General features: G+C 41.7%; 3 protein-coding genes, 1 long non-coding RNA gene and 1 pseudogene across 5 annotated transcripts; 1 reads left to right on the forward strand and 4 right to left on the reverse strand.

Moving 5' to 3' along the window:
- Positions 1 to 8,378: 8,378 nt before the first annotated feature.
- Positions 8,379 to 39,034, reverse strand: LOC144371972 (uncharacterized). The gene is made up of 5 exons (XM_078035332.1): positions 38,904 to 39,034; positions 34,003 to 34,285; positions 22,403 to 22,529; positions 22,162 to 22,222; positions 8,379 to 21,600 (listed from the first exon to the last, which is right to left on the reverse strand). The coding sequence occupies exons 2-5, from the start codon at positions 34,003 to 34,005 to the stop codon at positions 19,851 to 19,853; spliced, it is 1,941 nt and encodes a 646-aa protein (XP_077891458.1). The 5' UTR covers positions 34,006 to 34,285; positions 38,904 to 39,034; the 3' UTR covers positions 8,379 to 19,850.
- Positions 34,330 to 89,967, forward strand: LOC144371974 (uncharacterized). 2 transcript variants are annotated; one of them, XR_013432029.1, is made up of 3 exons: positions 34,330 to 34,504; positions 35,443 to 35,644; positions 89,700 to 89,967. It is a non-coding gene; the product is annotated as an uncharacterized LOC144371974 (long non-coding RNA). The 2 variants fall into 2 exon arrangements; XR_013432028.1 differs by lacking the exon at positions 89,700 to 89,967 and having other exon boundaries at positions 35,443 to 35,859.
- Positions 59,034 to 61,424, reverse strand: LOC144371975 (uncharacterized). The gene is given in 1 exon segment (XM_078035333.1): positions 59,034 to 61,424. A coding segment is annotated over 1 exon segment (2,304 nt). The 3' UTR covers positions 59,034 to 59,120.
- Positions 74,594 to 78,750, reverse strand: LOC144371970 (uncharacterized). The gene is made up of 3 exons (XM_078035330.1): positions 78,536 to 78,750; positions 78,295 to 78,355; positions 74,594 to 77,727 (listed from the first exon to the last, which is right to left on the reverse strand). The coding sequence occupies exons 1-3, from the start codon at positions 78,567 to 78,569 to the stop codon at positions 76,230 to 76,232; spliced, it is 1,593 nt and encodes a 530-aa protein (XP_077891456.1). The 5' UTR covers positions 78,570 to 78,750; the 3' UTR covers positions 74,594 to 76,229.
- Positions 89,968 to 95,988: 6,021 nt separating the features above from the next.
- Positions 95,989 to 98,123, reverse strand: LOC144371816 (uncharacterized; annotated as a pseudogene).
- Between the last annotated feature and the right edge of the window lie 4,702 nt (positions 98,124 to 102,825).

Consider the following 102,825-nt stretch of genomic DNA (forward strand, 5'->3'; position numbering starts at 1 on the left):
TGCAGGGCACAGGACAGCTGTGGGCACATGGTGGCAACCCAGGAAAGGATAGTGGCTGGGGACATAGGACTCTGCAAGGTATCCAAAGAAAAAGTGCCTGAGAAATCTGATATGCTGTCTATACCTAAGAAAGATAAAAAGAGAAGCACAGGAAATTTGCAGGTGTGAAATGAAGTTCTCTAGGAACTTGCTCTATATCAATGAACCTTCAGACCACCTGACTTTGGGGAACTAGAACACCATGAGGGTAGTAAGATGGGGTTCTGGATGGATGGCAAAAATTCTCTTGGGTAATCTTAAGCCCTTTAAAGCCAATTACCTTAATTTCTGTATTAGTCCAAAATTCTCAAAACAAACTTCTCAAACTTACCTGACATATAATCACCATCTTCCAAAGCTAACAATGTAATAACTGAAGAAATTCCCCCCCCCTTTTTTTACTGTAGACACCCATCTGATGATCCTACCAATGCAATTAGTTAATATACTCATACATAACATTTTTACAAACCTTGTCAGCCATGCACAGTGGGGCACAACTGTAATCCCAGCAGCTTGAGAGACTGGGCCAAGAGAACTGCAAAATTCAAAGTCAGTCTTAGCAACTTTGTGAGGCCCTAAGGACTGTAGTGAGATCATGTCTCAAAATAAAATATAAAAAAGGCTGTGGATATGGCTCAGTGTTTCAGTACCCCTGGGTTCAATCCCTGTTATCTAAAAAAAAAAATGTAATCTCTTCCAGAGTAGGACACATACATCATTCAGGATAAGTTAAATCCATGTTCCTGAGGATGGTCATTAATATTTGGGTCAAGATAAACTATTTTCCTCAAGTATGATGACCAATGCCTTTAATTCCAACAGCTTGAGAAGCTGAGGCAGGAGGATCAGATATTCCAGGTGAGGCTGGACAACAAAGCCAGATCCTGTCTGAAAATAAAATTTAAGAGAGCTGCATGTGAAGGGCAAGAAAATAAATCAGACATTATTATCCTATTTGTATATATGACCACATGACCAGTATGAATTAGGTACAACCAGAAAAAAAAGAGAAGTTACACTATTCATGTATGATGTGTCAAAATGCATTTTACTGTCATGGATAAGTAGTAAAAACCAAGTAAAATGAATAAATAACTTCTGCCAAAAACAAACAAACAATGAAACAAAAAAGGGCTGGGGATGTACACCAAGATTCTATATCCCTAGTACCAATAACCCACTGCCTTATTTCATTTAGAGGAGCTATTTTACCAGAACACAGGATGTGTCAAGTGACTATTCTTTCCCCTCAAGTATGATATTCAGAAACAAAACAAAAGTGTTATTCTTGCCAGGGACAGTGACACAGGCCTGTAATTCCATGGACTCAGGAGGCTGAGGCAAGAGGGTCACAAGTTGGAGGGCAGTGTCCAAAACAACTGAGATAGGATCTCATTTATTTTTTTTTTAATTGGGGGTTGGTACGCCTGAGGATTTCACTGATAAAGCTTCTCTAGTTTTGATCCCCATTACAAAAACAAAACATTCTTTCAATATATTATTAGAGGAAAAGTGAAAATTAATAGACTGTGTTCATTTGAAACTTAGGAGGAAGACCAGACATTTGAGAGTGATGGGAAGTGGAGAGGAAGATGGCATTTTAGAACGCAGCAGGCAACTGCAAATGAAGGACCTACAGCAGCCTTCAGAGACTCTGAACAGGGAAAAGATTTGGGATCCTGCTTCCTACACGTTTGGATGAGTGGGGGCGGGCCACCAGCAGGGAGGGGAGGGGAAGCCAGGGACCTGAGCCACTGTTCCACAATGGAAGCCAAGGGACAGGGCCCAAGGGCACCTGCCAGTGGAACTGGACCTCATGCTCCACAGCTGACCTTAGGGACCAGCCCAGCCCTCAGGCCCAGAGAGCAGAAGCGCAGGGCCATCCGCCATGGAGGATGAGGCTGGACCCTCTGCACCAACCTCTGGCACCCAGCACCCAGCTCACCCCGCGGGACAAGTGGACGGAGGCTTAGGGTCAGCCGCCAGGAGGTGACTTCAAGGTTCTACCATCCAGCCCAACCGCCAGGACTAGGACACAGAGACCCAGGGCAACCTCCAGAAGCGATTCCCCACGCTCTGCAGCTCACCCGTTTGCGGGGCCCCAAGGCAGGTGCTGACCACCGCGTACCTTCAGCCCTGGTCACATACCCACCATTTTTGTCTTCCTTGGGGACCTGGTGTTCTCTCCAGGAACTTCCAGGCACCAGAGATCTCGGGGACATAGGATGCTCAGAGTCACCTTGGCCTTTTGAGTAGAGCACATGGGGGCGGAAAGGGAGGAGCTGAGTTGGTGAGAAAGAAAAAGCCCGCGAGATTGCAAAAGCCCGCCCTTCCGCTCTGTTCACGAACCTGATTGGACAGCTCGACCCCAGCATCCGTAATGGGCCTCCTCCAGGAACTCCTCTGCCTTATGACTGACAGCTAATGTTATCCAATCACTTCCTAAAACTCCCTAGAGTGACAGATCCTTGGTCCCAGTCCTTTTCAGGTGGGGTGCCTTTGCTGGGCTGGAAAAAAATCCCAGTTAGAAGCCTTTGCTTGGAACTTGGTGAGGATGGGATTGAGCTATGGCTCTGGGAGACTGCTTTCCCAGCATGGGTGATGCCCTGGGTGTGAACTCCACCACAGAAAAAAAGAGCAATTTAAAAAAAGTTACTTAAGGAGGTTGAGGCAGGAGGAGCCCAAGGTTCAGGTCAGGATCTACACTGTTAACCGTGTTTACTGTGACGGGTCCTTGCTTCCCCAAATGCTGAAGTATAACACAGAGAAGCACGTGGAGAGTGGAAAGTGGAAGGCTCAATTAAGGAAGAGCAGAAAAGATTCACCCCCACCCCCAGGAAGAAGGGGATCTGAAGGTAGGAATCCCTGGAAAAGGGAGATCTTCTCCCTTTTATACCTAAAGTTGTCTTTTGTCCTCCACATTCCTGTCCTTTATTTCTCTTTATTGTGCACACGATGGGGGCTGTAGTTGGGAAGGCCAAAGGGTGGGAAACTGGGGTACTGGTGGGGCTGGGAGCTGAGATTTGGGCAGGAACAGCCTAGGGTGGTTTGACTAGCTACTCCCTGTTGTACTGGGAGCTACTTCATTAACCCTTATTTAGGACCTGCCAGGGAGATCCTAGCTAAAAATAAATAAAGAAAGAAAGAAAGAAAGAGGGTTGGGGATGTAGCTCAGAGGTGGAGCCCCACAGGGATTATTCCATAGAACCTCAAAGAAAAAGATACCTATATACATATATAGTATCACCTGGTGTGACCTCAGACAACTTAGCAAGACAGTCTCAAAATTTTTGAAACAATATTTAAAAATGGCACATATATCACACATGTGTGATATTGTTACCGCTGTCGACCGGTGACGAGCCCTTGCTTCCCCGATGTTGAAGAATAACACCAAAGAAGCACGTCGAGGCAAGGTCAGAGTAGAGATAGGAGTTTATTAAAGGACAGCAGAAAAGACTTCTCCCGGAGGAAGAAGGGAACCCAGGAGGTGGAATCCAGTTATCAGGCAAATGTGTTCCTCTTTTTATAGTTTTGATGATGGAATGTAGGTTGGAGGGCCCGAGGGGTGGGACACAGGTGGACATAATTATCACCTTTTGGGATGGGATTATCACTTCTCTGGGATGGGCTATCTCCAAATCTGTTGGGGCTGTTGGTTAACACTTCTTCCAGGTGGACTTTGGCCTAGGGCCTTTTCGGGACTTCATTCACATTCCATGAGTTGTCCTGTGTTTTCCCTGAGTCATTCCCAGCATGGCCTCCATTTTAGATTTCACTGGATGTTAGACTCGATTTACCTAACTACACTGACTTCCTAACTTTAAATCTGGCTTCAATATCTAAAAATAAAAACAGTTTGACAATTATTTCTGTAATTCTCAAAACCTTCTGCCCCCTGATCATTTCAGGAGATAGCCTGAGCTAAGAAAGTAAGCAATTGGTGTTGGTGATTTGGCCCAGTGTTCTGTCCCTAGGAGAACAGGAGAAAACGGAAAGGGGAGTGGATCCTCCAAGGCAGCAATGTGCACTGGAAATAAAATGGCTGCTTTGTGCTTAATGTCCATTGTCTAATTTCCACTATTAGGGAGTTGTAGGAAGCGACCTGACTCTGGTGACCCCACCCATCAGGTCATCTTTTTACCCCAAATCCAAACAGAAAAGGTCATGATGAAAAGCAGAAAAGGAACTTTGATCAGTGAAGCTACACCAGGAAGACCAGGGCACCATGTCCTTAGCTGTCTCTTCAGGGCTGTCTAGGACTCTCAGGTTTTATAGAAAGGGCAGTCAGTCAAAGGCATGTGTGTAGAGGGCACACTGTATGTAAGTTTGGTGTCATCTGTGGTTTCAGGAATCTATGGGTCTCTTTAAATGTCTGTGAGCTCATGGTCACATGCCCCCTCAACACACTTCACCCCACTGCACAGGCTGACCTGAACTGACCTCTCAGGAAGGGCCCCCCTTCCTTGCGTTCGTTCCATGTCAGTGGTTCAGAGGCACCAACATTTTGAAGAAAAGCCACAAGCCCACCTGCTCCTGCCTGGTAAGCACCAAATCCCTAGCTGCTGACCCAGGGCTCTCACTTCCTGGGTTTCAACTGATAGTTAAACCAGAAAGAAACAATAACCCTGCTCAGCTGGGCCCATAAAGCCTGCATATGAAACCCCACTTGGGGCACATATGGCCTGTGGCATTGATACCACTGGGTACTGGGGAGGTTTATTAAAAAGAAGTAACATAGACTTTTCCCACAAGGGAGAAGGAGGCCACAGCTGGTACCCTGGTATCCCCAGAAGCCAGGTGTTTTGTCTTTTAATGAGTCCTGGGGTTTCTTGGTTCTCCATTACTTTTCTGCTTATCTTTCTCCTTCCTGCATACTTGATTGGGCCCAGGAGTGCTCTGTGGGTTGGCTCAAAGGTGAGAAACAGGTGGGCTGAAGGGGCAAGGGCAGGGTGGAGTAGACAAGGACACAGGAACAACCTTATAGCTCCCTGTAGGGAGGGGGAAATTCCTGGAGAGGCTACCTTGGCCACAGGTTGGAACAAGGGCAGGTTCTTCATCAGAGTGGAGGAAAGACTGAAGAAATTTACATTTTAATCCCTCAGGGACAGTCTCCAACTTGCCAGACTCACTCAAAATTGGCCTCCTTGATCTGGCCTGATTCCATTTACGTATCTGTAAGGACTGCCTGTCTATTTCTGGCTTCAGTATCTACCCCTTCCTGGAAAGTAAATACAATTCTATTCTTTTCTCTTAAGTTGGACTTGGTGAAGTCTTTCACATCCTGCACACTGGCCCAAAGTCATTCTACTGAAAGGGTAAAGTTTCTAAGCTGGAAGGCTTGAATTAAAATTAGGTATTATTGAGTTCCTCTGTTACACCCAGATTCCTGAGATAGTTAAGACAACGCCCTACTGGCCATTTAGCCTAGGGCCCTGTGCAGTTTGTCACAGGGCCCGAACCAATCAGTTTGAATGTGTACCCCACTTAGGAATGACCAATCACCTCCGCCCGACCTGTTTCTGCCAATGAATGTGCCAATCACGTCTCAGAGTTGTTGTTCAATTTTCCCGTGCCTCATGATGATTTGTTCTGATGTATGCAAAGCCCCCTGCCCTCCCCAAAAAGTGTACTTAAGCTCTGCTTGACCTTTGCTCTGGGCTCTGGGCTGCTCTCCCTTCTTGAGTGGGCACAGAGTCTCAGCGCGCTGGAATGGATCCCCAATAAATCCCCTTTTGCCAATTGCATGGAGCCAGTCTCTTGTGTGGTCTCTTTCTCCGACGTTCCGCCAGACCCTTACACTACCTAGGAATATCACACATGGACAATGTCGGGGTGGGGGGGGATAACAAATGCACAGTCATATTTTCACAAATGTGGAATAGTGGCCACATACCTTTTGAAGACTGAGGACACAACCCCAGGTGCTTTTTTTTCACCCTCTGGGCTGGGCATTGAATCCATGGCAGGAGCATAGTAATCCTGAGGAACACTCCCAGCCCCCTTTTTATTGTGGTACAAATAACGTGGGTGGGAGCATAAATGTGATAAATTTGAGAATAAAACTCTGATGACCCCAGCCTAATTCCATTTTAAGATTAGGAGCCATCTCATCATCAACTCAGGAAAAGTTAATTTCTGTTTTACTATGCTGCAATTTCTAAACTTGTTTGGAATCCCTACCCAGGGCTTCTACTCACCTATGCCTGGCTTTCCGTGACCAGATAACAATCCTCTCTAGAACCTTTGTGGTTCTTAATAAAGACTGCCTCCCACTGACCAAATACCAAATCTCTGTGAAACCTCAGTGGCACATCATATATTCTGAGGTTGAGATCTGAATTTATTCTCTACCTTGAAATGTTAAGCCATGTTGATTATTAAATTTGTATCTGCCTTTGTATTAGGCTTGTCCAATCCTGTGATCTGTAAGTTCTCAAGACATCCCATTTTACAACTTTTGTGCTATAAAATTGTGTTCCTAGAGAGCTGGGGTATCTTTAGCCTGGGGTTGGGGAGAGACAGACATGGCCAGCTCCTGGGAACATAAATATAAGTTTGCTTTAATTTCATACAAATCGGAGGCTGTGGTCTTTTCCTTGTGTTGTGGTTTTACAGTGCCAGGTCTCTAACAAGGCCATCTTTGGGTTTGGCCAAGGGAGCAAATTTCTCACACTTAACCATATCTCCAGGCCAATACATTAAAAAACTGAAAAAAATGATTGAATGCATTCTTTCTTAGAAAACAACAACTACAACAACAAAACAAAACTAGAGCAGTATCCTGGGATGGTGGTGCAAACCATGCCAGGGGAGGTCAAAAATTCTAGGCCAGCCTCTGAAACGTAGCTGCACCCTCTCAAAATACAACTTCAAAGAGGCAGGGAATGTAGTTCAGTGTTACAGCACCACTGGGCTCAATGGCCAGTTAAAATAAATAACACCCTGAAGAGGAACACAGGGAAAAAAAGACATAAGAAAATGAAAGAGTGTAAAAGGGCAGACATAAATCAAACTACATCAACAGTGACATTATATGGCAATTGACTGGACAATCCTATCCTAAGGTAGAGTTCAGCAGTCAGAATGAAAACAAGTTCCAATTCTGTGCTATGTGCAGGGGTTACTGCTGGGGTACAAATGGATAAAGAGTCTGAAAATAAGATAAGGGCTTGGGATGTGGCTCAAGTGGTAGCGCACTCTCCTGGCATGTGTGTGGACTGGGTTTCGATCCTCAGCACCACATACAAACAAAGGTGTTGTGTCTGCTGAAAACTAAAAAAAAATAAATGTTGAAATTCTCTTTCTCTCTCTCTTTAAAAATAACACATTTTTAAAAATTTAAATAAAGAAAATAATAGGATGTGAGTCCTACACCATGAAAACAGACACCATGAGTGAGCTCTACTATACTACCTCCCCAACATCAGGCAAAATGTTTCAAAACCACAATTTATTGAGAAATAACAGCTGTGAGACATGGACACATGAGGTTAAGGAGTTCCTGAATGCTCCGTCTTCTTTCCCAATGCCAATTCAATAATGAGAGCGCAGCTGTGAGATTACAGGGGAAAAAATGGATTTGCTAGCAAAAGAGCAGCACAATGACTACTGTCCCAGAGACTGGGATTCTGCCAATCAGAAGAAACAGTTGGCTTTTTTTGCAGGGGGAGATGGGGGTGCCAGGGATTGAACTCAGGTGCACTCAGTGAGTCACATCCTCAGCCTCATTTTGTATTTTATTTAGAGCCAGGGTCTCTCTGAGTAGCTTAGCATATTGAGTTTGCTGGGGCTGCCTGTACACTCTTGATCCTCCTGCCTCAGCCTCCCTAGAGGCTAGGATTAAGGCATCACCACCACACCTGGCACAAAGCAAAATATTTCATTAATGAGATGGAAAGTTCTTAGTTTGAAGTCAATTAGAGTTTAGAATTTGGTTATTCTGGGTTTGTTTGGGTTTGCTGTTGAAAAAACCCAAAACACAGTCCAGGAGACACAAAAGCCTGTAGAGTCCACACAATGTTAGGTGATCCAACCTTGTAGCCTCCCTGGGACGTAAAGGCAACCTGTCTGCTCCTTTCACATTCTTACCTATATGAACCATTCCAGGGTCAGCTGAAAATGCAAGCTGATTTGGCACCTGAAAGAGGACCTCATGTTTAACAGAAGAGTCGGGTGTCATGAGGACAATGAGTGGGGAAGCAATGACAGACATGCCATTTTCCTCCCATGTGAAGGCTGAGTTCTGGAGGATGCTGCCGTAGTCCGGCTGCAGCAAAATAATGGGGGTAGGGGAGGTGGGGGGTGGGGGGTGATGAGCAACTTGTGTAGATTGATACAGCAGGAGTGGGAGCCTTTTATTGTAGGACAACAGAGGTATTTAACAGAGGTATTTATACATTCCACACAGCTTATCTTAATTAACATAAACTAGATACAGCAGTCAACCAATAAGAAATCTCCACACTTAATGGCTCCCTGGTGCCACCTCACAAACCACTCCCCCTGGCAAAATGCCAGGCACTATCCTGACTTGTTTACAGACTCTAACAGGCTGCTCCTGCCAAGGGGAGGGACACACACAGGTCTTGAACTGGGGATCAAGTCCCAGGCCACGTGGGTTGCAGATGTGATCTGGGCTCCTGCACAGACCTCTCAAAAACTCATTTCCAGGACAGTGACAATCCCAGGCCTAAGTCCCTCATCCTCATGATTCATTCGCCCTTGGGACCCAGAACAAGAAATATGGTGAGAAGTGGACCCAACTCTGCCCCAGATCTTCTTCCTGGCTGCTTGGGTGCATACAGCTTTGGACTCTGGCTTCTTCAAAGAATCGAGTAGGAAGGTGAGACCCAGACAGATGTCAGGTAGCCCTGCTATGACCAGCTTTCCCATGCCAGGACAGCCACAGAGGGCTTGGGGTTGAGGTGGGGCTGTCCTCTGGCAGCAAGGGCAGCACAACAGCTGAGACACAGGGGTTTCCCTGGAGGGGGATTTGGAGTGGGAGGAGAGGACTGAGACTCTGCTGCCCACCCCAGTGCCAGCTCATTCATACTAGATACCTGGGCAGAAAAGCACCCCGACGAATCCTGTCATCCCCCTTTTTCTAGTTTTAAAGTGAAAATTAGAGGGACGTGCCGAAGTCTGGCTAGGCACAATTCAGGAGCCACTTGTCAAAAGAAACTAACTTTATTTTTAGAACTACAAACGCCAAACAAAACAGCTCCTCAGGGAAAAAACCCTCAGAGCCCAACTGCCATCACCGGCTTCCACAAGCCTCTCACCCCCACACCAGCCTCTCAACCTCCCACAATCCTCCTGCTCTTGAGGCCGATTGGCTGGGTTGCGTGGGCGGAGCCAAAGAAGTCCCCCAATGAGCAGCTCCGTGGAGGAACCAATCAGCTAGATGTTGCTGGGGCCACTGTGAGCCAATCATCAGCTGGCAGTCTGAAGGGCAGGGAAACAGCCCAATGAACATCACCGCAGAGGAGCCAATCAGCTAGATGTTGCTGGGGCCGCTGTGAGCCAATCATCAGCCTGCAGCTGGAAGTTTGCTGGCAGCTGGAAGTTTGCTGGGGCCCCTTTGGCTGTGGCTCTCAACATCTCCCCCTCTCTGTTTAAACAACAAGTATGTGGCTTAGGGACCCTGCCTGCCTTAGGTTGTCCAATACTACATATAGTCCTTACCCGTCTTCGGATGAGCTGACCTCAGGGCGTCAGCCTCCTGTCTTAGGTTGGTACCATTGTAATTGGATCTTACCCATCATTGACTACCGGTCCAGTATACAGCCACACCTGTGGAGAGGTCTTTGTACCAGCGGGGGGGTGAGGTTTTTTGCCTCACCTCTGTTGGCCCCCAAATTTTAGCTGAATGATCATGACAAGCAGAAAGGAGGAAGATACACCAAGCCAATTGACGCCTCTTGTTGGAAAAATTGTACCACCAATGACACCATCAGCAAAAATACCCCAACACTACCACAAGTTGATGCACTAACAGATAGTTCACAATGCATACAAGTGAGTTCACAATGCATACAAGTGACACATAGTCTAGGCAAGTTCTGCAAGCAGTTCAGTGATGGCTATTGCAGAAGCTGTAGATTAGTTTTATCTTTGTCTTCACTGGCACTAGGATGAAGATAGGAATTCTGGCAATAATGGCTAAAGAAAAAATTATGTAACATTCCAGAAGGCACTAAAAGAAAACAATTTTCTTAACAATTTACATTATCTTGAAGAGAATTATTAAATATAATGAAAAGGAAAGGTGAAAGTAAACAAACAGATCTGTTAACCTCCTTTTTTGTTTACATATTAAAACAATTCTTAACAGTTATTTACCCAATTTAAATTAAACCATTTAAATCACGTGAATAGGCCTGGGGATGTGGCTCAATTGGTAGCACACTCGCCTGGCATGCGTGCGGCCTGGGTTCGATCCTCAGCACCACATACCAACAAAGATGTTGTGTCCGCCGAGAACTAAAAAATAAATATTAAAAAAAATTCTCTCTCTCTCCTTTCTCACTCTTTCTTTAAAAAAAAAATTTTAAAAATAAATAAATAAATAAATAAATCACGTGAATAAAAAAATATTTGCATCCTTTTTTTCATGAGTGCTCATCATATATGATATATGGACATATTTACGTTCAAACGTATAACACAAAACACAAGTGTGCACACATAATATAATACATACAACACATAACATAATAGTAAAGGCCTTATAACTTTTTAAAGGTAAAATCTCTATTGCAATGTTTAAAAACTCTATAGTCAAAAAAAAAAAATAGAACTGATCAGCAAAATATTAACCTAGGTCAGTATGAGCTCAAAAAAAACAAAATAGAACTTCATGATATGGGAAAGGGCAATAATAAAATAGATATTGAAAAAGGCATCCTGGTTCTGTCGCAGATGTAAGGATAGCCAAATTGGAGTTTTGGATATCAGCTATTATGGATTTGAGCTAAATCATCTTCTTTTTGGTCTATAGAAATCGCTTTAGTTAATCTCTCTGGAATCCAAATTGGCTGCTGTTCTCCCTGTGGAAACACACAAACAGACCCCCGACTCCAGACAATCACTGGGTCAGGATTTTAGTTAATCTCTCCGGAATCCAAATCGGCTACTGTTCTTCCTGTGGAAACACATAAACAGGCCCCCGACTCCAGACAATTACTAGGTCAGAACCTTGGTTAATCTCTCTGGAATCCAAATCGGCTGTTGTTCTTCCTGAGAAAACACAAAAACAGACCCCCGACTCCAGACAATTACTGGGTCAGGACCTTTCCATTGTCCTGTTAGAATATCTTTCAAAAGTACCTTGGGCTTATGTACATTTTTTGGACACATATGCCTTTCTGCAGCACTAAGTCCTGATGAATCCAAATTTAAAAAGTTTAGAGTAAAAAGGGTTATTTTAAGTTTATCTTTGGGGAATATATACCCCTTCCCAATTCCGTCTTTTTGCTTTAATAAGTACATTTTAATAGTTTGATGAGCTCTTTCAACTATGCCTTGTCCCTGTGGATTGTATGGGATTCCTGTTATATGAGTAATGCCAAATGATGAGCAAAATTGTTTAAAAGAAGTAGACGTATAACCAGGGGCATTATCTGTTTTTAACTGTTTTGGAATGCCCACAGTGGCAAAATTTTGTAAGCAATGAGCTATAACATCTTTAGTTTTTTCTCCGGCATGAAGGGAGCCCATCAAAAATCCAGAAGAAGTATCAACTGTAACATGCAAATATTTTAATTTTCCAAATTCTGGCAAGTGTGATAGGTCCATCTGCCAAATATGATTAGGTATCAATCCTCTAGGATTGACTCCAAGATTAACTTGTGGTAAAAAGGTCACACAATTTTGACATTGTTTTATTATTTGTCTAGCTTGTTCCTTAGTTATTTTAAAATGCTTTTGTAAAGTATTAGCATTGACATGGAATCTTTTATGAAAATTTATAGCTTCTTCTAGTGTAGAGAAAATATGTATGTCATGTGTAGTTTTATCTGCTAAATCATTGCCCATACTAAGGGCTCCAGGCAATCCTGTATGTGCCCTGATATGTCCTATAAAGAATGGATCTTTTCTGTCCCAGATTAGACTTTGTATAGTGGAAAACAAAGAGAAAACAGTAGAAGAAGGGGAAATCCTACCAGCATCTTCAAGGGATATTATAGCATTTAACTATATACTGACTATCAGAAAATAAATTAAATACCGAATCTTTAAACATCACAAAAGTTTGTAATACGATATTAAGCTCTACCTTTTGAGCTGATTGTTTGGGTACTAAAAATGTAAAAGTTTGATCAGGTGTAACTATTGCTGCTGTACCATTATTTGACCCATCAGTGAATATATTTGGAGCATTCATGATAGGTGTTTTTCTTGTCATTTTTGGAAAAATTACAGGATGCAATGACCAAAAAGACAATAAAGGATTAGATGGTAAGTGGTTATCAAATGAAACATTAGATTTGCACATGATTATTGCCCAAGTATTTAACTCATTAGCTAATTCATCAATTTGATTCATAGTATATGGAGTAATAATTTTATTGGGAGAAATTCCAAACACTCCCTTTGCTGCTTTTATTCCTTTGAGTATTAATTGTCCTACAGCCTCAGGATACCTAGTAAGAATAGTGTTAGGAGAATAAGATAAATGTATCCATAATAATGGACCTTTTTGCCAAAAATACTCCTGTAGGAATAAATTTTGTTGGTAGTACAATAAATAATAAAGGCAAACATATCAATTCTATCCAAATGCATATTTTCCATATATGTTTCAATGATTTTTAATGCCTTTCTTGCTTCAGGCATTAACATTCGGGGTGAATTTGGATCTGATGGACCTTTTAGGATATCAAATAAAGGTCCCAACTCTCCTGTTGGTATGCCTCGATAAGGCCTTATCCAATTTATGTCTCCTAATAACTTTTGAAAGTCATTAAGTGATTTGAGTTGATCTACTCATATTTGAATTTTTGGTGGACGGACCATGGTTGAGGATAATAGAACTCCTAAATAATTAATTGGAAAATTTAATTGTACTTTATCTATTGCTATATCTAGATTATAATTTTTTAATAAGTTTGTAAGTGTGGCATAACATTCTAGCAACGTGTTTTTAGCTTTGTGTGCTAATAATACATCATCCATATAATGAAATATTTGTAGTTCAGGATTTTGATTTCTAAGTGGCTGTATTACTTTGTTAACATAAATTTGACACATAGTTGGGCTGTTAGCCATCCCTTGAGGGAGTACTTTCCATTCATATCTCTGATCAGGACCTTCATGATTTAGTGCAGGGATAGTAAATGCAAAACGTGGACTATCTTCAGGATGAATTGGAATTGAAAAAAAACAATCTTTAATATCTATAACTAAAACATACCAAGTTTTTGGCAAAGCAGACAATTGAGGAATCCCCAATTGAGCAGGTCCCATAATGACCATTTCATTATTAATGGCTCTTAAATCTTGCAATAATCTCCATTTACCAGATTTCTTTTTGATGACAAAAAATGGGAGTATTATGGGGAGATACAGAAGGTTGTATATGTCCTTCCGCTAATTGTTGTTTGACCAGATCATGGGCTACTTGTATCTTTTCTTTAGTCAAGGGCCACTGAGGAACCCATACTGGTCTTTCTGATTTCCATGTAATTTTTATTGTCTCAGTGGCCCTTTGTGAAAATCCAACCCATGTCTGTCTGTTCCTTGATCTATTTGTCTTGGTGCTGCTATACCTTCTTGTTTTTCTAATCTTTTTCCTTTCCTAAAACCTTGTTTAGCCATAATAGTGGGTGCATTTTGATTGATATTATTTGTTAATGTCAAACCTAATTGATCTAGGACATCTCGTCCCCATAAATTTACGGGAAGATGATCCAATACATATGGCTGTATAGTTCCTTCACATCCTTCAGGATCCTTCCAATCTAATACCATTGCACTTCTATTGGTATTAGTCACCACTCCTAGGCCTCGAAGCGTTTGAGTGGCTTGTTGTAATGGCCAATGTTTTGGCCATTCTTGACAAGAGATAATGCTAAGGTCTGCACCTGTATCCAGTAGCCCATTAAATTCATGTCCTTGAATATTTAGTTTTAGCATGAGGCGAGAATCTAAATTTAAAGAAAGCATAGCCCAATCTACACCTGTGGAGCCTAATCCCTTGGAACCTCTTTCTACAGCATGACTGAAAAATTTATCATGTAGGCTTGGTATTATTAGTAACTGTGCTATTCTATCTCCTGGTGAAATTATTGATATACCCTTTGGAGAACTGGCTATAGTTTTTATTTCACCTTCATAATCAGGATCAATTATCCCAGGACTTATCAAAGTCCTTTTAGAGTAGAAGAGCTGCGTCCCAATAATAGGCCTACTGTTCCTTTGGGAAGAAGTCCTTTTACCCCTGTGGGAATGATTTGAACTTCCATCTCTGGAGTTAGTACTGATTTGGCGGAGGCACAGATGTCCAACCCTGCGCTCCCTCCGGTTTGTCTGATGAGGGATCTGATGTCCTGGGCACTGCCCTGATGGGGTTGCTGGGTTCCTCCAGTGCTCCGTATATTTGTGGTTTGGGGCCTCAGAGCATTGGGGCCCCCCTGTCCATTTTTTGGCAATGGAGCCCGATGCCTTTGTCCACAATATTGTGGATAAACACCTTGTCCTTGTTCGTTTTTTGATAATGGAGTACCCTCTATGGTGGTTTGAGAATGGCATTCATTAGCCCAATGTCTCCCTCTACTGCATCGTGGGCAAATACCCGGTATTCTACTTGTTTGATACCTAGTTTTGTTAAACCCTCCTCCTATGGGGCAATTCCTTTTAAAATGTCCTGTTTGTTGACAATTGTAGCATGTTCTTGGCCTGGCATCTAAAGCCTGTTTGACTGCAGCTGCCACAATTTGCCCTTGTTCATTAATGTCTCTGGCATCTAAAGCCTGTTTTACTGCAGCTGCCACAATTTGCCCTTGTTCATTAATGTCTCTGGCATCTAAAGCCTGTTTTACTGCAGCTGCCATGACTTGCTCTTGTTCATTAATGTCTCTGGCATCTAAAGCCTGTTTTACTGCAGCTGCCATGACTTGCTCTTGTTCATTAATGTCTCTACATAATTTAATATATGTGTTTAAATCTTCCTGTTTCCATGGTCTAATGATATCTCTGCACCAACGATTCGCTTGGTCATAAGCCAGTTGTTTTATTAATGGCATTGCTTGTTCTGTATTCCCAAAAACTCTGGTAGCTGTTTGAATAAGCCTATCTACAAATTCAGCGTAAGGTTCATTAGCTCCTTGTATTATCTTAGATAATTGACCTTGTAAACCTCCATGTCCTTGTAAAGTCTTCCATGCCGAAGTCTGGCTAGGCACATTTCAGGAGCCACTTGTCAAAAGAAACTAACTTTATTTTTAGAACTACAAACGCCAAACAAAACAGCTCCTCAGGGAAAAAACCCTCAGAGCCCAACTGCCACTACCGGCTTCCACAAGCCTCTCACCCCCACACCAGCCTCTCAACCTCCCACAATCCTCCTGCTCTTGAGGCCGATTGGCTGGGTTGCGTGGGCAGAGCCAAAGAAGTCCCCCAATGAGCAGCTCCGTAAAGGAGCCAATCAGCTAGATGTTGCTGGGGCCGCTGTGAGCCAATCATCAGCTGGCAGTCTGAAGGGCAGGGAAACAGCCCAATGAACATCACCGCAGAGGAGCCAATCAGCTAGATGTTGCTGGGGCCGCTGTGAGCCGATCATCAGCTGGCAGTCTGAAGGGCAGGGAAACAGCCCAGTGAACATCACTGCAGAGGAGCCAATCAGCTAGACGTTGCTGGGGCCAGCAGGGACGGGTGCATGGGACCTGTCTTGGCCTGGAGGAAGCTCAGACTACATAGGGACTCGAGGAGTCAGACAGCTGGACAGGCTCCTGGCTCCATCAGTGGCCCTTGTGATGGGTGTGTCTCTCCAGAGGCTTGGTTTCCTTCTGTTTGAAGGGGCAGGGGTCAGAGGAGGAGGTGGTCACACACACGTTGCTGTGCTGCTCTGGCTGAGGACACCAGAACTGTGCAAATAACCATGCTCTGCCCAGGGTTGTCTCCTACCTTGGGCTTGGTCAGAGAGACTTGGATGGCTTCAGTCTCAGGCCTCCTGGTTTCCAAGCTAAATGACTTGTGGCCTCTTCCACTTGTTGTCAGGTGATGCTTGGGACCCTTTTCCACATAGAGGGTCACATGTGGTCACTGTTGAATGATGACAGCTGTAGAGCAATGAGTCGCGAGGATGAGGAAACTGGCCCATGGTTCTGAGGAAGGCCCTGTGAACACCCAACCTTCCTCACAGTCTCCTGGCCTGCAAGTCAAAGCCCTGTCAGTGGAAGAAGCTCCTCACACAAGGTCAGGTGCACCCTCTTCCACAGCAGCAGGTGAAGCTGGGGCTTAAGGAGCTCCAATGAGTCCTTCCAGCTCTGATGAGGTGGGAAAACTGGGAGCCTCTTCCTGGGATCCCAGGAAGGTTATGAAAAGGGCACATGGCCCCATCCCTCAACCCTGACAGCCCTTTCCCAGATCCTCTCATTCTCATGAGCCAGGGAAACCTTTAATTTTCATAACTAGTTGATGCTGTAGTTGGACATGATACTAAAATGTGTCCTCTAGAGCTTTGGAGTTGTTCTGTAACCTCACTTGCAGTGGAAGCAGAAATGAGAGTCAGACTCCATCCTTCCTCCTGCATTAAGAAATCCTGCAGGAGGAGTGAGAAGGGCGCCCCCTGCCTGGCTCCTGTGGGATCAAACGATTGCTCTGCTCTCAGCATTCATGTTAGCCTCAGACTGTGTCACTTGAGCAGGGAGCAGAGATGGGACCCCAGATTCCCCAGGATTAAGAAGTGCTGGGTGTTTGCCCAGAGCATGTGGATAACCTCGGGAAAACAGGGGAGATAAAATAACACAGCCGGACTCAGTGAGACCTAGTCTGTGGGAGGCCAAACTACCATGTAGCTGTTTCTGTCTCCCCTCTGATGTGTGTGACATCATCATTGGTCACCCTGTGATCTGGTTGCCTATGTAACCTAAAGAATGACCAATCTTTAGTGTTGTGTGACGGTGTCCTCGTGCATGGGTGTGCCTTCCTATATCATCATGGGTGAAGCTATGCTCCTGTGTTCCTTTGTAGTATTACCTTTGCCCTCTTTGGAATAGAATGTTCCATGGAGATGCCTTTTGTGTGTCCCCTTCTCTTGCTCTCCCCTTGGGAGTGTTATTCCTGGATGTCAGTCAACCTGCTGACACAGACGTTGCCGAAGTCTGGCTAGGCACAATTCAGGAGCCACTTGTCAAAAGAAACTAACTTTATTTTTAGAACTACAAACGCCAAACAAAACAGCTCCTCAGGGAAAAAACCCTCAGAGCCCAACAGCCACCACCAGCTCCCACAAGCCTCTCACCCCCACACCAGCCTCTCAACCTCCCACAATCCTCCTGCTCTTGAGGCCAATTGGCTGGGTTGCGTGGGCAGAGCCAAAGAAGTCCCCCAATGAGCAGCTCCGTGGAGGAGCCAATCAGCTAGATGTTGCTGGGGCCACTGTGAGCCAATCATCAGCTGGCAGTCTGAAGGGCAGGGAAACAGCCCAATGAACATCACCGCAGAGGAGCCAATCAGCTAGATGTTGCTAAGGCCACTGTGAGCCAATCATCAGCTGGCAGTCTGAAGGGCAGGGAAGCAGCCCAATGAACATCACCGCAGAGGAGCCAATCAGCTAGATGTTGCTGGGGCCTCTGTGAGCCAATCATCAGCCGGCAGCTGGAAGTTTGCTGGCAGCTGGAAGTTTGCTGGGGCCCCTTTGGCTGTGGCTCTCAACAGATGTCAGGAAGCTAGACTCAGCCCCCTAAAACCTGACCCTTTGCCTCATTTGAATGACTTCTCCTTAATAAAATGGTTCAACACATTCTCTCTCTCTCTCTCTCATCATAAGGTCAGAGGAGCTCTCACAGCACCCCCATAGAAAAAGGTATTTCTGTCTCTATGTGGTTATTTTGCCCAGCCCAGTTAGTTCAGTTCTCCTGTAGCCAGACTCAGTGAGACCCAGTGTGTGGGAGGCCAAATTAGCATGTGACTCTGTCTCCCCTTCTGATTGGTGTGGCCTCATCATTGTTCACTCTATGATCTGGTTGCCTAACTAACCCAGATGATAGCGCCAATCTTTGGAGTCCTGTGGCTGTGTCCTCCTGCATAGGAGAGCCTTCCTACATCCCTGTGGGTCGAGCTATGCTCACCTGTCCCTTTGTGATATTACCCCTTGTCCTGTTTTGGATATGACTTTTGTGTGTCCCCTTCTCTTGCTCTGCCCTTGAGTGTGGCCTTACGAGATGTCAGCCAGCAAAAATTAACAATTAGCATTTTTGAAAATTATTCTCAGGAAACACCTTAAAGAGTAGCAGAAATATCTGAGGGGTTCAAAATTCAGAATTCATTTTTTAATTCCTCAATCATTTTATTATGGAGTCTTTAGAATTCCTTTTATAGTCTGTATACTAGGAAATGATTAAATATGTAATGTGAAATGTTTTCTCCTGCTAAGCAAGTTGTTTTTTAAAAAAAATAAATATTTTCACATGTATGGCTGCTAATCTTACTGGAGTGAGATGGTATCTTAGGGTGGTTTTGATTTCAATTTCTGGGGAGAAGATGGCAGTGAATAGAGTGCATCACCCCCTTGTACTTCATCACTGCACAGGTGAATAACGAGGTACAACGGCCAAAAGCTATCTTGTTAGGAAATTTCCATCAAAATTGGGGTGCACCGAAACCTAGAGGAAGGATTTCCATCACCGAGGACCGGTTACTGGGTCACAACCACAAGTGAACTGTGCGACCGGAGATCTAGTGTGATTTCTTAAATGCTGTTCAAAGGGACCTGGAAAGTTGAAAGTCTTACTACAATTTTTAAAGAGAGTAAAAGGATCTTCCCAGATATGAATTCGCTACATATTTGAGGACAACTCTGAAAGCTGAATACTGCCCCACATGGCTTATCCTCAGTATTTTCTACAGTATGCGTCCTTTCATACAACTGAACAAAACTAGAACAGCTAAACCCTTTATATTTCTTACTTGCATAGGATTTATACTTTTTATTCCAAAAGAATCTTCCCAGTCCTTAGTAAAATACTGAGAAAACTAGAAGATTTCCCACGTTTCTCACACTCACAGGGCTTCTCTCCGTGAGGGTTTTCATATATGAAAATGAAAACAGGGCTGGATGAAAAGCTGACAGGATGTACAAAATCCCCCACAAACTGTTTTTGTTTTTTTTTCAATGTGATTAAAATGGCTTTGAAGACAACAGGGGAAATGGAAAGATTTGTGATATTTTTTACATTTAAAGAGTTATTCAGTTGGATGTGGTGGTGTTTGCCTTTAATTACTGAGACTTGAGAGCCAGATTCTGAAGGATCAATGTTGGAGGACCTAAGGAAGACCCTAAGAAACTCAGCAAGTCCCTGTCTCAAAATAAAAAGTAACTAGAATGTAGCTCAGTGTAGACCACAACCAGACATAATCCCCAGTCTGTCTCTCTCTCTCTCCCTCTCCCTCTCTCTCTCTCTCTCTCTCTCTCACACACACACACACACACACACACTTTCAGCAGTGTGAGCCCTTTCTTGTCTTTGAGGATGACATGAAATATTGATTTACCAGGTTTTACATTCAAAGGATTTTTCTCCAATAACGTCCTACATGTATATGAGTGAAGCAGTAATAACAGAAAAGTTTACCAATTGTTTTCATGCATACAATTCCTCTGCAGTATCTGTTCTTTCACGTGTATGAAGCAGACAGGATGTGGCAAAAGCTTTTCCACATTGTTGACATTCATAGGGCTTTTCTCTGGTATGTATTCTTCCATGTCTGTGAAGATGAGAAGATCTAGCAAAGGCTTTGCCACACTGCTTACATTCATAGACCTTCTCTCCATTATGTGTTCTTCCATGAATCTGAAGGGAACTGGATGTAGCAAAGGCTTTGCCACACTGCTTACATTCATAGAGCTTCTCTCTAGTATGTATTATTTCATGTTTGTGAAGGTGAGAGGACTGAGTGAAGGCTTTCCCACACTGCTTACACTGATAGGGCTTCTCTCCAGTGTGCATTCTTCCATGAATCTGAAGGGAACGGGATGTAGAAAAGGCTTTGCCACACTGCTTACATGCATAGGGCTTCTCTCCAGTGTGCATTCTTCCATGAATCTGAAGGGAACCAGATGTAGCAAAGGCTTTGCCACACTGCTTACAATCATAGGGCTTCTCTCCAGTATGAGTTCGTTCATGTATCTGAAGGAAAGAGGCAGTAGTGAAGGCTTTGCCACACTGCTTACATTCATAGGGCTTCTCTCCAGTGTGCATTCTTCCATGAATCTGAAGGGAACGGGATGTAGAAAAGGCTTTGCCACACTGCTTACATGCATAGGGCTTCTCTCCAGTGTGCATTCTTCCATGAATCTGAAGGGAACCAGATGTAGCAAAGGCTTTGCCACACTGCTTACAATCATAGGGCTTCTCTCCAGTATGAGTTTTTTCATGTGATTGAAGGTGACTGTATCTAGAAAAGGCTTTCCCACACTGCTTACAATCATAGGGTTTTGCTCCAGTATGAATTTTCTCATGTGTGTGACGGCTAGAGGACCGAGTGAAGGCTTTCCCACACTGCTTACATTCATAGGGCTTCTCTCCAGTATGAGTCGTTTCATGTGCGTGAAGGTGACTGGATCTAGAAAAGGCTTTGCCACACTGCTTACAATCATAGGGTTTTGCTCCAGTATGAGTTTTTTCATGTGTGTGAAGCTTAGTGGACTTAGTGAAGGCTTCCCCACACTGCTTACATTCATAGGGCTTCTCTCTAGTATGTGTTCTTCCATGTCTGTGAAGGTGACTGGATCTAGAAAAGGTTTTTCCACACTGCTTACATGCATAGGGCTTCTCCTCAGTATGCATTCTCTGATGTATTTGAAGTAAACTGGGATAATCAAAGTTTTTCCCACATATCTTACATTTGAAATGTGCATCCCCTGTGTGTGTGATCCTGTGCCTTTGAAGACTTGTCTGTGAAATACAGGTCTGAACACCTTGTTGACATTCATAGAGTTTCTCTCCAGAATGAGTTCTTTCATGTCTTCTAAATAAAGAGGAGAAATGAAAGGCTTTCCCACATGTGTCCCATTGAAAAAGTTTACCTCCACTGTGTGTTATCATGTGTCTTTGAACACCAGTGGGATAAGAAGAGGCTTCACCACATTGTTGCCATTCATTGGATTGCTCCCCAGTATTAGTTTCTTCATGTCTTTCAATGTCATTGGAAAAACTGATGACTTTCCCACATACTGTACTTTCATAAGGTCCATCTACCCTTTGTATTAACATTTGTGTGTGAACGCTTTTGAGAGAAACCAGAGATTTCCTATATTGTTTCAATTCACATGGCTTCTCTTCACATTCCTCATGCTTGTAGTATTTGTGTCCAGAGTGAGATGTGATCTGCCTATGAAGGAATGAAGGTCATATGAAGTCTTTTGCACACATAATGAAGTCACATAGATTTACTCTATTAAAACTTTTCTTTGTTCAATAAAGAATTGGAATTGATTTGAAGGTTTCCCCCACACTATTCTGTGCTTTTGAAGTTTACCATGACTTCTTTGAAGAAGTGACCAACACATAATCAATGCTTAATTCATTCACAATTTTGTATGTATTTATAGATCCTTACATTACTACCAACATCAGGTAAAGGCTAGGTTTTCTGAGTTGTTCAACTTGCCTGAAAATAAAGAGATTGAAAGAAAACAATCCTTTGCAACACAGCTTCTCTGTGGCTATTATCCAAATAGTGATATTCACATATGCAATTTTATAGTACTTTTTGCATGTCAAATACTTTGAAAAGACTGAATATCTGTTACAGCTAAGTATATATTTCTGGTAAAAATATTATAAGAATTAATACATTTCATATTATGCATACTTTTTCAGTTGGTTTGCTTTAAAAATTATATGACAGTTCTCAGATTCCCTCACGAATTCCTCTTGTGAGTACAGTTACCTTACAATGCTTCCAGAGTTTTCAATCTGATATTCAGTGGTCTTATCTTCCCACCTGTTTCCTAAAATGAGAGAACAGAACAATCTTTATGAATATTTAGGAGCTAGAAATGTTTTGCCAAATCCTAGGTGCCATTTATGCTGCAATAGTTCACCAACTGATTCCCTTTTCACCTTCTACATAAATGACCAAAATAAACATGAATTCTCTATTTGATTAATTTTAAAAACATCATTATTACCTATAGAAGCCAGGTTTCTGAGGACTTCCAGCATCACATCTCTGTAAAGGTTCTTCTGGGAAGGATCCAGCAAAGTCCACTCCTCCTGGGTGAAGTTCACTGCCACATCCTCAAAGGTAACTGAGATCTGAAATATCCCACAAATGTATAGTGGAGGTCAGGAGAGATTGACAGCATGAGAAATCTATACTCAACATGTGTGATGTTCACATGATTCCCTGGCCTCTTGATTCATTCCATGATTTAATCCAACAAATCTTTACTGTACTCAATTTTTTACACCCATTCCAACACTAGAAATTGGCTACTCAGAAGGCAAACATCCTTTTTCAGTGTTTTATACCCTTCCTTTGGTGAGTTCACAGGAAGTGAGACGGGCTCCCAGATCACTCCTAACTTCTTTATTGGTTGCACCTCTATTACATGTCCTAGAAACATCCTGTGTGGTACAGAGCTAATATAAGCAATTCAGATAGTACTTATCTTTAGAAAAGAAAGGTGATGAGTAGGAAATTGCAGGAATCATGAAACTAAGCATTTGAGAGAGATTCTGCAAACTACTGTGGCTCCCTGTACCTACAAGGTTAATATAAACAACATGGTACTTACTGATGTCTTGTTTCCTCTGAAAGTCTATCAGTCCATACTTAAAGAAATGCCTAGAACCAGCCCACACCCACACCCTCTGGTAAAAGGGTCAATAAGGAGATGCCTTCATAGACAACATTTAGACAACCTTTCACACAGGTTGTCACAATGTGGTAACTCTCTTTGAGTTCATCCTGTGTGATTATACAGAGAACAATTAGAACTTTGCAGGTGCTTTACTCAAGAACAAATTTAGTCAACTAGCTTACTATTAAGTGACAAAAACAAACATAAGTTCTCTATTTGATTAACTTATTTATTAATGAACACAACAATTTGATAATTTCCTGTGGTTACTGTCAAAGCAAAATGGGGTAAGTGCAAAGATGGCACATGTCTTAGAAATAACTCAATGACCCAAAAATGTCACCTTGTCCAAATAAGAATCTTACAAAGTTTTATATCTCTCAAAAAATCTTCTTAATAAACAGCAGGCACTACATTTCTAAGTCTCATAGTAAAAATAAATGTCCAATGATTGTCAAACTGTTCTTAACAGCAGCCAGTTCACTACTATAATGTACAGTCATGAGACACATGCCAATGCTCCGCTCAAGGACATTTTGATCACGGTTGGGTCACATGTGCAATGGTTGTCTGTTGTGAAAAAGATTCATGGTGCCTGAAGCAAAGGTGGTGCAAACAAACATAAAGCAAAAGCTCTTCCAGAGTGTGGTAAAGTAACAAGTTTGTAGCCCAGAATTCTAAACTATCCTACACAATCTGGGTGTAAAAAAGGCCACCATTCACATCTGTAAGCATGTTATTTTTTTTAAAACTTTTTTTTTTTTTTTAGAGAGGAGAGAGAGGGAGAGAGAGAGAGAGAGAGAGAGAGAGATTTTTTTAATATTTATTTTTTAGTTCTCGGCAGATACAATATCTTTGTTGGTATGTGGTGCTGAGGCTCGAACCCAGGCCGCACGCATGCCAGCCAAGCACGCTACCGCTTGAGCCACATCCCCAGCCCTGTAAGCATGTTATGATGTCTGCACAGTGATGGAACTGGCAAAAAGAAAATGTCCCTGCCACTGACACAGAACCTTACTCAAGAACTGAAAACATACAGAACCGCCCAAAACAAGGAAGAATCCACAATTACACTTAGAGACATCAGCCCAACTCTGTCAGGACAATGATGCAGGCAGGAGGGCTTCATGGGTCTTCAAGCAAATGGGAAGCACACTGAGGTCTCAGGGTCACAGCAACACTGCACAGGACATAAACCACACCCCTACAAGTGCACCACCAGTGAAATCCCATGTATGCTCAAAAAACATGAGAGCTAAAGCAGAAATCAGATCAGAAGCAGCTGAAAAGCCTCCAGGGAAGGGGACGTGAAACACAAGACTCTAAACAGACACAGGACAAAGAGGGGACTCAAGAGAAAAGGTGACCATTTTGAAGGAAAAAATGTAAAAGTCCATCACAGGAAATTCTTAGAGAACACCAGAGGTGGTGCTGTATTGCTTTCTAAGTCATCCAACGCACATTTCAGAAAAGAAGAGCTAAAAGCAATCATTGAAACTGTCACTTCAGAAAAACAGACAAAGAAGGGCAAGGTAAACCTAAATTACCCACAGGAAGGTAACAGAAGGTGTGGATAAAACCACAACCTGGAAATCCGCAGTCTACAATATCAAGTTCTTCGTGAACATCAGCATCACTGATACACTGACATAAGGCTAAGAATACAGAAGACAGGGACTGGGGTTATGGCTCAGTGGAAGAGTGCTTGCCTACTGCTTAGGAGAAACTGGGTTCAATCCTCACTGACACATAAAAAGAAAAAAGTGTAAAATATACAATAACATTAAAGAAAAAATCAAAGAGGACTGAAAACCTAGTAACACATTTAAAAGTATCATCATCAACAATGCATTGGGACTTCAAGATTATCATAAACGTGCTTCGTACAAATTAGACAACTTGCAAAAACTGGACCATTTATTTGAGAGAGACAATTTCCTATAACTTACACACAAGGGGAAATACACAAAACAGATGAGCCCATGACTACTGAAAAAAACAGACTCAATAACTAATTACTACCCAAAAAGGCAAGGCAAGGGCCTTACATCTCAAACAGGCTTCCATGAGACACTTAAGAACTGCCACCAATTTTCTACTTTTTTTCCAGAACATAGAAGCGGAGTTAACACCTCCTAATTCTTTCTGAGGCATAAGTTACCATATTATCCAAATTAAATAGATAAAGAAAAGTATTTTTTGAGAGAGAGAGAGAGAGAGAGAGAGAGAGAGAGAGAGAGAGAGAGAGAGAAAATGTACAATCATAAATGTAAAAAACTGTACACTCCAGGTGTCTATGCAAATGATGGGGAAATTATGGACACAGGAACACTGAATACAGTGACTACAGCAGCCATATCCAGAAGTGCCCAAAGCTAGATTCAAGGAAGATACACCTTGCAATACTGAATGGACAAGCTGCAGTTTACCCACACCAAAGAAAATCACCCAGAAAATGAGCTCTGCAGCCTGGAATGATACAGCACCCTTAAAGACAGACTGGTAAGAGAGAGAAGCCAGTTTGAAATGGCAAAGTGCAGTAAGATTCCAAGTCAAAAACATTTGGAAAAGACAACATTATAGATGCATTAGCAGAACTGATGGGTACCAGGGACTCATGGAGCATAGAGGGAGGGAGCAATGAGGAGGAGTGATTGACAGGGGGAACACAAAATTCCTGGAGCAGTGAAACTCTTCTGTACGACATTATCTTGTAAACTACGTAACACACACAATCACATCACACAGAGGAGGAACACTAAGGTAAAGAATGAACTTTGGCTTATCATAACATGTTGCTTCATCCATTCTCCTTATCAAATGTTCAACAATGGTTTAGTAACCAACAAACACCCTACACCAATGCAATATGTTGAAAACAGTGGAGACTATCAGCTGGAGAGAAGGGGTATTCGATTCTATGAGTAATGCCACATTTAATTGTCACTTTGATTGGATTAAAAGATGCCAATGATTAATGACCTTATGGGTGTGTCTATAAATGATTGGCATGTGGAACAGTGAACCAAACTGGAGATCCTCCTTAAGCTAGGCAGCACCATCTAATAGGACGGTGGCTTGGGTGAACAAAAGTTGGAAGAAGAAGGAAGAAGCAGCAGACCAAGCTCCTTTCTTCTCCAATTTGTTCTTGATGGCTGCTGCAGTGGCCTGAGGATATCAGACTCTGCCTCCTTCAGTCTCCCAAAGTGGACTCTGCCAGTGATTCTCCAGGGAGTTTCCAGAACCTGTGGTCTGGACCAGAGCAGCACCATTGATCCCTCTTGTTCTGCGGCTTCAGCCTCTTGGACTCTGCAGCCAGCACTCCTAAAACTCTCCAGCTGCAGATGGCCACTGTGGACATCCAGCTTTGGGTCAAGTAGGCCAATCTAAAAGTCCCCTTTCATAATCATACTTCCTCTTGATGCTGTTTCTCTAGAGAACACTGACTAATATACTATGTAAGTCAAAAATTGCTCTGAAAAAAAATAAAGTTTATATCATAAAGAAGTGAATAAACTACCAAGCCATGAAGTTTTACAAACATATACATGAGAAACAATTTTATATGCTAAATACCATTTTCATAATAATGCAAAAATAAAGCAAAGAGGAAGAGTCAGAGTAACAAATTTCAAAACTATGGACAAAAGCAAGGAAACTGATTTTCAATACTATTACCATCTTGAAAGAAATTGGATGATAAGTCTTCAAAAGTCATTGTGTGGTCACATACACAAAGTGTTAAGTTTTGCTATGCTTAGCAAAAACAAAGGGGTACTGTGAGAAACTATGAACTCTTTGAATTGTGTGCTTGTTGCCATCTTAAGAAGATAGAAGAATGTTCTGCTAAGTTTAAAATATATATATTTTTGTGCTTGCCAGGAAATAACTAACTACAAGTAGTATAATAAGAAGTATAGAGCACTGTGACCAATAACAAAGTTATGCTGAGAATGTTTATCCATGCTGGAAAAGATTAAGGTGCCAAGAGAATGTGTTTCTTTTTTGCTATATAAAAGAAGAAGGGAAAAAAATAAAGAGGTGCTCATTCCTACTCTGTGTGTGTGTGTGTGTGTGTGTGTGTGTGTGTGTGTGTGTGTGTGTGTGTCTTTCAGCATCTCTGCTGTTACCGCCTGATCAGGAACTACAGATTGTCAGCAGGGTCTGACAAGTCATTCCAACTGCTGGTGTGGTGGTGTGCACCTGTAACTTCAGCCAATAGGGAGGTCAAGGCAGGGAAATGGAAAGTTGGAGGCCAGTCTCACCAACTTAGCAAGACACTCAGAAATTTAGTGAGACTGGTCTTCATTAAAAATTAAAAGAGGGTACTGGGATTGGAGCTGAGTGGCAGAGCACTTGCTAGCATGTTGTGAGGAAAGGGGTATGATCCTCAGCACCACAGAAAAATTAAAAAAAAAAAAAAAGGTATTCTGTCCATCTATATCTATACAAAATATAAAAAAATAATAAATGCAAGGCTGAGGATGTGCTCAGTGGAAGTGACTGTAGGTTTATTACCCAGTAAAACACCTGCCCACCACCAGAATGCTGCTCACAAATTGAAATTCATTTCTGGAGGAGAACTAAGCATGAGCAAGTCCATGGCATCAATCCCCAGCACTCAATAAGTAAGCAAATAAATAAAAAACAGTCTACAACACTAATTCTCTTGGGCTGGAGAGTAGCTCGGTAGTAGAAAACTTGCCAAGCATGTATGTGGCCCTCGGATCAATCTCCAGCAGGCCACACACACACACACACACACAAAAAAAAAAAATACATGTAATGAGAGATAAAAATGATTATAATACAAAAGGTACACAATTAGAGGCATAAAATACAACAAAATCAATGGAAAGACAACACACTTTCTCACAAGGGAGATTGAATGTTTCCATAATCTACACTCTCTAAAAAAACACTGAGCATTTCAATAAATTCTGTGAAATTTAGGGCATGGTTTACTGTATTTTGGAGGTAAACATAAGAAAAACTACATCTAAAAATAAAAATAGTATTGTTGGGGGCTGGGGATGTGGCTCAAGCGGTAGTCCGCTTGCCTGGCATGTGTGCGGCCTGGGTTCGATCCTCAGCACCACGTACAAACAAAGTTGTTGTGTCCACCGAAAACTGAAATATTAAAAATACTCTCTCTCTCTCTTTAAAAAAAAAAAGAAAACAATAGTAGGGTTGGGATTTTGGATCAGCAGTAGAGTGCTTACCTAGCACATGAGAGGCCCTAGGTTTGATCTGTTAAGGTCGGGTGAGCGTCAGAGAAAGAGACCACCAAAAGACTGTCTCATGCAACAGCAGAGGGTTTATTGGGGGTCCAGCATGCTGGGGCTCAGAGCTCACTTGAGAGGAGCTGAGAGCCCCAAGAACAACTTAAGAAGAGCTTATATACATTGTTTGAACTGGGGAGTCCATGTGTATACAGGTCAGGGAATGCGGGAGGGGTTGTTTGTACAGAGCAACCAGATGGTCAGGAGACTTTTCTCAACATACATTTAACGGTTTTTCCGGGAATTGTTTTGACACCCACATAAATTTCAGGTTTCAGGAAAACAGAACTTCAACCAAGAAAACAAACTTAACCTTTACATTCTTAACCTTTCAGATCCTCAGCACCACATAAAAATAAATAAATAGGCATTTTGTCAGACTACAGCAACAACAAAAAAATAGTTTTCAAAAAATTGAAAATAATAGACTGTATCTAAGACCAGCCAAAATGTTGTACAGGACAGAGAGAGTAGAGAGGGCATTTATGCTGATCCCAAATTTCATAAGATAAAAGGCCAGCTCCCAAAGGGTTGGCCCTAGGAGGAGGCACTTAGGAGGGAACAGGAATCAGGTGACATACTGGGAGTGCTCTTGAGGGGATCAGCACCCTTATTTAGACAGACGTATTGCTCCTTTCCAGAAAACGAGTGTCATTTAATATTTCACTAATATTCAGCGATTAAATGATCATAATTGGGTATTTCAGGTATTGTCAAAATTGTCCTTAAATTTTACAATGACGAGGGAGTGATGGTGCACACCTGTAACCCAGCGGTTCACGAGTCTGAGGCACTAGGCGATGTAGCAAGACTCTGTACCAAAACAAAGAATGTAAAAGGGGCTGGTGGATAAGCAACTCTGGGTTGCATTCTTTTTTTTTTTTTTTATGTTGGAAGTATATAACTTGATCATTTTGTTTTGTTTTGTTTTTAATTTTTGCCTTTAGTCTCAGAGGAGACTTTGGATTTGGACTTTGTAGCAAATCTGCTACCACTAAGACTAAGGGGACACTTGTAGATAGACTAAATGCATTTCTTTTTTCTTTTTTCTTTTTTTTTTTTTTTTGAGAGTGAGAGAGGGGAGAGAGAGAGAGAGAGAGAATTTTTAATATTTATTTTTTAGTTCTCGGCAGACACAACATCTTTGTTGGTATGTGGTGCTGAGGATCGAACCCGGGCCGCATGCATGCCAGGCGAGTGCGCTACCGCTTGAGCCACATCCCCAGCCCCTGGGTTCCATTCTTGATACCAAAAAACCACACAGTTAACATGAACCTGCCAAGTCCAGATAACAACAGTGAAAAAATGTCATCCTTTGTCAAATTCATCACCTTGTGAAGGACAGTTACTAGTTTTCATGAAATCACATTCATAAATTTATCCACCACTATTTTTGTAGTATTGGACTCAAATTCTGCAGCAATAATGCAAAACAGAGTTTCTCTGTATCTTACGTGGCATTTTGGAATCTAGGGTTGGATTTCAATTTGAAATCACTGAAAAGACAAGACTGAATCTTACAAACTTTCTATACATACTCAGGGGTAGCAAAAGGTAAATTAGGTAATTAGGTGTTTTCTTTTTCTTTTCTTTCTTTCTTTTTTGATAGCCCCGAGATGAAAACCAGGGACATTTTACTACAGATCCACATCCCCAGTCATTTTTATACTTTGAGACCGAGTCTCACCAGGTTGCATAAGGCCTGGATAAGTTCCTAAGGCTGTCCTCAAATTTGCAACACTCCTGTCTGAACCTCTGGAGAAGAAATGATCAAAGGTGTGCACCACTGTACCTGGCTGTAAGTTGGGATTTTTAACAATGGAAATGCAACCAGACTTTTAAAAAATCCACTTCTTTCTTGCCTCTTTAATATTAGTCCATCCCATGTGACTCTGAATAAATAAACCTGGGCCTCAGATAAGTGAGCACATGGGCTGGGGATGTGGCTCAAGCGGTATCGCGCTCGCCTAGCATGCGTGCGGCCCGGGTTCGATCCTCAGCAGCACCACATACCAACAAAGATGTTCTGTCCGCCGAGAACTAAGAAAAAATAAATAAATGTTAAAATTTTCTCTCTCTGTGTCCCCCTCTCTCTCTCACTCTCTCTTTAAAAAAAAAAAAGTGAACACATCATTTCAAAGTGATACACAGAGAGCTTTGGTGCTGAGGGAGCACACATGTCAGGCTCAAGGGGCAGGGAAGGTCCCTGATGGCTGAGACATGCTCCCTCCTGGTCTTGCTCCCTGAAAGCTCCCAGGATCACCCTCCAAGAGATCTGGACCATGACTCCAGTCTAGGAGGCTTTTCAGGTTTGCACAGCTCTGCACTGGGGTGGGTGTTTCTTATGCTCTGGGAGAGGTTTCGCTCCTTCACACTGTGAGACTAAAAGGGCAGGAGTCACTGCTGACCTGGCCCCTCAGCACCAGCATCCACAGGCTAACTGTCCACCTGTCTTCAAGGAATGGGAACAGAGCATGGAAAAAACAAGTTTCCAAGGAAGTAGCTGTCTAGATGAGGCCTGTTCCAGGAGATTCCTCAGACCAGAGGCCCCAGCAGCTTCCCTGAGAGGCTGTACCCCACACCTCAGGCTGTCCTCTAGGAGGAACTGACCCAGGGCCTGAAGTTCTGTTCACCCTGCAGGGACCAGGGCAGCTGTGGGCACCTTGTGGCAGCTCCAGGAGAGGACAGTGGCTGAGGACATGGGACCCTGTGAGGCATCCAAAAGGAACCTCTGCCCAAGAAATCTGACATGGTGTCTACGCCTAAGGAAGATAAAAGGAGAAGCTGTGAACTCAAGTTCTCTATACAGTTGCATCTACATCAAAGAACCTTCAGAGTACTTGACTTTGGCCAACCAGACCACCATGATGGTGCAAAGGCAGGGTTCTGTATGGAGAACAAAAATTATCTTGGGCTATCTTAAGTCCTTTCATAGCCAATTATCTTAATTTCTGTATCAGACCACAATTCTCAAAACTTCTCAGAATATACCACTAACCTTACCAGATGCCTAGTCTCCAAAATCTACCAAAGCTCAGAATGCAATAACAGACATACAGAAAAAATTTTCTTTATTTTTTTTCTGTACCCCATTAATCTGATGTTCCTACCAATGCAATTGGTTAATGTAGTGATACACAAGTTTCTTTTATAAAAGTTCATGTAGGCCAGACACAGTGGCACACAACTGTAATCCCAGCAGCTTGAGAGGCTAAGGTAGGAAGATTGCTAAATTCAAAGGCAGCCTCAGCAACTTAGTGAGACTATAAGGAACTTGGTGAGATCACATCTGAAAATACAATGTAAAAAGGGCTGGGGATATGGGCTGGGGATGTGGCTCAAGCGGTAGCCCACCCGCCTGGCATGCATGCAGCCCAGGTTCGATCCTCAGCACCACATACAAACAAAGATGTTGCGTCCACCGAGAACTAAAAGAAAAAAAAAAAGGGCCTGGGGATGTGGGTCAATGTTTAAGTGTTCCTGTGTTCAATCTCTGGTATATTAAAAAAGGAAGGAATGAAGGAAAAAAGAAAGGAAGGAAGGAAAGAAAGAAAGAAAGAAAGAAAGAAAGAAAGAAAGAAAGAAAGAAAGAGAGAGAAGAAAAGAAAAGAAAAAAGAAAAGAGGAACACATACATCATTCAGGGTAACTTGAATCCATGTTCCTTAGTATGGTCATTAATATTTGGGTTAAAATGAAGTATGTTTTGTAGCTGGGGTTGTCAATGCCTTTAATCCCAACAGCTTGAGAAGCTGAGGCAGGAGGATCACAACTTTCAGGCCAGGCTGGGCAATGTAGCCAGATCCTTTCTGAAAATCATATTGAAAAGAGCTAGGGATGAACGACAGTACATGAATCAGACATTATTGTAGTGGCATCCCCTTCCTTCACAGAAAATTTTAACTGGGTTTCTCCAGAAATTTTCACCATGGGCTAATTTTAGGACTGTCAACAAGAGAATGTCCACAAAAAAGTTCAGTGTAGATAAACTTCCTATTTTCGTGTTGCCCTATTTTCGGGTGGCTAGTATGGGAGAAATTAGCACTCCAAGTGCTGGACTCGAACTCCCCTTACTAGTTTTTTACACACTTGTATGCAGTATAGTAGTTTGTAGAAATGTGCAAACAAGGCCTCTGGCCTTGAGCTGGGATTCACAGAGAAATCACCAACTGGGCACCTTGGAAACAGCTGGTGGGGGAGGAAAGAAAGGGGAGAAGAAGCTCTCCCCTTCTCAGGTGCTGTCCTTGAAGGGTTAACGTGGCTAGAACAGTGAAAGAAAAAGCTGCTTTTATGTGTGTGATGTGACAACTTGACTATGGTGACTCCATTTTGTGAACTCAGCCATGACACTCAAAAAGGTCATGACTGGGGCAGTTTGCATTCTTTTGTTCATGAAAATCCCCCAAGAACACAGAATGATCTATGTGCCAACCAGAGACTAACTGACCACAACTTTCCGGCTTGCTGGCATTGCCTGAACCTCCAAATGTCCCTTTTGTGCTTAAATATGGAGCCAAGTTAAGGCAGGGGCCCCACTCTGACAACCTCATTCTTTCAAGAGCAGAGTGTCTGCCACTGGCCAGCAATAAAGGCTTAACTGGAATGAGACTGTGTGGACTGAGAGTTATTTGTGGGTCTCAGTATTATAATGTGAACTTCTGAGTCCCTCCCCTTACATGCTGGGTATAAGATTCTGAAACCACCTGAACTCGGGGTTCAGGGGATAAATTGATTGATTACAGCAAAAGCAGTGCCCTCTGAGACTGGCTGCAGCCAGATAAAACTCTTTCTGGCTATCTTCAGTGCCTTGCCTCCTTTGTCCCTACATCATCATTTCCCTGTGTGCCTACATGACTGCACGACTGGGGTGACTCTACATCATGGACTATCAGAAAGGGGAGCAGTTATCCTCCATTGATGCAGCCCAGGATTCCATATCCCTGGGATCTATAAACAACCTCTTAATTCCCTTTAAAGCAGTTATTTTGATCAAACACAAGGAAGTGTTAAGTGATTATTCTTTCCCCTCAAGTATAACATTCACAAATAGAAAACAAATGCTTTCAAAAGTGTCCTTCTTGCCAGGGACAGTGGCACAGGCCTGTCATTCCAGATATGTGGGAGGCTGAAGCAGGAGGATCACAAGTTATGGCTGAGGGAGGGAGGGAGAAAAGGAGGGAGGGAGAGAGGGAGGAAAAAAGGGAGGGAGGGAGGAAAGGAAGGAGGGAAGGAGGGAGGAAGATTTTTTCCAATATTTCACTAGATGAAAAGTGACAATTAGCGGACGGTGTGCATTTGGACCGAGTGGGAAGAACGGACGTCTGGCCGAGGTGTGAGGTGGAGGGAAGGTGGGTTTAGAGGCAGGAGGCGCCTGCAATTTGGGGGACCTACAGCAGCCTCCGGAGGAGCTCCCCTGGGAGGAGGAAGGTGCATTTGTGGCCCTGCTTCCTCCACGTTGGGAAGAGTGGGTCGGGCCACCAGTAGGGAGCAAAGGGGACACCAGGGCCCTGAGCCGCCCTTCCAAACCCAGGGAACCAGGGGACAGGGCCCAGGGCCACTTGACAGCGTGGAATCCGCCGCCCTCCGCAGCTCACCCCCGCGCCGGGCCCCAACTCCGCACCTTCAGCCCCGGTCGCAAACTCACCATTTTTGGCTTCCGTGGTGACCCGGCGTCGTCTGGAGGAACTTCCGGGCCCCGAGATCCCCGGGGACACCGGCAGCGGCAGAGTCAACTGGGTCACTGGAACAGAAACTCGGCCAGAGAAGGAGTAGCCCGGTGGGTGCGGAAGAAAGCCCGCAATGTTGCGGAAGCCCGCCCTTCCACTTCCTCTGCGCACTGATTGGACAGTTCCCCCAGCATCCCGGATGGATGGGCTCCAGGCCCGCCTCTGCATCGTGACTGACAGGTAACATCATCCAATCACTGCCTGAAATTGGGTAGAGTGACAGATTCTTGGCCCCAGCCCTTTTCAGGAGGAGCTTCCTGGCTGTGCTGGGAACTAATCCAGGTGAAAAGCCTTGGCTTTGCCTCTGGTACAGAGGTGACACCTGGCGCTGCTTTTGGAGCTTGGCAAGGCCCTGGGTTTAACCTCAACACAAAAACAAAGCGCAGCTTCTCGGGGAGGCCCAGGCTGGAGGAGCCCAAGGTCAGAGAGACCCTCTCTTAAAATAAAAGGAAAAGGGTGGGATGTAGCTCAGAGGTCCAGGTTAAGCCCATTGGGTTTATTCCCCAGTACCTTTAAAACGAAAGAACGATATTGCATCTATACATATATTTTTTCACTCAGCTGATGCGACCTCAAGCGACTTAGAAAGACCAAGTCTCCAAATTTCTGAAACACTATTTAAAGATATCATATATATGACCCATACATAATATCTAAAAATGAGAACAATTTGAAAACTATTTTAGTAATTCTCATCACCTCCCGGCCTCTGTGGCTTTGAGGAGGCAGCCTGAGCTATGAAAGGAAGCCATTGGGGTTGGCTCTGATGCTCAGGGTTCCATCCACAGCAGAGAGCCTGGGCGAGGAAGGAAGGCAATCCTCCAGGGCAGCAATGTGCGGTGGAAATTAAATGGGTGCCTTGTGCTTAGTGTAGATGTTCTACTTCGACTGTTAGGAAGTCTTGTGCAGAGACCTGACTCTGGGGATCCCACAGGTCTGGTCAGGTGTATGCCCCAATATCAAACAGAAAAGGTCATGATGCAAAGCAGGAAAGGAACTTTGACCAGTGCAGCTACACCAGGAAGACAAGGAAACCCTGTCCTTATGCTGTCTTCAGGTGCTGACAAGGACTTTGAGGTTTTATAGAAGGATAATCATAGGCTGTATGCACAGGGGAAATTGTATCTAGGATTTAGTATTATCTGTAGGATTTAAGCTTCAGGCATCTGTTCTTATAACATGTCTGTGAGCTCACGCTCACTTGCCCCCTTGACACATGTCACTCTATTGCACAGACTGGAGAGAGAGAGAGAGAGAGAGAGAGAGAGAGAGAGAGAGAGAGAGAGAAAGAGAGAATTTTTTAAGTTTTAAATTTTTTTTTTATAAATTTATTTTTTTTTTAATATTTTACTTTTTAGTTCTCAGCGGACACAACATCTTTTGTTGGTATGTGGTACTGAGGATCCAACCCGGGCCGCACGCATGCCAGACGAGCGCGATTGAGCCACATCCCCAGCCCGAGAGAGAATTTTTTAATATTTATTTTTTTAGTTTTCGGTGGACACACATCTTTGTTTGTATGTGGTGCCGAGGATGGACCCCGGGACGCACACATGCCAGGTGAGTGAGCTACCCATTGAGCCACCTCCCCAGCCCTTCCTTAATATTTGAAGGCAATTGGGAAATTATATCTTTGCATCACTGGATTCTTGGTCTGAGGTCATCATGATCTGCTATTGAAACACAAAAGGCATTAGTAGAAAACATACTATCTCAGGGACATAACCAACTTGGAAGATCCAGGTTATTAATATTATTATTCTGCCAAACACTCATCAGAAGACTCTTCATCTTTTCTTGATTTATTGGGAAGCCTTGCACTTGGCAATGGTAGCATGGACATGTTCATTTGGCGTGGTGCTTCAGCCTTTCCACAAACCATGGAGCAGATGGCTCAGTCACAATATTTATTACAGTGGATTTTTAGAGCATCTTAACTCAGTTCTAAGTTTTGCATCAGCATTTATCTGACTATGAAAGATCTTGGAAGTAATTTAAGTCAAGCATTAAGAAAATCCACATGTTGTAAGTTTGAAACAGAGCCATAAAGACTGTACCACAGAAGCAAGGAATAATATTTAAAGTAGTCACTTCAAAGATCATGAGACCGGAGCTCGGCTAGGTCTGGTTCATTGGCATGCACCTGTTTCAGACCCCAACATGAACTTCAGCAGAGTGCAGCTCTGAAATACCAGCCGGCAATAACTAGCCATGCCATAAGGTGAGTTGTATTCATACAGGCTACAGGATATCATCATCCTTTCTCTTAATTCCCATATTTAAGGAGTCTGTTAGGTGCTGAGAGCCATTGCCAAGTAGAAATGACACATCAATATTTCCTTGCCAGTGTACCCCATGTTGCTTAGAGGAAGGACTCATGGAAATGGATTTGCCTTGGACATTCGCTGTGACATTGCATGTATGTTTGAGAAAGGTGACCCTGCTCAAGGACCAGGGTGGATCCAGGTTTAGGGTGTATCCTGCAGGTTTTAGGAAGTATCCTGCTCCTTGGGATTAGGGCGTTCCTGGTTTAGGACAATCTGGGTTTAGGGCAGTTCCAGGTTTAAGGTTATTCCTGCTGGGAATAGGGTGGGGTATCCTGCTGCCTGAGTTCCCCTTGAGTTCTCCTGGAATTCAGAAAGTTTTTGGGATTAAAAGCCTGGTGGAGTACGTGAATGGGAGCCTAGAACTGGGATTCCCCCAGAACGTGTTTGTAGAGGGCCAGTGTGAGTTCGGGAATAAAGAGTTGCTGTTTGAATCTACAAAGCTGTGAGTGGCTTGTGATCTTGTGCCCAGCCAGACTGCTGCAGTTAGGTCAATCAGTGATGTAAATATTCTGAAGGCAGAAGACAAACATCCTTTTGGGTGCCATCTCACTGAGGGTTAGGGTATTACCAATCAATCTCCAGGTGCCAGGCATCCTCCTGTAATTGCTCTTGTCCATTCTAGGAGACCAGCCTAAAATGCATCCACTATTTCTAGACCTCTTGTGTTGTACTGACCAGACATTTGCATAATACTTAGGAATACCCAGGAAGAATACTTAGGAAAGGTGCCAGTTTCTATTGTTGAATGATCAGGGCAACCATGCATTAGTGCATACCTTATGTAAACACCTGGCCTTTATAGAAAAATTCTATTTCCACAAGCTTTCTATTTGGACAGTTGTCCAGATACATAGTCTTAATTTCAAAGGGTCAGCATGATTGTCTGGTTTAGGTTTCTCATATGCTGTGTTTTCCTCAAATATAATCCCAGACAACCTGTTTACCACAGGATCAACATATAACTGACCACTACAGTCAGCATGATTAATCTAGTTTCATTGGTGGACTTTCCAGTCCACACCACAATGGACATTAAAAATGGATCTGAGGGCTGCGGTTGTGGCTCCGTGGTGGATCGCTCACCTAGCATGTGCGAGGCCCTGGGTTTCGTCCTCAATACCACATAAAAAAATAAACAAAATAAAGGAATTGTTTCCATCAACAACTAAAAAATAAATTTTAAAAAATAGATCTGAGAAATGGGTCCATAGAAGTCTCTTCATACTTTTTACTTATCTGGCAAGCTCATGAAGCTGCATGGTTGTAAACTCTGCAGTTGGAAGGTTTACCTTCCTGTGTCAGGTTTTTCAGTCATGATGACCAGTTTAAATTCTATCTTTTCAAATCTGATTTAATTTACTGAATCATGTTCAGCAGCAGTGAACATGATTCAGTCAATTCAGCAGCAGTCTCAATTTTTTTTTTCTTTTTTTGGTGGTGGTGCTGGGGATTGAACGCTGGGCCTTGTGCATGTGAGAAAAGCACTCTACCAACTGAGATATATCCCCTGAGATTCTCAATATTACAATTAAGGAAAAAAATAAATATTTTGTAAGATCTAGTGTGTACCTCTGGGGTCCTGTATTCCCCCTTTTCTTTATTTAATAAAACTGAGTAAAGGCTTGGCATAAGCCATAGTATCATCAGTTTAAGTTATAGATAGTAGTAAAGTATTTAAATGATTAGATTTACCTTGTGTTAATTATTGTAATTTCTCAATATATACTAGTTGATATATCCTAACAATTTAAAAGGAATCCTCAATTTCTTTCTGAGAGAAGGTCTCACAATATCTTTATGTCTCAGAATATTATCCTTTAAATAGATGTCTCTCAATTGTCTTTTTAAAAATATGATTAAGCACTATATAAATCCTACCATATTTCTATGAATAATAGGTCCAGTGAGAGAACTTCTATAATGTCAATGAATTTTCAACAAGGTTTGCAACTTTTATTGCTCAAAACTAACATACAACTTTAATTTAGAGAACCTCCATCCTAAAAAAATTCCCAGATCTCAAAATTATTCAACAAACAAAATATGCAAGAATGAACAGTCTGTGAATCAATCAAACTTAGTGTCCAAGGAGAATTGTGAAAATTGGAATCTAAGTCAGCAGTTTAATATATTTAGTGTTTAAACAAGGATGTGAATTTATTCACCAAAATTAATCCTTGCTTTAAACAATAAGAATCACTAGGCAATAAAGACCTTGCTTAAAGGAGTTAAACTTGACATTTTAATAGGTCTTTATCATGTCAAAATATGAACCAAAATATTAGTTCACTTCACTATCAGCATAGATAGCGAAATCAGGGAAATGGCCTGAAATATCCTTGAATTAATCGGTCAAAATTTTTAGTCAGTCCAGTGCATATAAATATTTTTTTACATTTATCTATTATCTGTCTAATTAATAATATAAAAATATTTCTATTTAGGAAAATATTTTTATCATTAAAATCTAGAATATACAGATCTTGGTTTACCCAAAGATGATTTCTTTCTTCTTAGGACCTCCAATGTGTGCTTCTCCTCTGTTGAAATTCCTTTTAGAATTTTTCCTGGTTATACTTTGAAATAACTTCTGAAAACCTTAGAATCTTTGTACCTTGATAAAAAGAAATATCAATGAGGACTGGGGTTGGGGCTAAGTGGTAGCATGCTTGCCTGGCATGCATGAGGCACTGGCTTCGATTCTCGACACTACATACAAATAAATTTAAAAAGTAAAGGTCCATCAACAACTTTAAAAAATATATTTTAAAAAAAGGAAAGAAATATCAATGAAAATATAGTTAAAGTCCTTGGATATTTCTGTAGATAGTTAATACAATATACATAACCTATAATTAATACAATATAATTGATTAACTTTATGTAACCACGTGGATGTTAAGATATGTTGGATCCATTTCAATTTGTTCTCAACTAGGACTGCACGCTTGCATGTGATGTCACTTGATGTGGCTGATGATCCTTGTGTATACATTTACTTATTTCTTGTAATTACACAGTCAGGAACAAGAATAAGGATTTGGGGATCATCCCAGGAACATGGCTAGCTTTGTTTCTGCGACAAGCAAATGCATCCCCATAACTTTCAAAATCAAAAGCCAAGTGTGAGACAGCAACATTTAGCAACATGACCATAGAGAGGAAAAGGAAGGGTCCCAAGGGAAGCTGCTGAGGGGTAAGAAATCAAGTTTTTGGCCTTGAGAGCAAGTCCGGCTTAGGGCTGCAACGAACAAAAATGTGGAATTAGATTTTGCCTGCAAAAGATCTTTTGTTGGCACTTACAGATAGGTGTTCTGAAAAATGCAGGCTCTGGGCAGCTCCAGGTAGCAGGTCTGAAACAGGAAGTACAGGTTAGCAGCTAGAAGGTGGGACCAGAAGTCCTGTGTGAGTGACAGTTGGAAGGACCAATGGGAAGCCTGTTGAAATGCAGGAGGCGGGCCCAGGAAGCCAGCTGAGCAGCCAGGCTTGGGAGGTTACCATGATGATGGAAACAGCTTGGAGCCCGCTGCCCTAGAGCTTCCCTATCTGGTGGCATTCCATTTGGTTTGTCTGCATTCCCCAGGCCTGGGAGGGATCCCATGGCTGACCTGCACTTTCAGCTTGTGTCCTCCTGCCTTTGCACTTTCCCTGGCAGCACGTGGGACTTTAAAAGTGAGCTTTAATAGCAGACACCAGCGTTACTATCAGATGTTAAGGCAGTCTCTGGATTCAGCCATCAGACCCAGTAGGGGTTCAGTACAAACTGAGTGTTCACACACACAAAAAAAAAAAAACAGAAAAATAAAACTTACTTCTCTATGGGAAAAGAATCCCTGTGTTGAGTCTCATCACAACATTTTCCTTCCCTGTTTTCTCACTCTCCAAGCGCTGACTTCTAGTACACTCACCCAAGAAGTCTTTATCTGATATTTTAAAACATAAAGATTCATACAAACAATCTAAAAAAGTCCACAAAAGCACTTTCCCCATGGAGAGGACTCAGCAACACATCCCACTAATCATCTTAGTAACTCATTACATTTATTTAGAGTCTCTAGAATTATAAAAAAAGTTTTCTAAAGACAAAATATTCCCAGATAGTAAAAAGTTTAACCTCACAGATTTTTCTTCTGTCTAATTTACTTACTTTCTACAATTCGGTCCACGATACTCTACAATCCTAAGCGCTCTTAGCTTCTGGAGAGAAATTCCAAACGAACTGAATTTTTAAAACTCACCCTGGAGTCACCATATGGGCAACCAATTGTCGCATTCCTCATGACTAAAACACTCAGGGTCACTCCAGGTGAACTGAGCTGCATGAAATAATCACACAAAAGACAAAGACAGAGATACCTTTTCCTTTGGGTGTTTTGATGGCTGCTCGGATCTCAGGGATCCATGGAAAGAGAGAGAGAGAACACACACACACACACACACACACACACACACACACACACACACACACATGCTGAACTCTTTTATTGGGGAGAAGCCATTCAAGTGAGGCAAGGGGTCAGGATTCAGGGGGCTGAGTCTAGCTTTCTGTTGTCTGCTGCCAGCAGGTTGATTGACATCTAGGGAGGCCACACCCAAAGGCGCAGCAAGAGAAGGGAACACACAAAGGGAGTTTCCAAGGAACATTTTATCCCAAACAGGCCAAAGGGGTAGGATTGCAGTAGAACAGGTGAGTGTCGCTCAACCCCATTGGTGACTCATCTACATCTGAAGACATGCCTTTTACTTCTTGAGCTGTGGCAATGCCCGAGTGATTGATTGGAGCTTCTTGCTTCAGGACTGGAAGATGTGGGTTATTCAGAGTGATTCCCACAAATGGCCCCTGTGATGAGTGGGTCTCACAAGAGGCTTAGTTTCCTCCTGTGTGAAGGGGACAATGCTGTGATCCTCTTCGTATGTCTACCTGAGAAGTTGAGGTGCAGTTGGCATGGGTGTTGGGAAAAGTATAAAGGGCAGATGGGAACAGAGTTGATCTGGGTCAAAACAAAGATGATCCCCAGCAGAAGGCAATTCTGCCACCTAGAGTCTGTGCTCTGGGATCAGCATCCTCGTCATCCGAGTCTCTAGATCATTAAAGAAAACACTAGAGGAGGACAGAAGAGGAGCAAACAGTACCTGTGGCTGTGTGGCCCTGGCTGAGGACAGCACAGGGTTTGCTGCTGGGCGGTCACTTGTGTCCCGAACTATAAAGGAGAACTGTGCTAAAGACTAGGCCCTTCAGGGGCTGTCCTCTGTCTTGGGCTATGTTAGAATGACCTGGATGGCTTCAGTCTCCGGCTTCCTGATTCTCCAAGCTCACGGATTTTGTGGCCTCTTTCACTTGTTTCGTGTGATGCTTGGGACACTTTTGTACATGACAGGCTCACGTGTGCACTTTTGTGTGATAATAGCTGGATCACACGGGGCAGCGGGAGTGAGGGGACTGGCACACGGTTCTGAGGGAGGCCTCATGGAGACCCAGCCTCCCTTGCAGTCTCCTGGCCTGCGGGTCAAAGCCCTGTCAGTAGAAGAGGCTCCTCACACAAGGTCAGGTGCACCCACTTCCTCAGCAGCAGGTGAAGCTGGGGCCCACCGAGATCCAATCAGCATCTCCAGTTCTGAGGAGCCAGGAATACTGGCCAGTGTCTTCTGGGATTCCAGGAAGATTATGGAAAGAGATGTCTTCTCTCCTCCTAACAATGCTTTCCCAGCTCCTATTATGCTGGTTTTTTGGGGGGTGGGGGGGGGCTTTTATTTTTTTATGATTAGTTAATGCTAGAGTTGAACATGATGCTAACTCTATCCTTTACAACTTTGGAGTGGTTCTGTATCTTCACTTGCAGTGAAAGCATAAATGAGAGTCAGGCCCCATCATTCCTCCTCCAATTAAAAAATCCTGCAGGAGAAGGGTGAAGTGTGTGGGAAGGGCGCCCCCTGCCGGGCTCTTGCAGGAACACACGGCTGCAGAGTTGTTAGGGTCCCTGTTAGCCTCAGATTGTGTCACCTGAGCAGCAAGTGGAGACATACTCTAAGATCCCCCAGATTTCAGAGGTGGGGGTATTTGCACAGAGCATATCAATAACCTTTGGAAAAACAGGTGAGTTAAAATACCACTGCAGGAACCCTGTTCTGATCCAGGATAGGGGCAGCCTTACTGTAGAATCATCCCAATGTTCGGGACCGAAGGTTGACGATTGCCATTTTGAACTTCATCCTCAGGGAACATCATGAAACCAGCAGCCATATCCAGGGTTTCACAATTCTGAACTCATTTTTTAATTGGCCAACCATGATTTAATTATGAACTCACTAGAGTTTGCTATAATCTAGACACTAGAAAGAAACTAATCAAATATATAAGCTGTTCAGCAGCTTCTTTTTAAAAATATTTTCACATTAGAATTATTTGTATAATTGTAACTTAAAACATTAGTTAGTAAAATAATGATATATTGATGTATGCATAGATTTTGGAATGCTTAAATCTAGAGACTGTTTTCACATTCTTTATGGTGTTTGAAGAGAAAATTCTTATAAATTTGATGAGGTACTCTTTATCAAATTTTCTGTTCTTGCTGGTGTAGTGGTTCATGCCTGTAATTCCAGCGGCTCAGGAGGCTGGCGCAGGAGGATTGCGAGTTTAAAACCAGCCTTGGCAACTTAGTGAGACCTGAAGCATCTTTGTCTCTAAATAAAATATAAAGAAGAGCTGGGCATGTGGATCAGTGGTTAAGTGCACATAGGTTCAATCCTCCATACCAAGAAAATAAAATAAAAAATAAAAAATAAATTAAAAGTTGTTCCTGATTGTACCTTCAGTATAATTCTAAGACATATTTCCTCTCACAAGATCAACCAAATTCCCTCTTGTTCTTGCCCTGATAATTTTAGTAATTTCAGTATTTGCATTTCTGTGTGTTCCATGACACTAGAGTATATTTTGACACATTATACATACATGGAGAGTAACTTATTCTGATTAAGATCCCAGTCTTTTGGTTGTACATTATGTGGAGGAGTTACCCTGGTTTGTAGTCATATATGAACATAGGAATGTGTCCCATCCAGTCTACTCACTTTCCTATACCCTCCCTCCCCCTTCCCATAATTTCTCTTTGTCTAATTCAATAGACTTTTATTTTTTCTCCCCACACTCCATGTGTGTGCTTGTGTGTGTATGTGTGTGTGTCACATTTTCTTTATCCATTCATCTGCTGAAGAGCACCTGAGGAACCAGCCTCTACCTCAGAGCAAAGCCTGTCCAAGGAAGGGGGCATGACCCTTGTCTTTGGAAATACCCACACAGAACTCCTAGGCACAAATCCATCCTGCTGAGTTGTTTTTCTGCAAATAACAGGAGAGATCTGCTGCACCAGGTGTCCCTGATTCAATCAGGGACCATGCCTGCCTTAGGTTGTCTAATACTACATATGGTCCTTACCCATAATTGGATGGGCTGACCTGAAGGCATCAGCCTCCTGTCTTAGGTTGGTACCATTGCAATAGGATCTTACCTGTCATTGACTACTGGTCCAGCATACAGCCACACCTGTGGATAGGCCTTTGTACCAGCAGGGGGATGGGTTCTTTGCCTCAACTCTGTTGGCCCCTAAATTGTAGCTGAACAACCATCACAAGCAGAAGGGAGAAGGATACACCAAGCCAATTGACAGCTCCTTTTGGAAAAATTGTACCACGGATGACACCATCAGCAAAAATACCCCAACACTACCACAAGTTGCTGCACCAACAGATAGTTCACAATGCATATAAGTGATATATAGTCCAGGCAAATTCTGCAAGCAGTTCAGTGATAGCTATTGCAGAAGCTGTAGATTGGTTTTATCTTTGTCTTCACCGGCACTGGGATGAAGATAGGAATTCTGGCAATAATGGCTAAAGAAAAAATTATGTAACATTCAGAAGGCACTAAAAGAAAACAATTTTCTGAACAATTTACATTATCCTGAACAGAATTATTAAATATAATGAAAAGGAAAGGTGAAAGTAAACAAACAGATCTGTTAACCTCCTTTTTTGTTCACATATTAAAACAATCCTCAACAGCTGTTTACCCAATTTAAATTAAACCATTTAAATCATGTGAATAAGAAAAAAAAATATTTGGATCCATTTTTTCATAAGCGCTCATCATATATGCTATATGGATATATGTACATACAAACATACAACACAAAACACAAATGTGCACACATAATATAACACATACAACACATAACATAATAGTAAAGGCCTTATAACTTTTTACAGGTGAAATCTCCATTGCAATGTTTAAAAACTCTGTAGTCAAAAAATAGAACTGATCAGCAAAACATTAACCTAGGTCTTTATGAGCTCAAAAAACAAAATAGAACTTCATGATGTGGGAAAGGGCAATAATAAAATAGATATTGAAAAAACCATCCTGGTTCTGTCACAGATGTAAGGGTAGCTAAACTGGAGTTCTCGATATCAGCTGTTATGGATTTGAGCCAAATCATCTTCTTTTGGTCTGTAGAAATCGCTTTCGTTAATCTCTCTGGAATCCAAATCGGCTGCTGTTCTCCCTGTGGAAACACACAAACAGACCCCCAACTCCAGACAATTACTGGGTCAGGACCTTTCAATTGTCCTCTTAGAATGCCCATCCAAAGTACCTTGGGCTTATGTACATTTTTTTGGATACATATGCCTTTCCACAGCACTAAGCCCTGATGAATCCAAATTTAGAAAGTTTAGAGTAAAAAGGATTATTTTAAGTTTATCTTCGGGGAATATATACCCCATCCAAATTCCCTATTTTTACTTTAATAAGTACATTTTAATAGTTTGATGAGCTCTTTAAACTATGCCTTGTCCCTGTGGATTGTATAGAATTCCTGTTATATGAGTAATGCCAAATGATGAGCAAAATTGATTAAAAAAGGTAGAAGAATAACCAGGGGGCATTATCTGTTTTTAACTGTTTTGGAACGCCCACAGTGGCAAAATTTTGTAAGCAATGAGCTATACTATTATAAGTTTTTTCTCTGGCATGAAGGGAGCCCATCAAAAATCCAGAAGAAGTAACTGTAACATGCAAATATTTTAATTTTCCAAATTCTGGCAAGTGTGTAATGTCCATCTGCCAAATATGGTTAGGTTATCAATCCTCTAGGATTGACTCCAAGATTAACTTGTGGTAAAAAGGTCACACAATTTTGACATTGTTTTATTATTTGTCTAGATTGTTCCTTAGTTATTTTAAAACGCTTTTGTAAAGTATTAGCATTGAAATGAAACTTTTTATGAAAATTTGCAGCTTCTTCTAGTGTAGAGAAAATATGTATATCATGTGTAGTTTTATCTGCTAAATTATTGCCCAAACTAAGGGCTCCAGGCAATCCTGTATGTGCCCTGATACGACCTATAAAGAATGGATCTTTTCTGTCCCAGATTAGACTTTGTATAGTGGAAAACAAAGAGAAAACAGTAGAGGAAGGGGAAATCCTACCAGCATCTTCAAGGGATACTATAGCATAACTATATACTGACTATCAGAAAATAAATTAAATACCGAATCTTTAAACATCACAAAAGCTTGTAATACGGCATTAAGCTCTAACATTTGAGCTGATTGTTTGGGTACTAAAAATGTAAAAGTTTGATCAAGTGTAACTACTGCTGCTGTACTGTTATTTGACCCATCAGTGAATATATTTGGAGCATTCATGATAGGTGTTTTTCTTGTCATTTTTGGAAAAATTACAGGATGCAATGACCAAAAAGACAATAAAGGATTAGATGGTAAGTGGTTATCAAATGAAACATTAGATTTGCACATGATTATTGCCCAAGTATTTAACTCATTAGCTAATTCATCAATTTGATTCATAGTATATGGAGTAATAATTTTATTGGGAGAAATTCCAAACACTCCCTTTGCTGCTTTTATTCCTTTGAGTATTAATTGTCCTACGGCCTCAGGATACCTAGTAAGAATAGTGTTAGGAGAATAAGATAAATGTATCCATAATAATGGACCTTCTTGCCAAAAATACTCCTGTAGGAATATATTTTGTTGGTAGTACAATAAATAATAAAGGCAAACATATCAATTCTATCCAAATGCATATTTTCCATATATGTTTCAATGATTTTTAATGCCTTTCTTGCTTCAGGCGTTAACATTCGGGGTGAATTTGGATCTGATGGACCTTTTAAAATATCAAATAAAGGTCCCAATTCTCCTGTTGGAATACCTAGATAAGGCCTTATCCAATTTATGTCTCCTAATAACTTTTGAAAGTCATTAAGTGATTTGAGTTGATCTACTCGTATTTGAATTTTTGGTGGACGGACCATGGTTGAGGATAATAGAACTCCTAAATAATTAATTGGAAAATTTAATTGTACTTTATCTATTGCTATATCTAGATTATAATTTTTTAATAAGTTTGTAAGTGTGGCATAACATTCTAGCAACGTGTTTTTAGCTTTGTGTGCTAATAATACATCATCCATATAATGAAATATTTGTAGTTCAGGATTTTGATTTCTAAGTGGCTGGATTACTTTGTTAACATAAATTTGACACATAGTTGGGCTGTTAGCCATCCCTTGAGGGAGTACTTTCCATTCATATCTCTGATCAGGACCTTCATGATTTAGTGCAGGGATAGTAAATGCAAAACGTGGACTATCTTCAGGATGAATTGGAATTGAAAAAAAACAATCTTTAATATCTATAACTAAAACATACCAAGTTTTTGGCAAAGCAGACAATTGAGGAATCCCCGATTGAGCAGGTCCCATAATGACCATTTCATTATTAATGGCTCTTAAATCTTGCAATAATCTCCATTTACCAGATTTCTTTTTGATGACAAAAATGGGAGTATTATGGGGAGATACAGAAGGTTGTATATGTCCTTCCGCTAATTGTTGTTTGACCAGATCATGGGCTACTTGTATCTTTTCTTTAGTCAAGGGCCACTGAGGAACCCATACTGGTCTTTCTGATTTCCATGTAATTTTTATTGTCTCAGTGGCCCTTTGTGAAAATCCAACCCATGTCTGTCTGTTCCTTGATCTATTTGTCTTGGTGCTGCTATACCTTGTTCTTGTTTTTCTAATCTTTTTCCTTTCCTAAAACCTTGTCTAGCCATAATAGTGGGTGCATTTTGATTGATATTATTTGTTAATGTCAAACCTAATTGATCTAGGACATCTCGTCCCCATAAATTTACGGGAAGATGATCCAATACATATGGCTGTATAGTTCCTTCACATCCTTCAGGATCCTTCCAATCTAATACCATTGCACTCCTATCGCGATTAGTCGCCACTCCTAGGCCTCGAAGCGTTTGAGTGGCTTGGTGTAATGGCCAATGTTTTGGCCATTCTTTTTTTTTTTTTTTTTTTTTTTATTTATTTATTTTTAGTTTTTCACGGACACAACATCTTTGTTCGTATGTGGTGCTGAGAATTGAACCCGGGCCGCATGCACACCAGGCGAGCGCACTACCGCTTGAGCCACATCCCCAGCCCCTGTTTTGGCCATTCTTGACGAGAGATAATGCTAAGGTCTGCACCTGTATCCAGTAGCCCATTAAATTTATGTCCTTGAATATTTAGTTTTAGCATGGGGCGAGAATCTAAATTAAAAGAAAGCATAGCCCAATCTACACCTGTGGAGCCTAATCCCTTGGAACCTCTTTCTACAGCATGACTGGAAAATTTATCATGTAGGCTTGGTATTATTAGTAACTGTGCTATTCTATCTCCTGGTGAAATTATTGATATACCCTTTGGAGAACTGGCTATAATTTTTATTTCACCTTCATAATTGGGATCAATTACCCCAGGACTTATCATAAGTCCTTTTAGAGTAGAAGATCTGCGTCCCAATAACAAGCCTACTGTTCCTTTGGGAAGAGGTCGTTTTACCCCTGTGGGAATGATTTGAACTCCCATCTCTGAAGTTAGTACTGATTTGGCGGAGGCGCAGATGTCCAACCCTGCGCTCCCTCTGGTTTGTCTGATGAGGGATCTGATGTCCTGGGCACTGCCCTGATGGGGTTGCTGGGGTTGCTGGGTTCCTCTAGTGCTCTATATATTTGTGGTTTGGGGCCCCGGAGCATTGGGGCCCCCTGTCCATTTTTTGGCAAAGGAGCCCGATGCCTTTGTACATGATATTGTGGATAAACACCTTGTCCTTGTTCATTTTTTGATAATGGAGTACCCTCTATGGTTGTTTGGGAACGGTATTCATTAGCCCAATATAATGGAGTACCCTCTATGGTGGTTTGAGAATGGCATTCATTAGCCCAATGTCTCCCTCTATGGCATCGTGGGCAAATACCCGGTATTCTACTCCTTTGATACCTAGTTTTGTTAAACCCTCCTCCTATGGGGCAATTCCTTAATATCTATAACTAAAACATGTTGAGAGCCACAGCCAAAGGGGCCCCAGCAAACTTCCAGCTGCCGGCTGATGATCCAGCTGCCAGCACCCTTTCCCAGATCCTCTCATTCCCATGAGCCAGGGAAACCTTAATTTTCATAACCTGTTGTTGCTGTAGTTGGACATTATACTAAAATGTGTCCTCTACACCTTTTGAGTTGTTCTGTAACCTCACTTGCAGTGGAAGCATAAATGAGAGTCAGTCTCAATCATTCCTCCTGCATTAAGAAATTCTGCAGGGCTGGGGATATGGCTCAGGCGGTAGCATGCTCACCTGGCATGTGTGCGGCCTGGGTTTGATTCTTAGCACCACATACAAAGATGTTGTGTCAGCCGAAATATAAATATTGAAATTCTCTACTCTCTCTCTCTCTCTTAAAAAAAAAAAGAAAGAAATCCTGCAGTAGGAGTGGAAGTGTGTGGGAAGGGCGCACCCTGCCAGGCTCCTGCGGGATCACACAGCTGCCCTGCTCTCAGCATTCATGTTAACCTTAGACTGTGTCACCTGAGCAGGGAGTAGAGATGGGACCTCAGATTCCCCAGACTTCAGAGGTGCTGGGTGTTTGCACAGAGCATGTGGATAACCTCGGGAAAATAGAGGAGATAAAATAACACAGCGGGACTCAGTGAGACCCATTTGGTGGGAGGCCAAACTACCATGTGACTCTGTCTCCCTTTCTGATTGGTGTGGCATCATCATTATTCACTCTGTGATCTGGTTGCCTAAGTAACCAAGATGATAGCACCAATCACTGGGGTCCTGTGACTGTGTCCTCTTGCATAGGCGAGCCTTCCTACATCCCTGTGAGTCCATCCCTGTGGGTCGAGCTATGCTCACCTGTCCCTTTGTGATATGACTTTTGCGTGTCCCCTTCTCTTGCTCTGCCCTTTTGTGTGGCCTTCCTAGATGTCACTCAACCTGCAAAATTAACAATTAGCATTTTTAAAACCATTCTTAGGAAACACCATAAAGAGTAGCAGAAATATCTCAGGAGTTCACAATTCAGAATTCAATTTGAATTTGTCAATCATTTTATTATGGATACACTAGAGTTCCTTTTATAGTCTGGATACTAGGAAATAATTAAATATGTAATGTGAATGTTTTCTCCTGCTCAGCAACTTGTTTTTTCTTTTTTTAAAAAATATTTTCACATGTATGATCTTTTGAACAGCCACAACAATGTTTATAGCAAGGTCAATTTGCAATAAGCTAGACTATGGACCAACCTAGGTGTCACTCCAAAGATGAATGGATAAAGAAAATGTGGTATATATAATTAATGGAATATCAGTCAGGTTGAAAGTAGACTAAAATTATGGCATTTGCTAGTAAACGGTTGGAGTTGGAGAATATCATGCTAAGTGAAATAAGACAATCCCACAAAAAAAGAGGAATGTTTTCTCTAATGTGCAGATGCTAATTCAGGAGTGATGGGGCACTAGGGCAGAATAGTTTTACCTTAGATTAGGTTGAGGGAAGTGATGGGAGGAAGGGGAGAGGGATATGGGGACAGGAAAGATAGTAGTAGAATGAAACAGACATCATTACTGTATTATATATTTGATTATGTGACTAATATGATTCTGCAACATGTACATGCAGAATAAAGAGAAATGATATCCCATCCACGTATGATATATCAAAGTTTATATATGCACTCTGATGTCATGTACAACTAATTAAACAAATAAAAAATTATAACTTTTTTCACAAAAATTTGTATGTATAATAACTAAAATGATGTATTAATTATATTTTGATGTACACTTACATTTGGGGATGGTTAAATATAGAAACTGTTCTCATGTTCTTTTAAAAATTGGAGGAGATATTCTTTATGTCAAATTTCCTGTTCTTACTGGTGAGGTGGTACATGCCCATAATTCTAGTGGCTCAGGAGGCTGGACCAGGAAGACTGTGAGTTCAAAGTCAGTCTCTGCAAGTTAGCGAGGCCCTGAGCAACACCGTGAGTGAGACCCTGTCTCTGAATAAAATATAAAGAATAGCAGGAGATATGGCTTAGTGCTTAAATGCCCATGGGTTTAATCTTCATTAAAAAAGAGAAAAAAAAGAAGAAAAGAAAAAAAGAAAGACAGAAAGAAAGAAAGAAAGAAAATGAAAGAAAAAGTATTCATAATTTGTTTTCTTTGTTTGGTTTAATGCAATTTCAAAGGTATGTTATTCTCTTTCAAGAGCATCAAAATTTCCTCTCATTTTTGCCCTGAGAATTCTAGTATATTCAGCATTTTGATTTCTGAATGCTCCATGAGTGTATTTTTTCACTTTTTAATTTCTTCTCTTTTGATACACATGATACTAGAGTGTATTCTGACCTTTTATGCATAAATAGGCTATAACTTATTCCAAGTAGGATCCCTGTTTTGTGGATGAACATGATGTGGAGTTACCTTGGTTGTGTATTCAAAAAGAAACATAGGAAACTGATGACCCATAAAATCTGCTTTCTTCACTCTTCCCCTTCTGCCTTCCCTTCTTTCTCTTTAGTCTAAAGCAATAGACTTCTATTTTTTGTGTCCTCACCTTCCATGGTTGTGTGTAACCACCCACATATATGTAGAAACATTCAGCCTTTGGTTTTGGGGGGTTGGCTTCTTTCACTTTGCATGATAGACTCCACTTTCATCCATTTACCAGTCAAGGCCATATTTCATTCTTATTTAGAGTTGAGTAATATTCTAATATGTGTGTATGTGTGTTTTCTCCATTATTCTGTTCAAGGGCATCTAGGCTGATTGCATACTTTAGGTATTGTCAATTCAGTTGCTATAAACATTGAAGTGCCTGCATCACTGAACTATGCTAATTTTAATTTTGGGGGGTATAAGCTGAGGAGTGGGATAACTGGGTCAAATGGTAGCTCCATTCCAAGTTTTCTTACGAATCTCCCTACTGCTTTGCAGAGTCCATGCACCAATTTTCAGTCTGACCAACAATTTATGAGTTTGGCTTTTCCTCCCCATTCTTATTTATATTTACTTGTGTTCCTGATAATTGTCATCCTTACTGGAGTGAGATAGAATCTCAGTGTAGTTTTCACTTGTATTTCTCTAATTCCTAGAGATGGCAAAGTTTTATTCACATATTTGTTGATCATAGATGACTGTGTGCTTAATGTGTGACTGATGCTGGGGCTCCAGGTCCATCCTATTGCAGATGAACATTTAACTTTCCTAGAAACCTTTTAGAAAACACTTCTTTCCCCATTGATGGTTGCAATCCGACTGCTAAAATGAATTACTCACAAATGTGTTCATCATCCAATCTTCAAATATTTCCATTCGTTTATAGGAATCTGTTCTCATGCTACAGCTCCATGGCTTGATCACTGTAGTTTTTTAGTGAACATTGATGTCACTGTGTTAATGTTGAACCAGGATGAAATGAAAATATCACCAACTCCAATTTTAAATCAAACTAAAGCAAGCTTGTATTGTGTACACAAAAGCAGTACACAAGTGGCTGTCTCTCCCAAAACTAGGATACAGATCAGCACCCCAGCTCTTCAGGTGAAAGGTTTTATAGCTCCAAATGTTACAATGGTGGAGGAGTGCCTTGGGAATTTACAGCTAATAGAATTTTGGCAAGCATAATAATAGAATTCTGGAAAGCATAATACAAAGGCAGATAGCAGGTTAATAATCTACATGGCTTAATATTTCATGGTAGGGAGTAAATTGAGATTCCAACATCAGAATTTATGAGGTGCTCCTGGGGTTTTAGGGAGGGTTGTTACCTTGTCAAAAACAGACAAGTATGGGTGAGTTCAAAGCCCAGGCAGGAATTTCAAACAAGTTTAAACAGGCTGTGAGGCCAAATAGAAATCTTAGTATTTTTTAGCAAAACAGAAATGAATTTTTCTTAACTCTTTCAAGAGATGACTCCCAATCCTAAAAAGAATGGAATTTCATTTGGTTCATCATTAAACCACAGAATTTTCTCATGAATTTTAAAAATAAAATATAAATAAATAAAATATAATAAAATAAATATATGATAAAATAAATAATATAATATATAAATAATATATAATATATAATATAATATATAAATAATATAATAAAATAAATAAAATAAAATATATAATAAAATAAATTAAATAAAATATAAATAAAATATAAAAAATGTTAAAAAATTCAAAAAATAAATCCATTATATACAATAAGATTTAAGAAAAAAGCCTGAGTACTGATGCTCATTCCATTTAGCTAAAAACATATTGCTTCATCCTAATTCTCCCTAGACTTGAGCACTGATAATTCAGTAAGAAATAAACATTCATCAAGCTGAGGCTTGAATGTGAGTCCACATGAAGTGAGGCCTCCAAGAAGTGAAAAAAAAGGGGTGTCTTCAGTTCATGTCTGTCTACAATCTGATGTGGATTCAGTCCTTTGTCAACAAAAGTAAAAATAATAATGCTTACCTTGAAACAGGTAGCAAGGCTGAGAGAGAATGCAGCTCAGTGGTAATGAACCCAATGTCCAGTACTGCAACAAACAGATGCATAGAAAAGGCACTTGTTGTGGCTCACATCTATAATGCTAGAGACTCAGGAGCCTGAGTCAGGAAGATCTTTCGTTTCAGGTCAGCCCCAGAAATTTAGTGAAACCCTGTATCAAAAAAGAAAAAGCACCAGGTGCAGTGGAATGTGTCTGTAATTCCACTGGCCCAAGAGGGTTAGACAGGAGGATTATGGGTTTAAATACAGTCTCAGAAATTTAGCGATGGCCTAAGCAACACACCAAGACACTGTCTCTAAATGAAATATAACGGTGCATCTGGGGATGTGGCCTAGTGATTAAGAACCCCTTGTCTGGGCTGCAGATGTGTCTCAAGCAGCAGAACGCTCACCTGGCATGAGCAGGGTGCTGGGTTCCATTCTCAGCACTGTTGGGACCTCTGCTGACCATGGAAGTGCAATTGCTGGGAAAAAAGAAATCCACAGTCTTGTGTTTCTGGTTTTATGATTCTCCATGTACATGGCAGAGCTTGAGAAATGGCTTCCATATATGTGCCTGAAGGGCCCCAAGATATGGCTTCCACAAACACAAAGAATAACTCCCCAGCAACAGGGCACACATATCTAATTGGGTATTGTTTCTGCAACTTAGGGTAAAGGGGCTCTGTTTCTGTAACTGGGGTACCTAGGCTACCCCAACCTGGGGGACTCTCTGATCTCTGATTGGCCCCTGCCTTTGCCCCCACCTCCCTTCTCTTCTCTCTATATAAGTCCTCTCCCTCCACAATAAACTGAGTTGCTGCGCCATCTTAGCTGACTCAACTCCTGACTTGGTGTGATTTTTGCCAGGCAGGGTCGGGACACTCGCCCTCTCGCTCAGCCTGGAGACTCTCACTAGCTGGTCTAGTGATTCTCCCCAACCTCTGTCAGAGGGAGGTCCGACACAGCACCACATAAAAAAATTTAAAAATAAAGATGTTGTGTCCACTGAAAACCAAAAAATAAATACTAAAAATTCTCTGTATATATATATATATATATATATATATATATATATATATATATATATATATAAATTTCTTCTTTAAGAAAGATCCCGTTGTACTAAAAAGAGAGTGATAGAGAGAAAATAGAAAGACAAATCAGAAAGTAGGGGCTGAGGATGTGGCTCAAGTGGTAGCTTACTCGCCTGGCATGCGTGCGGCCCGGGTTCGATCCTCAGCACCACATACAAATGAAGATGTTGTGTCCACCGAAAGCTAAAAAATAAATATTGAAGAATTCTCTCTCTCTCTCTCCTCTCTCTTAAAAAAATATTTAAAAAATCAGAAAGTAGATTGTATTCACACAATTCCAACAAGTTCCTCATGGGCCCCACTCTCACTACCAAGTACTTAGGGTCTGTGTGATATTGGTACTCTGTGAAAATTTGAAAAAAAAAATGTTTTTTCATAATATCTAGAGACAGAAAAAAAGGGACTTGAAAATTTCTACCAGGCTTGGTAGAATGGGTTTGGAAACAGTAGTCACAACATATATAACTAAGTTAAACTGTCATTACTTTAACTTAATCACTTCAACTGAGTTTCCTGCAAATGTGACTGCCATTGGGGTAAAGGTTCAGAGACCACATTGCTCGGGTTGTAGATTAGTGTGAGGTCAGCTTGGGCAACAGAGTCCAACACTGTCTCTAGGAAAAAAATGAAGGTAATTTTGGTGAGGGTGTAGCTCAGTGGTAAAGCAGACGTGGGTTCTATCCCCTGTGGAAACCAGTGACAGTGATTGGGAGACAAGTGTCTGAGATTGGGGTCTCTGATGACTTCATGGCAGTTCCACGCTCAGTGACTGGGAAGGTTTCCATGCAAAAGTATAGGATGCCTGGTTGCTGTGGTAATGCTCTCCATGGGGGTAACTCTGTTGTGAGAGTCTTCTCAGCTTTGAACATATTCTCAGGCACACACCTCCTGGGAATAAAGGAACTTCCTGGCTAAGACAACCACAATGTTTCACCAGTTGTGCTGCTCCTGGATCTGCCCAGAAATTAGTAACCTTAAACGATGGACTTTCTTGAGAGCTGCACAGTGCTCATAACATTGTGCATTGCAACTGTGGAATGTAACTGAGGAAATAGCTGCATACTGTTGCTAACTGTGTAACTTTCATGAATACAAAGAATAATGCTTGCATAGTCTTTAATCTGATTAATGAGATATATATAATAAAGATTGCTGGTGTAATACTTTAGACCTGCTGCTCCATTAGAGAGGAGTGCTCCACCTGATCCCGGCTGTTCTATCTTCAAGTTCTGCGTGTGTTACTCTTTATTTCTTCCAATCTCCCATCAGCCTTGCCAGAACCTGCAACTTTGGCCACACTGGTCGCAGCAATGCCAAGTAACAAGAATAAATGAATAAAGTAAACACGATCAATTTACAATTAAATTACTTCATATGTTTTTTGATACGTTAAAACAAAATGTATGGAAACTAACATTTCCAATAAAATGGGATGGGCTTCTCAGGATATTTAATAGTCTAATATTTTTCAATTTGCTAAATATTGAAAAACCAGAATTATATCTAGGCATCCTGAAATCTTTAAACACAGTCACTGATAATCATAGAGAATCAATGAAATGCCAACTACAGAAACACAGATATTCTCTATCTCAACTTTTGCCTGGGGTACATTACTGCTGATTGGATGTGGCTCCATGTCTAAGTATTCATGCTCAATACCAAATATAATGAAAATTACTAATCCTATCTAATTAACAACTGGTATATATTTTGGCGTCAGATTTGGCTAATATCTTCTGTTTTCTCTATTTTAATAGCATTCTAATGCAAATTGCCCTTATCACTAACAGCACCAAATAAATTTTCAGACTACTCATCAGCTTTTCACAAGTGACCTGAGCAGAGACTCACAGCATCACGTTTTTGCAAGAGTACATCCTAAATTGCTGACTTCCACCTCCAAGGGTCCCTGATACACTTCTTAAAGACAAGAATATCTGACCCTCTCAGACTGCATGGGACCATGTTGCAATGTATTCCTCATTTATCAGTTTCACTTGAGCTCCCCAATGACATCATCTATAAATCAGAGACCTCCATATGGAATTCCTCCACCAACTCTCTGAAAACACAGGCACTTTTAGCACATTCAGAAACTCCTGCACAACAAAAGCTTCCACAAACTCTTTATGATAAACACATTAAGGCCACTTGTGATGACTACCAATTACTGAGGGTTCCTAGAGCAGGATGCTGCCCCTTATGGACCTTGCCTTATTATTTTATTTAAATCATAGACTTGCTTTTTATTGAATTTTACAGAGTTCCTAAATTAGTAAACCATGCCTGAGAATCCAAAGAAGAAAACAGTATAATGGACAAGCCCCTCCATCCATAATACAGTTTATCAAATATTGGTTCCTAATATATTTTTCTTGGAGGTACTGGAAATTGAACTCAGGGACACAACCACTGAGACACCTCCCAGGCTTCTTTTTAGTTTATTATTTGAGTTTTTTAGAGACAGCATCGCACTGAGTTCTTTACTCTTTGTAATCCTGGTAAGTCACCTTACAAATCACAACACTTGGGCTAAGGTTGTGGTTCAGTAGTTGACAAAATGCCTAGCATATGTGAGGCACTGGGTTTGATTCTTAGGACAACATATAATTAAATAAATAAATGTCAACAGACAAGTAAGAGATAATTTATAAAAAATGAATAAATGGGCTAGGGACATGGCCTCAAATTGTAGTGTGCTCACCTGGCATGCGTGGGGCACTGGATTCGATCCTCAGCACAACATAAAAATAAATTCAAGATGTTGTGTCCACTGAAAACTAAAAAATAAGTAATAAAAATTCTCTCTTTAAAAAAATGAATAGAAATCAAAATCCTTCTGCCTAAGAATCTTGAGAAACTGGGATTTCAGGTGTATACCACAGAACCGGGGGATTCACAAGAATTTTGAGGACTTCAGTCTTTCATAAAATTTTAACAAGAGTGGAATTTAAGTCTGCTGCAAGTCTTTAAAACTTCTAGTACACTGTATCATTAAATAAACCTCTCCATATTCATCTCAGTTTGTTTCACATAAGCATCACACTACAAAAGTTTGTGACAAAATGCATACATGAAAGGAAAATATGTGATTCAAGATCCAAGACGTTACTGTTATTGCGTTTGGCCCCCAAATCATGTCTTCAGTATGACACAGAATATTTTAATTGTCATTTAATCATTATATATTCTCACTACTTGCTCTCCTAAAAACCCAAACCCATCATAATGTGGCCATCAGAAGAAACATTTCACCAATCTGCACCAAAGGCTGGAGTGGAGAGGCCTAAACTAAAATACACAATATGTAATAAAATATGAGACACAAAAGATTTAAAATACAGGAAAATGGAATCTAACAATGAGAGATTTAACCCATAAAACATGTTGCTTTCAAATCCTCATGTTGATGCAATGTTCCTGTCCAATGCAGGGTGCACTTTTGTTACCGCTGAAGAGATAAAAAAAGAAATGAAGGCACTCACATTTTCACACACCTACAGTGGTTTTCTCAAAATAAATAAATAAAATAAAATAAAATAAAAATTTCCTCAAGTCTGAACAAGTTCAAATAAATCTGAAACAAGCAAAGGTCCTACCACATTTCTATATACAGGGCTTTTCTCCAGTGTGATTTCTTAAATGCTGTTCAAAGGGACCTGGAAAGTTGAAAGTCTTACTACAATTTTGAAAGAAAGAAAAAGGATCTTCCCAGATGTGAATTCTTTATGTCTTTGAAGAAAACTCTGAAAGCTGAATACTGCCTCACATGGCTTATCCTCAGCATTTTCTACAGTATGAGTCCTTTCATACAAACGAATAAAACTAGAACAGCTCAACAACTCATATTTCTTTTTTGCATAGGATTTATTCTTTTTATTCCAAAAGAATCTCCTGAGGCCTTAGTAAAAGATTGAGAAAACTAGATTTCTCACACTTCTCACGCTCACAGGGCTTCTCTGTGTGTTTTCATATATGAGAAGAAAAACAGGGCTGGAGGGGAAGTTGATAGGATGTAGCTTTTCTCTGGTATGTATTCTGGTATGTATTCCAGGGCTTTTCTCTGGAATGTATTCTTCCATGTTTATGAAGCTGATGGGATGTAGCAAAGGTGTTGCACCACTGCTTACATTTAGAGGGTTTATTTTTCAATGTGAATGAAATGGCTTTGAAGGCAATAGGGAAAATGGGATGATTTGTGATAATTTTATACATTTAAAGAGTTACTCAGTTGGAAGTGGTGGTGTATGCCTTTAATTGCTGAGACTTGAGAGGCTGATTCTGAAGGATCAATGTTGGAGGCTAGCCTCGGTACGTTAGGAAAACGCTAAGAAATGCAGCAAGTCTCTATCTCAAAATGAAAAGTAACTGGAATATAGCTAAGTGGTAGAGCACAACCAGATTAAATACCCAGTGTCTGTCTCTCTCTCTCTCTCTCACACACACTCTCTCTCACACACACACACACACACACATATTTTCAACAGTGTGAGTACTTCCTTGTCTTTGAGGATGACATGAAATATTGATTTACCAGGTTTTACATTCAAAAAATTTTTCTCCAGTAACTTCCTACATGTATAAGAGTAAAACAGTAATAACAGAAAAGTTTATCAATTGTTTTCATGTATACAATTTCTCTGCAGTATCTGTTCTTTCACGTGTGTGAAGCAGACAGGATGTGGCAAAAGGTTTTCCACATTGTTGTTATTCATAGTGCTTTTCTCTGGTATGTGTTCTTCCATGTCTGTGAAGTGTAGGAAATGTAGCAAAGGCTTTACCACACTGTTTACAATCATAGGGCTTTGCTCCACTATGAGTTTTTTCATGTGAGTGAAGGTGAGAGGACTGAGTGAAGGCTTTCTCACAGTGTTTACATTCATAGGGCTTCTCTCCAGTATGAGTTCGTTCATGTATCTGAAGGCCAGAGGCAGTAGTGAAGACTTTTCCACATTGTTGACATTCAGAGCATTTCTCTCTAGTATGTCTTCTTCCATGAATCTGAAGGTTACTAGATGTAGAAAAGGCTTTTCCACACTGCTTACATTCATAGGGCTTCTCTCCAGTATGCATTCTTCCATGAATCTGAAGATAATCGGATCTAGCAAAGGCTTTGCCACACTGTTTACATTCATAGGGCTTTTCTCCAGTATGTAGTCTTCCATGAATCTGAAGAGAACTGGATGTAGAAAAGGCTTTGCCACACTGCTTACATTCATAGGGCTTCTCTCCAGTATGAGTTCGTTCATGTATCTGAAGGCCACAGGCAGTAGTGAAGACTTTTCCACATTGTTGACATTTAGAGCATTTCTCTCTAGTATGTCTTCTTCCATGAATATGAAGGTAACTAGATGTAGAAAAGGCTTTTCCACACTGCTCACACTTATAGGGCTTCTCCCCAGTATGAGTTTTTTCATGTGACTGAAGGTAACGGAATGTAGCAAAGGCTTTGCCACACTGCTTACATGCATAGGGCTTTTCTGAAGTATGCAGTCTTCCATGAATGTAAAGAGAACTGGATCTAGAAAAGGCTTTGCCACACTGCTTACATGCATAGGGCTTCTCTCCAGTATGAGTTTTTACATGTGAGTGAAGGCTAGAGGACTGAGTGAAGGCTTTCCCACACTGCTTACATTCATATGGCTTCTCTCCAGTATGAGTTCGTTCATGTATCTGAAGGCCAGTGGAAGAAGTAAGGGCTATTCCACATTGTTGACATTCATAGGGCTTTTCTCTGGTATGTATTCTTCCATGTTTATGAAGCTGATGAGATGTAGCAAAGGCTTTGCCACACTGCTCACATTTATATGGCTTCTCCCCAGTATGAGTTTTTTCATGTGACTGAAGGTAACTGAATATAGCAAAGGCTTTGCCACACTGCATACATTTATGGGGCTTCTCTCCAATATGTGTTCTTCCATGTTTGTGAAGGTAACTGGACGTAGCAAAGGCTTTGCCACACTGCTTACAATCATAGGGCTTTGCTCCAGTATGAGTTTTTTCATGTGAGTAAAAGTGAGAGGACTGAGTGAAGGCTTTCCCACACTGCTTACATTCATAGGGCTTCTCTCCAGTATGAGTTCGTTCATGTATCTGAAGGCCAGAGGAAGTAGTGAAGACTTTTCCACATTGTTGACATTCAGAGCATTTCTCTCTAGTATGTCTTCTTCCATGAATATGAAGGTGACTAGATGTATAAAAGGCTTTTCCACACTGCTCACATTTATATGGCTTCTACCCAGTATGAGTTTTTTCATGTGACTGAAGGTAACTGAATATAGCAAAGGCTTTGCCACACTGCTTACATTTATGGGGCTTCTCTCCAGTATGTGTTCTTCCATGTCTGTGAAGGTAACTGGATGTGGCAAAGGCTTTGCCACACTGCTTACATGCATAGGGCTTCTCTCCAGTATGAGTTTGTTCATGTGAGTGAAGGCCAGAGGACTGAGTGAAGGCTTTCCCACACTGCTTACATTCATAGGGCTTCTCTCCAGTATGAGTTCGTTCATGTATCTGAAGGCCAAAGGCAGTAGTAAGGGCTTTTCCACATTGTTGACATTCATAGGGCTTTTTTATTGTATGTATTCTTCCATGTTTATGAAGCTGATGAGATGTAGCTAAGGCTTTGCCACACTGCTTACACTCATAAATCTTCTCTCCAATATGTGTTCTCCCATGAATCTGAAGGTTACGGGATGTAGCAAAGGCTTTCCCACACTGCTTACATTCATAGAGGTTCTCTCCAATATGTGTTCTGTGAAGTATTCTAAGTGAACTGGGATAAGCAAAATCTTTCCCACATACCTTACATTTGAAAGGTACATTCCCCGTGTGTGTGATCCTGTGCCTTTGAAGACTTGTGTGTGAAATAAAGGTTTGACCACCTTCTTTACATTGATAGAGTTTCTTTCCAGAATGATTTTTTTCATGTTTTCTAAATAAAGAGGAGAAATGAAAGGCTTCCCCACATACCTCACATTGAAAATGTTTACCTCCTCTGTGTGTTCTCATGTGTCTTTGAACATCTGGGAAAGAAGAAGAGGCTCCAGCACATTTTTGATATTCATAGGGTTGCCACCCAGTATGAGTATCTTCATGCCTTTGAATGTCACTGGAACAACTGGAGACTTTCCCACATACTGTACGTTCATAGGGTCCCTCTCCAGTTTGTATTAACATTTGTGTGTGAACACTTTTGAGCAAAACCAGGGATTGCCTGTACTGTTTAAATTCGCATGGCTTGTCTTCACATTCCTCATGCTTGTGGCATTTGTGTCCAGAGTGAGATGTGATGTGCCTATGAAGGAATGAAGGGCATATGAGTCTTTGGCACACATATGACAACCTCATGGACTTACTCTATTAAAATTTTTCTTTGTCCAGTTAAGAACTGGAATCTCATTCAAAGTTTCTCCACACTATCTCCTTGGCCTTTTAAGTTTACTATATGGCTTCTTTGAAGAATGTCAGCACATTATCAATGCTGGATTCATTCATGATTCTATACTGATTTATAGGTCCCAGGCTTACAATACTACCAACATCAGGTAAAGGCTAGGTTTTCTGATTTGTTCAAATTTCTTGAAAACCAAGAGATTGAAAGGAAACATTCCTTTGCAATGCAGCCTCTCTATTGAGATTATCCAAGTAGTGATATTCACATTCAATTACATATACTTTATGCATGCCCAGTACTTTGAAAAAACTGAATATCTGTCACACCTAAGTATATATTTCTGGTGGAAAAATCCTTTAAGAATAAATACATTTCAAATTGTGTATACTTCTTGGGTTGGTCTGTTTTAAAAATTATATGACCTTCTCAGATTCTCTCAAGAACTTCTTTTGTGAGTACAATTACCTTAGAATGCTCTCAGAATTTTTGATCTCATATTCAATTTTTTTTCATCGCATTTGTTTCCTAAAATGAGAAACCAGAACAATCTTTATGAATTTTGAGGAGACAGGATGCTTTGCCAAATCGTAGGTGCCTTTTATGCTCCAATAATTTAACAACTGATTCCCTTTTCATGTTCTATATAAATGACCAAAATAAACATGAGTTCTCCAGTAGATTTTGAAAAAGAATACATCATTATTACCTATAAAAGCCAGGTTTCTGAGGACTTGCAGCATCACATCTCTGTAAAGGTTCTTCTGGGAAGAATCCAGCAAAGCCCACTCCTCCTGGGTGAAGTTCACAGCCACATCCTCAAAGGTCACTGAGATCTAAAATATCCCACAAATGTATACTGGAGGTCAGGAGAGATTGACAGCAGAAGAAATGTATAGTCAACATGCTTGATGTCCACATGAATCTCTGAGTCCCTGATTAATTGTATCATGTGGTCCATCAAATGCTTCCTGAACTCAAATCCTCACAGACATTCCAACACTAGAATTGGGCCACTCAAAAGACAAGCAACTTAATGTTTTACTCCCTTCCTTTGTTGAGTTCACAGAAAGTAAGACAGGATCCTGGGTCACACCAAACTTTTTTCTTCATTGCACTCCTATTACAATCCTAACAACTTTCTGTGCAGTGCAGAGGTAATATTAGCAACTCTGATAGTACTTACCCTTAAAAAAGAAAGCTGAGAAGAAAATTGCTGGAATAACAAAACTCAGCCTTTAAGAGAGATTCTGCCAACCACAGTGGCTCACTGTGCCTACAAAGTTAATATAAACAACATGGCATTGACTGATCTCTTGATTCCTTCTCAAAGTCTATTGTCCCATCTTTAAAGAAATGTCTACAACACCCCACCCTCAACTTCCAAAAATGGATCACTAAGAAGCTTCCCCAACCGACTACATTTAGACAACTTTTCACTCAGGTTGTCACAATTTGTGAACTGGGGATTGAGTTCATCTTTTGTGATTACCCCAACAGAACAACTAACTATATGTTTACCCATGCTATTCTCCAGGAAAAAAATAGTCAAATAGTAAAGAAGCACCATGATTAATAAACACAAAAATTTGATGATTTTTCCTGATTACTGTCAACGCAGAATGTATTAAGATGAAAAGTTGGAACATGACTTAGATATAAGTCAATGACCCAAAAATGTCACCTTATCCAAACAAGAACCTTGCAAAGTTTTATAATTCTCAACACAATTTTATTAATGAACAATTAATGAACACTAATTTCTAAATCTCATAGCAGCAATGAATGTACATCAACTACAAAACTCTAGTGAAAAGCAGTCACTTCACTACTATAAGTTCATGTGGCCCATAGCCATGTTCTGCTCAAGACACTTCTATCAAGATTGGGCTACATGTGCACTGGATGTCTGTTGTGAAAGAGTTTCCTCCTGCCTGTAATGATGGTGGTGCAAACCTAAGACAGAAGCATTTCCAGGGTGGTAAAGAAGCAAGGTTGCAACCCAGAATCCTCACCTATCTAACAATTTGAGAGGAAAACAGGTCACTGCATGTTCAACCATAATAATACTAGATGTCTGCACTGTGATGGAGCAGCCAAAAATATCACCTACCAGAAGGTGCCCCTGCCACTGACACCTAACCGTACTCAAGAACTTAAAACATGTCACATCCTGAGCAGCACAGTATCAGCAGAGGTGAGCAAGAGATCAAGAAAAAGCTTTGGTGAGCCTTCACAGGAGGGAAAGATGAGTGACAGCAGATGTCTTGGATATGGATCACATGATAGTCCAGGCAAACTGGAATCAAGGTGGCCAAATGCACTACATCCTCAATTCTGTAGACAAAATCCATTTAGTATATGTTCAAATGTGAAACACTAAAATACTTTTAATGAGCTCACAATAAATTTTATGTTATTTATTTATTAAATAACAAAATAAATAAATAACTTCTGCCAAAAACAAACAAACAAACAACAAACAAAAAAGGGCTGTGGATGTAAACCAAGATTCAATATCCCTAGTACCAATAACCCACTGCCTTATTTCATTTAAAGTAGCTATGTTATCGGAACACAGTATGTGTCAATTGACTATTTTTTTCCCTCAAGTATGATATTCAGAAACAGAAAACAAAAGTGTTATTCTTGCCAGAGACAGTGGCACAGGCCTGTAATTCCAGGGACTCAGGAGGCTGAGGCAAGAGAATCACAAGTTGGAGGACTAGGCTGGGGATGTGGCTCAAGTGGTAGCTCCTTGCCTGGCATGCGTGCGGCCTGGGTTTGATCCTCAGCACCACATACAAACAAAGATGTTGTGTCCGCCGAGAACTAAAAAATAAATATTAAAAAAAAATTCTCTCTCTTAAAAAAAAAAAGACCTACAGCAGCTTTTGGAGGCACTAAACTGGGGGAAGGAAAGTGGATTTGGGATCCTGCTTCCTACACATTTTGAAGAGTGGGGGCTGGCCACCAGCAGGGAGGGGAGGGGAAGCTGGGAACAACAGCTGCCCATTCAACAATGGAAGCCAAGGGATAGGACCCAGGGCCATCTGCCAGTGGGAACTGGGCCTCATGCTCTGCAGCTGACCTCAGGGACAGGATACCCAGCCCAATCCTAGGGGCCAGAGAGCAGAAGTCCAGGGCCATCCGCCATGGAGGACTAGGCTGCACCCTCTGCACCAACGTTGGGCACCCAACACCCAGCTCACTCTGCGGGACCAGTGGAAGAGGCTTAGGGTCAGCCGCCAGCGAGGTGACTTCAAGATTCTACCATCCAGCCCAACCCCCAGGACCAGGGGACAGTAACCCAGGGCAACATCCAGAGGTGACTCCGCCAGGCTCTGAAGCTCACCCATTTGCGGGGGCCCCAAGGCAGGTGCTGACCATGTCCCTTCAGCCCTCGTCACATACTCACCATTTTTGTCTTTCTAGAGGACAGGGTGTTTTCTCGAGGACCTCAAGGCACCAGAGATAGAGGGAAGCACACGCTGCTCAGAATCCCCTAGGCCTGTTGGCAGAGCTCGTGGGGCCCGGAAAGGGAGGAGCAGAGTTGGTGAGGAAGAAAAGCCCGCGAGATTTCCAAAGCCTGCTCTTCCCCTCTGGTCTGGATCTGATTGGACAGTTCTACCCCAGCATCCCTATTGGGGCGCCTCCAATCAGGCCTCTGCATTGTGATTGACAGCTAAGGTTAACCAATCACTAACCAAAATTGCCTAGAGTGGCAGATCCTTGGCCCCAGCCCTTTTCAGGTGGAGCTTCTTTCCTGGGCTAGAAACTAATCCAGGTGGAAAGCCTTTGCTTGAACTTGGTACAAATGGTAACATCTGGGATTGAGCTCTGGCTGAGGGAGAGTGCTTTCCCAGCACGGGTGATGCCTTGGGTTTTAACCTCACCACAGAAACAAACAACAATTTTAAAAAAATACAAAAATTAGTTACTTAAGGAGTCTAAGGCAGGAGGAGCCCAAGGTCAGGTGAAAATCCACAAATGTTAATGCTGTTTACCATGAGGAGTCCTTGCTGTCCCAAATCCTGCAGTATAACACCAGAGAAGCAGGTGGAGAGTGGAAAGTGGAAGGCTTTAATAAGAGAAAGCACAAAAGACTCCCCCCACCCCAGGAAGAAGGGGACCCAAAAGGCAGAATCCCTGGAAGGGGGAGGTCTTCTCTCTCTTAAACCTAAGGTCATCTTTTGTCCTCCAACATTCCTGTCCTTTGTTTCCCTTTATTGTGCACATGGTAGGGGATATGGGTGGGAAGGACAAAGGGTGGGAGACTGGTGGACTGGTGGGGCAGGGAGGAGAAACCTGGGCAGGAACAGCCTAGGGTGGTTTGATTAGCATCTCCCTGTTTTACTGGGAGCTACTTCATTAACCCTTATTTAGGACTTGCCCAAGGCCATGACAACATGAAGACTTCACTTCTCAGGTGTTTTTTTGGTTTCCCAGGATCAGATCAGATTGCATTTTTTATTGGACCTGATATTAGACCCCACTTACCCAGCTACACACACTACAATATTTCAATCTGGCTTCACAAACAGGGAGAGCCTACCTTAAATTAAATTAAAAGTGTTGATGATCTAGCTCAGAGGTCGAGCCCCACAGGGAGTATTCAACAGAACCTCAAAGAAAAAGATACCCATATACATATATAGTATCGGCTGGTGTGACCTCGGGCAACTTAGCAAGAGACACACTCAAAATTTTTGAAACAATATTTAAAAATATCATATGTATCATACATTTTTTTAAAGAGAGAGTGAGAGAGGAGGGAGAGAGAGAGAATTTTTAATATATATTTTTTAGTTCTCGGTGGACACAACATCTTTGTTGGTATGTGGTGCTGAGGATCAAACCCGGGCCGCATGTATGCAAGGCAAGCGCGCTACCCCTTTAGCCACATCCCCAGCCCATACATATTTGATATGTAAAAATAAATAGAGTTTGACAATTATTTTAGTAATTTTCATCACCTCCGGACTACTTATCTTTTGAGGAATTAGATAGAGCTAAGAAAAAAAACAGTCTGTGTTGGTGATTTGGCTCAGTGTTCTCTTCCCTAGCAGGATAGAGAAGAAGGAGGTGTGGGAGGCAATTCCCTAAGGCAGCAATGCGGGGTTGAAATAAAATCAGCACCTTGTGCTTAATGTCCATGTTCTACATTCCACTATTAGGGAGTTGTTGGAAGCCATCTGACTCTGGTGACCCCACACATCAGGTCATCTGTTTACCCCAAATGCAAATAGAAAAGGTCATGATGAAAAGCAGGAAAGGAACTTTGATCAGTGAAGCTACAGCAGGAAGACAAGGGCACCATGTCCTTAGCCCTCTTTTCAGAGCTGTCTAGGACTCTCAGGTTTTATAAAAAGGGCAATCAGTCATAGGCATGTGTGTACAGGGCACAGTGTATGTAGGTTTGGTGTCCTCTGTGGCTTCAGGCATCTGTGTGTGTCATAAAATGTTTGTGAACTCATGGTCACCTGACCCCTTGACACACTTCACCCTGCCGTGGTCCAGCTGCAGCAAAATAACCCCATTGCCCAGGCTGACCTGAATTGATCTCAGGAAGGGTCCCCTCCCTTGCGTTCCTTCCATGTCAGTGGTTCAGAGCCACCAACATTTTCAAGAAAAGCCTTGAGCCCACCTGCTCCTGCCTGGTAAGCACCATATCCCTAGCTGCTGACCCAGGGCTCTCAGCTTCCTGGGTTTCAACTGATAGTTAAACCAGAAAGAAACAATACCCCTGCTCAGCTCGGCCCATAAAGCCTGCATATGAAACTCCACTTGGGGCACATATGGCCTGTGGCGTTGATACCACTGGTTATGGGGGAGGAGTTCTGCCCTCTCACATGTTGAAGTTTGAACATTAGAGAAGCAAGCCCAGGCAAGCACACAAAGCAGGGTTTATTTTAAAAGAAGTAACATAGACTTCTCCCCAGGAGGGAGAGGGGGGCATAGCTGGTATCCTGGTATTCCCAGAAGCAAGGTGTTCAACCTTTCTATGAGTCCTAGGCTTCCTGTGATCTCTATGCCTTTCCCTTTATCCTTGTCCTTCCTGCCTTGGTGACTAGGCCCAGGAATGCTTGGTGAGATGGCACAAAGGTGACAAACATGGGAGGCTGAAGGGGGAAGGGCAGGGTGCAGCAGTCAAGGACACATTGACACCCTAAAAGCTGCCTGTAGGGAGGGGCAATTCCTGGGAGAGGCTACCTTAGCAACAGGAAGGAGCTAGGGCAGGTCCTTGATGAGGGTGGAGCAAGGGCTCTGAAGGGATTAACATTTCTATCCCTCAGGGGACAGTCTGCAACTTGCCAGACTCTCTCAACATTGGCCTCCTAGATCAGACCTGACTCCATTTACCTGTCTGTACTGACTGCCTGTCTATTTCTGGCTTCAGTATCTGCCCCTTCCCAGAAAGTGAGTACAACCTTATTTTTACTCTTAGTTTGAATTGGTGAAGGCTTTCACATCTTGTGCAATGGCCCAAATTCAGTCTACCCACCAACATTCCCAATGACCATGGGGAGCGGCGCTTATACATTAACAGTCATATTCCCTCAAGTATGGAATAGTGGCCACATACCTGTCTAGGGCTGAGAACTCAACTCTAGGTTCTCCTCCTCCCATGCTGGGCATTAAATCCATGGCAGGGGTACAGAATCCCTGATCTCCATCCCCAGCCCTTTTTTTATTGTGGTACAAAGAAGTGGGTGGGAGCATATGTAAGGGTCTGGTGGAGCATCTGAGAAAGAGACCACACAAGAGACTGGCTCCATGCAATTGGCAAAAGGGGATATTTATTGGGGATCCATTCCAGCGCGCTGGGGATCCGTGCTCACTCAAGATGGGAGAGCAGCCCAGAGCCCAGAGCAGAGTTCAAGTGGAGCTTAAGTACAGTTTTTGGAGAGGGGGGGGGCTTTGCTTATATCAGAACAAATCATCATGAGGCGCGGGAAAATTGAACAACAACCCTGAGTCAGGATTAGTACATACATTGGCGGGAACAATCTGGGCAGGGGTGATTAGTCATTCCTAAGCGGGGTACACATTTAAACCGATTGGTTTTGGAGCTTACATTACATGTTACCTGGAGCCCTTAGCTATTTAACAACCAGGGAATCAATGGAGATATTTACTGGGCAGTTCAGGTATTGTCCTAACAGCTACAGAGATTACAGGTTCCGGGGGTAGCAGAGGAATTGTAACAATACCTAGTCTTTACTTTTTTTAGCCCAGTCTTTTACACTTTAACTCAAACTTTTGCAGCTTAGAATCAGCTTAGAAATTTTACCTTTACACATAAATATAGTGGATTTGAGAATATAACTCTGAAAACCAGCCTAATTCCTTCTTAAGATTGGGATCCATCGCATCCAAAACTCATGAAAACTAATTTTTGTTTTAGTATAAATTACTGCAATCTTTCAACTTGCTTGGAATGCTTGCCCATGCCTTGAAGTCACCCATACTTGGCTCCCCCTGACCAGATAACAACCCTCTCTGAAACCTCAGTGGTACCTCATACATTCTAATGTTGGGATCTGAATTTATTCCCTACCTTGAAATGTTAAGCCATGTAGTTCATTAACCTACTACGTGCCTTTGTATTATGCTTGTCCAAATCCTGGTATCTGTAAGTTCTCAAGACACCCCTCTTTGCAAACTTTTGTGTTATAAAAATGTGTTCGGAGGGCTGGGGATGTGGCTCACACAGTAGCTTGCTCGCCTGGCATGCCTGAGGCACGGGTAAGATGCTCAGCACCACATAGAAACAAAAATGTTGTGTCTTCCGAAAATGAAAAATAAATATTAAAAATTCTCTCTGTCTCTCTCTCCCTCTCTCTAAAAAAAAGAGTTGTTGTTTGATTTAAAACAAATGTGTTCTGAGAGAGCTGGAATATCTTTAGCCTGGGGTTTGAGGACAGACAGACATGGCCAGCTCCTGGGTACATAAATAAAATTTTGATTAAGTTTGATTCAAAATTGGAGTCTGTTCTTTTTCTTGTGTTGTGGTTTAACAGTGCCAGTGAAAGGCTAAAGTTTCTAAGCTGCAAAGCCTGAGTTAAAATGTAAGGGACCAGGCATTGTAAACCTGCTTCTAAACTACAAAGCCTGGGTTAAATTCCTGTAGCTGTTAGGACAATACCCGAACTGCCCAGTAAGTATTCCTCAGATCCTCTGGTTGTTTAATAACTTAGGACCCTGTGTAGCCCAGCATGTAGGTATTCAAGGCCCAAAACAAATCAGTTTTAATGTGTACCCCGCTTAGGAGTGACCAATCACCCCCGCCCAGCCTGTTCCCGCCAATGAATGTACTAATCAAGTCTAAGAATTATTGTTTGATTTTCCCGCGGATGTATGGTGATTGGTTAAAGGAGACTATGATGTGTATAAAGTCCCCACCCTCCCCAAAAAGTGTACCTAAGCACTGCTCAACCCTTGCCCTAGGCTCCGGGTCTTTCCCTCTTCCAAGGTGGGCATGGAGCCCCAGCATGCTGAATCAATAAATCCCCTTCTGCCAATTGCATGAGTGGTCTCTTGGTGGTCTCTTTCTCCAACGCTTCACCAGACCCTTACACCAGGTCTCTAACAAGGCCATCTTTGGTTTTGGCCAAGGGAGCATATTTTTTACACATGATGAGACATCTTTAAGCCAATACATTAAAAAACTGAAAAAAAAATCATTCAATAAATTCTTTCTTAGAAAACAACAATAACAACGACAAAACTTGAGCAGTATCCTGGGATAGTGGTGCAAACCATGCCATGAGGGTCAAAAATTCTAGCCCAGGGGTGGGGATGTGGCTCAACCGGTAGCTCGCTCACATGGAATGCGTGCGGCCTGGGTTCGATCCTCAGCACCACATACAAACAAAGATGTTGGGTCCACCGAGAACTGAAAAATAAACATTGAAAAACTCTCTCTCTCTCTTTCTCTCTCACTCTCTCTTTAAAAAAAAATTCTAGCCCAACCTCTGAAATGTAGCCTCACTCTCTCTCAAAATACAACTTAAAAGGGGCAGGGCATGTAGCTCAGTGTTATAGCAACCCTAGGTTTAATGGTCAGTTTAAAAACAATAACATCCCAAAGAGGAATAGAGGGGAAAAAGACAAAAGAAAAGAGAAGAGTGTAAAAGGGCAGACATCAATCGAATTACACCAACAGTGACATTATATGGCAACTGACTGAACAATCCTCTCCTAAGGTAGAGATCAGCAGACAGAATGAAAACACGGTCCAGTTCTATGCTATGTGCAGGGGTCACTGCTGGGATATCAATGGATAAAGAGTTTGAAAATAAGAGGATGTGAGTCCTACACCATGAAAACAGACACCATGAGTCAGCTCTCCTGTAATACCTTTCCAAAATCAGGCAAAATGTTTCGAAGCCACAATTAATTGAGCCAGAACAGCTGTGAGACATGGACATATGATGTTTATTTTTTTAAGAGAGAGAGAGAATTTTAATATTTATTTTTCAGTTTTCGGCGGACACAACATCTTTGTTTGTATGTGGTGCCGAGGATCGAACCCGGGCCGCACGCTACCGCTTGAGCCACATCCCCAGCCCGACACATGATGTTAAGGTGTTCCTGAATGCTCCATCCTCTTTCCCAAAGCCAATCCAATAATAAGGACACAGCTGTGAGTTTACAGGGGAAAAAAATGGTTTTCTAGCAAAGGAGCAGCACAGTGACTACTGTCCAGAGACCAGGATTCTGCCAATCAGAAGAAACAGTTGTCTTTGGGGGGGGGAGAGGGAGATAGGGGTTCCAGGGATTGAACCAGGTGCACTCAATCAAGGAGCCACATCCCCAGCCTCATTTTGTATATTATTTAGAGCCGGGGTCTCTCTGAGTAGCTTAGCATATTGACTTTGCTGGGGCTGCCTGTACACTCTTGATCCTCCTGCCTCAGCCTCCCTAGAGGCTGGGATTGAGGCATCACCACCACACCTGGCACAAAGCAAAATATTTCATTAATGAGATGGAAAGTCCTTAGTTTGATGTCAATTAAAGTTTATAATTTGGTTATTCTGGGTTTGTTTGGGTTTGCTATTGCAGAAACCCAAAGCACATTCCAGGAGACACAAAAGCCTGTAGAGTCCACACAATGTTATGTGATCCAACCTTGTGGCCTCCCTGGGACACAAAGGCAACCTGTCAGCTCCTTTCATGTTCTTACCAATATGAACCATTTCAGGGTCAGCTGAAATGCAAGCTGACTTTGGCATTGAAAGGGGACCTCATGTCTAACAGAAGAGTCATGTGCCACGAGGACAATAGGCAGTGAAGCAATGACAGAATGACAGACATGCCATTTTGCTCCCATGTGAAGGCTGAGTTCTGGAGGCTGCTCCTGCCCAGGGCAGATCTTAAAGTGGGGATAAGGTCCCAGGCCACGTGGGTTGCTGATGTGATCTGAGGTTCTGCACAGACCTCTGCAGCAGCCATTTCCAGGACAGTGACAATCCCAGGCCTGCCTCAGTCCCTCATCCCCATGTTTCATCAGCCCTTGGGACCCAGAACAAGAAATATGGTGAGAAGTGGACCCAACTCTGCCCCCGATTTCAGTTCTGGCTACTTGGGTGCATACACCCTTGAGCTCTGGGCATTTGAAAGAATCCAGTAGGAACATGAGACCCAGAGATGTGTCGAACAGCACTGAGGGACATGGTCAGGTCAGCCACAGAGGGCTTGGGGTTGAGGTGGGGCTGTCCTCTGGCATGAAGGAAAGCACAACAGTGGAGACACAATGGTTTCCCTGGAGGGGGATTTGGAGTGGGGGGAGAGGACTGAGACTCTGCTGCCCACCTCACTGCCAGCCCATCCATACTAGATGCCTTGCCACAAAAGCACCCCGATGAATCCTCTCAGGCCCCTGTTTTGGTTTTAAAGTGAAAATTAAAGATACTGGGTGTGAAAGTTCTGCCTTTTTCTGGGGAAAGCTCAGGCTACACGTGGGTTCCAAGAGTCATACCCATGGACAGGGGTCCAGGCTCCATCCCTGTTCCAGGTGATGGGTGTGTCTCACCAGAGGCTTGGTTTTCTTCCAGTGAAGGGGGTCAGAGGAGGTGGTGGCCACACATGTGTTGATATGCTGCTCTGGCTGAGGACACCAAATCTATGCTCTGCCCAGGGTTGTCTCCTACCTTGGGCTTGGATGGCTTCAGTCTCTGGCCTCCTGGTTTCCCAAGTTAAATAATTTATGGCCTCTTCCACTGGCATGTTGGTGATGCTTGGGACCTTTTTCCACATGACAGGGACACGTGGTCACTGTTGAATGATGACAGCTGGAGCACAATGAGGCATGGGGGTGAGGAGACTGGCCCATGGTTCTGAGAATGGCCCCTTGAACACCCAGCCTCCCTTGCAGTCTCCTGGCCTGCAGGTCAAAGCCCTGTAAGTGGAAGAGGCTCCTCACACAAGGTTAGGTTCACCCTCTTCCTCAGAAGTGAATCTGGGGCCTAAGTAGCTCCAATGAGTCCCTCCAGCTCTAATAAGATAGAAAAACTGGGAGCCTCTTTCTGGGATCAAAGGAAGGTTATGAACCAAGCACATGTCTCCATCCCTCATGCCTGACAGCCCTTTCCCAGATCTTCTTATTCTCATGAGCCAGGGAAACATTTAATTTTCATAACTATTTGATGCTGTAGTTGGACATGATAGAAAATGTGTCTCTACAGCTTTGGCGTTGTTCTGTAACCTCACTTTAATCCTTAACCTGAGCAGAAACAGCCCTCTCCACAGCATGTACTGCAGAATGTCACCTGATGGGAGGCTGTAGCTGCATCAATGATGTAGGGCACATGAGGATAGGCACCCAAGGATGTCCCAGGATTAGATTTATTAGCTGCAGGGTTCTGAGGTGTATCACCTCAAGTTTTTTGGTTCACTGCTTGTAATTTCATTGATCTTCATTTATACCCAGTGAGACAGGGATAGAGGTCTATATTTTCTGTAGGTGTATACGTGAAGAATTTTTTTTTAGTTCACAGAAAGTGCTTTGTGTACCAATTGTAAGATTAGTCAAAGGTCTGCCAAGCTTTACCACAAAAGAAGAAGTCTGTATTAGAACCCACATTGAGATCTTTGCAAAATCTGCTCTTGACATTTTTTGAAAGAAAATTATGGTGAAGGTCTCTCCAGAAGCTAAGTTAATATTCCTTGGTGGAGAAAGGAGGACCACTATATTAGCACATCAGACTGGGACACTCCTTACCAAGTCTTTGTTCATGTAGACTGTATTAAGTAGGTTTTCTTAACCTTAAACCATCACACAATTTCCCCAGGGCTACTGAGCTACTCTAAACACAGAGAAATCAAGCCTGAGTTTTCTAGAATATTCCACCTAAGTATTATTCATAGGGAGAAAAGCTAAGTTGGATGTAGTTTTTTTTTAAAAAAAAAATTCACTGGTATAAAAGACCTTTAAGAAGGAAGAGACCATATGCAATTGTGGAGGAAACACCTGCAGAGCTGCATCTGCTGATGTGGTCATCAGTGGAGTCCACACACACAGCACCAGCAAACTCATCACCTGAGCTACGGCAGTGCTTGGTGCAAGAATGCCTGCCTAGCATGCACAAGGCAGGATTGGGTCCCCTGAATTGGGGAAAGAAAAGAGAAAGCAACTCAAGCATAGGGCAAAACATATTTTGAGAAAGTGTCTCTCCAAGTATTATACACAAATGACATTATGCTATAATGCTCTTTAATATGCTTACATACAGCACAATACATGAGACTTAGAACAAGCACAAGTAACAAGAGTGTGGTCTCAGAGTCATCAACAGCTCAATAAGCAATCAAGGAAAAGAAAGAGGCCAGCTTCAGGTCACACAGAAACATCCCTATGTTCCCAGCTGCCAGTCTCACTCCATCTCAAAAAACAACAATTAAAAGGACTGTGGGGAAACTCAGTGGTGGAGCACTCCTGGGTGAAATGTGAACAAAGACAGAGAGGAAAGAAGTTCAGAAGAGACATTTCACCAGTCTGTATTTTGGAGTGGAGAGGCCTAAACTAACATACAGAATATGTAATGAAACAATGGACACAAAAGATTTACAATACAGGAAAATGGAATCTAAAAATAAGAGAGATTTAACTGAGAAGAAAAACATGTTGTTCTAAAATCTTGATGCTGATGCAATGCACCTCTCCAACACAGGGTGCATTTTTGGTACCTCTGAATAGATAAACAAAGAAATGAAGGAAAAACCTTTTCACACACCTACAAATTTTTCTCAAAATAAATAAATAAAATAAAAATATCCTCAAGTCTGAACAAGTGCAAATGGATCTGAAAAAAGCACAGGTCCCACCACATGTCTACATACAGGGCTTTTCTCCAGTGTGGTTTCTTAAATGCTGTTCTAAGGAACCTGGAAAGTTGAAAGTCTTACTACAATTTTGAAAGAGAGAAAAAGGATCTTCTCAGATGTGAAATCTTTGTCTTTGAAGAAAACTCTGAAAGCTGAATACTGCCTCACATGGCTTATCCTCAGCATTTTCTACAGTATGAGTCCTTTCATACAACTGAACAAAACTAGAACAGCTCAACAACTCATATTTCTTTTTTGCATAGGATTTATTCTTTTATTCCAAAAGAATCTTCTGAGGCCTTAGTAAAAGATTGAGAAAACTAGATTTCTCACACTTCTCACGCTCACAGGGCTTCTCTGTGTGTTTTCATATATGAGAAGAAAAACAGGGCTGGAAGGGAAGCTGACAGGATGTAGCTTTTCTCTGGTATGTATTCTGGTATGTATTCCAGGGCTTTTCTCTGGTATGTATTCTTCCATGTTTATGAAGCTGATGGGATGTAGCAAAGGTGTAGCCCCACTGCTTACATTCAGAGGGTTTGTTTTTCAATGTGAATGAAATGCCTTTGAAGGCAATAGGGAAAATGGAATGGCTTGTGATAATTTTATACATTTAAAGAGTTACTCAGTTGGAAGTGGTGGTGTATGCCTTTAATTCCTGAGACTTGAGAGGCTAATTCTGAAGGATCAATGTTGGAGGCTAGCCTCAGCACCTTAGAAAGACCCTAAAAATGCAGCAAGTCCCTGTCTCAAAATAAAAAGTAACTGGAATGTAGCTAAGTGGTAGAGCACAACCAGAATAAATCCCCAATCTCTCTCTCTCTCTCTGCCTCTCTCTCTCTCTCTCTCACACACACACACACATTTTCAGCAGTGTGAGTACTTTCTTGTCTTTGAGAATGACATGAAATATTGATTTACCAGGTTTTACATTCAAAGGATTTTTCTCCAGTAACTTCCTACATGCATATGAGTGAAACAGTAATAACAGAAAAGTTTACCAATTGTTTTCATGAATATGATTTCTCTGCAGTATCTGTTCTTTCACGTATGTGAAGCAGACAGGGTGTGGCAAAAGCTTTTCCACATTGTTGTTATTCATAGCGCTTTTCTCTGGCATGGATTCTTTCATGTGTGTGAAGCGTAGGGGATGCAGCAAAGGCTTTGCCACACTGCTTACATTCATAGGGCTTCTCTCCAGTGTGCATTCTTCCATGAATCTGAAGGTAACTGGATCTAGAAAAGGCTTTGCCACACTGCTTACATTCATAAGGCTTCTGTCCAGTATGAGTTTTTTCATGTGAGTGAAGGTGACTGGATGTAGCAAAGGCTTTGCCACACTGCTTACATTCATATGGCTTCTCTCCAGTGTGCATTCTTCCATGAATCTGAAGGTAAGTGGATGTAGCAAAGGCTTTGCCACACTGCTTACAATCATAGGGCTTCGCACCAGTATGAGTTTTCTCATGTAAGTGAAGGCTAGAGGACTGAGTGAAGGCTTTCCCACACTGCTTACATTCATAGGGCTTCTCTCCAGTATGAGTTCGTTCATGTATCTGAAGGCCACAGGCAGTAGTGAAGACTTTTCCACACTGTTGACATTCAGAGCATTTCTCTCTAGTATGTCTTCTTCCATGAATCTGAAGGTTACTAGATGTAGAAAAGGCTTTTCCACACTGCTCACATTTATAAGGCTTCTCCCCAGTATGAGTTTTTTCATGTAACTGAAGGTAACTGAATGTAGCAAAGGCTTTGCCACACTGCTTACATTCATAGGGCTTTTCTCCAGTATGCACTCTTCCATGAATCTGAAGAGAACTGAATTTAGAAAAGGCTTTGCCACACTGCTTACATGCATAGGGCTTCTCTCCAGTATGAGTTTTTTCATGTGTGTGAAGGTTAGTGGACTGAGTGAAGGCTTTGCCACACTGCTTACATGCATAGGGCTTCTCTCCAGTGTGCATTCTTCCATGAATCTGAAGGTAACTGGATCTAGAAAAGGCTTTGCCACACTGCTTACATTCATAGGGCTTCTCGCCAGTGTGCATTCTCTGATGTATTCTAAGTAAACTGGGATAAGCAAAGTCTTTCCCACATACCTTACATTTGAAACCTTCATTCCCCATGTGTGTGATCCTGTGCCTTTGAAGACTTGTGTGTGAAATACAGGTCGGACCACCTCCTTTACATTCATACACTTTCTCTCCAGCATGAGTTCTTTCATGTCTTCTTAATAAAGAGGAGAAACAAAAGACTTTCCCACATACCTCACATTGAAAACGTTTACGTTCACTGTGTTTTCTCATGTGTCGTGGAACACCCGTGGGAGAAGACGAGGCTTCACTACATTGTTGATATTCGTAGGGTTGCCACCCAGTATGAGTATCTTTATGCCTTTGAATGTCACTGGAATGACGGATGACTTTCCCACGTACTGTACATTTAAAAGGTCCATCTCCAGTTTGTATTAACATTTGTGTGTGAACATTTTTGGGAGAAACCAGAGATTTCTTATATTGTTTCAATTCACATGGCTTCTCTTCACATTCCCCATGCTTGTAGTATTTGTGTCCAGAGTATGATGTGATCTGCCTATGAAGGAATGAAGGTCATATGAAGTCTTTTGCACACATAATGAAGTCACATGGATTTACTCTATTAAAGTTTTTCTTTGTTCAATTAAGAATTGGAATCGATTTGAAGGTTTTCCCACACTATTTTGTGCCTTTGAGTTTACCATATGACTTCTTTAAGGAAGAAGAAGTGACCAGCACATAATCAATGCTTGATTCATTCACAATTTTCTATGTATTGATAAATCTTTACATTACTACCAACATCAGGTAAAGGCTAGGTTTTCTGACTTGTTCAACTTGCTTAAAAATAAGGAGATTGAAAGCAAACAATCCTTTTCAACACAGCTTCTCTATGGCTATTATCCAAATAGTGATATTCACATATGCGATTTCATATACTTTTTGTATGTCAAATACTTTGAAAAGACAGAATATCTGTTACAGCTAAGTATATACTTCAGGTGAAAAGCACTATAAGAATAAATACTTCTCAAATTATGCATACTTCTTTCGTTGGTTTCCTTTAAATATTACATGACCGTTCTCAGACCCTGTCATGGACTCTTCTTGTGAGGACAGTTACCTTACATTGCTCCCAGAGTTTTCAATCTGAACTTCAGTGTTCTTGTCTTCCCACTTGTTTCCTAAAATGAGAGAAAAGAACAATCTTTATGAATATTTAGGAGCTAACAATGCTTTGCCAAATGATACATGCTATTTATGCTGCAATAATTCACCAACTGATTCCCTTTTCACCTTCTACATAAATGACCAAAATAAACATGATTTGTCTATTTGATTCAGTTTGAAAACATCATTATTACCTAGAGAAGCCAGGTTACTGAGGACTTCCAACATCACATCTCTGTAAAGATTCTTCTGGGAAGGATCCAGGAAAGCCCACTCCTCCTGGGTGAAGTTCACAGCCACGTCCTCCAAGGTCACTGAGATCTAAAATATCCCACCAAATGTATAGTGGAGGCCAGGAGAGATTGACAGCATGAGAAATCTATACTCAACATGCATGGTGTTCACATGATTCCAGGAGGAACCCTAAGGTAAAGGATGAACTTTGGCTTATCATAACATGTTGCTTCATCCATTCCCTTCGTCAAATGTGCAATACTGGTTTAGTAACTAACAAACACCCTACACCAATGCAATATTTTCAAAACAGTGGAGACTATTGGCTGGAGAGAAGGGGTATTCCATACTATGAGTAATGACACGTTTAATTGTCACCCTGATTGGATTAAAAGATACAGATGATTAATGAGATTCTGCCTGTGTCCATGAGGGTGTGTCTACAAATGATTGGCACGTGGGATAGTGAGCCAAACAGGCAAACCTTTTTAAGGTAGGCAGCACCAGCCAATAGGACTGTGTCTTAGGTGGAACAAAAGTTGAAAGAAGAAGGAAGCAGCAGCAGAGCAAGCTCCTTTCTTCTCCAATAGGTTCTTGTTTGCTACTGCAATGGTCTGAGGGTATCAGACTCTGCCTTGTTCCCTCTCCCAAAGCGGACTCTGCCAGTGATTCTCCAGGGAGTTTCCAGAACCTTTGGTCTGGACTAGGGCAGCACCATTGATCCCTCTTGTTCTGATGCTTCAGCCTCTTGGACTCTGCAGCAACTACTCTGAAAACTTTCCAGTTGCAGATTGCCACTGTGGACATCCAGCTTTGAATCAAGTAGGCCAATCTAATAAGTCCCCTTTTATAATCAAACTTCCTCTTGATGCTGTTCCTCTAGAGAACACTGACTAATAAAACTATGTAAGCCAAAAATTGCTCTGAAAAACAAAGTCTAACTAATAAAGAAGTAAATAAACTACCAAGCCATGAAGTTTTACAAATATATACATAAGAAATAATAGTATATGCCAAATACCATTTTTATAATAATGTAAGAATAAATCAATGAGTCATACGTACAAATTTCAAAACTATGGACAAAAGCAAAGAAACTGATTTTCAATACTATTTCCATCTTGAAATAAATTGGATGATAAATCTTCAAAAGTCATTCCAGAGACTGGGGTTGTGGCTCAGTGGTAGAGCACTTGACTCGCACGTGCAAGACCCTGGGTTCAATCCTCAGCACCACATAAAAATGAATAACTAAAATAAAGGTATTGTGTCCAACTACAAATAAAAAATAAATATTTTTTTAAAATGACATTCCAACTGCTGGTGTGGTAGTTTTTACCTGTAAGTTCAGCCACTAGGGAGGTTAAGGCAGAGAAATGGCAAGTTGGAGGCCAGTCTCAGCAACTTAGCAAGATACTCAGAAATTTAGTGAGACTGATCTTCATTAAGAATAAAAAGGAGGGACTGGGACTGTAACTGAGTGGCAGAGCACGTGGTAGTATGTGTGAGGCACTAGGCACTGGGTATAATCCTCAGCACCACAGAAAAATAAACAAAATAAAGGTATTCTGTCCATCTATAACGATACATATATATATACATACATACATAAGAAGAAGGGCTGAGTATGTGCTCAGTGGTGAATGGGGCTGGGGATGTAGCTCAAGTAGTAGCGCACTCGCCTCGCATGCACAGGGCCTTGGGTTCGAGCCTCAGTACCACATAAAAGTAAAATAAAGATGTTATATAAACCGAAAACTAAAAAATAAATTTTAAAAAAATTACATTGAAGATGGGAGTGATGGTGCACACCTGTATCTCAGAGGTTCAGGAGTCTGAGGCACTAGGCGATGTAGCAAGACTCTGTACCAAAACAAAGAATCTAAAAGGGGTGGGGGTTAAGCACCTCTGGGCTCCATTCCTGATGCCAAAAAAAACCCATGAACCTGCCAAGGCCAGACAAGGACAGTGAAAAACTGTCATCCTTTGTCCAATTCATCACCTTGTGAAGCACAGATACTAGTTTTCATGAAACCACATTCATAAATTTATCCACCACTATTTTTGTAGAATTGGACTCAAAATCATCAGCAATAATGCAAGACAGAGTTTCTCTGTATCTTATGTGGGAATTTGGAATCTAGGACTGCAGTTCAATTTGAAATCACTAAAAATACAAAATTGAATCTTACAAACATTCTACATAAATTCAGGGGTAGCAAATGGTAAATTAGGTAATTAGGTGTGTTCATTTTTTTTCTACCCCCGAAATAAAACCCAGAGACATTTTACTACTGATCCACATCCCCAGTCATTTTTATATTTTATTTTGAGACGCAGTCTCACCAGGTTGAAGAAGGCCCAGCTAAGTTGCTAAGGCTGTCCTCAAATTTGCAAAACTCCTGTCTTAGTCCCTGGAGCAGGAAAAATCACAGTTGTGCCCCAGTGTACCTGGCTGTAAGTTGAAAATTTTGACAATGAAAATATAACTAGACTTTAAAATCCAATTCTTTCTTGCCTCTTAATAATACTCCACCCCATATGGCTCTGAATAAATAAACCTGGGCCTCAGATAAGTGAGCTCATCATTTCAAAGTGATACACAGAAAGCTTTGGTGCTGAGGGAGCACACATGTGTCAGGCTCAAGGGGCAGGGAAGGTCCCTGACAGCAGGAACATGCTCCCTCCAGGTCTTGCTCACTGAAAGCCTCTAGGATCACCCTCCAAGAGACCTGGACCATGATTCCAGTCTATGAGGCTTTTCAGGTTTGCACAGCTCTGCACTAGGGTGGGTGGTCCTTATGCTCTGGGAGAGGTTTTGCTCCTTCACACTGTGAGAGACTGAAAAGGCAGGAGTCACTGCTGACCTGGCCCCTCAGCACCAGCATCCACAGGCTGACTGTCCAACTTTCTCCAAAGAACAGGAACAGGGCTTGGGGAAAACAAGGTTCCAAGAAGTTAGTGGTCTAGATGAGGCTTGTTCCAGGACATTCCTTAGCCCCAAGACCTCAGCTGATCCACCAAGATGCTGTACCTCACAACTTAGGCTGTCCTCTAAGAGGAGCTGACCCAGGGCCTGAAATTCCTTTTAACATGCAGAGCACAGGACACCTGTGAGCACATGGTGGCAGCCCCAGGAATGGATAGTGGCTGAGAACATAGGACTCTCTGAGGTGTCCAAAGAAAACCTGGCTGAGAAAATCAGATTTGGTGTCTACACCCTAGGAAGATATAAAACAACAACAACATCAAAAACAACAACAAAAAACAGAATTTAGGCAGGTGTGAACTGAAGTTCTCCATGAACTTGCTCTATATCAAAGAACCTTCAGACCACCGGACTTTGGGGAACTAGACCACCACGAGGTATAAGACAGGGTTCTGCATCATTGGCAACAATTATCTTGGCCTCTCTAAAGCTCTTTCAAAGCCAATTACCTTAATTTCTGTGTTAGTCAAAAAATTTTCTAAACAAATGAACTTCACAGAATATATTACTAACCTTACCAGACATATAACCACCATCTTCCAAAGCTAACAATGTAATAAGGGACCTACAGAAGAAATTTCCCCTTTTTTACTGTAGCCACCCATCTGATGATCCTACCAATGCACTTGGTTAATTTATTCATGCATAACTTCCTTTTCAAATGTTCTTGTCAGGCATGCACAGTGGGGCACAACTATAATCCCAGCAGCTTGAGAGATTGGGTCAGGAGGACTGCTAAATTCAAAGCCAGCCTCAGCAACTTAGTGAAGCCCTAAAAAATGTAGTGAGATCATGACTCAAAATAAAATATAAAAATGGTTGCTGATACGGTTCAGTGATTGAGTTCCTCTGGGTTCAATCCCTGTTATTAGAAAAGATGTAATTTCTTCCAGAATGGGACACATACATCAATCAGGATAAGGTGAATCCATGTTCCTGAGGATGGTCATTAATATTTGGGTCAAAATAAACTATTTTGCTCAGGTATGGTGGCCAGTGCCTTTAATTCCAACAGCTTGAGATGCTGAGACAGGAGGATCAGAAGTTCCAGGCAAGCCTAGACAACATAGCCAGATCCTGTCTGAAAATAAATTTTAAAAGGGCTGGAGATGAATGACAAGAGAATAAATCAGACATTATTATCGTATTTGACTACATGACCCATGTGAATGGACATTAGGTACAACCAGAAAAAAAAGAAGTTACACTCTATTTACATATGGTGTGTCAAAATGCATTTTACTGTCATGTAAAAGTAATAAAAGTCAAGAAAAAAATACCTTCTACCAAAAACAAACAAACAAACATACAAAAAAGAGCTGAGGATGTAGCTAAAGATTCAATATCCCTAGTATGAATAATGCACTGCCTTATTTCATTTAAAGCAGCTATTTTACCAGAACACAAGATGTGTCAAGTTACTATTCTTTCCCCTAAAGGATGATATTCAGAAACAGAAAAAAAAATTATGGGCCATGGATGTGGCTCAAGAGGTAGCATGCTCGCCTGGCATGCGTGCGGCCAGGGTTCAATCCTCAGCACCACATACAAACAAAGATATTGTGTCTGCCAAATTAAATAAATAAATATTAAAATTCTCTCTCTCTCTCTTAAAAAAAAAAAAAAGCTTATGCTTGCCAGAGATAGTGGCACATGCCTGTAATCCCAGGGACTCAGGAAGTTGAGGCAGAATGATCATAAACTGGAGGACTGTGTCCAAAACAAGTGGTATATGATCTCTTTTTAAAAAAACTGGGGGGGGAGGTCCTGAGGACTTAACTGATAAACCTTCTCTAGTTTTGATCCCCAATATAAAAAGAAAATATTCCTTGCAATACTTCACTAAAGGAAAAGTGAAAAGGAATAGACTGTGTTCATTTGAAACACAGGAAGAAAATATATTTGAGAGTGATGGGAAGTGGAGAGGAAGATGGCATTTTAGAATGCAGCAGGCAACTGCAAATGAAGGACCTACAGCAGCCTTCACAGACTCTGAACAGGGAAAAGGAAAGTGGATTTGCATCCTGCTTCCTACACATTTGGAACAGTGGGGGCGGGCCACCAGCAGGGAGGGGAGGGGAGGGGAGGGGAAGCCAGGGACCTGAGCAGCCCATTCAACAATGGAAGCCACAGGATGGAGCCAGGGCCACGTGCCAGCGAGAATTGGGCCTCATGCTCTGAGCTGACCTCAGGGACCAGCCCACCCCTCAAGCCCAGGGAGCAGAAGCCCAGAGACAAATACCATGGAGGACTAGGCCGCACCCTCTGCACCAATTTCAGGCACCCAACACCCAGCTCACCCGGGAGGACCAGGAGATAGAGGCTTAGGGTCAGTCGCCAGGGAGGTGACTTCAAGTTTCTACCATCCAGCCCAACCCCCAGGACCAGGGTAGAGACCCAGGGCAACCTCCAGAGGAGACTCTGCCAGGCTCTGCAGCTCACTGGTTTGCGGGGCCCCAAGGCAGGTGCTGACTGCGTACCTTCAGCCCTGGTCACATACTCACCATTTTTATCTTCCTTGGGGACCTGGTGTTCTCTTGAGGAACCCCTGAGCACCAGAGATCTCCGGGACATGGGCTTCTCAGAATCACCTAGGCCTTCAGGGCAGAGCACATGGGGCCCAGGAAGGAAGAGCGGAGTTGGTGAGGAGGAAAAGCCCGCGAGATTTCCAAAGCCCGCCCTTCCCCTGTGCTCATGAATCTGATTGGACAGTTCCACCCCAGAAACACTAATGGTCCTCCTCCAGGAACACCTCTGCCTTATAACTGACAGCTAATGTTATCCAATCACTTCCTAAAATTCCCTAGAGTGACAGATCCTTGGTCCCATTCCTTTTCAGGTGGAGTGTCTTTGCTGGGTTGGAAAAATAACCCAGTTAGAAGCCTTTGCTTGGAACTTGGTGAGGATGGGGTTGAGCTATGGCTCTGGGAGACTGCTTTCCCAGCATGGGTGATGCCCTGGGTGTGAACTCCTCCACAGAAACAAAGAACAATTTAAAAAAAAGTTACTTGAGGAGGCTGAGGCAGGAGGAGCCCAAGGTTCAGGTCAGGATCTACAGTGTTACCCGTGTTTACTGTGACGGGTCCTTGCTTCCCCAAATGCTGAAGTACAACACAGAGAAGCACGTGGAGAGTGGAAAGTGGAAGGCTCAATTAAGGAAGAGCAGAAAAGATTCACCCCCACCCCCAGGAAGAAGGGGACTGGAAAGGAGAAATCCTTGGAAAACAGAAGTCTTCTCTCTTTTACATCTAATGTCATCTTTTGTCCTCCCACATTCCTGTCCTTTATTTCTCTTTATTGTGCATGTGATGGGGGTTGCAGGTGGAAGGACAAAAGGTGGGAAACTGGTGACTGGTGGGGCAGGGAGCAGAAACCAGGGCAGGAACAGCCTAGGGTGGTTGGATTAGCATCTTCCTGTTTTACTGGGAGCTACTTCATTAACCCTTATTTAGGACCTGCCCAAGGTCATGGTGAAGTGGCTCCCTCTTTCTCCACAGAAAAGCCCTCTTCCCCATGGCTGATTTTCGGACTGTCACCAAAAGAGTCCATTGTAGATAAACTTCCTATTTTCATGTCACCCTGTTTACTTGGCCACTGGCAGAGAAGATACCAGCACTCCAGGTGCTGGACACCCCCTTACTAGTCATCACAAACCCATCCAGTATGATACTTTGAAGAAATGTGCAAAGGAGGTCTCTGGCCTTGAGCTGGGCTTCACAGAGATGTCTACATTTTTAATATAAGTTACAATTGGGCTCCATAGTAACAGCTGGCAGGGGGAGGAAAGAAAGGGGAGAAGAAGCTCTCTTCTTCTCAGGTGTTGTCCTTGAAGAGTTAACTTGCCCAGAACAGTGAAAGAAAAAGCTGCTTTTGTGTGAACTTCTGAGCCCCTCCCCTTACATGCTGGGTATAAGACTCTGAAATTCCCGAACTTGTGGTTCAGGGGATTGATTGATTACAGCAAAGGCTGCACCCTCTGAACCTGGCTGCAGGCAAGTAAAAGTGTTTCCTGCTATGTTTGGTGCCTTGCCTCATTTGTCCCTACGACAATGGGACATTAATATTTCAATTTCTCAGGTGTTGTTCTGGTTTTCCCAGGTTCAGATTAGACTCCATTTTCTTTATGGTTCCTATTGGACCACATTAACCTAGCTACATAGACTCTTCTCTTTAAACCTGGCTTCACAAACAGGGAAATCCTATCTGAAAATAAAATAAAAGGGTTGGAGATCTAGCTCAGGGATCAATCCCCACAGGGAATATACCACAGAACCTCAAAGAAAAAGATACCTATATTCATATATAGAATCACTTGGTGTGACCTCAGACAACTTAGCAAGACAGTCACAAAATTTTTGAAACAATATTTAAGGATGTCACATATATCACACTTGTGTGATATCTAAAAATAAAAAAAAGTTTGACAATTATTTCTGTAATTCTCCTCACCTTCTGCCCCCTGATCATTTCAGGAGATAGCCTGAGCTAAGAAAGTAAGCAATTGGTGTTGGTGATTTGACCCAGTGCTCTGTCCCCAGCAGAACAGGGGAAAATAAGGAAGTGGAGTGAATCCTCTAAGGCAGCAATGTGCACTGGAAATAAAATGGCTGCTTTGTGCTTAATGTCCAAGTTCTACATTCCACTATTAGGGCAGTTCTAGGAAGTGACCTGACTCTGGTGATTCCACACATCAGGTCATCTGTTTACCCCCAAACCAAACAGAAAATGTCATGATGAAAAGCAGGAAAGGAACTTTGATCAGTGAAGCTACACCAGGAAGACCAGGGCACCATGTCCTTAGCTGTCTCTTCAGGGCTGTCTAGGACTCTCAGGTTTTATAGAAAGGGCAATCAGTCATAGGCATGTGTGTAGAGGGCACACTGTATGTAGGTTAGCTGTCATCTGTGGCTTCAGGCATCTATGGGTCTCATAAAATGTCTGTGAGCTCATGGTCACATGCCCCCTTGACACACTTCACCCCATTGCATGTTATTCTCCAATTCAGGACCCCCAAAAGACCACAAGAGGCCAAGATCCATGTAAGCAGCAAAGAGGTATTTATTGCGAGCTAGCTCAGTCCTCCATGTGCACACAGCAACTGGTGAAGCTGAGAGGCCCCAAACCCAGGGTTTGCAGCAGTTTTATGCACTCTTTGGGGAAGGCAGGGACTTCACATGCATCATAGCATCTCTTAGCAAATCATCACACACCGCAGGAAAATTATAAAACAACTCAAACACATGATTAGCACATTCACTGGTGGGAACAATTGGGTAGGGGTGAGTGGCTAGAACAAGAGGGGGATTCCTTTGAACTGATTGGTTTAAGCCAAGAAGGGTGTTCCTGCTGAGCTCTGGGGTTTCCCAACATGTCATCAACCTCCATAAACTACTGGGAGGGTCATCTGGCATCCCAGGTATTTTCCCTGTATCATGCTAATAGGTGGCTGCTGGGAGGTTGCTCTGGGTCCCCACCTAGCCTGACTAAGTCAGGGACACCTAGCACAGCAGATCTCTCCTGTTATTTTCAGATAAACAACTCAGCAGGGTGGGAGGGTTAGTATATGCCTAGGAGTGCTCTGTAGGTATTTCTAAGGACAAGGGTCACACCACCCCCCTCCTTGCACAGACTTTGCTCTGAGGTAGAGGCTGGTTTTTCATGCACAGGCTGACCTGAATTCATCTATCAGGTGGATCCCCTCCTTTGTGTTCTTTCCATGTCAGTGGTTCAGAGGCACCAACCTTTTCAAGAAAAGCCACAAGCCCACCAGCTCCTGCCTGGTAAGGACCAAATCCCTAGCTTGTGACCCAGGGCTCTCAGCTTCCTGGGTTTCAACTGATAGTTAAACCAGAAAGAACAATACCCCTGCTCAGCTCGGCCCATAAAGCCTGCATATGAAAGCCCACTTGGGGCACATATGGCCTGTGGCATTGATACCGCTGGTTACTGGGGAGGAGTTCTGCCCCCTCACACATTGAAGCTTGAACATTAGAGAAGCAAGCCCAGGCAAGCACACAAAGCAGGCTTTATTCAAAAATGAGGAACATGGACTTCTCAGGAGGAAGAAGGGAGCCATCCTGGTATTCCCAGAAGGGAGGTGTTCAATCTTTATTTTGTGAGTCCTGGTCTTCCTTTGTTCTCCATTCCTTTCCTCCTTATCTTTCTCCTTCCTGCCTTTGTGACTAGGCCCAGACATGCTTGGTGAGATGGCACAAAGGTGACAAACAGGAAGGCTGAAGGGGGAAGGGCAGGATGGAGCAGCCAAGGACACATTAACAACCTTATAGCTCTCTGTAGGGAGGGCCAACTCCTGAGACAGGATATCTCAGCAACAGAATGGAGCAAGGGCAAATTCTTGATGAGGGGGGAGCAAGTGCTCTGAAGGAATTAATATTTCTGTTCCTCAGAGGACAGTCTGCAACTTGCCAGACTCACTCAAAATTGACTCCATTTTCCTGTCTGTACTGACTGCCTGTCTCATTCTGGCTCCAGTATCTACCCCTTCCTGGAAAGTAAATACAATTGTATTCTTTACTCCTAACTTGGACTTGGTTAAGTCTTTCACATCCTGCACAGTAACCCAAAGTCATTCCACCTACCAATATTACCCATGGACATTGGGCGGGGGGCTAACATATGCACAGTCATATTCCCAAAAGTGTGGAATTGTGGCCACATACCAGTTGGGGGATGAGAACTCAACTGCAGGGGCTTTGTTCTCCACTCTGTGCTGGGCATTGAATCCATGGCAGGGCCACATTAGGCCTGAGCTATGTCCCCATACTCCTTTTTATTGTCCTACAAAGAAGGTGGGTGGGAGCATAAATGTAATGGATTTGAGTATAAATCTCTTATGAACCCAGCCTAATTCAATCTTACTATTAGGAGCCATCTCATCATAAAATCATGAAAAGTTAATTTTTGTTTTACTATAAATTTCTAGCCTTGCTGGGAATCCCTGCCCAGGGCTTGTACTCACCTAAGCCCAGCTTTCCCTGGCCAGACAACAATCCTCTCTAACACCTTTGTGGTGCCTCATAAATCCTGGCTCCCCCTGACCAAATAACAACCCTCTTGAAAACCACAGTGGTGCCTCATAAATTTTGATGTAGGGATTTGAATTTATTGACTATCCCATGTGCCAATCATTTGTAGACACACCCTCATGGACACACACAGAATCTCATTAATCAGCAGTATCTCTTAATCCAATCAGTATGACAATTAAATGTATCATTACTCATAGTATGGAATACCCCCTTCTCTCCAGCTGATAGTCTCCACAGTTTTCAAAATATTGCATTGGTATAGGGTGTTTGTTAGTTACTAAACCAGTGTTGAATATTATTTGACAAAGAGAATGGATGAAGCAACATGTTATGATAAGCCAAAGTTCATCCTTTACCTTAGGGTTCCTCCTGGAATCATGTGAACATCATGCATGTTGAGTATAGATTTCTCATGCTGTCCATCTCTCCTGGCCTCCACTACACATTTGGTGGGATATTTTAGATCTCAGTGACCTTTAAGGTAATTAGATCTCATGACCTTTTAAGGTAATTAGGAGTTTTTTGTTTTTTCTTTTTTTTCTTTTTGGTTTGGTTCTCCTGAGATTAAACCCAGAGATATTATACTACTGAGCCACATCCCCAGTTATTTTTATATTTTATTTTGAGATGCAGTCTCACCAGGTTGCAGAAGGCCCAGCTAAGTTGCTAAGGCTGTCTTCAAATTTGCAACACTCCTGTCTCAGCCCCTGCAGCAAGAAGGATCACAGGTGTGCCCCACTGTACCTGGCTGTATGTTGTGGACTTTAACAATGGAAATATAACTAGACTTTAAAATCCACTTCTTTCTTGCCTCCTTAATAATAGTCCATCCCATTTGGCACTGAATAAATAAACCTGGGCCTCAATTGATATTTAATTATGGTATGAATTTAGATAATTAGTAAAAGAAAAAAATTGAGAAAAGTAAATTATTTCTAAATATAATTTCAAATAAACATGAAAAAAGATCAGATTGATAACCTCATGTATTATGATGCTTCAGTAACTTAGTTATTAGCAAGTAAAAACACACTATTTACAATCAAATAATACTACAATAATATCTATCATTTTCTTTTTCTATAGGACTGTCAATGACTCACCTACCATGAGATGGACATAATTATTCTGATTTAAAATTTTGGAAAAAGAGAGAAGAGAGATAATGAATGACACATAAATCAGATATGTTTCCTTCGGTGTCAAAAAAGCCACCACAGCATCTGCTTTATTACCTGTGTTCCAGTCTTCTAACATTGTAACACCTATCTATAAGGTTATATTAATAAACAGAGTCTGCATATAAACATAATATAAACAGAGTCTGTTTATATTAATAAAACCTCACATGGAAGCTGCCTTAACCATCATGAATTTGTTTCAATAATGGAAATGAAAGGGTAAAGTTTCTAAGCTGGAGGGCTTGAATTAAAATGTAAAAGATTAGGTATTATTGAGTTCCTCTGTTACACCCAGATTCCTGAGATAGTTAAGACCACACCCTACTAGCCATTTAGCCTAGGGCCCTGTGCAGTTTGTCACAGGGCCCGAACCAATCAGTTTGAATGTGTACCCCGCTTAGGAATGACCAATCACCTCCGCCCAACCTGTTCCAGCCAATGAATGTGCCAATCACGTCTCAGAGTTGTTGTTCAATTTCCCTGCGCCTCATGATGATTTGTTCTGATGTATGCAAAGCCCACCGCCCTCTCCAAAAAGTGTACTTAAGCTCTGCTTGACCTTTGCTGGGGGCTCTAGGCTGCTCTCCCTTCTTGAGTAAGCACAGAGCCACAGAGCGCTGGAATGGATCTCCAATAAATATCCCCTTTTGCCAATTGCATGGAGTCAGTCTCTTGGGTGGTCTCTCCCTCTGACATTTCCCTAGACCCTTACAGAAAGATATTTTTTCTTATGTAAAAATACATCAAATTGAGATCAATGGTCCAATTTCATTTTTATCCATTGAATCAGCTGAATGTACCTTTCCAGAAGCCCATGTCACAATGTTTTCACTTGCTTCGCTTTTCTTACATTCCCTCCAAATCATGAAGTCTTCATTTCAGCAGCACTTACAATATCAAGAAATATGCTCTCCAAGAAAAAAAAATCTGTTCCAACCCGTTGTCCCATTTGGTCAACTCAATTTTGGCTGAATGAAATTTGTGTTTCCCTCAGACTACAAGTAAAAACAAATTATAAATCACAGCCAGTCACAGATGACACAAACACAGTTCTAAATGGGGGCATGTTCCCTGGAGCATAATACATCCAGGGAGCCCTGCAGTCTTCCCCTGGGTGGGCACAGGACAGGTCAATGGAGGTCCTTAAATCACACTATCACAGCAGATCAGAACCCAAGTTCTCTGCTGGACGCCCTCTCTCCTCCTGGCAGGGTACCCAGGGTGTGGGCAGAGTATACCAGGTTTCCACAGGACAGGGGGAATTGTCCACCCTGTGGCACACACCAGGTTGACCCTGGGGCCCAGTGTACCAAGACTCTACAGCAGGAGGAGATGCCAAACGTGCACCATACACCATGTTGACCTGTGCAGACTGGGGTCTGGCAGGAGTCCATGAGGCTAAGAGGGGATGTGTTTCCTGGTGGCCACCAAGGCCATCAAGAAAGAGGAATGTGAGTGTGAATAACTGAGGGGACTCTGAGCTCAGGCAGTGCAGGGAAGAAGGCTACAGTGAAGAGCAGATCCAGGCACGACTGGTTGGTCATGGCCCAGGAAGTTCATCAGACCCAGGAGTAAATGGGCATCCATGCAAGTGCCTCCTGCTCCACAGTCATTAATAGACCCAAGGACTAGCAATGTCCAGGCCTCTTGGGCACAATGACCCCAGCAGAGCACAGCAAGAACACCCAGAAGTTTATATCAACATGCAAAACCCCTTGCAGTACAGGGCAAGCACTGGAAAGATGGACCCTGGAAATTTACTGGCTGTAGGGTCAAGAGGAGTATTGCCTTCATGAAGGCTGACCACCTCCAGGGTCCTACACCCACTGTGGACTTCAAATGGGTCATGACTGCTGGTAAGGAAGCTCTAAAGTGTCTGGGAGCCTTGAAACTAGTGCTCCAGAATCCCATCAGAGACCCTGCTGTTAAAAATGTTAAAAGAAAAATTCTTGGCTACCATGTGAAATTTTTTGCCAGTTGAGGCTCTATTACTGATGTGAGGCATATGAGGCTGGATGCCTGGGGAAGACTCAGGAAGCAGAGGCATTGACAGCAGGGCTCAGAAGGGTATCACCTAAGATTTTCTGTACCTTGATGTTGGAATTTTATTATCTTTATACCCGGGGTGGGGAGGGGGTGGGGGTTGGGGAGGGGGTGGAGGTTTATTCATTTTTATTTATTTATTTTTTGTAGGAGTCTACATAAAAATTTTTTTGGTTGTTCAAGAAAGTGAATTTTTAATCATTTTTGAGATTATTCACATGTCTTCCAAGCTTTACTAGAAAAGAAGCAGTCATATAATTACATCTTTTTTTTCAAAGAAAGAGTGAGAGAGAGAAAGAGAGTGGGAGAGAGAGAGAATTTTAATATTTGTTTTTTGGTTCTCGGAGAACACAACATCTTTGTTGGTATGTGGTGCTGAGGATCGAACCCGGGCTGCATGCATGCTAGGCGAGCGCGCTACTGCTTGAGCCACATCCCCAGCCCCATATATAATTACATATTCATTCTAACGCATATTGAGTTCTTTGCAAATCTTTTTTCTGATATTTGTTTTAAAGAACATTATGGTGAGGGTCTCTGGAGAAGCTTACTTAAGATTCTTAGGTGCAGAAGGGGGCACCAATACATTAGGACATTCAACTGGGGCCCTCCTTACCTAGTTTTGATCACAGGCTGTGTATGAAGAAAATCATCACAGGATGGTTCCAGGGCTACTGAGGTTCCCTGAACACAGAGAGAAGTCCAGCCTGGGTTTTCCGGCATATTCCACCTAAGTATTAATCATGGTGATAAAAGCTAAATTGGATGTCAGTGGTTAAAATTCCCTGCTGTTAACGATGTTTAAGAAGAAAGGAACCAGATGAAAACATGGAGGAAAACCTGCAGCGCTGCATCTACTTACGTGGTCATCAGTGGGTCCACACACACAGCCACAGCAAACTCACCACCTGAGCTAGGGGAGGGCTCACTGCTAGAGCACCTGTCTAGCAGGCACAAGGCAGATTTGGGTTCCTGGCACCAGGGAAAGAGAAGAAATAGAAGGAAACTCAATTAAGTACAGGGCAAAGTATATTTTGAGGAGATGCCTCTCGTAACAACACATACAAATTACAACTTTTATAATGCCCTTTAATGTGCCTACTTACAACAAAACACATGAGACTTAGAAGAAACACGAGTGACACAGTAGTGGTCCCAGAGTCATCAACAGGCCAATAAGGCACCAAGGAAAGGGAAGAGGCCAGTTGTAGGGCACAAAGGGTCACATCTCTATGGTCCCAGCATCTAGGAGGCTGAGGCAGGGTGACCACAAGTTTGAGGCCAGTGTCACCCCATCTCAAAATAATAGCAATAAAAGAGCTAGGGGGAAGCTCAGTGTGGAGCAATCCTGAGTGAAATCTGAAGGAAAGAAGGGAGCAAAGGAGGAAAAAAGAGACATTTAGCCAATCTGCCCAGAATGCTGGAGTGCACAGGCCTCAACTCACATACACAACGTGTAAGCAAACTTTAGAAAGACACAAAACAATGAGCTGAGAAGACATGACTTAATACTTCATTTTTGAGAAAAATATAGTGGGCAACAATGTTGTGAGAAAAGTCAAAGAAATCAATAGTTGCATTACACAGAGAGGATGAAAGAACTGCACTAGGGAGAATATGCAATGAAAGGGTGACTTGATCTTGTACATGCGTGTGCACGTGGGTATGGGTGTGCAAGTGTGGGTGGCACAACTCAGCCCTCTCAGTTGTTTGCTTTTGTAGTGTCACTTGGTGCTTTAGATAACACTCACATGAGCACCAGGGCACGTTCCATAGTCTCTGTGACTCTGCAAAGTTGATTATCTGGTGTCTGGTGCACAGAGGGAACAAAAAAATGTTTGTGAAAAAAATTTCTGTAATACTCATGTTGATTACTTACATTTCATTTTATCATAAGATCTTAATACAAATGAATAGTTTTTTCCCTTAAATATTAAAACAATTCTCCCACCCTCTTTTCAACAAAAATTATCGAAAATAAAATTTTTCAAAATGGACTTCAGTTAAGTCCAACTGGAAATATAAAAATTGGGGGTATAAGCTGTGAATTAATGTCTTTGTGATGCTCAGAATCACTGTAGAATCTTAGAGCTTTAAGGGCATTAGTATACATAAACACAGTAAAAAGGAATTCTTGCCTATGAATCAATTAAGACTTGGAAACTCTACAAAAACCAGGCATATATTGATTTACATCAAAGTCTCAAGAAACATCAAGGAGCCAGGCATGATAGCACATCTGTAATCCCAGTGGCTATAGTTTGAGAATCACAAGTTCAAACCCAGCCTCACCAACATACTGAGGCCCTTGGAAAGAATTTAAAAAATACTTCAATCAAAATTTAAAAATAAATAAATAAAAAAGGGGTAGGGATGGGATCAGGGCTTATGCACTTCAGATATGGTGGTGGTGGTGGTGATGATGACGACTATAATTATAATAGTAATGTTTATTTTCTTTGGCCCTGAATTCTATGACCCTGGTAATTATATTTAAACCTTCTCACAGTTTTTAATCTTTTCACAACATATATAAGAGTCATAAGATATATGAGGAGACAGAAAATATCATATTATTCATAAACCTGGAAAAAGTTATTTTTAATTATGAAATCTGAGTCATAAAATATCATTTGTTTGTTTTTTCTTTTTAAAGAGAGAGTGAGAGAGGAGAGAGAGAGAGAGAGAGAGAGAGAGATTGAGAGAGAGAATTTTTAATATTTATTTTTTAGTTCTTGGCGGACACAACATCTTTGTTGGTATGTGGTGCAGAGGATCGAACCCAGGCCGCACGTATGCCAGGCGAGGGCGCTACCGCTTGAGCCACATCCCCAGCCCATAAAATATCATTTGTTTGCTAAGATCTTTAGTGGAAAAAAATGGGTAATATGAGAGAAATTGGACTCAAGGGAAGAAGAGAGATGAAAACTCTAAAAAAAAAATTAAAAACTTGCCAATACAGGTTAATACATTTTAACTACAAATCTCGTGTACTATTCTATAACATACTTCTATGTACAAAATCATACTACACACTAGATTTTGCGCGCGCGCGCGCACACACACACACACATAGTAAATATAAGATTATGTCATCATAGGGGAGAGTTGACTACAGATCAACAAATATATAGAGAAAAATTAAATCTAAAAAGAAGACATATTTAACAGGGAGAAACATGTTGCTTTCACATCTTCATGCTGACACAATTCCTACATCCACTCCAGGATGCATTCTCCTTACCTCTGAATAGACAAAAAAGAAATGAAAGTCCACACCCTTTTTACAAACCTAGAGTGGTTTTCTAAAAAAAAAAATTAGGTTTTTTGCTGAAGGAGTTGCATGACTGTAATTCCACTGGAAAAGCAGGCTGAGGCAGGGAATCACAGATTCAAAGTCAACCTCTGCAACATAGTGAGGATATAAGCAATTCAGTGACACCATATCTAAATATTTGGAATAAAATAAAAAAGATCTGGGATGTGGCTCAATGGTTAAGTGTCTCTGAGCTGAATTCCTGGTACCAAGACAAGTAAAATAAAATAAAGTAAAAAATTCCCTCAAGTTTGATGAGTAAGTTTAAAACAAACTGTAACAACTGAAGGTCTCACCACATTTTTATATACAAGGCTTTTCTTCAGAGCAGGTTCTCCCATGATACTCAAAAAAAAAAAAAAACTGGAAAGATGAAACTGTTACCACATTGTTTAAAGAGCAGTTGGGTTTTCCCTGATGTGAATCCTTTTATGTCTTTGGAGGAACCTGTGAAAGCTGAATATTGCCCCACACGGCTTATCCACAGGACTTTCTACAATGTGAGTCCATTCATACAATGAAACAAAACTAGAACACCTGAGCCCTTTGTATTTCTTAATTGCATAAAATTTATTCATTTTGACATGAATCTTTCAAGAAGAATCTTCCCAGTCCTTAGAAAAAAGTGGGAAATTTTGAAGACTTCCCATATTTCCCACATTCTCAGGGCTTCTCTCCATGAGTATTTTCATATAGGAGAAGCAAAGCAGGGCTGAGGTGGGAAGCTGACAGGATTATCCAATCCTCCACATTCCGAGGGGTTTTGTCCCAGTGTGAGTGAAATGGCTTTGAAGGCACCAGGGAAAATGGAATGCTTTTCCAAATTGTTTAAATTTAAATCATTATTCATTTATATGTGGTGGTGTAGGCCCTCAATCCCAGGGTCTCGGGGAGCTGAGGCAGAAGGATCACAAATGTCAAACCAGACTCAACAACTTGAAGACACCAAGGAACTCCACAAGTCCCTGTCTCAAAATAAAAAGTAAGGGGCTGGGGATGTGGCTCAAGCGGTACGCGCTCGCCTGGCATGCGTGCGGCCCAGGTTCAATCCTCAGCACCACATACCAACAAAGATGTTGTGTCCGCCAAAAACCAAAAAATAAATAAATAAATATTAAAAAAAAATAAAAAGTAAAATGGATGTGGCTCAGTGATAGAGGACCCTCAGACTAAAACCCCAGTACAATTTAGAGATAGATAGAGAGATTGATTCATTGATTTGGACATGTGAGAACTTTCTTCTCTTTGAATATGACAAGAAATACTGAATTCCCACATATCACATTCAAAGAATTTTTCCACAGAAAACTTACTACACGTTAATAAGTGAAACCAATCTCTCTGCACGAAGTGTTCCTTTATGTAAGCAAAGCTGAGCAGATGTAACAAAGGCTTTTCCACATTGCTTACAATTATAGAGCTTCTCTCCAGTATGTATTCTTCCATGTTTTTGAAGGTCAGTGGATGTAGCAAAGGCTTTGCCACAAAGCTTATTCTTATAGGGCTTCTATCCAGTATGAAGTTTTTCATGTGAGTGAAGGCCAGAATACTGAGTGAAGGCTTTTCCATACTGCGTGCACTTATAGGGCTTCTCTCCAGTATGTGTTCTTCCATGAATCTGAAGATAACTGGGTGTAGCAAAGGATTTGCCACACTGCTTACATTCATAGGGCTTCTCTCCAGTATGAATTTTTTAATGTGACTGAAGGTAACTGAATCTAACAAAGGCTTTGCCACACTGCTTACATTCACATTCATAGGGCTTCTCTCCAATATGCATTCTTCCATGTCTGTGAAGGCTATAGGAACTTGCAAAAGCTTTTCCACACTGGTTACATTCATAGAGCTTCTCTCCAGTATGTGTTCTTTCATGTCTGTTAAGGTCACAGGATCTAGCAAAGGCTTTTCCACACTGCTGACATTCATGGAGTTTTTCTCTAGTGTGATTTTTTTTCATGTGACTTAAGGCCAGAGGACTGAGTGAAGCCTTTTCCACACTGCGTACACTCATAGGGCTTCTCTCCAGTATGCATTCTTCCATGACTCTGAAGATTGCTGGAACTAGCAAAGGCTTTGCCACACTGCTTACATTCATAGGGCTTCTCTCCAGTATGAGTTCTTTCATGTTTGTGAAGGTCACCGGATGTAGCAAAGGCTTTGACACACTGCTTACATTCATAGGGCTTCTCTCCAGTATGCATTCTTCCATGAATCTGAAGGGAACTGGATCTAGCAAAGGCTTTGCCACACTGCTTACATTCATAGGGCTTCTCTCCAGTATGAGTTCTTTCATGTGAGTGAAGGTCACCGGATCTAGCAAAGGCTTTGCCACACTGTTTACATTTATAGGGCTTCTCTCCATTATGCATTCTTACATGAATCTGAAGGTAACTGGATGTACAAAAGGCTTTTCCACACTGCCTACATTCATAGGGCTTCTCTCCAGTATGTGTTCTCTGGTGTATTCTAAGTAAACTGGGATAAGCAAAGTCTTTCCCACATACCTTACATTTGAAATGTGCATTCCCCGTGTGTGTGATCCTGTGCCTTTGAGGACTTGTGTGTGAAATACAGGTTTTAACACATTGTTTACATTCATAGAGTTTCTCTCCAGAATGAGTTCTTTCATGTCTTCTAAATAAAGAGGAGAAATGAAAGGCTTTCCCACACACCTCACATTGTGTTCTCGTGTGTCTTTGTACACCTGGGAGAGAAGAAATGGCTTCAACACATTGTTGACATTCATCAAGTTTCCAGCCAGAATAAATATCTTCATGTCTTTGAATGTCACTGGAACAACTGAAGACTTTCCCACATACTACACTTTCATATGGTCCATCTCCAGTTTGTATTAACATTTGTGTGTAAACACTTCTGAGAGAAACCAGAGATCTCTTATATTGTTTAAATTCACATGGCTTCTCTTCACATTCCTCATGCTTGTTGTATTTGTGACCAGAGTGAGATGTGATGTGCCTATGAAGGAATGAAGGACATATGAAGTCTTTTGCACACATAATGAAGTCACATGGATTTACTCTATTAAAATTTTTCTTTGTTCAATTAAGAATTGGAATTGATTTGAATGTTTCTCCACAATATATTGTGCCTTTGAAGTTTACCATATGACTTCTTTGAAGAAGAATTGACCAGCACATAATCAATGCTTGATTCATTCACAATTTGCTATTAATTTATACATCCTTACATTACTAAACATCCGGTAAAGGCTACTTTTTCTGACTTGTTTAACTTGCCTAAAATAAAGTGGTTGAAAGGAAACAAACCTTTGCAACACAGCTTCTCTATGGCTATTATCCAAATAGTGATATTCACATATGCAATTTCATAGTACTTTTTGCATGTCAAATACTTTGAAAAGACTGTATATTTGTTACAGCTAAGTATATATTTCTGGTAAAAGAAATAAGAATAAATACTTCTCAAATTATGCATACTTTTTTGGTTGGTTTGCTTTAAATATTATATAACAGTTCTCATATTCCCTCATGAATTTCTCTTAAGAGTACAGTTACCTTACATTACTCCTAGAGTTCTCAATATGATCTTCAGTGATCTTGTCTTCCCACTTGTTTCCTAAAATGAGAGAACAGAACAATCTTTGTGAATATGTAGGAGCTAACAATCTTTGCCAAATCATAGGTGCCATTTATGCTGCAATAATTCACCAACTGATTCCCTTTTCACCTTCTACATAAATGACCAAAATAAACATGAGTTCTTAATTTGATTAATTTTAAAAACATCATTATTACCTATAGAATTCAGGTTTCTAAGGACTTCCAGCATCACATCTCTGTAAAGGTTCTTCTGGGAAGGATCCAGCAAAGCCCACTCCTCCTGGGTGAAGTTCACAGCCACATCCTCCAAGGCCATTGAGATCTAAAATATCCCACCAAATGTATAGTGGAGGGCAGGAGAAATTGACAGCATGAGAAATCTATACTCAACATGCATGATGTTCACGTGATTCCCTGGTCTCTAAATTAATTCCAGAGATTGGTCCATCAAGTCTTATTGCACTCAATTTCTTACAGCCATTCCATCACTAGAAATTGGCTACTCAGAAGGCAAACATCATAGTAATGTATACCCTTCCTTTGGTGAGTTCACACGAAGTAAGAAGGCTCCCAGATCTCTCCTAACTTGTTTATTGATTACACTTCTATTACATGTTCTACAAACGTCCTGTGTGGTATACAGCTAATATAATCACTTCCCATAGTACTTATCTTTAGAAAAGAAAGTTGATATGTAGGAAATCACAGGAATCATGAAACTAACTATTTGACAGACATTCTGCCAACTATAGTGGCTCCCTGTACCTACAAGGTTAATATAGATAAGATGGAATTTACTTATGTCTTGTTTCCTCTGAAAGTCTATTGTTCCATACATAAAGAAATGCCTAGAACCAGCCCCCACCCACATCCTCTGGGCATGGGGTCACTAAGGAGATTCCTTCATAGACAACATTTAGACAACCTTTCACACAGGTTGTCCCAATGAGTTAACTGGAGATTTAGCTCATCCTTTGTGATTACACTGAGAACAACTAGAAGTTTGCAGGTGCTTTACTCCAGAACAAATTTAGTCAACTAGCTTACTATTAAGTGACCAAAACAAACACACGTTCTCTATTTGATTAATTTAATTTATTTATTTATTAATAAACAATTTTATAATTTCCTCTGGTTACCGTCAAACCAGAATGGGGTAAGTGAAAGATGGCACATGTCTTAGAAATAACTCAATGGCCCAAAAATATCACCTTGTCCAAACAACAGCCTTGAAAAGTTTTATAACTCTCAAAACAATCTTCTGAATTACCAGCAGGCACTACTTTTCTAAGTCTCATGAGAACAATGAATGTCCAGTTCACTACCATAATGTACAGTCGTGAGACACATACCAATTCTGCTCAAGGACATTTTGAACAAGGTTGGGCCACATGGGCAATGGTTGTCTGTTGTGAAAGAGATTCATCTTGCCTCTAGGAATGGTGGTGCAAACAAACCTAAGGCAGGAGCTCTTTCCAAAGTGTGGTAAAGCAACAAGTTTGGAGCCCAGATTTCTGAACTATCCCACACAGTCTGGGTGTGAAACAGGCCACCATGGACATCTGTAAGCATGCTATGATGTCAGAACAGTGATGGAGCAGGCAAAAAGAAAATATTCTTGCCACTGACACAGAACCATACTCAATTACACTCAGAGACATCAGCCCAACTCTGTGAGGACAATGATGCAAGGCAGGAGGGCTTCATGGGCTTTCAAGCAAAAAGGAAGCACACTGAGGTCTCAGGGTCACAGCAACTCTCCATAAGGCAAAAACCACACCCTACAAGTGTACCACCACTAAAATCAAATGTATGCTCAAAGAACATGAGAGCTAAAACAAAAGTAAGATGAGAAGAAGCTAAAAAGCCTCCAGGGAAAAGGACATGAAACAAAAGACTCTGAACAGACACAGGACAAAGAGGTGACTCAAGAGAAAAGGTGAACATTTTGAAGGAAAAAAAATGTAAAAGTCCATCATAGGAAATTCGTAGAGAATACCAGAGGTGGTGCTGTATTGATATCTAAGTCATCCAATGAACATTTCAGAAAAGAAGAGCTAAGAGCTGGGGCTGGGGATGTGGCTCAGGCGGTAGCGCGCTCGCCTGGCATGCGTGCGGCCCGGGTTCGATCCTCAGCACCACATACCAACAAAGATGTTGTGTCCGCCGAGAACTAAAAAATATATATTAAAAAAATTAAAAAAAAAAAAAAAAAAGAGCTAAGAGCAATCATTGAAACTACCACTTCAAAAAACAAGAGAAAGACGAGTAATGTAAACCTAAATTAACCACAGGAAGGTAACAGAAGGTGTTGATGAAACCACAATCAGGAAATTCACAGTCTACAAAATCAACTTCTTCATAAACATGAGCAACACTGATAAACTGACATAAGGCTAAGAATACAGAGGATAGGGACTTTGGTTGTGGCTCAATGGAAGAGTGCTTGCCTAGTGCTTGGGAGAAAGTGGGTTCAATCCTCATTCTATATATAAGAAAAAAATAACAGTGTAAAACATACAATAACATTAAAGAAAAAAGCAAAGAGGACTGAAAACCTACTAAAACATTTAAAAGTGTCATCATCAACAATATATTGAGATTTCAAGATTATCATAAATGTGCCTGACACAAATTAGACAACTTGCAGAAACTGGGCCATTTCTTTGAGAAAGACAATCTCCTACAACTTACACACAAGGGGAAATACACAAAACAGGTGAGCCCATAGCTGCTGAAAAAAGCAGACTCAATAACTAATTACTACCCAAAAAACCAAGGCAAGGCTCTGACATTTCAAACAGGCTTTCATGAGACACTTAAGAACTGTCATACCAATGTGCCTGCATCATGTCAGTTTTTCAATTTTCTAATTTTTTTTCCAGAACATAGAAGCTGAGTTAACACCTCCTATTTCTTTCTGAGACATAAGTTATCATATTATCCAAATTAAGTAGATAAAGGAAAGTATTAAATAGAAAAGAAAACTATGAGTGATGCTCATGATCATAAATGCAAAATTGAAACATAAATGCTAAAAATTGTACAAATAAGTCATCACACTCCAGATGTCTATAAAAATGGTGGGAAAATTATGGGCACAGGAACCCTCACAGCAGCCATATCCAGACCTGCCCAAAGCTAGACGCAAGGAAGATGCACCTTTCAATAATGAATGGACAAGCTGCAGTTCAACCACATCAAAGAACATCATCCAGAAAATGAGCGCTGCAGCCTGGAAAGATACACAATTGTTAAAGGCAGACTGGTAAGTGAGAGAAGCCAGTTTGAAATGTCCATGTGCAGTAAGATTTCAAGTCAAGAACATTCTGGACAAGACAACACTATAGATGCACTAGCAGAACTGATGGTTGCCAGGGACTTAGGGGGCAAAGATTGAGGGAGGAAATATTAAAAGTGATGAACAGGTGGAACACAGCATTACCAGAGCAGTGAAACTCTTCTGTATGACATTATCTTGTAAACAATGTGGCACACACAATCACATCACACAGAGGACAAACCCTAAGGTAAAGGATGAACTTTGGCTTATCATAAAGTGTTGCTTCATTCATTCTCTTTATCAAATGTTCAACACTGGTTTAGTAATTAACAAACACCCTACACCAATGAAATATGTTGAAAACAGTGGAGACTATCGACTGGAGAGAAGGGGTATTTCACACTATGAGTAATGGCACATTTAATTGTCACCTTAATTGGATTAAAAGATGTCAATGATTAATAACCTTCTGGGTGTTTCTATAAATGATTGGCATGTGGTAAAGTGTGTCTACAAATGATTGGCATGTGGAACAGTGAACCAAACTGGAGAACCTCCTTAAGGTAGGCAGCACCATCCAATAGGACGGTGTCTTGGGTGGAACAAAAGTTGGAAGAAGAAGGAAGCAGTAGCAGAGTAAGCTCCTTTCTTCTCAAAGAGTTCTTGATGGCTGCTGCAATGGTCTGAGGATATCAGACTCTGCGTTCTTCACTCTCCCAAAGTGGACTCTGCCAATGATTCTCCAGGGAGTTTCCAGAACATTTGTTCTGGACAAGGGCAGCACCATTGATCTCTCTTGTTCTGAGGC

The sequence above is a fragment of the Ictidomys tridecemlineatus genome, chromosome Y (genome assembly GCF_052094955.1).
Source record: "Ictidomys tridecemlineatus isolate mIctTri1 chromosome Y, mIctTri1.hap1, whole genome shotgun sequence".
Classification (NCBI taxonomy): Eukaryota; Metazoa; Chordata; class Mammalia; order Rodentia; family Sciuridae; genus Ictidomys; species Ictidomys tridecemlineatus.

Coding starts and splice junctions, on each gene's coding strand:
- LOC144371972 (XM_078035332.1), bottom strand. Junction 22,223..22,402: donor CAGAAACCTGGCTTCTATAG/GTAATAATGATG, acceptor CTCTCATTTTAG/GAAACAGGTGGGAAGATAAG. Junction 21,601..22,161: donor AACTCTGGAAGCATTGTAAG/GTAACTGTACTC, acceptor ATTCCTTCATAG/GCAGATCACATCTCACTCTG.
- LOC144371970 (XM_078035330.1), bottom strand. CDS start 78,569: ATGTTGGAAGTCCTCAGTAACCTGGCTTCTCTAG. Junction 78,356..78,535: donor CAGTAACCTGGCTTCTCTAG/GTAATAATGATG, acceptor CTCTCATTTTAG/GAAACAAGTGGGAAGACAAG. Junction 77,728..78,294: donor AACTCTGGGAGCAATGTAAG/GTAACTGTCCTC, acceptor ATTCCTTCATAG/GCAGATCACATCATACTCTG.